General features: G+C 43.1%; 2 protein-coding genes and 1 long non-coding RNA gene across 5 annotated transcripts; 2 read left to right on the plus strand and 1 right to left on the minus strand.

The window, feature by feature from the left end:
- Positions 1-21,954: 21,954 nt before the first annotated feature.
- Positions 21,955-84,322, plus strand: nmd3 (NMD3 ribosome export adaptor). 2 transcript variants are annotated; one of them, XM_060905859.1, is made up of 16 exons: positions 21,955-22,040; positions 48,517-48,562; positions 53,871-54,005; positions 54,116-54,212; positions 55,814-55,894; positions 55,979-56,107; positions 66,997-67,087; positions 67,521-67,599; positions 67,821-67,917; positions 74,772-74,889; positions 75,561-75,706; positions 76,149-76,261; positions 79,992-80,064; positions 80,352-80,458; positions 83,117-83,187; positions 83,776-84,322. In XM_060905859.1, the coding sequence occupies exons 1-16, from the start codon at positions 22,022-22,024 to the stop codon at positions 83,907-83,909; spliced, it is 1,536 nt and encodes a 511-aa protein (XP_060761842.1). In that variant the 5' UTR covers positions 21,955-22,021; the 3' UTR covers positions 83,910-84,322. The 2 variants fall into 2 exon arrangements, with proteins under 2 accessions (XP_060761842.1, XP_060761843.1); XM_060905860.1 differs by having other exon boundaries at positions 21,962-22,051.
- A 43,902-nt stretch (positions 84,323-128,224) lies between these two features.
- sptssb (serine palmitoyltransferase, small subunit B) lies at positions 128,225-130,654 on the minus strand. Of its 2 annotated transcripts, none has more exons than XM_060905277.1 (2): positions 130,577-130,654; positions 128,225-129,212 (listed from the first exon to the last, which is right to left on the minus strand). In XM_060905277.1, the coding sequence occupies exon 2, from the start codon at positions 129,177-129,179 to the stop codon at positions 128,937-128,939; it is 243 nt and encodes an 80-aa protein (XP_060761260.1). In that variant the 5' UTR covers positions 129,180-129,212; positions 130,577-130,654; the 3' UTR covers positions 128,225-128,936. The 2 variants fall into 2 exon arrangements, with proteins under 2 accessions (XP_060761260.1, XP_060761259.1); XM_060905276.1 differs by having other exon boundaries at positions 128,225-129,252; positions 130,577-130,626.
- Positions 130,655-142,322: 11,668 nt separating this feature from the next.
- LOC132871169 (uncharacterized) lies at positions 142,323-142,622 on the plus strand. The gene is made up of 2 exons (XR_009651270.1): positions 142,323-142,420; positions 142,536-142,622. It is a non-coding gene; the product is annotated as an uncharacterized LOC132871169 (long non-coding RNA).
- Positions 142,623-144,179: the final 1,557 nt, after the last annotated feature.

Below are 144,179 nucleotides of genomic sequence, written 5' to 3' on the forward strand. Positions count from 1 at the left end.
TCTGCACCTGGATACTTATCAAGTGCAGAAATCATTTAAACTGATGAAAACGTGATTAGTTATGGATCACGGCAAAGAAAATGGTTTCGTGTCTTTTTATGAAACCTAGCAGCATATACAGTAGGAGTATAATATAACAAGATGTCGCCTATTTATTTTGCATGAAAGGATAGTGAGATGAAGATAAGAAAATGTCAATTGGATGGGATTCGGATGCATGTTGTATGCTTTGTAGCCACCTAGCATAAGCATAACCCCATAGCATAATGGATGCACACTTGGCTACAGATTAAAGGCTACAAAACTATTCAAACAGTTTATATCTGGTATACAGTCCTGTGCAAAGGTATTCGGCACATGTAAGCCAAAAATGGCTTAAAACATAATGAAATGAAATGTTTCAACATTAAAAAAAAATTATAAACAGTAATCAGTAAGCCATAATAAATTAAACGAAATTAATACTTGGTGTGAGATGACCCTTTGCTTTAAAAAAAAAAAGGAGTCGGAGGTACAATGAGTGCAGTTTTATAAGACAATGAGCTGTAGGTTTTACTGAGCATCTTGTGGAACCAGCCACAGTTCTTCTGGACACATTGACTGTCACACTCGCTTCTTAATTTTGCACCAAAAATTTTCCAGTAGCCTTCATTATGTTTTCTGTTTTAATCTGAAAAGTGCTCTCTTATGCAATATGCTGCTCAGATACAAACATTTGTTTTCTGTAACATTTTATTTTGTGCTGGAAAAAAAATGAACGAACATTTGGAACACTAAAATGTTTTTGTACTGACTTGATAATGTAGAAGTCATAAAATAGAACTCTACAACAAAGTTTATATGATAAAAAAACAACAACAATTGGTACTTCAGTTTCAGGCAACAAAAAGAAAGGCCTAGAAGACATTTCACCCTTGAAAATTTGGACCTAAGCCAGAAAAAAGGGCCCGGCCATTTACAGAAAGCATTCCAGAGTAATGGGGTGAAGAGTATGAGAGCTGCCTACCCTGCAGGACACAACACATAAATGAATGGTACGTAGTGTCGTTCATACTTCTCACAGCATCTCGAAAGTTATGGGCCATAAAAATGTGCCTTCAGGAAAAACAGGTCAACGTACAAAATTTGCATCTAGCTTAAATAAGCGCAAAGGAACAACACCTCAGAGCTGTGCAGTCTTGTCGAGGTCTGTTAACTACGTGTAAATGAGACAATGAGAGTCAGAAACATGTGAGAATAAAATTGTCTGAAATCAAAACACTCCCTACCCCATTATACAGACACAAATAAACCTATATTTTTACTCCAAAGTAACTTTAAAGGTAGACTGCCTTTCAGATTTTCAAGTGTAGGTCATAAAAATAATTTTCCTGACAATCAATTATTTTTGTTTAGTGGACCGAAAACTACTGAATTCGAATCACAGACTTCCAATTTTATTATTATTTTAAATAGAACAATTAATGAATTTAGGGCCATGTGGCCCTAAATTCTCTGCTATTTTTTCCTGCTTCACCATGACCCAATTCAAGATACTACGTCATGCATCACATGGTGGGCTTTCCCTGTTCGCGTAAGGCATTGTGGGATACAAATTTGAAACAGGAGAGAAAAATGGAGGACGTGAGTGTGCGAATGAAACGTGAAAGATCGACTACACTAATGGAAAGCGAGAAGGAAAGACATTATGTTATATACGAAGGAAAGGAAATGCAGGACATTTGGTTACTAATAAATAAACTAATAAATATCAGCGCTCAGCGAGCACCTCGATGTGATCAGCTGTTCATTTAGCGACAGAATGATGGAACTGTCAGTGCACCATCAAGGTAAACCTGCGCACACACACACAGACTTCCTCTGTCTGCCTGACTGCATGAAGCGAGTGATTTCATGCACATTATTTGCTCGGGAATCCCCTCAAATGAAATAATTTCCAAACCACAGAATGGCCTGGGTTTATTTATTTTAAAACAATTTTTTAAAGATATTGCAGAAATAAACATACATCACAATGACTACATTTCAGAGGGAACTAAATTTCACTGATTTTATGAAATCGAAAGGCCATCTAGCTTTAAAGGTGTAATCAGTGATTTTGATGGAAATGAGCCAAAACCATCGTCGTCGTCATCACCACTGAACTGGCCAGAATTGCGGTAGTAGTGTGGCCAGTTCCTTTCTGTGCACACACACACACACACACACACACACACACACACACACACACACACACACACACACAGATTCACACCGATGAGCAATTAATACTTCATTTACACATAGCCGGGTATTTATGAAAACGGGTATCTTCTCCTTCCCCTACTAGAAAATAATTCCATTAACACAATGCTCAAAAACAGCCAGGGAAGGCTGTCAAAAACATGTCAAACAAATAGAAAGCCAACCAGAGATCTGAAAGCCAAGGAGGAGGGACCATCAGATCACAATGCTAAAACTCCGTTTTCCCCATAACATGGAGAAAACTCCGTTTTCCACTATTTACACACAGGCATGAAAACGGAGTTTTCACAAATCTCCACTTTGGCCTGAGTTTCCAAAAGCAGCCGTTTTCAGTGACTGAAACCTCCGTTTACGTGTAAATGATGGGTGCAACCGTATAAATAAATATCCGTTTTTATAGATACCCGGCTACGTGTAAACGCAGTCTTAGAGTAGTCAGTTAACTGCATGTCAGACTAAGCCGCTAAGCGGGTAGCCAAAGAGGGCAAACCTTGTGTAAGTGTTTCTAAATCACACATTTATTCAACATTTTCTCATTTTACTTGTGCCAGACTTCTTCAGTGTGGACCTGATGGCAGGTCCGCTCTGACGGCTTCGGCCATCAAAGTTTCGAGAGAAGAATTAGAGCAGTGGTTTCCCGTTGCCTTCTAATGGATTATTATAGTGGTTTAGTCAGTTAACCTAACCACACGTCTTTGGAGAAACTGGAGCACTCAGAGGAAACTGGGTTCGAACCCAGAACCTTCTTGCTGTGGGGGCGACAGTGCTAACCACTAAACTACCGTGACGACTGAGGCAAAATCAACTCTTTTAAAAATCCAAACAAATCCAGTCGACCCGAAGTGACTCCCAAAACACATGCATTCATTGACCAAGCTGTAGCGTATCAGTGCAGGTAAAACAAAGCCAACTTTCAGCCTTTCAGTGGAAATTAGTTCATACTTGCTCAGAAAGCTCAGAAGTCGGTGGAATAATTTGCCACAGACTAATTTGCATGTTCGTTGAATCGTCATGGTCGTTTGCATATCAAAATGTTGAAACGAAGAAGGAAGATTTTCTGAAGATGTGTAAATTAGAATAAAGTTTTATCAGAACAGAAAATAATAAATTGTAACTTATTACATTGTTATTATGTATTACTTCTTAGATGTCTTCTTTGGTCATGGCACTATGTTAGTGATTTAGTGTTGATTCAATGCATTTTATCAGAAACTATTACACACACACAAAGAAAAGCAGCTGCATTCATGATTTCCAATTTTTATTAAAAGTATTAAGTCTGTAATGTGGGCGGTACGGTGGTGTAGTGGTTAGCACTGTCGCCCCACAGCAAAAAGGTCCTGGGTTCAAGCCCAGCGGCCGGCGAGAGCCTTTCTGTGTGGAGTTTGCATGTTCTCCCCGTGTCTGTGTGGGTTTCCTCTGGGTGCTCCGGTTTCCCCCAAAGACATGCAGGTTAGGCTAATTGGTGGCTCTACATTGACCGTAAGTGTGAATGGTTGTTTGCCTCTGTGTCAGCCCTGCCTCTCACCCATAGTCAGCTGGGATATGCTCCAGCTTGCCTGTGATCCTGTAGAACAGGATAAGCGGCTACGGATAATGGATGGATGGATGTCTGTAACGCTCTTCTGGGTTCATGCTGTGCTGCCTCCTAAAAAAAACAAAAAAAAAACCCCACCCTGTGTCCAAAATCACTCACTACTCACTATATAGTGAGCTCACCATTTTGTTGTGCTGTCCGAATGTATAGTGAAAATTATTACACCCTATAAGGGACTCATAGTATCCCACAATGCATCATGAAAAGTAGTGGTCACTAACCAAGCAATACCAATATATACACCGTTTAATTCTAGTAGGTTGATTACTGCAATGGCCTTTTCACAGACCTGCCAAAAAAGACCATCAAACGACTTCAGGTGATTCAAAATGTAGCGGCTAAGGTTCTCACACGAACAAAAAGAACAGAGCACATTACTCCAATTCTAAGGTCCCTTCACTGGCTTCCAGTAAGCTACAGAATTGACATTAAAGCATTGCTGCTGGTGTACAAATCTCTAAATGGTACAGGGCCCAATTACCTCTCTGATATGTTGCAGCGGCCTAACCCAATCAGATCTACCAGATCGCAGCAGCAAAATTTACTGGTAAAACCTGTTGTTAAAACAAAGTGTGGTGAAGCAGCTTTTAGCTACTATGCTGTACAGCTATGGAACCAACTCCCAGAGGACATTAAAAATGCTCCTGCTGTTGGCAGCTTCAAATCTAGACTAAAGACCAAGCTGTTCTCAGATGCTTTCTGCTAACTGATAAATATCATCATCTTTACATGTTTTAAACTTTACTTAACTTTTACAGTCTCTGCATGTTTTAAACTTTACTTAACTTTTATTCTATTTTTATTCTGCTGTTTTTTTTACTGAACTTTTACTTCATTTTATTATTTTATTTCTACTATTGTTTAATTCTTCTTATTTTTTTCTCTCTTCTTCCCCCTTTATTTTATGTAATTTTATTTTCTATTGTTTACTGTTTTGCTTTTACCTCTGTAAAGCACATTGAACTGCCACTGTGTATGAAATGCGCTATATAAATAAACTTGCCTTGCCATCATGCATTGCAGGGCTCGAAATTCGCGGTGGTTCGGTTGCCTGAGGCGACTTAATTTTTCATTTGGCGGGTAATTCCTGTCACCCGGCTGGCTAGTTGAAAATAAAATATATATATGAAGCGGGCGGCACGGTGGTGTTGTGGTTAGCGCTGTCGCCTCACAGCAAGAAGGTCCTGGGTTCGAGCCCCAGGGCCGGCAAGGGCCTTTCTGTGTGGAGTTTGCATGTTCTCCCCGTGTCCGCGTGGGTTTCCTCCGGGTGCTCCGGTTTCCCCCACAGTCCAAAGACATGCAGGTTAGGTTAACTGGTGACTCTAAATTGACCGTAGGTGTGAATGTGAGTGTGAATGGTTGTCTGTGTCTATGTGTCAGCCCTGTGATGACCTGGCAACTTGTCCAGGGTGTACCCCGCCTTTCGCCCGTAGTCAGCTGGGATAGGCTCCAGCTTGCCTGCGACCCTGTAGAAGGATAAAGCGGCTAGAGATAATGAGATGAGATATATGAAGCGAAGATTCAGACACACCGTCAACTAAAGCCGCCACATATTAAGCGTATGCCATGTCTGTGTTCATTGATGTGTTTATCGGCAGGACGGAAAATACCGAAGAATTCTGAATCATATCGTGTACGAGTCAGGCTGTTGGTTTTTTCACTACTGCGCATCCATATAACGCATCTCGTTGAATATTGCAGTAATCACGTGTAATATTGGACCAGGTGGGTGGAGCACAGAAGCACGGCAGGCCAGAACTGAGTTCTCAATGAACTATTTATTGCTAGCTTTTCAGCCTTTTATCACTACACACACACACACGTGTTCTGGTTCGGGAGAGCTCCCTTTCTCTGCTCTCCTCTCCTTTTAAAGGGCGCGGTCACTGGGGAAGACACACAAACACAGGTTAATCTCCATCAGGTGCAATGATTCCACCACTTACCTTTCCTGACTCCGCCCTCCATTCACAGACCGACGCTTGGCCACGCCCCCGCTGCCACATCACGTTATCAAATTCAATAGATGTGGCCACATTATGGGCCATTTAAACACGTGTTTTTTTGTTGTTTACATCTACATCTGCCAAAGCTATGTTGCAATGTGGAATTTTCTGAAAGGTGTACAGAAACCTCCAGAGACGGGGACAAAGCGACCTCGGTCTGAAGAGGAGAAAAAGGCCGCCGGTAAAGCGTACGAGAAGGAGAAACGACAAAGGACTTATAAGCAAACATGGGAGCAGGGTAGGCCTTGGCTGCGATATGATTTTTATGGAATAATTAATTTTTTTCAAGTTGATTCCTAGTCAATATGAAGCTCCTAATGCTTTCTCTCTCATAAATGGTTAAATACAGAAAGCATGTTGGACATATTTTGGGTGCTATAGTCATGATAGTGAGTATATTTGTTTTCAATACTCATACACCAAGTTGCCAAGTTTTCCAATATATTATTATTTGTTGATATTATATTATGGTGCTCTGTGTTGTTCTCATTTATGTATTTAACAACAGTATCAAAATACTCAGGTCTTGAAATAAATGCATATTAGTCATGAACAATGGTAACTACTCTCTTTTGCGTTATTTTTGACAGAAGTAAAATTCATACATGAACAAATTTTGGCTAGTTGATTTTCTGTTTGGCTAGTTACTTTGGAAGGTAACTAGTCCGGCTAGCTGGTGAAAAAATATATGAATTTCTAGACGTGGATTGAAAGAAAAGCTGTAAGGAGCGTTAAGTATTTTAAATTGAGTATAGCAGTAGTTTGTTTTTCCTTATGACAACGGGCATGAGACAAATTTATGAGTTGTGGTGCAAAAATGGCAAAGATATTGTCGTCTGTTGGGGGTGAATGGACGGAGGAAGAAACGCGTTATAAACAGACATTCAAGTAAGAGTATAGAAAATAGTAAGAGAATAGAAAAAAGCTAAAAGAAAAAAGCTAAAATCGAACAAGACAGATAAAATACAAGAATAAAAGTTACAGAGCAGAGCGAGGAATTAATCAAAAACCTCAAATTTGATTTAATAAAAGGTAGTAGCAAAGAAGAAAGTATTCGGCCTTGATTTAAAAGAACTGAAAGATGCAGCAGACACAAAGTACTTTGTATTTATTAATGTGGGAAATACGCTCAGTATAATCCATCCATCCATTATCTGTAGCCGCTTATCCTGTTCTACAGGGTTGCAGGCAAGCTGGAGCCTATCCCAGCTGATTACGGGTGAGAGGCGGGGTACACCATGGACAAGTCGCCAGGTCATTGCAGAGCCAAACTCAGTATAATATGTATTTTACTTTGAAAACCCACCAGCCAACTGATCCGGCAAGTTTTAACTGTGCGGAGTAGTGTCCAAAAGTTTTTTTTTTTCATTTTATCAATGAGCTCACTGTATAGTCCTCTATATAGTAATTCCCTATATAGTGAGTAGGGAGTAGTGAATGATTTCAGACACAGCTATGGAGAAAAGTTGCAACCCTTTCACTTTTCCCAAAACCCCCCACTAAACTTACAGTTCTGTCAGCTGTCTGTCCTTTTGTGTAACTTGTACTCTGATTGGACAGCGGTTGATTACCTACTTTATTTTCTCATCTAAAAGCATTTGGGGAAAAAAGGATGATAGAGTAAATGGTCCAGCTCATTAACGTCCATTTTTTCCTGACTATATTTCACATGCGCCTTCTCAATCATGGCTGATGATGTATCATGGATGTGTTGGCAAAATGGGATGAAAACATCAGCTCTAAGGGATGTTTTGCTCTGTGTAATAATCACCTGACATGACTGTCCTTGACTGGCTGCATGACAAAATCAGAAACAAAGAAAGAAATCAGCCCCGGACTGTTAACAGTGCTTAGTTCGATAAGAATTCAAAGTCATCCACTTTATAAGTAATCCACGTCCAGACTACATTACACCATGTCAGATTAGGTGCCAGATCATGGTGCTGTAAATTATTGCCGTGAAACATTACAAGTTTGACCCTGAACAATCAGGAGAGGAGGGTCAGGACATTGTCAATCATGGCGACAGAAGGAATGTCAAAGAATGTGTGGTGAGAAAATATATAGAGGATATTACACAGTTGTGTAAAGATATGAAATTTATCTCTGAGTCATGAATGTATATTTCACAAGTGAAAATATTTTCAACACAAGAAGATAAACTAATCTTTGCACCACCATGTAATGGTGACATCATCGGAGTGGAATATTGGGATTTATTATACATACAGGACACTTTTTCCATGGAATAAAAACATGTGCTCTATTCCCTTCTAGCGGGTTTCATTCACTTGGTTTGATAGCATACAATAATGTTAGCATATCGCTTATCCTATGTGTATATGTCACTCTACCCAATGGAGAATGAGTGTTGTATATGGTTTATGATATTGCATGGTTGTCAAGACATTATGACGTCACACATCGGAGACATAAAACTTCTGCGCTAGCAAGAGATTGTGACAATTTGTAAACAAACATGGCCGCCAGGTTTGCTTTGTTAAATACGGAAGATTTTGAGAGAATTTTGAAAGAGAAAGATGTGTTGAAAGGAATGTATAATAATAACAATAATAATATTATTGGAGTTGTTCGCGCCGAGTCCTTTTTCCCGCGAGTGCCGGCGTTAATTACTAATCCTTTTTAAACTTTTTTTCTATAAATAAATTTCCAGTATCCTCTTCATTTTTATTATACTGTCGCTTTCATTTTTGTACTTTTCACTTTCGCTTTCCTTTTTCCGGTTTTTTTCCCGGTTTTTTCTCTTTCTTTTTTCGGAAGAACGCCGAGACCGGAAGCTTTCTTTTTCCCTCCTCCTGTGTAAAGTCCACAAGCGGAGGCCATCTGATCTGCTTTAATATCAACAGATCTTCATTTAAGGTACGTGAATCTTTTCATCATGGCACACCTTCAGCCTGTTCAGTGTGCTGAGTGCAGGATGTTTAGTCATTCTTCCTCCGTCACTAGCGATAGCTCTATTAGCTTTACTTGTGATAAGTGCAGATTAGTTAGCTCTCTGACGGAGAAGATTTCAGTGCTAGAAGCGCGTGTCCAGGCTTTAGAGCAGGTTAGTGAGCGTGAGAACAGTGTAGTTTCTGTTAGGGAAAGTCTGGACGCCCTAGGTGGAGTTAGCAATCCCCCAACTCCGGCATTAGAGCCCTTACAGCGGGGCGAATGGGTGACGGCTCGGCGGCATAAGCGTAGAGCCAAAGCTACCGCTGAGGCTCGCCCACGGGAGCACCACTCTTCTCCGCGTCACGTGTCGAACAGGTTTGCTCTCCTTAGTGATGCACCCACTGAGAAACCTGAAAGAGCTCTGGTTATAGGGGACTCTATCATACGGCACGTGAAATTAGCTCAGCCTTTAGGGGCACCAGCAGCTTTAGTCAGGTGTATACCGGGAGCCAGGGCGCCGGACATAGCAGGTAATCTTAGGGTCCTAGGCAAGCACAGGTTCTCAAAGATAGTTATCCATGCAGGAGCTAATGATATACGCCTTCGTCAGTCTGAGGTTACTAAGAGTAACTTTGTAGAGGTGTTTAAATTAGCGAAGGCGATGTCCGATGCTGTAGTATGCTCTGGCCCCATCCCAATGCGGCGTGGCGATGTAGCTTACAGCAGGTTATGGTCGCTGAACTGCTGGCTGTCCAGGTGGTGCTCTGAAAACAGTGTGGGCTTTATAGATAATTGGGCTAATTTTGAGGGCACTGCTGGCCTGTTAGGGCGGGACGGTATCCATCCCACTCGGGAAGGTGCTGCTCTCATTTCCTGCAGCATAGGTCATAGTCTCAGAACAGGCCTAGTTAATTTCTGACAATCCAGAGCCAAGGCCAGGGAGCAGACGAACAGGCTAAACCGACTGTCTGCTAGCTGCACAGAGTCGTCACTCAGGGCCCACTACATCGAGACTGTGTCTGTTCCCCGAGCTCAACAAAAAGGTAGAAATTTTCAGAGAGTTTGTTCCAGTAACCTAATCAATATAAAATTACATCAGACTGACTGTACAGCTGCTGCCAGCACCTTTGATCTAAAGGTGGGGCTATTAAATATTAGATCTCTTACATCTAAAGCGCTAATGGTTAATGAACTCATTACTGATCAGGAGTTTAATGTACTGTGTTTAACAGAAACATGGATTAAGCCAAATGAATATATAGCATTAAATGAAGCGAGTCCTCCTGGATACAGTTATATACACCAGCCTCGTCTAACTGGCAGAGGAGGAGGCGTCGCGGTTATTTATAACGATTATCTAGGTGTAACACACAAACCTGGTTATAAATTTAATACATTTGAAGTTCTTCATACTCATATAATGTATGTAGCCTCGAAAAATAAGTCTACCCAGTTAATTCCATTGCTTATTATTTACAGGCCCCCGGGGCCATATTCTGAGTTTCTTTCTGAATTTGCAGATTTTATCTCAGATTTGGTTATTTCCTTAGACAAAGCTTTAGTTGTCGGAGATTTTAACATTCACTTCGATAACCCAGAAGACCCTTTAAAAACAGCGTTTGTGTCCATCTTAGATTCAGTCGGGATTAAGCAGAATGTCATAGGACCGACCCATAATGGTGGTCACACCCTTGATCTAATACTAACACTCAGATTAAACGTAGACAATATAGTCATACTTCCACAGTCTGAAGTTATCTCAGATCATTGTCTCATCTCATTCAAAATATGTCTGAGTAATAATATATGCACCTCACCACGCTACTGTATTAAACGTACTTTCACGTCAACTACTGCACAGAGCTTTATAAATGATCTCCCAGAGCTGTCAACTTTGATTGGGTCACTGTTAGCCCCTGCAGAACTTGATCAGGCAACTGAATGCTTAGAGTCAACATTCCGCCATACTTTAGATAATGTAGCTCCTCTAAAAAGGAAAATGGTCAGAGACAAAAAATTAGCACCCTGGTATAATGATGACACTCGCACATTAAAACAGACCACTCGAAAATTGGAACGTAAATGGCGTCAAACAAAATTGGTAGTGTTCAAATTAGCTTGGAAGGAGAGCTTCCTGAAGTATAGAAAAGCTCTTAGTGCTGCGAGATCAACATATTTCTCCTCCCTAATAGAAGATAACAAAAATAATCCTAGATTCCTATTTAATACTGTAGCAAAATTAACCAGGAATAAGTCCACTATCAACACATGCACACCTGCAGTATGTAGTAGCAACGACTTCATGAATTTTTTCAATGAGAAAATTGAGAATATCCGACAAAAAATTCAAACTACTAATTTAAGGTTAGACAATGAAAGTGACCTTGTAGTTAACAATATAACTGTATCAGATCATCAGTTAGAATGTTTTACTCCCCTAAAAGAAACTGAATTACTTTCATTAATCTCTACATCAAAAGCCTCAACTTGCGTACTAGATCCCTTACCGACACATCTATTCAAACAGATAATGCCTGGAGTAATTGAACCGCTTCTAAGAATAATAAATTCTTCTCTTATGATTGGCTATGTACCCAAATCCTTTAAACTAGCAGTTATCAAACCCCTGATTAAAAAACCTGACCTTGATCCCTGTCAGCTGTCCAATTATCGGCCAATATCAAACCTCCCCTTTATCTCCAAGATCCTTGAAAAAGCTGTGGCACAGCAGTTATGCTCATATTTACATAGGAATAACATCCACGAAATGTATCAGTCAGGATTTCGACCTCATCATAGCACAGAGACAGCACTGGTTAAAGTAGTAAACGACCTACTGTTGGCGTCTGATCAGGGCTGTGTCTCGCTACTTGTGTTGCTTGACCTTAGTGCAGCATTTGATACCATTGATCATTCCATTCTTCTGGATAGACTAGAAAATGTTGTGGGAGTTAAGGGAATGGCCCTCTCCTGGCTCAGGTCTTATCTAACTGATCGTTATCAGTATGTTGATATAAATGGTGATATTTCTAGACGTACCGAGGTAAAGTTTGGTGTTCCACAAGGTTCTGTCTTGGGTCCACTGCTTTTTTCTCTATATATGTTACCTCTGGGCGATATTATTCGTAAACATTGTATTAGTTTCCACTGTTATGCTGATGACACACAGTTGTATGTCTCTGCAAAACCTGATGAGAGACACCAGCTTAATAAAATTGAGGAATGTGTTAAGGACATTAGACACTGGATGCTTATAAATTTCCTTCTGCTTAACTCTGACAAGACTGAAGTACTTGTGCTAGGACCACATACAGCTAGAAGTAAGTTTTCTGATTACACAGTAACTCTGGATGGCCTTTCTGTTTCTTCACGTGCAGCAGTAAAAGACCTCGGAGTGATTATTGACCCCAGTCTTTCATTCGAAACTCACACTGATAACATCACCCGAATAGCTTTCTTTCATCTCAGAAATATTGCAAAGATAAGAAATTTAATGTCATTGCATGATGCAGAAAAACTAGTCCATGCTTTCGTTACCTCCAGGTTGGATTATTGTAATGCCTTACTGTCTGGATGTTCCAATAAGTGCATAAACAAGCTCCAGTTAGTTCAAAATGCCGCAGCAAGAGTCCTTACTAGAACTAGAAAATATGACCACATCGCGCCTGTCTTATCCACACTGCATTGGCTCCCAATCAAATTTCGTATTGATTATAAAATACTACTATTGACCTTTAAAGCACTAAATGGTCTCGCACCACAGTACCTGAGTGAACTTCTGCTCCTCTATGACCCGCCACGCCTACTTAGATCAAAAGGTGCAGGCTATCTGCTGGTACCTCGTATAGTGAAGGCTACATCAGGGGGCAGAGCCTTTTCTTACAAAGCCCCACTGTTATGGAACAGCCTTCCAAGTAATGTTCGGGAATCAGACACAGTCTCAGCATTTAAGTCTAGGCTGAAAACATATCTGTTTAGTCAAGCCTTTTGTTAATGGTGTTTATGAGGTAAAGGAGTAGATCTGGAGGGTCCTCAGACATAGAGTGTTTTGGTAAACTGGGATGTATGGATGCTGTCTGTCCCCACTCGCTTGCTCACTCGAGTTTGTTGACGGTGTAGTGGCTGGCTGCTTTATGTCCCGGGGCTCCCTCATGCCTGTGTTACCTTCTGGCTCTCTCCTTTTAGTTATGCTGTCATAGTTAGTTGCCGGAGTCCCTGCTTGTACTCGGTGCAATATGTATACTGCTCCTACTTATTCAGGTGACATTGGGCATACCTAACCACCTGTGTTTTCTTTCTCTCCCCCCCACCCCAAATCTGTCCCTCTGAGTTACATGGAGTCAACAGGAAATCTTTTGGTGGAGACGGTGGAGACCTCGACTGGCTATCGTAGCCTGCAGGGAATCGGCCGTCAGACATTCTGTCGCATGTCCCAGACCCGGTGAAATGTAACTGAATTGTCTTGGCCAGGCCTAAGGGTCCCATCTGCATCTCATCATTGCTGAGGAGTGTGCTCCCATCACCCAATCAAGCATCCAGCCAGAGCAGGTCATGATATATTTTTTACCATATTAACATGCCATTGTGTGTTATGCCTGATGTAAAGACTCTCGTCTCTGCGAGCCTACCACACAGATTTAATACTTGTCATTTTTAGGGCATACCTAACAACGTGTTTTCTTTCTCCCCCCCCCCCCAATCTGTCCCTCTGAGTTACATGTTGATCCTGGGATTGAGATGCTGGCCTCTTCTGCCCCTCGGACCTGCTTGATCCATCCTGGTGCCCTGTGTCTGGTCGGAGTTTTATCGCCCCACTCCTGTGAAGGACGGCCCCATGAGGACAGTTGAGGGTTATACCTGTTCAAACTGTTAATATTATAGTCAGGCTGTCTGTTGTTGCCCAAATGAGGATGGGTTCCCTTTTGAGTCTGGTTCCTCTCGAGGTTTCTTCCTCATGTCGTCTGAGGGAGTTTTTCCTTGCCACCGTCGCCACAGGCTTGCTCATTGGGGATAGATTAGGGATAAAATTAGCTCATGTTTTAAGTCGTTCAAATTCTGTAAAGCTGCTTTGCGACAATGTTTATTGTTAAAAGCGCTGTACAAATAAACTTGATTTGATTTGATTTAATATTGGCTGGCTTTTTTTCATGGTCTATCAGATATATTCCATTCAGCTAGCATGATACTGTACTTGTCTTCAACTCGAATATACTTGAAATACCACTCAACACCAGCTAATATTATTTAAATATGTAACTCAGATCAGCAGTGTATTTCGTATGAAAAATGTGGGTTTTTCAACGCAAAAAGATAAACTTCATATCTTCAAGCCAACATATGATTTTATTTTGTATTATATTGACACATTCACAAACAAAGAGTACCCAAATTTATCAAAACTATTCATCGATTTCCTCACGAGTGACATAGAGATTTATGTCATGGTTTTGGTTCTCCATGTCCCGGATGGAGCTTGTATGAAAAATATGATTGGCGTATTTCTCAGTAAAACACTAATTTCCATATAATCTAAAAATTATGACATGCTAGACTTTTCATTAAGGGTATTTATGGGCTGTTCCAGATGCCACATAGCCAGGGCTCTCAAGTTTTGAAGTCAGTTCAGAGTGAGATTTTGTCGGGAAGGGCAGGGGTGGAGTTGGTGAGGGGTGTTGGCGGTGGCACACAGGGGGGTGGAGAAGGACGGGGGGGGGTTATGATTGGTGTTGTGTTGTAAGTGTTAGTGGCAGATTTTGAGGCCTTCAGTATGGGGGTAGGGGGCTCCCACTTGAAACCCAGTGGTTCCAGGCCTGCCATTTTAACAGCCATGATTGAGGAGAGAGTTCCGTCAAGGGCAATGTGTAAACAGAAGCGCGTAACGATCTACTACTATATCTGTGTATTTTGCAGTTTAGCAAGTACCCAGTAAAGGAAGAGAAAAAAAAAATCACACTGAGTTTTCATTCAAGTGTGCAACACTAGGACTAAAAACAGGTGTCAAAAATAGCTGTTGAAATTAGCAAGGATTCAAGTGGATTGAAGTGGACAAGCTCACAGACTCTGGGCAAACTGATAGTTAACATTATTAGCTGGAGACAATATTCCCCAACATCAGCTTTCATTATTTTTGTGATGCAAGTACTAATTTCGTTCAGGAAATACAAAATCATATGATAAGATGATGTTAGGGTTTTGTTGGGATTCGAACCTGGTTCGCTGGTGTGATAATCCAGCAAACCCCCACTAGGCCACCAGGGTGATGACTCAAATGCAGAGGCGTGAGGCAGAAGTAGAAAAGTATCAAAGTTTATTTACAATATATACAGTCCAAAAAGAAATAATCCAAAACGCTCAGAAGATGAAGGGAAAAATAAAAAATATCCAAAAGTTCAAAGTCAAAACAAAAGCCAAAAAAACAGAAAAGAAAAGGCAAAAATACCAACGCTCAGAAGATCCAAAAAACAGTAAATACTAAGTCCAAAAAGTCCAAAAAGAAAAGCAAAGTGCAAAACCAAAAAGACAAAGGCAAGGAACAAGGTGCAGAGGTAACTGGAGCTAAACATAACAGCATAAAGACTCTGTGACAAGAGGACTGAACTCAGGGGTATAAATACACAAACTAATTAAGGACAGGGCGGGGCAGGAAACAGGCAATAAGACAAACACAGAACACAGTGGCGACCTCTAGAGGCCAAAACAAACATGACCAAACAAAGGAAATAACAGCAGCCTCTAGAGGCCAAAACAGTCCCAGTCCTAACAGGACCCCCCCCCCCCCCCCCCGGAGCGTCTCCTGATGTTCCCAGGGCGAGCAGGATGGGCCGAATGGAAGTCCCGACAAAGTTCTTTATCAAGTATGTCCCGAGCTGGGACCCAGCAGCGCTCCTCAGGGCCATAGCCCTCCCAGTCCACAAGATATTGGAGACCCCCGCGAACCCGGCGGGAGTCCAGCAGGTGGCGCACGGTGAAGACGGTCTGACCCTGGAAGATGCGGGGGGTTCCTAGGGGCAGGGGCATACGTGGATGTCAGTACGGGCCGCAACAGGGAAACATGGAATGTGGGGTTGATCCTTAGCGTACGTGGTAACTGGAGCCGGTAGGAGACAGGGTTAACTCTGCGTACAACCTTGAAGGGGCCAATGTAGCGAGGAGCAAGCTTGCGGTTTTCCACCCGCAGCGGAAGGTCCTTGGTGGACAGCCAAACCCGCTGCCCAGGGCGGAAAGTGTGGGCAGGTCTCCTATGGCGGTTGGCCTGAGTCTGGTTGGTACTGGAGGTCTGGATGAGTGTCCTCCTGACCTTGCTCCAGGTCTTGCGACACCGTCTCACGTATTGGTTGACTGAGGGCACCTCAGCGTCCTCCTCCTGGTCCGGGAACAGAGGTGGCTGGAACCCAAATTGGCACTGGAATGGCAACAGCTTGGTGGCCGATGACTGCAGGGTGTTGTGTGCGTACTCTGCCCATGGCAGCCAGGTGCTCCACGATGTCGGGTTATCCATAGCCAGGCCTCTCAGGGTGGTTTCCAGGTCTTGGTTGAGCCTCTCCGTCTGGCCATTGGACTAAGGGTGGAACCCAGAGGAGAGGCTGGCAGTGGCCCCGATGAGCTTGCAGAAGCCGTGCCACACTCGGGAGGAGAACTGGGGCCCCTGGTCAGAGACGATGTCCTGTGGAAGACCAAAGACTCGGAAGACATGATTAAATAACAATTTAGCAGTGTCAAGGGCAGAAGGGAGTTTGCACAGTGGTATAAAGCGGCAGGCCTTGGAGAATCTGTCCACTATGACCAAAATGACAGTGTTACCTTGAGACTCAGGGAGACCTGTAATGAAGTCGACCGCCACGTGGGACCAGGGATGCCGGGGAATAGGCAGAGGATGCAGGAGACCCTGGGGACGCTGTCGTGGGTTCTTGGTTCTGGTGCAGACGTCACAGGACAGGACGAATGACCTCACTTCCTTCTCCATGTTAGGCCACCAGAAGCGTCTTTTCAGGAAGTCCAGGGTCCTCCGAGCTCCCGGGTGGGCGGTGAGAGGGGAAGAGTGACCCCACTGGAGAACCTTGGCCCGGGCTTGACGAGGGACGTACAGGAGGCCCGGTGGCCCCGTCCCAGGATCAGGGTCCCGGCGTTGAGCTTGTCGAACGGTCTCCTCAATACCCCAGTGGACAGGAGCCACAATCCGGGATGCAGGGATAATAGGCCCAAATTCACTCTCCCTGTTGTTGGGCAAGAACAGCCTAGAGAGTGCATCCGGTTTGGTGTTCTTAGAGCCCGGGCGGTATGATAGGGTGAAGTTGAAATGGCTGAAAAACAAAGCCCACCTAGCCTGTCGTGGGTTCAGCCTCTTGGCTTGCTGGAGGTACTCCAGGTTCTTATGGTCCGTCCACACCAGGAATGGATGTTGCGCTCCCTCCAGCCAGTGCCTCCACTCCTCAAGGGCTCGTTTGACCGCTAGCAGTTCCCGATCCCCCACATCATAGCGGGACTCCGCAGGGCTCAGGTGGTGGGAGAAGTAAGCGCAGGGGTGCAGCTTCCCTTCCGAGCGTTGAGAGAGCACCGCGCCGATACCACTGTCCGAGGCGTCCACCACCACGATGAATGGTTGGGAGGTGTCCGGGAGAACCAGAATGGGTGCCATGCAAAAGCGGTGTTTGAGGTCATTAAAGGTCCGCCTGAGGGGACCAGACATAGGATCCACCAGTCCTTTTGGTGAGATCCGACATAGGTGCTGCTACGGAACTGAAGTTCCTGATGAACTTGCGGTAGAAGTTAGTGAATCCTAAGAACTGCTGAACCTCCTTAATGGACTTGGGAGTAGGCCAGTCCCGGATGGCCAGGGTCTTGGCTGGGTCCATTTGGAGTTGCCCCGTTCGTACGACAAATCCCAGGAAGGAGACCTCGGGGACATGAAACTCGCATTTCTGGGCTTTAGCAAACAGATTATTCTGTAAAAGTCTGGAGGACTTGGCGGACATGGTGGCAGTGCTCCTGTAAGGTCTTGGAGAATATCAGGATGTTGTCGAGGTAGACTAAAATGTATAGATTAATCATATCCCTCAAGACGTCGTTGATAAGGGCCTGAAAAACAGCTGGTGCATTGGTGAGTCCGAAGGGCATCACCTGGTACTCGTAGTGCCCTGACAGGGTATTAAAGGTGGTCTTCCACTCGTCTCCCTGTCGGATACAGATGAGGTGGTATGCGTTCCGTAAGTCCAACTTGGTGAAGATGGTGGCGCCTTGGAGCAGGTCGAATGCTGTGGATATCAGCGGAAGGGGATAGCGGTTGCGCACGGTGATCTTGTTCAGGCCCCGATAATCAATACATGGCTGGAGCCCCCCATCCTTCTTGCCGACAAAGAAGCAGCCGGCACCAGCGGGTGAGGTGGAGGGTCGAATGAACCCAGAGGCCAAGGCTTCCTTGATGTACTCCTCCATGGCCTTGCGTTCTGGCTGAGAGAGGGAGAACAGTCGGCCCCGAGGAGGAGTAGTCCCAGGGAGCAAGTCGATGGCACAGTCGTAGGCGCGGTGCGGAGGAAGAACGGCGGCCCTGCTCTTGCTAAAGACCTCTTTGAGATCCCAGTACTCTGTGGGAACTTGAGATAACTCGGTGGGATCAGGAAGCTCGGCAGGAGACACAGGAGAGCTAGAGAGCAGACAAGAGGCATGGCATGCAGGGCCCCATTCCACAACCTGGCTTGTTACCTAGTCTATGCGAGGGTTGTGGTGAGTAAGCCAAGGAAGGCCTAGAATGACTGGGAACTCTGGTGAATGAATAAGGTGCAGGGATATTTCTTCTTTGTGACCTTGAGACTGGAGAAAGACTGGAGAAGTAACTTGGGTGACTCTTCCATCACCTAATGCTTGGCCATCGAGGGCAGACACAGACAGTGGGACTTCAAGAGGCGCAGTCGGGACATTGATGCTTTGGGCGAAGTGGATATCCATAAAGTTTCCAGCCGCCCCTGAGTCTAACAAGGCTTGACAAGAGTGGACGGACTCACCCCAGGAGATGGAGACCGGGATGTAGATTCCTTGGCCAGGGAGTCCGGGAGAGAGGGTAGGCCCCGTCACAACCCTCCCTCGGCTGGACGGGGCAGTCCTTTTCCCGAGAGCTCGGGACATGATGCTCGATGTGACCAGGCTTGCCACAGTAGATGCAGCACTTGTCCCTCCTTCTGCGCTCCCTCTCAGATGCGGAGAGGCGAGTACGGCCCACTTGCATGGGTTCTGGACAGTCACCGGAGGAGGTAGATGGGCTCCATGTTGAGGCAGGGAGGCCGGGGAGGCTCAGGACTTGGCGGCGTTCTCTCATCCTGTTGTCAAGACGAGTAGAATGTGAGATCAGAGTTTCGAGGTCACTTGGGCATCCAATAGAAGCCAGACCGTCTTTGATGGGGTCAGACAGACCATGGTGGAAGGCTGACACCAGGGCAGTCTCGTTCCATCCACTTACTGCTGCGAGCATCCGGAACGAGATGGCGTAGTCTGCGACGCTTCCCCCTTGCCGGATGGACATGAGCTTTCTGGCTGCGTCTTTACTGATGTCTGCTTGATCGAAGACACGAAGCATCTCCTCAGTAAACAGTTGGAAATCAGAGCACTCGGGTCCCTGTCTCTGCCAGATAGCAGTGGCCCAGGCCCACGCCTTACCAGCTAACAAGGTTATCACAAAGGCAATCTTGCGGTGATCCGTAGTGTAGGTGGTAGGCTGAAGCTCAAAGGTGAGTTGGCACTGGGTAAGGAACTCTCGACACTCATTGTGCTTGCCGTCATACCTCTGTGGTGCAGGAAGGCTGGGTTCGCGAGGTGAAGGAGGCAGCATGGCCGGAGGCACTGGAGCGGATGGCAGAGCAGGCGGAGGAGATGGGGGTAGAGAAGTCAGCTGTGCCAGGGTTTTTCCAATCTGCTGAAGCAGTACCTTGTGGCGAGTCAGGGTCTCACATTGGCTTGCAAGAGTACGTCCCTGAGTGTCCATGGTAGCTCCGAAGCGTGTTAAAGCGGCCATAATTCCCTGAAGGTTAGCCGGGTAGACAGTTGAAGAAGCCTCTGCTGTGTTGGTCATGACGGCGTCTTTCTGTTAGGGTTTTGCTGGGATTCGAACCTGGTTCGCTGGTGTGATAATCCAGCAAACCCCCACTAGGCCACCAGGGGGATGACTCAAATGCAGAGGCGTGAGGCAGAAGTAGAAAAGTATCAAAAAGTTTATTTACAATATATACAGTCCAAAAAGAAATAATCCAAAACGCTCAGAAGATGAAGGGAAAAATAAAAAATATCCAATAGTTCAAAGTCAAAACAAAAGCCAAAAAACCAGAAAAGAAAAGGCAAAAATACCAACGCTCAGAAGATCCAAAAAACAGTAAATACTAAGTCCAAAAAGCAAAGCAAAGTGCAAAACCAAAAAGACAAAGGCAAGGAACACGGTGCAGAGGTAACTGGAGCTAAACATAACAGCACAAAGACTCCGTGACAAGAGGACTGAACTCAGGGGTATAAATACACAAACTAATTAAGGACAGGGCGGGGCAGGAAACAGGCAATAAGACAAACACAAAACACAGAACACAGTGGCGACCTCTAGAGGCCAAAACAAACATGACCAAAAAAAGGAAATAACAGCGGCCTCTAGAGGCCAAAACAGTCCCAGTCCTAACACATGATTTACTGTACTGTAGGCTACTCATCGAATATATGTGCAGTATAGGAATCATTGTTTATAAAATCACTTCATTTTGCTTTTACTTAAGTTATTGAACTTATTTAAATTTATTTTATTTTTAGTTATTCTTTTTTAAGGACTATTTTATCTTCTATTTTTAGACATATTTACTTCTTCCTTGATTCAGGAGCTTGGTTGCAATTTTGAATTTCCCTCCGGGGATATAAAGTAATTCTGATTCTGAATATGGCGCTCCCGCGTTGTCCAATGTGTGTCGGTCTGCACTTCACCGCATCGTCTTCTTTGGAAAGTTATTGGCCGGATCACGTAAATTTTACCTGGATACAACAATGCTATTTTTTGATGGGCTATTGGGTAGCTACATTTCTCAATTTATTGACCGGTGTGTGGCAAGCTATTTCTGAACTCTGCGGGAAACCACTTGATGTCTGCTCTTCCTCCACAGTTAAAAAATAGCGGTGCACCTTGGTAGGCATTGTCTTAGTAATTTCTGTGCGTGAGAAATACAAGGTGTGGCGTGTGAACTGCTTGAAATGCGTGTGTCTCATGCCCAATGCGTGAGACTTGAGAGCCCATAGCTGTTCTTTGATTATGTCATACTACAAGGCCTGTTCGTACTTGCCCTTGTTCATATTTGGGTTCACCACTGAAAATTTGTCGCCGTACCGAATTAGTGTAGTCTGATCCTGACATAAGACATTTTTTAAGAGCATCTGATGCGAATGCCAAAACTGAACCTTTGACTGTTTTTTTTCTCCTTTGAAAAACAAGAGGATGAGTAAAGACTCATCCTTGTCTTGAATGGAACAGTTGTTGTTATGGAGGCGTTATTCATGAGGCTGGACTCCAGGATGATGGATTTGGCCCGTTTGACTGCTCTATCTTACATGATCTGCATGATTTGCATTTGAAAGAGGAGACAACAGTGTTTGAAGTTCACAGCGTGTCACTTTCATGTACTGAACTTTCCTTTTCAACCATGCCAAGGTAAATACAGAATATAGATTTCCATTTTAAGGCACCTTTAAACACACATTTTATTAAAACACACATACACGTCGCTCTGTCCTGCCTGACAGAAATACCATGGACACCATAAAATTCAGTGACCATATCCTGCAAATACACTTCAGGATTTCAAATAAATATTCTGAAACATTTTATGAACTCACCTCAACATTCTGGAATAAAATAGAACACTTATTTTATTTATTTATTTTTTTAAAACAAATTTTTCAGTAAATACAGTCAGGCGCGATTTGGTCCACCTTCGTGTCCTTTCATGCCATGACGTTCTGTAGGTGCGCCACTAACGCCTCGTTTAATTTCCTACCCGTATTTAGTTAACTCCCGCCTTATACACTGTGATTGACTAGCTGTTAATTTAGTCACACCAAGAAGCCTGATGATTGGACAATAAACTCTTAAAGGGAACTATTAGCCAATCGTAAAATAGAATGTCTGATACTCACGGCCAATCCTAGAGCAGAAGGAAGAGTTTGTTTTACAAAACGGTTAGGAAAAAAAAGGTAGTAAAGGAGTAGGACACGCTTTTGGGAGAAACGTGTGGAAACGTCGTGGACCTGAGCTGAAGTGTGTGTTTGGATGAAACCGCTATCGTTCGGTAGGAATAAAGTAAATAAAGCTTTATTTGTGTGCTCGTGTTTAAAATTGTGGCAAGAATGCTTAAGTAATATTGACCTAGTTTAGTTAGCCACAGCTAGTTCGTTAACAGCTAGCTTCGAGCTGCGACAGTTAATAAAATATTCTGTTTTAGTAGAAATGTCAGTGCGAACGGGATGAGCCAGATAATTCACTTAGTTAAAAAGTCTTTAGTTAATTGATTTGTTTTGTCACGAGAGCTGGAAGAAGTCCAAATGTGTATTTGTCACAGCTCTTTGTGTTTTAATAATAATATAATCGTTGTTAAATCCTGGAATCTGATTGGTCAGAAAGTGCTGATTAAATTTCTCCAACAGTAGTTCCGGCTGCAAGGCAAATCACCTGTTCATATTAATGCGCTCGTTTAATAGGTTACCGTTTCTATAGTAACTAATTACACAGGGACCTGTATGGCGGACGCTCAAATCAATGGACTTAAAAACTTGTAACTGATTAATAGGGTAAAGTTTTCTGTCAGGTGATGTTTATTTAAAGGAGATACTCAGAACCTTTATTTTAAAGTGTTTCTGAGTGGGGCGGCACGGTGGTGTAGTGGTTAGCGCTGCCACCTCACAGCAAAAAGGTCCGGGTTCGAGCCCAATGGTCAGCAAGGGCCTTTCTGTGTGGAGTTTGCATGTTCTCCCCGTGTCTGCATGGGTGTCCTCCGGGTGCTCTGGTTTCCCCCACAGAACAAAGATATGCAGGTTAGGCTAATTGGTGGCTCTAAATTGACCATACGTGTGAGTGTGAATGGTTGTCTGTGTCTATGTTTCAGCCCTGCGATGACCTGGCAACTTGTCCAGGGTGTACCCCGCCTCTCACCCATAGTCAGCTGGGATAGGCTCCAGCTTGCCTGCCCCGCGACCCTGTAGGACAGGATAAGCGGCTACAGATAATAGATGGATGGACGTTTCTGAGTGGATAGTATCTCCATCCTTGACTCTTCTATACTGCATAATTAGGAATAAAAATATATATATTTTTGAGAGTTCAAATCGACCGCAAAGTTGGCATTCGAGTTGAGCCAGCCAGCCCCGAGTGCTTGATGTCACAACAGGAACCGGTTTTAAGGCTGAGGCCTTTGACAGCTATAGACCAAAGCCAGACTCTGCAGGCGAGAGTGGTTGCAATGGCCTCTTCGTTCGGATTTATTGGCGATTCTTCGGATTCCTCAGATAGTAATACATCTGACTGTGATAGTCCTGAAATTGGTGTGTGTACTAGGGATCGACCGATATGTTTTTTTTCAGGGCCGATACCGATTATTATGGAATTGGGATGCCGATAACCGATATGTGCAACCGATAAATGTAAACATTATAATTCACATGAAATTAAACATAGCACACACTGACAAAGACCTTCATATCCATGAAATGTATGTTTAATTGTAAAATTGAACATGAAATTTTGTGCAGGGAGATGCCAGCAGCATTTGTACAATAAAGTCAAACATTAGTTAGAATAAAATGAGAAATAAAATAATAATAAAATATTCACCAATAAAAAAATAAAATCACTCCCTACTATATTACAGCTCACCATTTTCAGTGGAAAATAAATGAAAATACACTCTGGATTCTTTTACACTAAGAACTAAGTAAGACTTACCAACTTCAAGTAGTTTTTAAATAACAAATCAAGTGTAGGGAGCTGCCTGCAGCATTTTTTAAAAAGTAAAATCAAACATACAGTAAAATAGGCTATCACTCCCTATTAGGAGCGGCTGCTCCTTTAAGAGTATATCGCTTTCCGAATCAGAAGTGTTAGCGAGGAGAATTACTTGCGCAAGAATTATAAATACTAGTCACACCTGGCTTGTTTAAATGTTCAAACAGCGCTTTATAAAGTTGCCTTGACCACCTCTCTGTATGGCTGTCATTCTACTGTTCGAGTAGAACTACTGACACATTCACAACGTTTCCAGACGGGGATTTAATAATGACTGCAGCCTACGTTATGCTGTTTCAGCGAGACTAGTTGGTTGTCGGCTAATTCAAGTGCTTCCTTCCGTAAGCTAAGTTTGCCTGGCTACACAGATGCAAATGGACAATTTTAATGAGTAGTAGATGAAGAATGTAAACATAAAATGTTGTGCTTTTGCAACTTGTGTGTTTGTGACTTATTGCGGCAAAAGCAGCGTGTCCTTACCTTGATACGGGCGCCTTGAAACATTTCAGAGTGTTTAGCTGCGCGTGTCGATTGGCTATATCTCTTGTGCCAAACAAATCAGATGTTGTGGTGGGCGGGACCGTGTTCTTTAAGTCAGAGAGGCGAGTGCAGGAAAGGACGTGCAGTGACAGTCGCGTTCAGGGGTGATGGCGTTCCGGCGCGCCATGGCTGGGGGGAAAAAAAAAAATCTAGTTCGCCCATTGTCCTGTGTCATTCTGAGATGCGCAGATAGACAGTAAAGGGAATTCGGAATTCCCTTTACTGTCTATCTGCACATCTCAGAATGACATAGGACAATGGGCGAACTAGATTTTTTTTTTTTTTTTTCCCCCAGCCATGGCGCGCCGGAAATCCGGCGCAGCGCGCCGGAACGCTATCACCCCTGCGCGTTAGGAAAGAAATGGCTGCAAAAAGGCATGTTATCGGCATATCGGTGGAAATTATGACCGATACCGATTAACCCTAAAAATGCAGAATATCGGCCCGATATATCGGCCAGGCCGATTATCGGTCGACCCCTAGTGTGTACATGCTACTGCTATACACACAGAACCGTATCAGTTCGAACCATCGGACAGTGAATCCGATAGTAACCCGTCGGCCACGGAGGTCCCCACCTTACGAAATAAAGCCAGAGAACAAAGCCGTCTAGAGAATTGGATGGAATTGAACTGACAGTCTCATGTGACACTCATTAAAACAGGATAGGCGTTCTAACTTATGCAACGTGCATGCATTTTCACTGAAAACATAAAAGGGTAATGTGACAGTTTGTATGGGTGGGTGGAGCACAGAAGGACGGCAGGCCAGAACTGAGTTCACAAAACTTTTTATTTTCACTTTTCAGTGTAAAACTTTAACTCTCCCAGCCACGCGCACACACAGTCGTCTGGTTGGGGAGAGAGCTCCCTCTGCTCTCGCTCTCTCTCCTCAAATAGGGCGCAGTCACTGGGGAAGACACAAACGTTAATTAACATCAGGTGCAGTGATTCTGCCACTTACCTTCCCTGACTCCGCCCTCCAGTCACAGACCGACGCTTGACTACGCCCCCGCTGCCACATACCCCCACCGCCCGACTCAGGCCAGGTGGCCGTCCGGCCTGCAGCCGCTCCCCCCCCCCCCCCCCCCTTGACGGGAGAGGAAGTCCGCCACGACCATCTGCGCCCCTGGCCTGTGGATCACCTTGAAGTTAAAGGGTTGGAGTGCCAGATACCAATGGGTGATCCGCGCGTTGGCATCCTTCATGCGGTGGAGCCACTGGAGGGGCGCGTGGTCTGAACAGAGGGTGAAAGGGCGTCCCAGCAGGTAGTAACGGAGGGTGAGGACCGCCCACTTAATTGCTAAGCACTCTTTTTCAATGGTGCTGTAGCGCCCCTCATGCACCGACAGCTTTCTACTGATGTACAAGACTGGGCGGTCCTCCCCCTCCACCTCCTGGGACAAAACAGCCCCCAGCCCTCTGTCCGACGCATCCGTCTGTAACATAAAAGGGAGAGAAAAGTCAGGGGAGTGTAAAAGTGCCCCCCCCCCCCCCCACACACACACACAGTGCAGCCTTTACCTCAGAAAAAGCCCGCTGGCATTGCTCCGTCCACTGGACCGGATCTGGTGCCCCCTTTTTAGTCAGATCAGTCAGCGGGCTGGTGACGTCTGAATAATTAGGTATAAACCTACGATAATGGCCAGCCAGCCCCAGGAACTGTCTCACCCCCTTTTTGGTCTTGGGCCTCGGGCAGGCCGCAATTGCTGCTGTCTTGTTAATTTGGGGCCGCACCTGCCTGTTGCCCAAGTGGAAGCCCAGATACCGTACTTCCACCCGCCCAATCGCACACTTCTTCGGGTTGGCTGTGAGACCCGCTCACCTCAGCGACCTAAGGACGGCCCTCAGATGTTCGAGGTGCCTCGGCCAGTCATTACAATAGATAATGATGTCGTTGAGGTTGGCGGCCGCATAGGTGGCGTGGGGGCGGAGGACCCTATCCATCAGCCGCTGAAACGTAGCGGGCGCCCCAAACAGCCCAAAAGGAAGTGTGACAAATTGGTGTAAGCCGAACGGTGTGGAAAAGGCCGTTTTTTCTCGGGATAATGGAGTCAAGGGGATCTGCCAATAATCCTTTGTTAAATCCAGTGTCGAGTAAAAGCGAGCTGTGCCTAGTTGATCGAGCAACTCATCAATACGAGGCATTGGGTATGCGTCGAATTTAGACACTGCGTTGACTTTTCTATAGTCCACACAGAACCGGACCGACCCATCGGCCTTGGGTACCAAGACCACCGGGCTGCTCCAGTCACTGTGGGACTCCTCGACGATGCCCATTTCGAGCATGGCCTCGAGTTCTTCCCGAACCACTTTTTTTCTTGTGTTTGGGCAACCTGTAAGGGCGGCTACACACTACCACCCCCGGGGGCGTCTCAGTGTGGTGCTCTGTGAGGTTGGTGCGGCCGGGCAGGGGCGAGAACACGTCCAAAAACTCGGTCTGCAACTGGGCAATCTCCGCGAGTTGGGTCGGTGAAAGGTGGTCTCCACAGGGGACTGGAGAGATGCGTGATGCCAATGTTCCTTTTTGAACCTCCAGCCCCAGCTCCGTCTTCTCCGGAACCACCAACACCAACGCCACGGGGACCTCCTCGTTCCAGAGTTTGAGCAGATTGAGGTGGTAAATCTGTAGCGCCCCACCCCTGTCCGTTCGCCTCACCTCATAGTCGACGTCCCCGACTTGCCGTGTGACCTCAAAGGGTCCTTGCCACTTGGCGGCTAATTTGGAGCTCGATGTGGGCAACAGTACGAGTACTTTATCTCCCGGTGCGAACTCTCTAAGGCGCGTACCCTTGTCGTACAGGCGGGTTTGTCATTCTTGGGCCTGCCGCAAATTCTCCTGGGTTAGGTGGGAGAGTGTGTGGAGTTTTGCGTGCAGGTCAATAACGTATTGGATTTCATTTTTACTTGGTGAAGGTCCCTCCTCCCAATTTTCCCGCAGCACATCCAGGATGCTGCGCGGCTTACGCCCATATAACAATTCAAACGGGGAGAACCCCGTGGAGGCTTGGGGGACCTCTCGCACTGCAAATAAGGGTTCGAGCCATTTATCCCAGTTACGTGCGTCCGTGCTTACGAATTTCTTAATGATATTTTTGAGGGTGCGATTGAATCGTTCGACTAAACTGTCCGTTTGTGGGTGATAAACGCTGGTGCGGATCGGCTTAATACCCAATAACCCATAAAGTTCGTTCAGTGTTCGTGACCTAAACGAGGTGCCTTGATCAGTCAGAATCTCTTTCGGGATTCCAACTCGGGAGATAACGTGGAAGAGTGCCTCCGCAATACTGCGTGCTGAGATATTGCGCAGAGGCACTGCTTCCAGGTATCGCGTTGCATAGTCCACTAGAACTAATATAAAGCGGTACCCTCGTGTTGACTGATCTAATGGCCCGACGAGATCCATCCCAATTCTTTCGAACGGGGTCTCGATTAATGGTAGAGGGCGCAAAGGCACTTTTGGAATGGCCGCTGGATTTACTAACTGGCATTCGCAGCACGCCGTACACCACCTACGGACATCGCCGCGAATCCCTGGCCAATAGAACCGGGCCATTATTCGGGCTAGTGTTTTATCCTGCCCCAAGTGTCCAGCCATGGGATTAAAGTGAGCCGCCTGGAATACCAATTCCCGGCGGCTCTTTGGAATCAAAAGCTGCATGACTCACTCTTTAGTCTGAGTGTCCTGCGTCACTCGGTATAATCTATCCTTCATAATCGCGAAGTAGGGGAAGGACGGGGTGGCGTTTGGCTGGAGCGTTTGACCATCGATTACTCTCACTTGGTCAAACACATGCCGCAGAGTCTCGTCTCGTGACTGCTGTAACGGGAAATCCGCGAGAGATTCCCCGAGAGAGAGAGGAGGAGCCGGCGGCTCCTCGCTCTGACGCGGAGATGACGTAGACGGCTCTGTGACAGCTGCTCCCGCCAACGTGACACCGGGACCTCCCCCTGTTAAACTATGGCAGGACCCACTCTTCACTAGATGACTCATTAATTCCCCAAATCCTGGCCAATCCGTCCCCAAAATTATCGAGTGGGTGAGGTGAGGATTAACTGCCGCCTTTTTACTATAAATTTTTCCCCTTGAAAAAAAAATGTGGACCGACACTAAAGGGTAGTTGTGAACATCCCCGTGCACACACAACACCTTCACCACTTGTGCTCCCCCCAATGCCTCGTCTTGCAGCAGGTTTTGGTGGATCGAGGTCTGATTACCACCAGAATCCTCCAACGCCTGATATGTATCCCCTTGGATACTCACTGGTATGTGATACGCTCCGGCCCGATCGAGGGCGGCTCCTGGCGCGTCGGGGATCCGAACCACCGCGCCCACCTCCATTACCGAGCACTGCTGTTGGAGGTGGCCCGGCTCCCCGTAGCACCAGCAAACCGGCCCAGGCTTCCTCTCTGCACTAGTGCTCTGGGGCTCACTCACCTGAGGGGGGGGAGAGACAGACACAGAAGGGAGAAACGGGAGGGTACCGCGGGTGTGGCGGGCCGGCTGAGGTGGCACTGGCCCCCGCCTACACGGTGGAGGAATGGGGCGAGGAGGAGACACGGGGAGAGAGAAGAGGTTGTCTGCTGTCCTGCTGTCGGGACATGTTAGGGTATTGCTGGGATTCGAACCTGGTTCGTTGGTGTGATAATCCAGCAAACCCCCACTAGGCCACCAGGGGAATGACTCAAATGCAGAGGCGTGAGGCGGAAGTAGAAAAAGAATCAAAAGGTTTATTTAAACTATATACACTATATACAGGGCAAAACAAAAGACAAAAAAAAACCCAAAGAGTATAATCCAAAAGAAAAGCAAAGTGCAAAAATTCAAAAGCTAAGAAGATCAAAAAACACAGTACAAAGGAAACTGGAGATAAACATAACAGCACAAAGACTCCGTGACAAGAGGACTGAACTCAGGGGTATAAATAGACAAACTAATTAAGGACACAGGTGAAGATAATTAGGCAATTAACACAAACACAAAACACAGGAACAGTGGCGGCCTCTAGAGGCCAAAATAAACATGACATGAAAAGGAAATAACAGCGGCCTCTAGAGGCCAAAACAGTCCTAGTCCTAACAGGACCCCCCCCTCTAGGAGCGTCTCCTGACGTTCCCAGGGCGATCCGGATGGGCCGAATGGAAGTCCCGACATAGTTCTTTATCAAGGACATCCCGAGCAGGAACCCAGCAGCGCTCCTCAGGACCATAGCCCTCCCAGTCCACCAGATATTGCAACCCGCCGCGGACCCGGCGGGAGTCAAGCAGGCGATTCACAGTGAACACAGTCTGCCCCTGGAATATGCGGGGGGGTGGGGGGTTCCTAGGGGCAGGGGCATACGTAGACGTCAGTACGGGCCGTAACAGGGAAACATGGAAAGTGGGGTTGATCCTCAGAGTCCGGGGCAACTGGAGCCGGTAGGAGACAGGGTTCACCCTGCGCACCACCTTGAAGGGGCCAATGTAGCGAGGAGCAAGCTTGCGGTTCTCCACCCGCAGTGGAAGGTCCTTAGTGGACAGCCAAACACGCTGCCCAGGGCGGAAAGCGTGTGCAGGTCTTCTATGGCGGTTGGCCTGAGTCTGGTTGGTTCTGGAGGTCTGTATGAGGGTCTTCCTGACCTTGATCCAGGTCTTGCGACACCGTCTCACATATTGGTTGACCGAGGGCACCCCCGCGTCCTCCTCCTGGTCCGGGAACAGAGGTGGCTGGAACCCGAATTGGCACTGGAATGGCGACAGCTTGGTGGCCGATGACTGCAGGGTGTTGTGGGCGTACTCCGCCCATGGCAGCCAGGTGCTCCACGATGTCGGGTTATCCATAGCCAGGCCTCGCAGGGTGGTTTCCAGGTCCTGGTTGAGCCTCTCCGTCTGACCATTGGACTGTGGGTGAAACCCAGAGGAGAGGCTGGCAGTGGCTCCGATGACCTTGCAGAACCCGTGCCACACTCGGGAGGAGAACTGGGGCCCTCGGTCTGAGACGATGTCCTGTGGAAGACCAAAGACTCGGAAGACATGATTAAACAAAAGTTTCGCAGTTTCAAGAGCAGAGGGGAGTTTGCACAGTGGTATGAAGCGGCAGGCCTTGGAGAATCTGTCAACTAAGACCAAAATGACCGTGTTACCTTGTGACTCAGGGAGACCCGTGATAAAGTCGACTGCCACGTGGGACCAGGGACGCCGGGGAATGGTCAGAGGATGCAGGAGACCCTGGGGACGCTGTCGTGGGTTCTTGGTTCTGGTGCAAACCTCACAGGACAGGACAAATGACCTTACTTCCTTCTCCATGTTAGGCCACCAGAAGCGTCTTTTCAGGAAGTCCAGGGTCCTCCGAGCTCCCGGGTGGGCGGTGAGAGGGGAAGAGTGACCCCACTGGAGAACCTTGGCCCGGGCTTGATGTGGGACGTACAAGAGGCCTGGTGGCCCCGTCCCAGGACCGGGGTCCCGGCGTTGGGCTCGTCGGACAGCCTCCTCAATACCCCAGCGGACAGGGGCCACAATCCGGGACACAGGGATAATAGGCCCGACTTCATTCTCCCTGTTAGTGGCAGAGAACAGTCTGGACAGTGCGTCAGGTTTGGTGTTCTTGGAGCCGGGGCGGTATGAGAGGGTGAAGTCAAACCGACTGAAAAACAGGGCCCACCTAGCCTGTCGAGGGTTCAGTCTCTTGGCTTGCTGGAAGTACTCCAGGTTCTTGTGGTCAGTCCAAACCAGGAATGGATGTTGTGCTCCCTCCAGCCAGTGCCTCCACTCCTCAAGGGCCAGTTTGACCGCTAGCAGTTCTCGATCCCCCACATCGTACCGGGACTCAGCAGGACTCAGGCGGTGGGAGAAGTAAGCGCAGGGGTGCAGCTTTCCTTCCGAACGTTGAGAGAGCACCGCGCCGACACCACTGTCCGAGGCGTCCACCTCCACGATGAATGGTTGGGAGGTGTCCGGGAGAACCAGAATGGGTGCCGTGCAGAAGCGGTCCTTGAGGTCTTTGAACGCCTTTTCTGCCTGAGGAGACCAGCCATAAGATCCACCTGTCCCTTTGGTGAGGTCTGACATGGGTGCTGCCACAGAACTGAAGTTCCTGATGAACTTGCGGTAGAAGTTAGCGAATCCTAAGAACCGCTGAACCTCCTTAACGGACTTGGGAGTAGGCCAATCCCGGACGGCCAGGGTCTTGGCAGGGTCCATTTGGAGTTGGCCTGTCCGTACAATAAATCCCAGAAAGGAGACCTCGGGAACATGAAATTCGCATTTCTGGGCCTTGGCGAACAGATTGTTCTGTAGCAGCCTCTGGAGAACCTGGCGGACATGGTGGCGGTGCTCCTGCACGGTCTTGGAAAAGATAAGGATGTCGTCGAGGTAGACAAAAACGTATAGGTTAATCATGTCCCTTAAGACGTCGTTGATTAGGGCCTGAAAAACAGCTGGTGCGTTGGTGAGTCCGAAGGGCATCACCTGGTATTCGTAGTGCCCAGACGGGGTGTTAAAGGCAGTCTTCCACTCGTCTCCCTGTCGGATACGGATGAGGTGGTATGCGTTCCGTAGGTCCAACTTGGTGAAGACGGTGGCGCCTTGGAGCAGGTCGAAAGCTGTGGACATCAGCGGAAGGGGATATCGGTTGCGCACAGTGATCTTATTCAGGCCCCTGTAATCAATACATGGTCGGAGCCCCCCATCCTTCTTGCCGACAAAGAAGAAGCCGGCTCCAGCAGGTGAAGTGGAGGGTCGAATAAACCCAGAGACCAGGGCATCTTTGAGGTATTCCTCCATGGCCTTGCGTTCTGGCTGAGAGAGTGAAAACAGTCTGCCACGAGGAGGGGTAGTCCCAGGGAGCAAGTCGATGGCACAGTCGTAGGCCCGGTGCGGAGGAAGAACGGCGGCCCTGCTCTTGCTGAATACCTCCTTGAGATCCCAGTACTCTGTGGGAACTTGAGATAACTCGGTGAGATCAGGGGGCTCGGCAGGAGACACAGGAGAGCTAGAGAGCAGACAAGAGGCATGGCATGCAGGGCCCCATTCCACAACCTGGCTTGTTACCCAGTCTATGCGAGGGTTGTGGCGAGTAAGCCAAGGAAGGCCTAGAATAACTGGGAACTCAGGTGAAGGAATCAGGTGCAGGGATATTTCTTCCTTGTGACCTTGAGACTGGAGGAAAACTGGAGAAGTAACTTGGGTGACTCTTCCATCACCTAACGCTTGGCCATCGAGGGCAGACACAGACAGTGGGACTTCAAGAGGTGCAGTCGGAATATTGATGCTTTGGGCGAAGTGAATATCCATAAAGTTCCCAGCCGCCCCTGAGTCTATCAAAGCTTGACAAGAGTGGACAGACTCACCCCAGGAGATGGAGACCGGGATGTAGATTCCTTGGCCAGGGAGTCCGGGAGAGAGGGTAGGCCCCGTCACAACCCTCCCTCGGCTGGACGGGGCGGTCCTTTTCCCAAGAGTTCGGGACATGATGCTCGGAAGTGACCAGGCTTGCCACAGTAGATGCAGCACTTGTCCCTCCTTCTGCGCTCCCTCTCAGATGCGGAGAGGCGAGTACGACCCACTTGCATGGGTTCTGGACAGTCACTGATGGAGGTAGACGGTCTCCAGGTAGAGGTAGGGAGGCTGGGGGGGCTCAAGGCTTGGTGGCGTTCTCTCATCCTGTTGTCCAGACGAATAGCATGTGAGATGAGGGTTTCGAGGTCACTTGGGCATCCAATAGAGGCCAGACCGTCCTTGATGGGGTCAGACAGACCATGGTGGAAGGCTGACACCAGGGCAGTCTCGTTCCATCCACTTACTGCTGCGAGTGTTCGGAACGAGATGGCGTAATCTGCGACGCTTCCTCCTTGCCGGATGGACATGAGCTTTCGGGCTGCGTCGGTACTGATGTCTGCCTGATCGAAGACCCGAAGCATCTCTTCAGAAAACAGCTGGAAATCAAAGCACTCAGGTCCCTGTTTTTGCCAGATAGCAGTAGCCCAGGCTCGCGCCTTACCAGCTAATAAGGTGATCACAAAGGCAATCTTGCGGCGATCCGTGGTGTAGGTGGTAGGCTGAAGCTCAAAGGTGAGTTGACACTGGGTAAGGAACTCTCGGCACTCACTGTGCTTGCCGTCATACCTCTGTGGTGCAGGAAGGCTGGGTTCGCGAGGTGAAGAAGGCAGCATTGCAGGAGGCACTGGAGCAGGAGTGGGAGCTGGATCAGGAGCAGGAACTGGATCAGGAGCAGGAGATGCAGGCAGAGATGTCAGCTGTGCCAGGGTTTTCCCAATTTGCTGAAGCAGTTCCTCGTGGCGAGCGAGGGCCTCACGTTGGCTGGTGAGCGTACGTCCATGAGCGTCCATGGTCGCTCCGAAGCGTGTCAAAGCTGCCATAATTCCCTGAAGGTTGGCCAGGTAGACAGTTGAAGCAGCCTCTGCTGAGTCGGTCATGACGGAGTCTTTCTGTTAGGGTATTGCTGGGATTCGAACCTGGTTCGTTGGTGTGATAATCCAGCAAACCCCCACTAGGCCACCAGGGGAATGACTCAAATGCAGAGGCGTGAGGCGGAAGTAGAAAAAGAATCAAAAGGTTTATTTAAACTATATACACTATATACAGGGCAAAACAAAAGACAAAAAAAAAACCAAAGAGTATAATCCAAAAGAAAAGCAAAGTGCAAAAATTCAAAAGCTAAGAAGATCAAAAAACACAGTACAAAGGAAACTGGAGATAAACATAACAGCACAAAGACTCCGTGACAAGAGGACTGAACTCAGGGGTATAAATAGACAAACTAATTAAGGACACAGGTGAAGATAATTAGGCAATTAACACAAACACAAAACACAGGAACAGTGGCGGCCTCTAGAGGCCAAAATAAACATGACATGAAAAGGAAATAACAGCGGCCTCTAGAGGCCAAAACAGTCCTAGTCCTAACAGGACAGCCGCCAAATGGTCCTCCGCTAGCTCGATTGCCTGATCCAGTGACGCCGGGCGGTGGCACTGGACCCACTCTGCGGTTCCTGCTGGTAAACGCATGATGAACTGCTCCAGTACCACCTGGTCGATGATTGATTGATTGATTGATTCCCTCGGTGTCGCGGTTGTCGGCCCTCAACCACTGCCAGCAGGCGTCCCAGAGTTGCTGGCCAAACGCGAAAGGCCGGCCGACTTCTTCCAAGCACAAAGTGCGGAAGTGCTGAGGATGTTGCTCAGGGGTGCGCCCCACATGCTGGAGGACGGCCAGGCGGAGGTTGCCGGGGAGCTGTAGTGCGGCCAGCTGCGCCTCTTCCGTTAGCAGGAGGAGGAGGCGTGCTGTTCCACCGGCCACCCCGAGGTCTCTGCTACCTGCTCAAAGAGCGTGAGGAAGGCCTCGGGGTCGTCCTGCCGGCCCATGTTCGTTAGGGTGAGGGGGGGAAGGGCCCGCGGCGGTGGAGTTGGTGGACCCCGCTGACGCGAGGAGGTGCCGGAACGCCCGACGATCTTCCTGTTGCGCCAGTACCTGGGCCTCGAACTGTTGTTCTTGCTCCTTTCGGAGGGCAAGCAGCGCGTGGTGCTGGCTCTGTTGGGCCGTGGTGAGGGCGTGGATCAGGTCTGCGAAGGGGGAGGACTCCATGGGGCTGTTCTCTTCTGTGCTCGGTCCCGGGTTTCGGCACCACTGTGACAGTTTCTATGGGTGGGTGGAGCACAGAAGGACGGCAGGCCAGAACTGAGTTCACAAAACTCTTTTTATTTTCATTTTTCAGTGTAAGACTTTAACTCTCCCAGCCACGCGCGCACACAGTCGTCTGGTTGGGGAGAGAGCTCCCTCTGCTTTCACTCTCTCTCCTTAAATAGGGTGCGGTCACTGGGGAAGACACAAACGTTAATTAACATCAGGTGCAGTGATTCTGCCACTTACCTTCCCTGACTCCGCCCTCCGGTCACAGACCGATGCCCCCGCTGCCACAGGTAATTAATCAGGTGAACTGAGACAATCCCATTCTGAAGCAAATTAAATAATCTTATACCAGTAACTTAAATACACAATACAAGTTACATGTATTAAACTAAATGCAGGTAAACGATGAGTGGTGGCATGTAAGCAAATGAGAGTCGCATCTTACCCGTCTGTGTTCTCGCTTTTGAAGGCCGAGCTTGTGGCCGATTTGTTTTGAAACAGTCTGACTTTCAGTTCTTTGTTCATTCTCTTCTTCCACGTAAGGGCAAGATATTGCTGCTGAGGCAAGCATATCCAGCGGGGGGGGGAAGAAGCCAGCGGGGGGGAGAAGCATATCCAGCGGAGAAATCTAACAACTGTTTCACTAATGGCCCTTTTCCACTACCCTTTTTCAGCTCACTTCAGCCTGACACGGCTCGCGTTTCGACTACCAAAAACCAGCACGACTCAGCTCGCTTCAGCCCTGCTTAGCCCCCAAAACTCGCACCGTTCTGGAGTGGGGCTGAAGCGAGCCAAAGTGAGCCCAGTGAGGTTGGGGGCGTGAGCAGACACTCCCCTGTGCACTGATTGGTGAGGAGGAGTGTCCTCACATGCCCACACACGCCCCGCAAGCGCGCTGGGATCTGTAAACACCGTAAACCCGGAAGAAGAATAATTACGAGAATTATGAAGCCTTATGCGCCTCGCCTCATCTATACGCTCTTGCCAGTATCTGTCCGCGTTGTCGGTGACAACAAGCCACAGCACCAAGACCAGCAACACTAACGACTCCATGTTCTCCATGTTTATTGTTTACTATTCAGGTCGTGAGACTACCGCTTAAAAGGTCACTGTCACTGTTTGCGCTGCTTAACGACATCACCTGATGTCCACCCACTTTCGCTAACTCCACCCAATGTGTCCACCCACTTCCAGCCAGCACGGTTCAGCGCGGTTGTAGTCGAAATGCAACTCCAACAGCCCCGCTCAGCCCGACTCGGCCGCGTTTGTAGTGGAAAAGCGGCATTATTCTCCATACTGAGTACTCCGCCATTACTGCTTGGCTCATGCTCTGGGAGGACTAGTGCAACTGAGCTTACTTTCCTTTTCTTGTGGTTTTTTCTTTTCTTACCGCATCCTCTTTCAATACGGGCTTATAGCCAATGCTCCTCAACAGATCAGAGGTTTCGTACGAGTCCTCAGTAAAATGTGCAGAGCAGAGACCACTTCGTAGGCGTCCAATGTGCCCGTGAATTTCTCACAAAACGTGTCCAAATCTTTGCAGTTTGAACATTCTTGGGCCATGAATGCAACATAAATCCACCCTGGGCTCACGCTAGCCGCTCGCACGTCCGCAAATTGCGAAGTTTTATTCCAATTTGCGAAAAGAAAATCATCTGTATTCGCATTTTATGCGAAAGTCATTTAAAGTTTAAGCAAAATCCATCAAACAATTGCGATTTCTCAAGATAAACAGTACCTTTCAGGGCCTGAATTTGGGCGCGGGATTACGGGTATTGCGCATATTTCTTTTAAATTCCCGCACCTTTAATGATTCTAATGCGAGAGATTCCCGCACACATTACTGCATTGCCTGACAACGTCAATCTAATAATGGATCAGTGTGAATGCGCGACTACCTTCTGTTCTCAAGGTTACTTGAATTTAACCCTCCTTTTACTGACTGACACCCCCCCCCCCGTAGCCTACTCAGAAAAAAACAGCAGACACACAGTTCACACACACACAGATACAGCGCGCGCACTCTTCCTCTCTCGGACTTTCGCTGTAAAACACATGGACCGCTGGCTAAAACATACAAGTGCAGTGGCAGAAGTTTCCCCTGCTAAGAGGAAAACTCCTGAATCCGATGGTGGTAATAGCAGTGTGAGTGATACCGTTGAGAATACTGCTGAGAATACACAGGACGAGACAGCTGACATTAATGTCGACGTTGCAAAGGGGATTAGATCAGAGCATGGCTATAAGAAAAAAGTATTTACAAGGAAAAGCAAAGGACACTGATGCTGACAAAAGGGATGACCACTAGGAGAAAGAGTAGGAAAGACAACACATGTACAAGAATCCTGCACTCAGCAAAGATGAATTGTTCAGTGTTGAGAACAATTTGATTTTTTTTTTTTTTAAATTAAAGATGGCATATGACACAGGAGACAGGGCTATATGGTATAAGAGAATCCTGAAAAGTCAACAAAGACTGTTGTCATGTTAATGTTCTATATGTGGACTGAAACAAAGTTTGTAAATTCATTCAGTGTTAAGAACAGTTTGATAGTGTTTTCTTATTTTAATTGTAGACATTAAACAGAGGACAGGGATGATCAGATCAGACATGAGAATAGAAAAATGATATAAAAGTTGGTAAAGATGATATAAAAATGTTATAAAAGTAAAAAGCAAAGGTCACTGATTAAAGAGATGGCCACTAAAAGAAGAGACAAATAGCACAAACATAGTTAAGAGAATCCTGAAAAGTCAGCAGACTGGTTTAAGTTAGATTTTAAGTTAGACTTGTTGTGTCAATAAATTCATTGAGTGGTATTAAGAACAGACTGATTTTTTTTCTTTTTTATAATTAAATGAAGCAGTGACACTTAAAGAATAGTGCATGAAGATGAGGAAGAAGCAGCTGTGTAAAGCAACACTAAGGAGGTTGTAAAATTAGCTTAACTAAAAGGCACACAACCTTCCAAACTCTTCCTAGAGCCTTACTCGCACTGCTAGAAAAAGGCTATTGGTGTTTGATGGCATAACAGTCAGTCAGCAATGTCATGCTGTAAAGGATCTCTTTCATTTTGTGGTGGTTTTCTACCCTCCACCCGAAACTGAACAGTCCATATCTTAGACGGCTGGTGGGAATAATACTTGCATTTATCCACCCTTTGTCTGAGAATGCTATCCAAATTTGGAGATATCAAAATGAAAAGTCTACTAAAAAGGATACCTCAAATGGTGACAAGGTTACATACTGTAGAGATCTTCAATCTGAGTAGTGGCAGAAGGTAAGACCTAAGCTATTTAAGCCCACAAGTAGCATCCCCCACAAACTGTATAAATCCCCCCCAAACTGTGTAAATCCCCCCCATTTGAGTCACTGAGGGGGGGAATTCCCCCCCCCCATTCTGAAAAATGAAATTCAGTCCCTGCCTTTTGTGTCCATCTTTGATGTTTTGATTTATAACAAACGTCCCCGAGTTTCAAAGCTTCTTATTGGTTGACCACAAATTGCGTCTTCCAATAGCATTGGACCTTACATATAAAATTACCAATTTCCGAGTTGCGCTGATAATGTCGCCAATTCTCGCTCATTAGTGAACAAGATTATAGCAAGGTTTGTTTAAAATAAATTATCTGACTTTACGTATGACAAAAACTTATCTAAAAAGTGAGATAACATATTAGAATATTCTGTTAGCTTTCTCAGTTAGGGATAAAAACACGATATAACCATTCTAAAGACGTATTTTCTACATATCAACCCTGACAGAACTTTGGAAGAACTCACAGATGAACCAGGATATATCGACCAAGTGTAACTTGTTTTCAGAGCGTTTTGACGCACATGGTTCAAAGTTTTGACTGCAAGTTTCACTTGAGAAATTAATGGTGAATATCGTTATATTTGGGTTATGAGATTAATTTATAAGAAACAACCATTGATTTTAACTCCCTGAGCTCCACAATTATTGACATCCATATGATTACTTTTAAAAAAAAAAAATCGGTATGTGGTATTAAGTTAACAAAACAGTTTTTATTTAAAATTTGTTTTGCACAGACCTGTATTTAGTACAAAATATCTTTTATATAAATATATGGATGTCGGTGCTTATGTAAATGAGGGAGTAATTCTAATGTTTGTAAACAAATGAACTGATCATGTTTAACCTGTGCAGTGTTTCCCACAGACCAGGTAGCAATTTGTGGTGCTCCACTGTGCCGATGAGGGAATCGTGCGCGGTGGTGTCGTGGTGGTCGGTGGAGTCGGTCATTGGGGTGTATGCAAAGTGTTTACAGTGGGTGGTGTTCAAACACACAGTATTTTTCTTCAGAGTCACCTGCTGGGACTATTTTAAAGCTACAAGAAGCATTTGAGATGATTCAATTAAATCTAAATTCTTTTAAGTTCTTTAAGAAAAATTTTTTTTACCAGAACCCTGCCTGGTTTCATTTCTCGACCCAACTTTACATTACAGGGCAGGCCATTAGTTTGCTGGGCTTGATGTTGGTGGAAAACCTGTCTTTTAAATTTATGAAAATTACTCACCAAAATTGAAGTTAAAGTTTAGTTTTTACCTTAGTTTTTTGCCTTTTTGGTGGCAATCTTTCAATCATTCTTTAGTTGACATTCAAGGAATAAATTACAAAAAACAAGCTGGAGGTTCAATACTCATCTGGGCTAAAGCAGCAAACATTGAGAGTCAATGAAATTACAAAAGTCAAGTAAATACGAAGTTATTTTTAGCCTATGGGCATCCTACAGTAGCCTATCTCAACTACCGCATTTTATCTTTATCACATTGTTTGCTGCGTTTCCAACATTATAAGCTGACAGCTGGATGTTCAATATTGATAACGTTAAGGCTAGCAGTTCATAAAGCTGGCATAAGGCTACCTTTTCTGAGTTACATACTGGGCAGGTGTGTTTGAGCACAGTACATCATACTAACCTTTGGTAGACTCCAGATATCGTTGACCGTCTTCCCTGTGCTAAATATCACGCAGCATTGGGTTTTCCTCTTGATAGCCCTCAAGCAGTATGCGTGGAGAGGAGGAGTGGGCGAATCAGCTGCCAGTGTGTGTGCGTATCAGTGATGCAGTGATGGTTTATCTACTTCGCTAATAAAGATGTTTCTTAAAATATTCAGATTTTATGCTTCAGATAGCATCAACTAGGCATCCCCGTGAGTATAACATTTTATTTAGGCTAGTGGGAAATCCTTATTTATTGTGAATGTCAAGCCATTATTAATAACTTGCATGAATGCTGACGCAGGATAATGCAATAAGGCCGGTTCCTCGTGTCAAGCTGCTACTGTATGCATCAAAATTGGTTTATAGCCTGACTCAGGGATGTCTGTTTCATGTAAGCCAAGAAGGCTATGATAAAGCTCATCATGAGCATGACGTAGGCTACCTTTTAAAATAAGGGGTCTGAAGGCGAATCAGGAAGGCTGCGTTATTTTTAATTAGCCGAACAGGCCTACTTGCAGTCCGGGTATATGCGCACCGGCAGGCCTGTGGACACGCCTCTCCATCTCTCTTTGTGTGTGGGTGTGCGCGCGCATGAACAAGAAGAAAGAGCACTATGAATGAACGGAATGATACGCAACGTATTTTTATTTTTTTTTCAAAATCGCAAGTCTGATTGTGTGGCGATAGGAATCCATTGTGTGGCGCTGCGCCACACAATGGTCTATGTATGTGACCCTGCTGTGTCAGAAAATCTTTTTGTTCCACTTTCTAAGTATTTTCATAGACCACATTTTGTTAATCGTTCGTTGTTTGTATTAACTTCTGGTTTTGTAGTTTACCAATAAACATCAATAGGCAATTGACATTGGAACCACATGAAAATCCAAGTCAAAGGTCTCATGCCATTCCTCGAACCAAAATATAAAATGTCTACTGATATTGTAATATATGGTAGATATTTACAACAAACTGCAAAAAAAATATTTCTGAATGGAATAGAAAAATCTGAGTATTTCAAGCATGTAATTTATATGCTAGGAATTTAATTCTGGTCTAATTCTATTTATTGCAGTAGGATTCCAAATACTCTATAAACATTCCATTCTGTTATGAATCAGAAAAAAAATTATTATAAATCACAACACTTTTTTTTAAAAAAGTACTTCATCTACTTCAGCAACGTTACACAAAGATCGATCCATAACGTATGTCACTTAATTCCACAGGGTGTCGATAATGGTGGACACCGGTGAAAGTGATTACCATTATTGACACCTCACATGACTTCTCAAACGTGCGTTTAGATACAAAATGGCCACTGTCATATGAAAGACTAAGAAACAAAGTAGGTTTCGTCAAGGAGATCATGAAATATTGGTGAATTTGATAAGTAAAAACATCCATGATCTTTCTACTGTGCTGAGCTGCGATGATAACGTCCAGGTTTTTCTCAACTTGCTGCTTGTGCTAAAAAAAAAAAAAAAATTCCATCTCGGGTAATGAGCTATGTCGTCAGATGACAAGATCAAACGGTGAGGGGGTTCTTCCGGTTGATTAATTAACCAATAATAACTGTTGTAACTGAAACTCACCTTTGTAAAATTTGTTTTTTACTGGTAAATCTGAAAAGGTGGCGATAATTATGGACTGTCGATAATTACCTCTAGCTCATTTCACACATGTTCAACATGAAATGTAACTGTAGAGGAAGGAGTAAAAAAAAATGCGTTCTTGGTGCTTGACAAAATATGGATAGGTCATGGACTACGGATTATGGAAATATAATCTTAAAAAAAGGATACAAAATACAGAGTAGTCAGATTTTAATATGGATGCTAGTAATTTACAGATTGGTCACGGACGTTTCAGTAGATTACAGATTGGGTACGGATTTCATACGGATGATGCATCACGAATGGTTAATTTTACAGACGTTGCTATGAGCCTACACAACAATGACACGGACTCCATGCAGGGTTCTAACTAGGCCTCTTCAGTATTGCCAACGCGCCTGTAAAAGTTGCCGCTGCACTAACACAGACTTGTCAATCTTGGAAATGTGGTCTTTTGTTTAATTTTCTTGTTATGCCCACGCTGTGGCTATGGCGTACCACCATGCGAATGTTCCATGCTTGGACATGCTCCACTCCCCGTCCACATAAGCACCCAGTGCATAGCTGCCTGAGTAGTTCCGTGTGGAGAATATAACTGATCATGCTAGTCCGGTTTACCGCCTTCCTTATGCTGTGTTCGTGGTAAAGCGCCATCCGTGTTAAGAGGCACTTACACACCATGCATGTAATCTGTGCTGGTCCCCGAGTTAGATCTGGATAGTCATGTATAGTAATTGAATGACTGAAGCTGAAAATAAAGCTGATACTTGGTGAATATCAACTGGTTGTTTTATTCTTATTCCATCAATGTCACTAATCTAGTTGATTTATTAATTATAATAAATCTTCAATCAAAAACAATCACAGCAACTTTTTGGCAAAAAAAAAAAAATTAATATTACCAAAAAAAGAGTGACTGTCAGGGAGGCCTGCAAGTACCAGGAAATGCAGTATGTAGACCCTGTGAGCTTTCGGGGTCCTAAGGCGGCCCCCCGAACCCCCAGCTGTTATAACTGATGCCACTATGCTGATGTTTTGGTCGAGTTAGAACCCTGCCTACAGTGATGCTATCTACTGATGGTAGCTACGTGATGAAGGTAGAAGCACCAGGTAAAGTCGAGCGAATGTTAACTAATCGACAGATAGGTCTTTCGATAAGAGATGTGGAACATCTAATAATATACAGAGAACACAAATCTGAAATGCCTTTTTTACCAAAAGGGGATGAAGTTTACATATTTCACCCAAACACTGATGTTGGCAGTAGGGATTGTGTAGCAGATGGTCACAGGTAAATTATAATAAATAAGAATACAAATACGGAGTAGTTACGGATGCTAGTGATTTCCGGTGAAGGGATGGATTGCCATGCTGTAGCCACAGTAATCTTCCCCCTTTCACTGTACAGCGTTGAATGCACCAATCCCTGTACTCAATGCCATGTTCTATCTCCACCCATTCTTCTGACTCCCTGTCATGGTATTGGATACAGAGATGATACCGGATACCAAATACAGTGAAGTCATGACTGTGCTTTAAACCCAAGCCGGAATTGAAGTTCTTTCTCTTTGGCGGTGGATTCCATGCGTGAAAGAGAAGCCGATGCATTGGTGCTACAGAAGGACAGAGAACAAAGACTAAGCTATTGATACCGGACCTTTAGCCAAAGTTCAATGTATTTGACCTTCGCATAGTTGTAGTAATAACTAAACCGGTTAGTTACTGCAGCCCACGCAGTGTTTCAAAGAGAAAAGGCGACCAGATCCCTTTCTCAACGTCGACGAACTATAAACAAGATTCCTTCCAGATCATCGGATGACCGACGGGACACCGAAGATCTTCAGCTGACGAGCTGTAAAAGTGAAGGGAACAAAGCTGTTTTCTCCCTGGACCTGCGCTCCGCACTGTCTTTGGATAACAGACGATGCACTTCAGTTGCCAAGCAAGAGCGATCTCAATTAAGGCTGGCATCTGGGCAATTGTTAGTCTTAGTTGTGGCTAGTTAATGTGAAGTGTTGTTTATTTGAATACATTTATGGTTTAAATGTATGCGTTTTGATCCACACGAAAGTTGGTCTTAGACCGCGTGTGGTTTGATTTTACTTTGTTTACTATTTGTATTTAGTTAGATCGTGCATACATTTTCTCCCTCTCTCTTTTTAACTCCCTCTGTCGTACTACACTTCTCAACATTGGGATTTCAGGAGTAGCTAAAGTAGAAGTTGGTTTTAAAGCCTAGCTGGACTAGTTTAAACTGCAGATTCCTTTGTCTCTCTTTCGCGTGCTCTCCCTGTGTTGACCATCCCCCTCTGGGCACGGCCTGGCACAAGGCTCGCGGATTCCATTCACATTCCATATACACACACACACACTTACTCCTACCCCCCCATGTGATTTCCCTATCATATTTTAACATCCACTCACCCCTACACTGTAAACTTGTATAGCTTATTACTTCTGATCACCATTAGTGCTTTATCATATACACTACTGATTATTACCTGTATACATTGTATCACCATTTTATATTGAATTATTCCTTGGCTGCTATTGTTGCTATATCTGATCAGTATTAGTTTGCTAATTCATGTCGGCCATCTCAATAAATGGTATCTTTGGAATAAACTGTCCTGTCTATTGCTACAACATTCATTGAGTGCCAACCTCTGCCAAACAAGTATTCTAATTGCTTTCGCCCATTTGATTGTTATATGAATGTGTTAGATCTAGAGTAAACATATTACATTAGAGCTACAATACTCAATAAACTATAGCAACATTTACCAAGTTATTCCAGTGATTTTAATAGTTTAGCTCTAAACTATTAGACACTTGAATTAATGAATTTGAGACTGATCCGTTTTTACACTACCGTTCAAAAGTTTGGGGTCACTTTGAAATTTCCTTATTTTTGAAAGAAAAGCACTGTTCTTTTCAATGACGATCACTTTAAACTAATCAGAAATACACTCTATACATTGCTAATGTGGTAAATGACTATTCTAGCTGCAAATGTCTGGTTTTTGGTGCAATATCTACATTAGGGATCGACCGATATATATATATATATATATATATATATATATATATATATATATATATTTTTTTTTTCAGGGCTGATACCGATACCAGTTATTATGGAATTGGGATGCCGATAACCGATATGTGCAACCGATAAATGTAAACATTATAATTCACATGAAATTAAACATAGCGCACACTGACACAGACCTTCATATCCATGAAATGTATGTTTAATTGTAAAATTGAACATGAAATTTTGTGCAGGGAGATGCCAGCAGCATTTGTACAATAAAGTCAAACATTAGTTAGAATAAAATGAGAAATAAAATAATAAAATATTCACCAATAAAAAAATAAATCACTCCCTACTATATTACAGCTCACCATTTTCAGTGGAAAATAAATGAAAATACACTCTGGATTCATTTACACTAAGAACTAAGTAAGACTTACCAACTTCAAGTAGTTTTTAAATAAATCAAGTGTAGGGAGCTGCCTGCAGCATTTTTTAAAAAGTAAAATCAAACATAAAGTAGGCTATCACTCCCTAGTATGTAACAACAAGTAACCATCTACATTCTAATGCTTTTAATGCCCAAGCCTAATATTCCCAATTTAGGAGGATTATATTGTAGTGAAGGAAGCATTACATGTGGTTTCAGCGAGACTAGTTGGTTGTAGGCTAATTCAAGTGCTTCCTTCCATAAGCTAAGTTTGCCTGGCTACACAGATGCAAATGGACAATTTTAACGAGTAGTAGATCTCATCTCATCTCATTATCTCTAGCCGCTTTATCCTGTTCTACAGGGTCGCAGGCAAGCTGGAGCCTATCCCAGCTGACTATGGGCGAAAGGCGGGGTACACCCTGGACAAGTCGCCAGGTCATCACAGGGCTGACACATAGACACAGACAACCATTCACACTCACATTCACACCTACGGTCAATTTAGAGTCACCAGTTAACCTAACCTGCATGTCTTTGGACTGTGGGGGAAACCGGAGCACCCGGAGGAAACCCACGCGGACACGGGGAGAACATGCAAACTCCGCACAGAAAGGCCCTCGCCGGCCACGGGGCTCGAACCCGGACCTTCTTGCTGTGAGGCGACAGCGCTAACCACCACACCACCGTGCCGCCACGAGTAGTAGATGAAGAATGTAAACATATGATGTTGTGCTTTTGCAACTTGTGTGTTTGTGACTTATTGCGGCAAAAGCAGCGTGTCCTTACCTTGAAGTGGGATCTGCTTCTGCCCGAGTGCCCATACGGCCGCCTTGAAACAGTTCACAGCGTTTAGCTACGCGTGTTGATTGGCTGTATCCCTTGTGCCGCTTCTGCCCGAGTGCCCGTACGGCCGCCTTGAAACAGTTCACAGCGTTTAGCTACACGTGTCGATTGGCTATATCTCTTGTGCTAAACAAATCAGATGTTGTGGTGGGCGGGACCGTGTTCTTGAACTCAGAGAGGCGAGTGCATGAAAGGACGTGCAGTGACGGTCGCGTTAGGAACGAAATGGCTGCAAAAAAGCATGTTATCGGCATATCGGTGGAAATTATGGCCGATACCGATAACCCTAAAAATGCAGAATATCGGCCCGATATATCGGCCAGGCCGATTATTGGTCGACCCCTAATCTACATAGGTGTATAGAGGCCCATTTCCAGCAACTATCACTCCAGTGTTCTAATGGTACAATGTGTTTGCTCATTGCCTCAGAAGGCTAATGGATGATTAGAAAACCCTTGTACAATCATGTTAGCACAGCTGAAAACAGTTGAGCTCTTTAGAGAAGCTATAAAACTGACCTTCCTTTGAGCAGATTGAGTTTCTGGAGCATCACATTTGTGGGGTCGATTAAATGCTCAAAATGGCCAGAAAAACGTCTTGACTATATTTTTCTATTCATTTTACAACTTGTGGTGGTAAATAAAAGTGTGACTTTTCATGGAAAACACAAAATTGTCTGGGTGACCCCAAACTTTTGAACGGTAGTGTACATGAGACTGATTTTGATAAGCCTATTGCACCTACACCGGATTGGTCACAGATGTTTCATTGTATTACGGATTGGTTATGGATGATGTATCACGGATAAAGCAGATTAAGAAATCTAAAACAATTAAATGTTTGGACTGCTGAAGTTCATAATTAAAATATCTTACCTGCATTTATATGTTCACTTTATTAAAGGAGTCATTTTTAAACTTGCTTTATTTCTTAATGTGTTATTCAGTTACATTTTTGATTTTATTAGCCTTATATCATGACTCGTATTGGCATATTATATTACACTTATCGGCCTTTTCGGTTTTTAGCCATGCTGAATGTAGTTCATATGGTCCACGGCAGGCGTTGCTTATTCGTGCGATCTTCATGAGACTTGTGCAAGACTTCAAATGTGAAGTGTCAGCGCTGCCATTTTGAAAACTGTTTACACAGCGGCCAGATCGCCATATCATTCCAATTTAGATTAATTTCGAGATTTGCCAGCTTCATCAGTGATGGAGATTATTCCATACGATTTTGAACCAACGTGGAGTAGAGAAGAGTTGGAAAGACGACAGGATAAGGACTAGTCCATTGTGTTGGTATGTACATCATTACTGTTGCACAATTAAAATGTGCCGGATCAGGTGGCTGGTGGGTTTTCAAAATAATAAATACATGCATGTATTTTTGTGATAAATACGTTATACTGAGCACATTTCCTAAATAATCCTCACTAAGGTTTCGGACAGCACTACAAAATGGCATCCCCACTATATAGTGCCCTATATAATGAGTAGGGAGCGATTTCATACACGGAAAACTTCTGGCTTGATTACGTCAGCATTCGAAGGAGGGCGCGTGCGTCTTTTGATAACATTTGGAAGATGTTGGTCACTTTGATTTCCGCTGTACGCTTTACTTCCGTCCCACGAAGTCTCGCACAGGTCTCAGCGAATCTCGTTTATGGCCGTTGCTTTGACACATGGACTGATACATTACATAGCATATTTCAAACACTCATAACTTGCTATAGCAGTGACAAAATAGCTATCAAAAAATGCATTCCTACATTTTATAAAATGACAAATAGAATTTTGATAAAACATTTGCCTTCAGTTCCCCTTTAATTTACTATTAATATTTCAATGAAAATATCACACATCCATGAATAAAAGATCCATGCTTTGTATTATGTTTTTATTTTCCGTGAATCTGTATTCCATGACTTGTCCGTATTTTGTAAACGGTGGTTGTTCTTTAAATAAATAAATTAATAAATAAACACGGTAAGACGAACAAAGGCCTGCGTCCGCCAGATTTATTTATTTTTTTTGGTGCCAGCAGCATCCACAACCTCGTTTTCTGAGCAAGCGCTTCTTTCAAATCCTTATTGTCGCTAGGTTACAAAAAAAACATCTAGCACTTCTGCGTTCCTTTCTTGTCAACATCAAGTCTCTGTTTACTTTACAAAAGTTCGCTAAAACGATGGAAAGAAATTGCAGCCTGCCATTAGTAGGAGCTCTCGACATGGGAATTGAGACGCCTTTAAAAATAATAGTGTTTCGCCTCCTCCATAAGTCCCGCCCTTTCTTGATTTTGATTGGTTGGTGAGAGAGAAGTGACCAATGAGATTTGAAAAAGGGGAGCTATTTTCAACTGAAAGCACCTTGAGCGCAGAGAGAAAAAAAATCTTTATATTCAGGTTCTTTTTGCATTAAGGATGTTGAGCGATGTCATCGCTAGGATTTGTTTAGGTGCAGCCAGAATAAAAATGCATTTAGTGGACTCAGACCCTAAAACGCTTCAGGACGTGCTTTTATTGCATGGAAACGATATTTTTGCATCAGGCTACATCACACCACCCCATTGTTGATTATTTTTCCGATACCAGAACAACCCGTAGTGTGTGGTTTTTTTTTGTTTTTTTTTTTTTTTAAATTTTATTTTTACACTGTGGCAGTTGTTATACTGTAACTGATGACCTGTGGTCTCTCCACAGCTATGGAGTACATGCAAGCTCCAGCATCAAGCAGCCAAGGCAATATGTGAGTATATTACATCAGTTCTATAGACATTTAAACATTTTTATTTCTAGATCTATATTAGGTGTATTGTATATTGTAGATGGGGATTTTACAAGACCAAGAAAAAAAAATTCTCAGGAGGGTTTTTACTGTATCATAGGCTGGAAGAGGCAGTTTAATATAAAGCACAGGGGGAAATAACTTCATTCACATTACAGCATCGTTCATAAAATGACATGCATATACAGATCAGGGCTCGACATTAACCTTTTAATCCACTCGGACAAGCAGCAAGGTTTTTCACTCGTCCTGACCATAACCTTTTTATTCCTATGTATTTACTAGCTCAATGTAAGGAAAGTGATTAACAAAAAGTTTATCTAAAAGCGGGTATAGCTATGATAAGAAGACAGAGTGATATATATCCCCCGCCTGATATACCAACTATCAGTGAAAGGCAAGTGATTAACAAAGTTTATCTAAAAGCAGGTATAGTTATGATAATCATTATATTTTAATGATTTATAATATTTCAATAAAACTCAACTTTAAATGTAACAATAAACAAAAACTATCTAATGCCCCATTATGGTGCGTGTGGTGTTCTAATCCATTACCTGATCTGCAGTTTTAAGAGTCAGGATTGTCCTCTTTTTCACTTTCCTTCAACGAAATGAAACTGAAAGAAAACAAGTTGGACATGATACGGGTAATAGAATCACGTTGTGAACGAAAACAAACTGAATTTTCATTCACTGTTATAAAATTTGAACCGCTCTTTCAAAATGAAAGGTTCAAATGACCCTTATGAAAGGAAAAACAGGTATCTGAGTACCCTCGCCTGGATTAGGGATACCGGGGCCCCACCTTGGAGCCAGGCCTGGGGGAGGGGCTCGTCGATGAATGCCTGGTGGCCGGGCCTATGGCCGTGGGGCCCGGCCAGGCCCAGCTCAATTGAGCAACATGGAACCACTCTCCTGTGGACCCACTACCCACAGGAGGTGCCGTAAGGGTCCGGTGCACTGTGAATTGGGTGGCAGCCAAAGGTGGAGGCCCTGGCGTACTGATCCCCGGCTGAGAAAACTGGCTTTTGGGACATGGAATGTCACCTCTCTGGTGGGAAAGGAGCCTGAGCTTGTGCGTGAGGTTGAGCGGTACCGACTAGATATAGTTGCACTTACCTCAATGCATAGCTTGGGATCTGGAACCAATTTCCTGGAGAGGGGTTGGACTCTCTTCTATGCTAGAGTTGCCAAGGGTGAGCGGTGCCAGGCAGGGGTGGGGCTATTGGTAGTCCCCCAGTTCGGTGCGCTAATATCGGAGTCTCCACAGTGAATGAGAGGGTCGTTTCCCTGCACCTTCGGGTTGGGGAACGGTCTCCGACTGTCATTTGCGCTTATGTGCCAAATGGTAGTTGAGTACCCAGCCTTCTTGGAGTTCTTGAGTGGGGTGCTAGACAGTGCACCACGAGGGGACTCTATTGTTTTACTGGGGGACTTCAATGCTCACGTGGGCAATGACTGTGAGACCTGGAAGGGTGCAATGGGGGGGGGACGACCTGAGCGGTGTTCAGTTGGACTTCTGTGCCATGCATGGTTTGGCCATAACAAACACTATGTTCGAGCATAAGGGTGTCCATAAGTGCACGTGGCACGAAGACACTCTAGGCTGTAGATTGATGATTGATTGACTTTGTTGTTGTTTCATCTGATCTACGACTGTATGTCTTGGACACTCGAGTGAAGAGAGGAGCAGAGCTGTCACCTGATCGCTACCTGGTGGCAAGCTGGATCAGATGGTGGGGGAGGAGGCTGGACAGACCTGGCAGTCCCAAACGTGTAGTGAGGGTATGCTGGGAATGTCTGGCGGAGGCTCCCCTCCGTTGGATCTTCAACTGCCACATTCGGCAGAGCTTCAACTGCATACCGGGGTAGGATGGGGACATTGAGTCCGAGTGGACCATGTTCCGCACCTCCATTGCTGAGGCAGTCATACAGAGTTGCGGCTGCAAGGTTGTTGGTGCCTGTCATGGCAGTAAACCCCGAACCTGGTGGTGGACACCTGCAGTGAGGGGAGCCGTCAAGCTGAAGGAGTCCTGTCGGGCTTGGTTAGCCTGTGGGTCTCTAGAGGCAGCTGACGGATACCGACGGGCCAAGTAGAATGTGGCTCTGGCGGTCACTGAAGCAAAAACTCGGGTGTGGGAGGAGTTCACTGAGGCCATGGAAAGTGACTTTCGGTTGGCCTCGAAGAGATTCTGGCAAACCATCTGGCACCTCAGGAATGGGAAGCAGTGTTCTGTCCCTACTGTTTTACAGCAAGGATGGAGTGCTGTTGACCTCAACTGGGGACATTGTCTGATGGTGGAAGGAATACTTTGAGGATCTCCTCAATCCCACCTTCATGTTGTCCGAGGAGGACGCAGAGTCTGAGGGTGCTTGGGAGGACTCTCCCATCACAGGGGCTGAGGTTGCCAAGGTGCTTAAAAAGCTCCTTTGTGGCTGGGTTCCAAGGTGGTGGATGAGATTCATTCTGAGTTCCTGAAGGCACTGGATGTTGTTGGGCTGTCTTGGCTGACATGCCTCTTCAACATTTGTGTGGAGGTCGGGGACAGTGCCTCTGGATTGGCAGACTGGGGTGGTGGTCCCACTTTTTAAAAAGGGGTCCGGAGAGTGTGCTTCAACTATAGGGGGATCACATTTCTCAGCCTCCCTGGGAAAGCCTATGCTGGGGTGCTGGAGAGGAGTGTCCTGTCGATAGTTGAAACTCAGATTCAGGAGGAACAATACAGTTTTTGTCCTGGTCGTAGAATGCTGGACCAGCTCTTTACTCGTGCAGGGGTACTGGAGGGTGCATGGGAGTTTGCCCAACCGGTCTACATTTTTTTTTTTTTTTTGTGGACCTGGAGAAGGCTTGCAACAGTGTCCCTTGTGGTGCCCTGTTGGGGGGTGCTTCGGGAGTATGGGGTTTAGGGCCCATTACTGCAGGCCATTCGGACCCTGTATGACCAGAGCAGGGGTTTGGTTCGCGTTGCCGGCAGTAAGTCAGACTCGTTCCCAGTGCATGTGGGACTCTGCCAGGGCTGCCCTTTGTCACCGGTTCTGTTTATAACTTGTATGGACAGAATTTCTAGGTGCAGCCAAGGGGCAGAGGGTGTCCGGTTTGGTGGCAGCAGGATCACGTTTCTGTTTTTTGCGGATGATATGGTCCTGTTGGCTTCATCAATCTGTGACTTACAGCATGCGCTGGGACGGTTTGCAGCAGAGTGTTAAGCGGCTGGGATGAGGATCAGCACCTCCAAGTCCGTGGCCATGGCGCTCAGCTGGAAACGGGTGGAGTGCCTACTCTGGGTCAGGGGGGAGTTGCTACCTAAAGTGGAGGAGTTTAAGTATCTCGGGGTTTTGTTCACGAGTGAGGGTAAGGGGAAGCAGGAGTTGGACAGATGGATCGGGGCAGCATCAGCAGTGATGCTGACGCTAAACAGGTCTGTTGTGGTAAAGTGAGAGCTGAGCCAAAAGGCAAAGCTCTGTTTACTGGTCCATCTACGTTCCCACTCTCACCTATGGTCATGAGCTATGGGTAGTGACTGAAAGAATGAGATTGCAGATACCAGCAGTAGAAATGAGTTTTCTCTGCAAGGTGGCTGGGCTCTCCCTTAGAGACAGGGTGAGAAGCTTGGTCATTCGGGAGAGATTCTGAGTAGAACCGCTGCTCCTCCACATCGAAAGGAGTCAGTTGAGGTGGTTTGGGCACCTTGTTAGGATGCCCCCTGGACACCTCCCAAAGGAGGTTTTCTGGGCATGCCCCACCAGGAGGAGAACCCGGGGTAGACCCAGGACACACTGGAGAGATTACATCTCTCGGCTGGCCTGGGAACACCTCGGTATTCCCCCGGAAGAGCTGGTGGAGGTGGCTGGGGAGAGGGAAGTCTGGGCTGCTCTGCTTAGGCTGCTACCCCCATGACCCGGATAAGCAGTAGAAGATGGATGGATGGACGGATGTTATAAAATTCCTGTAAAATATTTTACCATATTTTGTGATGGTTAAAAGTAGACGGACTTTCGATTTCATAAAATCGGTGAAATTTAGTTTCCTTTGAAATTTGGTTATTGTGACATATATGTTTATTTCTGCAATATCTTAAGAAAAAAAAAAGAAATCCAGGCCATTCTGTGGCTGGGAAGTTATTTAATTTAAGGGGATTCCCTACCAAATAATGTGCATGAAATTGCTCACTTTGTGCAGTCAAGCAGACAGAGGAAATCTGGTGTGCGCATGCGCAGGTTTACCTTTGACCGTGCACTGAGAGTTACATCATTCTGTCGCTAAATGAACAGCTGATCACACTGAGGTGCTTGCTGAGCGCCGATATTTATTAGTTTGGTCCTGCGTTTCCTTTCCTTTGTATATAACAGTGTCTTTTCTCGCTTTCCGTTACTGTAGTCAGTCTTTCATGTTTCATTCGCGCACTCGCGTCCTCCATTTTTCTCTCCTGTTTCAAATTTGTATCCCACAATGCCTTGCGCGAATGAGGAAAGCCCACCACATGATGCATGATGTAGTATCTTGAATTGGGTCATGGTGAAGCATATAGTGGAAAAAATAGTGGAGAGTTTAGGGCCACGTGGCCCTAAATTAATTAATTGTTCTATTAAAAAAAAAAACTAATAAAATTTGGAAGTCTGTGATTTGAATTCAGTAGCTTTCTGTCCACTAAACAAAAATAATTGGGTCTCAGGAAAATTCTTTTTATGACCTAAACTTGAAAATTTTGAAAGGTAGTCTGCCTTTTAATGTCAACCATACAAAAGAAAAATACAATGAATGTCTGAATGAAATGAATCTTCACCACAGATTTTTATTTTTATTGAGGTATTTCAGTCATTTCTCCAATTTTGAGGAGTCTCTAATAATTTGTAATTAGATATTACGACGTGGTTATTTTTATACACACACACACACACACACACACACACACACCTGCTGTACTCGGCTTCCCTGGAACAATAACACAGCCGGATCACTGAGGGGACTGAACTAGTTTCATTGGACCTTTATTAATGTAACGCTTGAAAAATTACTGTAAAAATGTTTTTTTTTTCAACAGATCTTTAACTCGTCCCATCAAACAGGTGGGAGATTTGACTTGTCCAGACCAAATGTTTTGGTTGTCCTGGACAGTCCCGCTAATGTCGAGCCCTGCAGATGATGATTATTGTTCTTCCATACGAGTGAATTCACTACTATAGTGAAAGGCATAAATGAATGGATTCCATTACATCTAGTTCTTGTTAGATAGCAATCAGATTTTTAAAGTACTCTCTTTTCACAGCCTTTGCTGCACATGTGGCATCCCCATTCCCCCGAACCCAGCCAACATGTGTGTGTCCTGCCTGAGGACCCAGGTGGACATCTCTGATGGAATCCCAAAGCAGGTCTCCGTCCATTTTTGCAAACAGTGTGAACGGTAGGCTCCTGAAGTTCCTCCTTGCATTTCAGTAGCTGCTTCCATCTCAGACATTTTCATACTCAAATCGGCTTTTTTGGCTGACTTACAGTTTCATCCCGTTGCAACAGGTACCTGCAGCCTCCAGGCACGTGGGTTCAGTGTGCTTTAGAGTCCCGCGAGCTGCTTGCTCTCTGCCTAAAGAAAATAAAGGGCTCAATGTCAAAGGTAAGCAGTTAACAGGATGTGTCTTGAGGAAGGTCGTTTATGTGGAGGAATTGGTTAAGAATGTAACTTGATAATACATAGATATTACACGGTTGCACGAAAATATTAAGTTTATCTTCAAATGGTGAAATATATACAGTATATCAAGAGTGATATATATTTTTCAACATAAGATAAACTTCATATCTTTACACCGCCATGTAATGTTCTTTATATTAAATGGACACATCCACACAAATTTAATTTTGAACCGGTTCGCCATTTTGCCAATGCACGTCCAGTTAGCGAGAAAACACTGAGAGTGACGTCATCGAAGTGAAACAAAGGGATTTGTTATGCATACAGGACACTTATTTGATGGAATAAAAACGTGTTCTATTCCCTTCTAGCCGGTTTCATTCATTTGGTTTGATAGCATGCAATATTGTTAGCATATCGCTTTTCCTATGTGGATTACGTCACTCTACCCAATGGAGAATGAACATTGAATATGTTTTACAATATTGCATGGTTGTTAAGACAGCATGACGTCACGCATCAAAGATGTAAAACCTCCGTGCTAGCGGGCGACTTTAACAATTTGTAAATAGACATGGCTGCTAGGTTTGCTTCAATAAATCCGGAAGATTTTGAGAGAATTTTGAAAGAGAAAGACGCGTTGAACACCCGAAAGGAGTGTGTATGTATTATTATTATTATTATAATAATGTTGGCGGGCGGCACGGTGGTGTAGTGGTTAGCGCTGTCGCCTCACAGCAAGAAGGTCTGGGTTCGAGCCCCGTGGCTGGCGAGGGCCTTTCTGTGTGGAGTTTGCATGTTCTCCCTGTGTCCGCGTGGGTTTCCTCCGGGTGCTCCGGTTTCCCCCACAGTCCAAAGACATGCAGGTTAGGTTAACTGGTGACTCTAAATTGACCGTAGGTGTGAATGTGAGTGTGAATGGTTGTCTGTGTCTATGTGTCAGCCCTGTGATGACCTGGCGACTTGTCCAGGGTGTACCCCGCTTTTCGCCCGTAGTCAGCTGGGATAGGCTCCAGATTGCCTGCGACCCTGTAGAAGGATAAAGCGGCTAGAGAGATGAGATGAGACGAATAATGTTGGCTGGCTTTTTTTGTCATATATCAGATATATATTTCATTCTCGTTTTCGACTTGTTCAGTATCATGCTAGCTGAATGGAATATATCTGATATACCACAAAAAAAAAGCCAGCCGATATTATTTAAATGTCACTCATCTACAGTTTATTTAGTATGAAAAATGAGTTTTTCAACACGAGAAGATGAACTTCATATCTTCAAGCCAATGTGTGATTTTCTTTTAATTATATAGACACATTCACAAAAAGTACCAAAATTTATCATAATTCATCGATTTTTCTCACGAATGACCTATAGAGATTTATGTCACGGTTTTGGTTCTCCATGTCCCAGATGGAGCTCGTATGAAAAATACGAGTGGTATATTTCCTAGTAAAACACTCGTATCCATATAATAAAATGGAATTTCTATTTGCATTGTAAAGCTGTTTCAAAATGTGTTCAAGGTTCCATCATTATATGCATGTCTTTATGGTAACCTTTTTCTGTTCTTTCCCTTGCCCAGGTGCGCCTTGTCGATGCGGGCTTCGTGTGGACAGAGCCACATTCTAAAAGGATTAAGTTGAAGCTCACCATTCAGAAAGAGGTAATGTGGCTGTTTGCTCACTGCCTAGAAAGGCTTTCACTGTGAACCTGGCAAGTCCGGTTAATATCTGATCTCTATCTGTAGGTACTGAATGGTGCCATACTGCAGCAAGTGTTCATAGTGGATTTCATCATTCAGTCGCACATGTGTGACGACTGCCATCGGGTCGAAGCCAAGGATTACTGGAAGGCCGTTGTGCAAGTTAGACAGAAGGTAAACTCTGGTTAGAGGAGTATATTGTAAACATCAGTTTACTTTATTTATTCGGGATGCGTTTTTGACCATTTTTGAATGAAAAAGAAAAATGGACAAATTTTGACTGAGTAAACATCAAAGTAGGCTTAGAGTGATGTGTTGAGTGTCTCATTTTACTGGTGGAAGTGAATAGAAAGGGGGGAGATATAGGCTGACCAGCATAGGGCAACAATCACTGTAGAAACTGGATTGTGTGTTTTATAGTAACCACTAGACGCTTTGGGGGAATAAGCTGACCCCCATCTGTTTTAATCACTTTGTAGCATGTTGCCTGGCTAGTTAGCTTGCTCACAATGATTTGTATATTTCCTGATAAAGGTGCACCTGGTAAAATTGATGTCCCTTTTTCCTTTTCATCTTTATCTGATGAGCCAGGGCACAACATTTAATGGTAGTCTGACTGTCCAGGGCAACCAAATGTTTGGTCCGGACAAGTCAAATCTGCATCTGCCTGTCCAACGGAGCAACTTAAATATTTGTTGAAAATCACCATTTTTACAGTAATTATTCAAGAGTTACATCAATAAAGTTCCAACAAAACTAGTTCAGTCCCCTCAGTGATTCGTCCGTGTTATTGTTTACGAAATTCCAGGGAAGCCGAGTACAGCAGGTGCGTGTGTAAAAATAACCACATCGTAATATTTAATTATAGATTATTAGACTTTGAATTAATTGAAATCGGAGAAAAGATGATCAAATACGTCAATAAAATAAATCGTCATTTAATTCAGACATTCATTGGATGAATGTTGTGGGATTTTTGTTTGTTTGTTTTTTCTTCTTTCTTTTGTATGGTTCACATTCACCATCACAAATGTGGTAAAATATTTCATGGGAATTTTACGACAGTGCCGAACTCACGGTTTGTTTTCATTCACAACGTGATTCTGTGCCCCTGATCACATCCAACTTTTCTTTGTTTCATTTCTTTAAATTAATTTATACTTCACATTTTACTGGATTAATCAAGCTTTAACTTTATTTCTTGCAGAAAGCTTTGAATTTGGGTGAGTTTAGCTCTTAAAACTGCAGATCAGGTAATAGGTTAGAAAAACACGCACCATAATGGGGTTTGGGTAGTTTCTGTTTATTATTACAGTTAAAGTTTGAGTTTTATTGAAAAATTATACATCATTAAAGCATAATGATTATCCCCTGCCCAAACAAAGTCTGGCGGAGGACATAGAAACGGGTTCCGTCCAGCTGTCTGTCCAGTCACATTTTTGTTTCCAGGCCATATCTTTAAAACTACTGAAGATATCTCCATGAAACTTTGTATAGACCCCTTTCACTGACGTCACCCGAAACCGGAAGTAAGCAGACCCTGCGCCATTTTGGAAGACCAACAAACTCGTGATAACGGCAGCGCTATGTGAACCCACGAGAATAAAGTGGAGTGGCAAACGACTTAAACAAACAAATCTGAGCTGTTTTATTTATGATTTATTGGCCCAACAGTAGACTTGAAAGAAACCTGTGTGAGACTTGGCAAAAAACTGTGGATATAACGGATAAGTCTGTGCATGATCTGCGGACACTTTGAGGTAAGCAAACGCAAGAAATTCAGATTTAAAACATGCTAAATTGGCCTCAAGTTGATAACTGTATGATGAGCAAGCCTCCCAGACTTCTACAATTTAATAATAATAATAATAATAATAATAATTTAGGATGGTTTGGGGCTTGCTCTCCCTCCTATTATATAAATAAAACATATTTGTTGTGTAGGCATATATCATAAATACATATGTATAATTTGGATAAATTAACCTAAATTATGGATACCTTAATAGTAACAAAAAGTATTAATTTTTCAACTGAAAAGATGTATTATTAAAAGATAAATATCAACAAGATTACCTTGGCCATAACTATGTGTAGGTTATTCTTAACAATAGCTGTAATATCACGAACCAAGCCACTAACAACATAATTGTAAGCCTGTAGCCCTTTGTAGGCTTTCAAGTCATCAGCAGTGTAGGCACTGGGTGTAAACAACAAATAGTTTACAATGTCTGGGTAGCAAACAGATGGCAGAATTGGTGTCCGGTCCTCCTTATGTATCTGACACGGAGAAATAATATAAATCGTGCTGCCTACCAGATTACAGTCATCTGTTTTATTGCATCAGTACTAGTATCACTTACTATACTCATCATAGATTAATCCAGTACAACATGACCAGCTTGCTTTTTTTCCATTTGACTGTCGCAAGTTTTTTCAGGCTGGTACAGTCAAAAATTGAAAAAAGTTTTGGCCTACTAAACTAGTCATCGATTCTACTAGTGTATTAATTGGAGTCGACATGAAAACGTTAGGCAAAAACTTTAAACCAGTACAATCTCTTCTTCAAAGTTTCACCAAATGGTTTTATTTATGCAATTTAAAGCTCATAATACTGTATAACTTTGGTCGAGTAAAAACGCAGAGCAAAAACATGGCTGAATCCTGAATGACTCCTATTTGTTTAAGTAGGGAACTACATAGGCGGCAGAATGTAGTTTCTTTTTCCCTGCCATGGAAGCGCACTTGTATACGGAGGAGGAAAGCAATTTGCATTACAGCCGTGAGGCGGCTCGGCTCGGTTTTCCCTTTCGGGTGCTCTCGTTTTCTGTTAGAATTTGGTAAAGAAAAAAAAAAATTATTTACCAGCTTACCGGGACCATAAACATAAATCTGACAGCTGACAAGGTCGGGATATAAACGAACTTTTGCGTTAAAATGTGTGCTTGGATTCACAATTTTTTCTGAGTCTTATCATATGGGTCAAACCCATCAATCACAGCCAGTTTCTCCACATATCGTGCCCTTTCTGCAACTGGTAATGTACTCACATAACCCGAATTATCATCCATCGTGTCACTTTACTCTCGCTCGTACTTTGTTTTATATTGTGAGTGCATGTACTTGGTCTTCCAATATGGCGCCTAATAAAATCTCGCGGCGTGGTGATGTCATGTGAAAGGGGTCTATACATACCAAGAAACATGTGAACTGGTGCCTTTTGCTATTTTGGATTTTTGAAAAAAAGTACAGTATTTTTCAGATTTTTACCTAAATAGATTTTGACTTAGTTTTCTAAGAGTGATGTTCATTTCCGGAGCATATATCCAAAACTATTCATGATACGGATTTGAAACTTGGTATACATGTTAACAAGGTGATTTATAGATGTCAAGTTTATTTGTATAGTGCTTTTAACAATAAACATTGTCGCAAAGCAGCTTTACAGAATTTGAATGACTTAAAACATGAGCTAATTTTGTCCCTAATCTATCCCCAATGAGCAAGCCTGTGGCGACGGTGGCAAGGAAAAACTCCCTCAGACGACATGAGGAAGAAACCTCGAGAGGAACCAGACTCAAAAGGGAACCCATCCTCATTTGGGCAACAACAGACAGCATGACTATAACATTAACAGTTTTAACATGAAGACAGTTTCGTTGATGTTATAACGCTTCATTGATGGAAACTTGAGTGCAAAACTGTTCATGACAACTGCAGTCCTAAAGTTTGCAAGTCAACTGTAGTCCTCAGCCATAAAAGCATTACTGTAAGAATCCAGAGCATCCTCCAGGTATAACCCTCAACTGTCCTCATGGGGCCATCCTCCACAGGAGCGATGCGATAAAACTCCGACCAGACACAGGGCACCAGGATGGATCAAGCAAGTCCGAGGGGCAGAAGAGGCCAGCATCTCAATCCCAGGACCAACATGTAACTCAGAGGGACAGATGGGGGGGGAGAGAAAGAGAAAGAAAACACAGGTTGTTAGGTATGCCCTAAAAATGACACAAGTATTAAATCTGTGTGGTAGGCTCGCAGAGACGAGTCTCTTGACATCAGGCATAACACACAACAATGGCATGTTAATATGGTTAAAAAATATCATGACCTGCTCTGGCTGGATGCTTGATTGGGTGATGGGAGCACACTCCTCAGCAATGATGAGATTCAGATGGGACCCTTAGGGCTGGCCAAGACAATTCAGTTACATTTCACCGGGTCTGGGACATGCGACAGAATGTCTGACGGCCAATTCCCTGCAGGCTACGAGAGCCAGTCGTCGAGGTCTCCACCCTCTCCACCAAAGATTTTCTGTTGACTCCATGTAACTCAGAGGGACAGATTTTGGGGGGGGGAGAGAGGGAGAGAAAGAAAAAGCAGGTGGTTAGGTATGCCCAATATCACCTGAATAAGTAGGAACAGTATACATATTGCACTGAGTACAAGCAGGGACTCCGGCAACTAACTATGACCGCATAACTAAAAGGGGAGAGCCAGAAGGTAGCACAGGCATGAGGGAGCCCCGGGACATAAAGCAGCCAGCCACTACACCGTCAACAAACTCGAGTGAGCAAGTGAGTGGGGACTGACAGCATCCATACATCCCAGTTTACCAAAACACTCTGTCTGAGGACCCTCCAGATCTACACGTTTACCTCATAAACACCATTAACAAAAGGCTTGACTAAACAAATATGTTTTCAGCCTAGACTTAAATGCTGAGACTGTGTCTGATTCCCGGACATTACTTGGAAGGCTGTTCCATAACTATGGGGCTTTGTAAGAAAAGGCTCTGCCCCCTGATGTAGCCTTCACTATACGAGGTACCAGCAGATAGCCTGCACCTTTTGATCTAAGTAGGCGTGGCGGGTCATAGAGGAGCAGAAGTTCACTCAGGTACTGTGGTGTGAGATCATTTAGTGCTTTAAAGGTCAATAGTAGTATTTTATAATCAATACGAAATTTGATTGGGAGCCAATGCAGTGTAGATAAGACAGGCGTGATGTGGTCATATTTTCTAGTTCTAGTAAGGACTCTTGCTGCTGCATTTTGAACTAACTGGAGCTTGTTTATGCACTTATTGGAACATCCAGACAGTAAGGCATTACAATAATCCAACCTGGAGGTAACGAAAGCATGGACTAGTTTTTCTGCGTCATGCAATGACATTAAATTTCTTATCTTTGCAACATTTCTGAGATGAAAGAAAGCTATCCGGGTGATGTTATCAATGTGAGTTTCGAATGAAAGACTGGGGTCAATAATCACTCCGAGGTCTTTTACTGCTGCATGTGAAGAAACAGAAAGGCCATCCAGAGTCACTGTGTAATCAGAAAACTTACTTCTAGCTGTATGTGGTCCTAGCACAAGTACTTCAGTCTTGTCAGAGTTAAGCAGAAGGAAATTAATAAGCATCCAGTGTCTAATGTCCTTAACACATTCCTCAATTCTATTAAGCTGGTGTCTCTCATCAGGTTTTGCAGAGACATACAACTGTGTGTCATCAGCATAACAGTGGAAACTAATACAATGTTTACGAATAATATCACCCAGAGGTAACATATATAGAGAAAAAAGCAGTGGACCCAAGACAGAACCTTGTGGAACACCAAACTTTACTTCAGTACGTCTAGAAATATAAATGGTGATATCAACATACTGATAACGATCAGTTAGATAAGACCTGAGCCAGGAGAGGGCCATTCCCTTAACTCCCACAACATTTTCTAGTCTATCCAGAAGAATGGAATGATCAATGGTATCAAATGCTGCACTAAGGTCAAGCAACACAAGTAGCGAGACACAGCCCTGATCAGACGCCAACAGTAGGTCGTTTACTACTTTAACCAGTGCTGTCTCTGTGCTATGATGAGGTCTAAATCCTGACTGATACATTTCATGGATGTTATTCCTATGTAAATATGAGCATAACTGTTGTGCCATAGCTTTTTCAAGGATCTTGGAGATAAAGGGGAGGTTTGATATTGGCCGATAATTGGACAGCTGACAGGGATCAAGGTTAGGTTTTTTAATCAGGGGTTTGATAACTGCTAGTTTAAAGGATTTGGGTACATAGCCAATCATAAGAGAAGAATTTATTATTTTCAGAAGTGGTTCAATTACTTCAGGTATTATCTGTTTGAATAGACGTGTAGGTAAGGGATCTAGTACGCAAGCTGAGGCTTTTGATGCACAGATTAATGAAAGTAATTCACTTTCTTTTAGGGGAGTAAAACATTCTAACTGATGATCTGATACAGTTATATAATTAACTACAAGGTCACTTTCATTGTCTGACCTTAAATTAGTAGTTTGAATTTTTTGTCGGATATTCTCAATTTTGTCATTAAAAAAATTCATGAAGTCGTTGCTACTACATACTGCAGGTGTGCATGTGTCTATAGTGGACTTATTCCTCATTAATTTTGCTACAGTATTAAATAGGAATCTAGGATTGTTTTTGTTATCTTCAGGGAGGAGAAATATGTTGATCTCGCAGCACTAAGAGCTTTTCTATACTTCAGGAAGCTCTCCTTCCATGCTAATTTGAACACTACCAATTTTGTTTGACGCCATTTACGTTCCAATTTTCGAGTGGTCTGTTTTAAAGTGCGAGTGTCATCATTATACCAGGGTGCTAATTTTTTGTCTCTGACCATTTTCCTTTTTAGAGGAGCTACATTATCTAAGGTATGGCGGAATGTTAACTCTAAGCATTCAGTTGCCTGATCAAGTTCTGCAGGGGCTGACAGTGACCCAATCAAAGTTGATAACTCTGGGAGATCATTTATAAAGCTCTGTGCAGTAGTTGACGTGAAAGTACGTTTAATACAGTAGCGTGGTGAGGTGCATATATTATTACTCGGACATAGTTTGAATGAGATGAGATAATGATCTGAGAACTTCAGACTGTGGAAGTATGACTATATTGTCCATGTTTAATCTGAATGTTAGTATTAGATCAAGGGTGTGACCACCATTGTGGGTCGGTCCTATGACATTCTGATTAATCCCTACTGAATCTAAAATGTACACAAACGCTGTTTTTAAAGGGTCTTCTGGGTTATCGAAGTGAATATTAAAATCTCCGACAACTAATGCTTTGTCTAAGGAAATAACCAGATCTGAGATAAAACCTGCAAATTCAGAAAGAAACTCAGAATATGGCCCCGGGGGCCTGTAAATAATAAGCAATGGAATTAACTGGGTAGACTTATTTTTCGAGGCTACATACATTATATGAGTATGAAGAACTTCAAATGTATTAAATTTATAACCAGGTTTTTGTGTTACACCTAGATAATCGTTATAAATAACCGCAACGCCTCCTCCTCTGCCAGTTAGACGAGGCTGGTGATATAACTGTATCCAGGAGGACTCGCTTCATTTAATGTTATATATTCATTTGGCTTAATCCATGTTTCAGTTAAGCAAAGTACATTAAACTCCTGATCAGTAATGAGTTCATTAACCATTAGCGCTTTAGATGTAAGAGATCTAATATTTAATAGCCCCACCTTTAGATCAAAGGTGCTGGCAGCAGCTGTATAGTCAGTATGATCTAATTTTATATTGATTAGGTTACTGGAACAAACTCTCTGAAAATTTCTACTTTTTTGTTTAGCTCGGGGAACAGACACAGTCTCAATGTAGTGGACCCAGAGTGACGACTCTGTGCAGCTAGCAGACAGTCGGTTTAGCCTGTTCGTCTGCTCCCTGGCCTTGGCTCTGGATTGTCAGAAATTAACTAGGCCTGTTCTGAGACTATGACCTATGCTGCAGGAAATGAGAGCAGCACCTTCCCAAGTGGGATGGATACCGTCCCGCCCTAACAGGCCAGCAGTGCCCTCAAAATTAGCCCAATTATCTATAAAGCCCACACTGTTTTCAGAGCACCACCTGGACAGCCAGCAGTTCAGCGACCATAACCTGCTGTAAGCTACATCGCCACGCCGCATTGGGATGGGGCCAGAGCATACTACAGCATCGGACATCGCCTTCGCTAATTTAAACACCTCTACAAAGTTACTCTTAGTAACCTCAGACTGACGAAGGCGTACATCATTAGCTCCTGCATGGATAACTATCTTTGAGAACCTGTGCTTGCCTAGGACCCCAAGATTACCTGCTATGTCCGGCACCCTGGCTCCTGACTACACCTGACTAAAGCTGCTGGTGCCCCTAAAGGCTGAGCTAATTTCACGTGCCGTATGATAGAGTCCCCTATAACCAGAGCTCTTTCAAGTTTCTCAGTGGGTACATCACTAAGGAGAGCAAACCTGTTCAGCACGTGACGTGGAGAGGAGTGGTGCTCCTGTGGGCGAGCCTCAGCGGTAGCTTTGGCTCTACGCTTATGCCGCCGAGCCGTCACCCATTCGCCCCGCTGTAAGGACTCTAATGCTGGAGTTGGGGGATTGCTAACTCCACCTAGGGCATCCAGACGTTCCCCTACAGAAACTACACTGTTTTCACGCTCACTGACCTTCTCTAAAGCCTGGACACGCGCTTCTAGCATTGTAATCATCTCCGTCAGAGAGCTAACTAATCTGCACTTATCACAAATGTGATGTGCCTTTTTATACTAAGAAATTTGAGAAATTAAAATTTTTCATGTTTCCGTGGAAACAATTTCAGATTTAGTCTCTCAGGTTAGTCTTAGGGGTAGGTTTTGTTTCCGGAGCAGAACTTGAAAACTATTGCCGCTTTTCCACTACAAACGCGGCTGAGTTGGGCTGAGCCGTGCAGTGCTGAGTTGGGCTGAGTTGAGCTGAGTGGGGCTGTTGGAGTTGCATTTCGACTACAACCGTGCTGAACCGTGCTGGCTGGAAGTGGGTGGACACATTGGGTGGAGTTAGCGAAAGTGGGTGGACGTCACGCGATGTCGTTAAGCAGCGCAAACAGTGACATCAGTGACCTTTTAAGCGGTAGTCTCACGACCCGGATAGTAAACAACAAACATGGAGGACATGGAGTCGTTAGTGTTGCTGGTCTTGGTGCTGTGGCTTGTTGTCACCGACAACGCCAACAGATACTGGCAAGAGCGTGTAGATGAGGCGAGGCGCATAAAGCTTCAGAAATTCTCGTAATTCTTCTTCTTCCGGGTTTACGGTGTTTACAGATCCCAGCGTGCTCGCGGGGCGTGTGGGCGTGTGAGGACACTCCTCCTCACCAATCAGTGCACAGGGGAGTGTCTCCTCACGCCCCTAGCCCCGCTCGGCTCGGTTTGGCTTGCTTCAGCCCTACTCCAAAACCGTGCGAGTTTTGGGTGCTAAGCAGGGCTGAAGCGAGCTGAGTCGTGCTGTTCTGAGATAGTCGAAACGCGAGCCGTGTCAGGCTGAAGTGAGCTGAAAAAGGGTAGTGGAAAAGGGCCATATGAGCGGTATGGTCTTGAAAGTTGGTGTATGTGTTGTATATGTGCCTTTTGATATTAAGAAATGTGAGAAACTTTTAGCTCACCTGGACCAAAGGTCCGGTGGGTTTATGCCATGGGCTGCTGAGGTCAGTGTAAAGAGGTAGGGTTGGTTTCCTGCAGCAGAACTTGAAAAATGTGACAAATAATATCTTGAAACTTGGTATATAGTTGGTATATCAGGCGGGGGATATATATGACTCGGTCTTCTTATCATAGCTATATCCGCTTTTAGATAAACTTTTTGTTAATCACTTTCCTTACATTGAGCTAGTAAATACATAGGAATAAAAAGGTTATGGTGAGGACAAGTGAAAACCTTGCTGCTTGTCTGACTGGACGAGTGGATTAAAAAGTTAATGTAGAGCCCTGTGAACTTTCATATTTTAAACCAAAAGTTATATTCCTGAAAAGTTGTCCAATGATGATAACACTACTGTAGTAACCATATCGAACTAGGAAGTGGAATTTTATGTGGCGAAAACATGAGTGGCTTGATGCGCACACAGTGAAACATCCAAGTGCAGTTAGAGGAAATATCTCAAACCATTGCTTGAGCAATCAGATTCATGGACTGGAACGGTTTTATAAAATCCGTATATGTACACACGCACGCACTCTAGCTTGTGTCAAAAATTCTACTGCAAACTGAAAATGGGGGCCATTTGCCTAAGCCTTAACTTACTGTCAGGTGTCTCATTAGTATAGCAAGCTTTCCTAAATCCCTGGCCGAATGAACACATTTAAAAGCTGTGTGCGGTCAACAGGCTTCTCCGAGTCCACTTGTTTGGATATCTTCCATTATTTGTCTTTTTGAGACTGAATGACTGTGGAACAGTGGGAAGTGGAGGAAGGGCTTTTTTATTCGGCAATCTGTCAGTGAACTTTAGTAGCTTGAGGCCAGAGTTAACACACGACACATTCATTCCTGACCTGTGTTATTTGTCAAGGGCTCGAGAGTGGTGTTCTGTTCATGTTCTGCTGAGGGTAAATATTATGACATCAGGTTTTGCTATGCATTATTTCGCAGTTAGACCCACTGGAATTTTCTGTGAAGCCAAAAAAAAAAAAATCTTCTGACATCTTGGCTTGTCCATCCTCTCACTTTCTGTAACCTGTTTGATTTGTCAGAGTTTTTATTACCAGTATATCCCCACTTGGATGGGGGGGGTATACTGGTTTACCTGTCTGTCTGTCCGTCCATCTGTATTTCTGTCCGTCCAAAACGCCCTTTTTCTCAGCAGCCACAAATCATAGCCACTTGGTACCAAACTTCAGCTTGGGGTTCTGTACCATATATACTATTTTCAGGTTTGTTGCACATTGACTTCCTGTTTACCAACTGAATATATTTACAAACACACAGGGTGGATTTTGATGCTATTTCAAGAAGCAGAATGCTATTTTAAAATGACAGTTTACCAGGATACTATTTGAAATCCCTGGGGAGAACACTGCTCTTTACTTACTTGTTTCAGGGTTAATTATTTGTTGATGTCAACATTCAATAATTCCTTCGATTGCTTGCATTCTGATAAGCGAGAGCAGGGGGATACGTATGATTTGACTGACTGTTTATCAGGCTTCAGACTAAAATCATTCACGTTCAAGAAATTTTTAAGCTTTTTATTCTCATGTTTTATGATCATAGACAGTCCACAAAAAGACCTTTTACTACTTGGAGCAGTTGATCCTGAAGCACAGGGTGCACCAGAACACACTTCGCATCAAGGAAATCCATGGTACGTCACTCTTCATTCTCCTCTTCCTCCTCCTCCTTCTTCTTCTTCCAGCATGTTTTTTCATAGCTTCCTGATACAGAAGATACTTCTGCCAGGAGCGCTATCATGGCAGGCAGCGATTAAAAGTCAGGCTCTTGGTCATGATGGCATTTTTAGCACATTGGAACAAGCTCCGAAATTTCATCTGTGTGATTTGGTGTTTAATGATCGAGAGCTTTATGCATTAGCTCTGCCTGAGGTCATGCCAGTGAAAATGGATTCAGAGCGTTGACTGCTTGACATGTGCTGGCCATATTGGACACCCCTCCATCTGGCTTGTTTTACTGGAGAATGCTGTTTGCTTTTCTTGTTGGACATGCTGTAGTGATTGATAGCTTGATTTAATTTTTTTAATTCTTAAAAAGATCTTTTCTCTGTTTCATTTATACTATAGAGGGCATTGATTTCTACTACGCCTCCAAGCAACATGCCCAAAAGATGGTGGATTTCTTGCAGTGTACAGTTCCATGCAGGTATGAAACTTGGAAGTATGGTTCATCAGGCTCAGTAGAACTTCTCTCCACAGTTCAATGTGCATTTTTATTTTTTCATTTTAATTTTTATTCTTTTTAACATGTTGAACTATAAAATAAAACCCACTTTTAAACTTCTCATTTTGGAAATGAAATTTTGTTGTTTGCTGTTAAGGTTATGCATTTTGTTAACTTGGCAAATTTTCATCTCCATCCCAAAGATCAAAGTCCTCGCAGCGTCTCATCTCTCATGATGTTCACTCGAACTCCTACAACTACAAAAGCACCTTCTCTGTGGAGATCGTGCCCATCTGTAAGGTAATACGCCATCCTAAAACCTTTATCTGTGGAATGGAAAAAAAAAACAGCAAGTGAACACGAGTCACAGTCTCTTCTCTCTTGGGGGGGGAAAAAATGGAGGAAATTTTAGTAATTAATTTGCACTGACGCCACACTTTTGCCTCTTGTTGCCTTAATGTCACTTGGACGCTCATGCTTGCGATTGTTAGCTGTTCAATGAACGTTATTACATAATTATCTAATCGCTCTTATTTTTTTTAATTTTTTACCGAGTAGACTCCACAATCATAATTTTTCCATATACATTTGCTGCCAAACTTTAACACATGCCTAGGCTAAAGATATTTAAATGCAATTTTTCATAATTCCACACATTTCATGTCGGCTAGCACATGTGCTTTAACATCAGAGTTTCTTGATGGAATAATCAGCTGCATCGTCATGCTTAATAACTTATTTTACAACCCCAATTCTAAAAAAGTTGGGACGCTAAGTAAACTGTAAATAAAAACAGAATGCGATAATTTGCAAATCTTGGAAACCCTATATTTCATCGAGAATAGTACAAAGACAACATATCAAATGTTGAAATTGAGAGATTTTTTTTTTAATTTGATGTCAGCAACACGTTTCAAAAAAGTTGGGACAGGGACATGTTTACTCTTGTGTTGCATCACTTCTACTTCTAACAGCACTCTGTAAACATTTGGGAACTGAGGAGACCAATTGCTGTAGTTTTGAAAGAGAAATGTTGTCCCATTCTTGCCTGATGTACAGTTTCAGTTGCTCAACAGTTCAGGATCTCCTTTCTCATATTTTGCGCTTCATAATGTGCCAAATGTTTTAAATGGGAGACAGGTCTGGACTGCAGGCAGGCCAGTTTAGCACCCCGACTCTTTTACTACGGAGCCGTGCAGTTTTAATATGTGCAGAAAGCAGTTTGGCATTGTCTTGCTGAAAGAAGGAAAACCTTCCCTGAAAAAGATTTTGTCTCAGTGGCAGCATATTGTTTTGAAATGTGTATATATCATTCAGGAGGCCTGTCACGAGAACAAATTTTGTTGGATGATATATTGTCTCAGAAATTATTGCGATAAGCGATATTATTGTTGACGTCTTTTCAAGATAATTTTATGCCATGAATAAAATAATGATCATGCAAATACACCCTTTCAAAGAACAATAAACTTTAAGTCAACTTATTCAACAGTGGAACGTAAAAAATATATAAATAACCTAAAGAAATAAAACAATCAAACAAAACCACTCAACAAAAACAATAAATAAAATACAATCTATGGCTCTTGAAAATTGCATTTAAATAAATATTAACTTGGCACAGGGTAATAAAAAGACATTCTTTTGTTCACAGGCAACATTCTGCCAATCCAGTTTCTTAAAGGTCTCATTGCATCGTTTTTTCATTAATTGTGCGGTGGTCTCTAGTATGAATGAATGCCCATGAGCCGGTTTTGGTGAAAGAAATGCTGTGGTTCTCCTGTTTCAGGCTATTCTAGTTTGGTGGAGGAGTGGGTGGCGGGAGAACGACAGGATTTCAGTTCTTACTCATTAATATTCATGACATGTAAACGTGTTACCTCTGATTGGCTAACAGCACTGTGACGCTACCTCCAGTGGGTCAGAACAAGTGGATGTGGGTGTCTTTTGTAAAAACTGTTTTGATTGGCTATTATGGTCTCGAAATCGATGTTTTGACCAATAGCAATGTAGATAACACGAATTTTACATCACATTCAACGAGATTTAAACAAGACTAAAGATGGCGACTTACAAATAATGTGTAAACATCATTGGAGTTAATAAAGTTTGAACAGCATGAAGGAACATACCCCAACCCCCCCAAAATTAATTAAAAAAAAATTCTCAACGGATTTGGCATAATATAAAAAGGTCGTTTTTTACTCTGAAAAAGTGGAAATCTGCCGAGAAGTGGAAAACTCTCATCCCTGCCTAGCTTGTGACCATGTCATGCATGCTAACGTGGAGAATATGAACATGCTATTTTGTAACAAAAAGTTCATGTTTTACTTACAGCTTGTGAGCTGGTGGTCGATCGTCTTGACGGTACAGATCCAGGTATTAAAAACAACCTCGAAGCAAAACCACTACTGAAGGCACCGAAGTTAGAAAAGTCACTGTGGTTGAAATGATCAGAACACAGTACTAACGTTGCATTATACTTAGCTGGTGATGTTCCAAAGATAAATTCCAACCATTTCTTCTTCACCTCTTCTATCTTGGGCAAGAAATGCAACGTTGATGTGTTACTGCCACAAATAACACAGGCACGAACTTATTCAGACATGTTTTCAACTTGCTGTTAGGTCCTCTTTGTTAGCTACTGACGAGATGGGCTCTGCTATCTCTCCTTGCGCTTAAATCCGAACTTTCTTCCCGTGGGCGGTCGCAAGCCAAGGTGGGCGAGGCCATGAATACTAATTTTCAAAGTGACGCAAGTTCATAGGGCTTTTTCAGATTCGCTCGTTTTTCCGATTATTTTCTTTCATAAGCTAATACAGTGGGGGTAGAATTACATTTTCACATGCAGCATGCATATGCAACTCGGAGTGAACTATGGTATTTCAAAAAGAGCCAGTATTAAACATTTTTGGTGGAAGGGCACCTTTAAAGATTAATACCCAGATAAACAAAAAGTGCAAAGTAACAACCTATTGCCAGCTGTCATTTGGATAAAAGTAACAATTAGAACGAGATAACATGTAGGTAAGAGTGTAGGTTTGGTATTAACATTGGTGGGGGCATAAACCCAATGCCAACCCCAGTGGCGCCAACTTCAGGTCAGCATTAGAGGGTCACAATATTTTGCTCCGTTGTGTTCCACCAAAAGAGTATCCATCATCTCTCCGAAGTCTAGACTTTTAAAATTTCAAGTTCAGAACTGTAGTAATTCATGAATAATAATAATAATAATATGCAATTCATTTGATTAATTGCAAATTTTGCATGTGATTAACTCATTCTACCAATTTGCAAACTTGTTTTACAAGCGAATAACGCATTGACTGTCGGGAGGGAGCATGTTCCTTTCCCTCATAAACGGAAGTAAAATACATATGGAGCCTTAAACACTGCGTTACATTAGGCTGGCAGGGGGAGTGGGCTATCTTCTATGTGATCTTTAACTAATTTTAGAATGCTAGTTTAAGCTGATATGTGATTTGATCTAACGGTAAAACAGGATGGGGTCTCTAGAACTTTTTTTGACGCGTTGAAAGGTTACAATTTTACTTGGCAACAGAATGTATGTGAATTCTGATTGGTTGTTGTATTATTGCCCTTTTGTTGTCTTCTTGAGCCTGAAGAGGAAGTAACAGGGCTCTACAGAGAACTTTTTAGCCTACCGCTTTCAAAGGAACCCCCTCGAAAACCAATCAGTTCAGCGTATGTATGTACTCGGTATGTGGCATTTTCAAGAGAGGTGGGAGTAACCAAAAATTTCTGATCAAGAAGGCGGAGGCTGTTATGCTTATTACGTGAAAATGTTTTATTTAATTGTTCGTGGCCCAGACACCTTTTAATGTCCACATCACTACTGGGTTGTTGTTTACATGTGCAGGGATTGAAATGGGCGGTCGCCCACTTGCCAGTGCGAGTTGGAAAGGGTACAGGCGACTAGTGACAACATGTACTCGACCGAGTGGGCGACTGGCTTGCCACGCTATATATATCAAACTACTCACTGCCTCGATGGTTTCTATCAATGATTCTCGCCCATTTTAAGCAGAACTTGGTCTATTTTACCGTTTTTTACAATAATTTCAATAGATTTTGTGAGACATTTGTCAAGTTGGCATAGACATAGATATTGTTTACGTGCGCAGTATACACTGCTACATGCAGCATGGCTGCGCAAAGTTTCGTTTCTTTCCGTTCATTTTCGTTGCTGCCCGTGAAGACAAATGTAACTTGAACCGCTATTGGTCAGATAGATTAGACCCCCGCGAAGTTTAAAAGTCCTTGGCTTGACATTTCTGACAGCTATCAAAACAAACGGATATTGCTCAACAATTATGTGGCCCTTATTCAAGTGCCTGCAGGTGATGAGAGGGAGTATGTGGCAGGAGATGTAGAGCCCCAGGAGAGACAGAATGAGGAGGTGGAAGATGAAGATGACGAGGAGGCGCAGCATGATGTGGTGTATGACCTGATTGATGATGATCTGGATGAGGGTTTCGAATATTGTGATGATAATGAGATGACCGAGGAATAAGTTTATAGACAGTTGAAATTGATCACTCATGTATTATATGGTTGTATTATATGAATAAATATATAAAACCGGCTTGAAATTTGTAATTATAAATACAGACCAGTGCTACTCCATTCGGACCAGTACCTCTGAGAGGCACTGGTCCAAATGGACCAGTGCTCCTAAATTCCCGTTTCGATCCCTGATGTGTCATCTTACACAAACTTGGTCAGGGCTCTGCAGGTCTTAAGTGAAGCACTTCAGATTAAGGGTTAGTGGGCTGCTAAAGTTTGCAGGCACTTCACAAGCAAGGCTAGGTGCAATATTAACCAACATTTAGCACAATTTGATATGATTTAATAATGTCTTTGTGACCTTAATGAACACCAGTTGTCGTAATCAAGTCGGATTGTTATTTACATGCCACACAAACTTAGAAAACGGTCATATTCGTATGTTGTGGTTTTTACACACTGAATCCGAACTGTTGTTAACTGATTCATTTTACAAGCTAATCTAACGTTAAACAGTCCTCGAGGACCGTTTGCTAGCTACCGTAGCAGCAGGTCACTGCACTGCAACCGCACTTGCTAAATGACACGGTAGCCTAACTTGCTTACTGTTTTCGCGACCACGCCCCCAGAGCGGATATTCATGAGTGAATTTTGTGTGGTGTTTCGCCCAGTGGAAACTTACAGTAACCATTTGTGTACCACGCACGGAGCGTGATTGGTTGATTTTCCCCTTCAATCAGAAATATTGGTAGGGACATATCAGCCGTCGTTTGATATTGGTAGGGGCACGTCCATACCCAATTCTACGCCTATGGTCTGTACAACGGAGCAACGTGTTGTCTTTTCCTCATTCAGTGGATACCCTGGCTGGATAACTGTTGCATGCTGGGAGGCCCTGCCTCTGACAGAGAGCATGTCTTATTCATTCGATGGGTCAAGCTAATACTCTGTCGGCTTCCCTACGTAGATGTACAGCGCGTAAATGTCAAAATCGCAGTAAAAAAAAATTACCGAGTTCATTTTCATTTGCCGTACGATAAGTCGGTATATCGAATATTGCGACAGGCCTATCATTCAGCATTAATGATGCCTCCCCAGATGTACGGGCTACCCATGTCATGTGTACTAATGCACCCTCATACCATCACAGATGCTGGCTTTTGAACTGTGCACTGATAACAAGCCAGATGGTCCCTCTCCTCTTTAGCCGGGAGGGCATAGTGTCCATGATTTCTAAAAAGAATTTCTACTGTTGATTCATCAGACTTCAGGACAATTTTCACTTCACCGCCATCCATCGTAAAAGAGCTTGGGCCTAGAGAAGGTGGTGGTGGTTCTGGATATTGTTTATATCTGGTTTTAACTTGCATTTGTGGCTGCAGTAAAGAACTGTTTTCACAGACGATGGTTTTCTGAAGTGTTCCTGAGCCCATACAGTGATTTCCACTACAGACACGTGTCTGTTTTTAATGCAGTGTCTCCTGAGGGCCTGAAGATCACAGGCATCCAATGTCACTTTTCAGCCTTGTCTCTTGCATACAGAGATTTCTCCAGATTCTCTGAATTTTTTAATGATCTGTACCATGGATGATGTGATCCCCAAATTCTTTGCAGTTTTATATTGAGGAATGTTGTTCTTAAATTGTTGCACTGTTTGCCCATGCAGTTTTTCATAGAGTGGTGAACCCCTCCCATCTTTACTTCTGAGAGACTCCGCCTCTCTGGAATGCTCTTTTTTATATCCAATCAAGTTACTGACCTGTTGCCCATTAACCAAATCTTTGTTTGTTTTTTAGCATTACACAACATTTTCAGTCTTTTGTTGCCCTGTCCCAACTCTTCTGAAACATGTTGATAACCTCAAATTCAATATTAGTGCATATTTTTCAAAAAAAACAATAAAATGTCTCAGTTTCAACATTTGATATGTTGTCTTTGTACTATTTTTTTTTTAATGAAATATTGGGTTTCCATGATTTGCAAAACTTTATCCTGTTTTAATTTGTTTTACACTGTCCCAGGTTTTTTTTTAATTTTATTTATTTTTTTAAAGTAGGGTTGTATTTTGTTTTATTTTTTCGGGAAAACAGCAATAGTTAGTGGTGTTAGAATTTAAGAATGTCGTTTACTACATTAATACACAATTGTAAGTTTTATTTATGTAGTTTTTGTGGTTGGTTATTGTCCAGTGACATTATTAGTCCCATCTTCCCTTTGAATTTATTTAGTCTCTATTGCATTTCAGTTGATGTATGTGTATATTAATACACTACTGTAAAGCTTGTTAAATAAATAGCATAAAATAAACAAAAATGTCTCGAAGGAACACCATATGTATTCCACACGAAATCGCCAAAGAAAAGTTTTGTCGTGATTGCTGCTTTAAGCATTATTATTTATATCATGCTTAAAATTGGATTGAATGAATAGAAAACACTGGCTTGTGTGCTGGAATATCAGCTTTGTTTGTGTGTCTGTGTGTGTATATACAGGCTGATTTTGTTATTGGATGCACATGGTGGTTTCTTCCTGAGGTTTTGTCATTCATTCAGGGAGTTGATTGCAATAAACCAGTGTGTGAATCTGTGTTCTCTCTCTCTCTCTCTCTCTCTCTCGCGCTCTCTCAGGACAACGTGGTGTGTTTGTCTCCACGTCTGGCCCAGAGCATGGGAAACCTGGGCCAAGTGTGTGTGTGCATCCAGGTGACTAGCACCGTGCACCTCATTGACCCAAACACACTGCAGCGTGAGTATAACACTTAAACACCTCCCCTTTCCTGATCTGCACAGCATGTACTGTAACTGTTCCATAGATTATCTTCAGGCATGAAAGTATTTATGCCTTTCCACCTTTATATCTGCGGTTTATATTAAAGCGGCGGTTTGTCCTTTTTTAGAGCCTTCTGCTACCTGCAAACTGACTTGGAATTGCAATAAAAATATTAATGTCCTTCTCCTTTATTGCACCTGAGCCCACTCCTTATGTTAAACTACACACAACTTGCTAATTTCTGAGCTCATTTCAGGGCCGGAAAAATGTGAAATCGAAGATGCAAGGTTAAGTAGAGTAGAGAAACTTTTTTTTTTTAAATTATGATTTCTGGAAGAATCTGGAAATCTCTCTTCGTAGTCAATTATTATAAGTGTAATTGATATTTGTTAAATACTACAGATGAACAATATAGAGAACGATGTACAGTAAGAGTGGCTCTTTGTCATTATGGGATTTAAACTCAAAACCTTCTGAGTACCGAATAGTAACTGCACAGTTGTTGCTTTATTGTTTGAAGAGCTGTGTGAGTAGATCAGTATGATTACTAGTGTGCAGGTTGTCTGGGATATGTGGTCCCATGGCTATTTTTTGACATTTTGATAACACACTTCTGGTGTTTATCACTTTGTGCTATTGTGTTATAGTTGCTGAGATAGATGCAAACACATACTGGCGTTACCCGTTTAACAGCCTTCTTAATCCGCGCCAGCTGGAGGAGTTTATTATCATGGATATCGACATCATCAGGGACCAGCGATTAGGAGCAGGAGCTGGCCTGAGATCCAACCGGGTAAGAGACAAAGCCCCTATTATTATTATATTATTTAAAAAAAATTTACATATAAAATATTTATTTTTACAGTTACTGGTAAAGAAATGTCTGGAAATTAGGCATAAAGAGAAAAGGAAAAATCAAAAGCGTCATTTGTGCTGACAATGGTGTGAAATACACGCAAATCAATAATGGCTGTTGGATAAATCGGGCATGGCCGACATTGCACTTTTCTCAGAAGAAAAATCAATACAAATTGTAATATTCATTCAAACCACTCAGCCTGCTTCGCTCCACCTCTGCACTTTACAGTTTTCTTTTCTCAGCAGGTTTCTGGAGGTTTTAAAGGGCACAAAACCAACTCTTAATGTCCCATTTCCGTTGCAGTTTATGAAGCATTCAGTATTGCATTAAAGCAGCGTGCGGGTGTTAAATGGCGCATGTTTGTGTTTTTTAACAGCACACCTTGGCTGAAGTGTGGGTTCAGAAGACCAGTGAGATGAACACCAGTCAGCAGTATCACTGCCGCACCCACCTGGGCCACCTGCTCAGCATCGGAGACCTGGTGCTCGGGTATGAGCTGATTACAGTAAACGATAAGAACTGTAACATTTCTAACACAATGTGTAAGGAATAATCCACAGGCATGCTGTTGTCGGGAAAATAATCAACTATGACTTGAGGTGATGTGGCCTGATACGAAGAGGTATCAACGTTGCTGCGTCAGAGTTGATTATTTTCCAATAATGGCGCATCCCAAAGTGTGTTGTTCCTTTTATACTACAACAGTCTGGCAAGTTTTATTTGTTAAAGAACACCACCTTTTTTTTTTTTTTTATCCATTTATTCCACAACCTTTAACGTTGTGGAAAGCATACCTTTTGTGTGTACAATACTGTACAGATACGAATACCTTTGTGATACAAGTTAGTCCATGTTAGTTACCTTCTCCGATCATATTTTGTCAACAACTTGGAACATGTTGGAACTGTGTGTGTATAAGCTCTGCACTGCCCTTATTCTGCTCCAGCACACCACGCTGTATCTCGTGTCATTTTTATTACCAAGCATTCATAAAATAAAATGGTGTGTGCTTCAAGGGAAGGAGAATGCTGAGCTGGACGAAACTGAATGCTGTTCAGCTTCTAATTATATCATGTCTACAGTTGAGATTAAACTTTATTTATTTATTTATTTATTTATTTATTTATTTTTGCGTGCACAAGTTCCCTATCCAATGCTCGGTATCCTAATGTGCATTATACCGAGGGTGGGTGGATTTCTGAAAAACACTGATAGGTTTTGTACTCGTGTCAGCTGTTCTATTTTTGCATTTACTTTAATTCATTTGGCAAATACTTTTATCCAAAGATATTTATAAGTCAGGGAAGATACAGTCTGTATCACTGATTTGAGGGTAGTTTTAAAATTTGAACTTGCAATCATGTTACCACTAGCGCAGTGCGAGCAGTGCCACTGCTTTTAATGTGTGGTGGTCTGGGAAAACCATCACATGATGCAATGACTGAATTTTGGCACACAGCCAAGAAAGACACAGAATTGGGTGGGTTTTGGTTAATTTTTTTTCTTCTAATTTTATTTAGATATCTCAACTTTAAGAAAAAAATCATTAAAAATAGAAATTAGGCATATAACAATATCATGTGACAATAAATCATGATACAAATTTATGACAATTTGAATCAATGCAATAAAAAAGGAATTGTGATTCGGCCCACGCGAGCGGAGCCCCATAGGCATAGAGTGTGGATACATAAAGAAACCCATTGAGTTGTTTTCTGATGGTTTCGGTCCTGTGTGCCTGCCACCATACCAGTGTTAGTAATTACCAGTCATACACACCGACTAGTGGCCAGTGTTAGCGGCGCTTCGGCCCGCGCAAGCGGAGCCCCGTAGGCATAGAATGTGAATACATAAAGAAACCCATCGAGTTGTTTTCTGATGGTTTCGGTCCTGTGTACGTACCTGCCACCACAGGAAACCCAACAACTAGTGAACTGAGTAGTGAAGTAGAGTAGTAGTTGGGACAGTATAGTAGTGAGTAACTTGTCGCTGTTGTCACCTGATGTTGCCGTGTGTCGCTTGCCTGCCATCACACGCAACCCAATCATGGCAGGACGATCTCTATGCACGACGCGCACGCGTCATGCCTGAATTTTTATTTTTAATTTTTTTGGCAATTCTCGATATAAAACAAAAGAGGCTGGCTATGATATAAGAAAATTCTACAACTCAGAAACAGATGGGAGCTCTGCTTTTAGGCAGTGCTTAAATCTATATATTATCAAGCTGTGTAATGTTTTTCCTGGCTGTAATTGTCTGGTTTAGACAGCAGAGGGTGCAAGAACATACAGGAATAGCAGGACTTCACCCTAGGTAGAAGTAACAGCTCTAATGCTACGAAAAAAACCCCACACACAACCCCAGATCTAAAATGAGAAAGTGGTGTTGTGTGATTGACTATACAAATGGATTTAACAAGGAAACAAAACTCTCTTTTTACAAACTGTGGAAAACTAAAGAAAAAAAGAAGCAAGATGGAGTACAAATGTTTAAGGAAAGGCCTATTATTAAAATTAAATTTCTTTCATTTCTGTTTCCGGTTGAGAGTATGCTGTGCGCATTCTGGTTGCCGCTTCTCACCGGAGCTTTTTATTTTCTCTTTTGTGTTTGTGTAGTTTGTTTTTGTTTTAGTGTTTTGTCTGCCGGTTGTGGTGTAGCTCCGGACCCAGTTTTGGGCATCGGTTCCCTCCAGGCCTTGGTTCGCCGTGGGTGATGCCTGTGCTCCTTGCTGTGGACTGCAGTGAGCTCATTACTCATTTTAACATCGTAGTTGTCCAGCGCTCTGTGCAGCAGTGCTTTAGTGCTTGGTGTGATGTTCCGAGCGATGTTGCTCGGTGGCATCGCGGTGACTGCGCAGGCGGTTTGAGACATATCAGTGCTCTGAGTGGTGGTGCGTCTGTGCTCGCTTTGTAGATCCATGGTGCGGTGTTCTGAGTGATGTTGCCTGGTGGCTGTGCAAGCGGTGCGTGACTTGTTTTTGTGCGCCTTTTGGTGGATCTGTGGCTGCTACACCATTGGAACGACATCCTGACCTTTATTTGGTGGACTCCCCCCCCCCCCCCCCCCCCCAAATAATTGTAAAGCGACCTTGGGTTTTGAGAAAAGCGCTATATAAATTGAACTTTATTATTAATGTTTTTCATTTTTAATAAAAGGAATGTTTTAGTTGATTATATTTTACTCCAAACTTTACAAATGTGGGTAAATAATTTATTGTTGGTTATTAAGAATCTTTTTTTTTTTTTTTTTTCCCCCAAATTTAACTTTAAATAATATTAAAATTGATCTAGGAGGAAAATAAATGTTGCTTTTTTGTGGTAACTTTTTTTTTTTTAAATATTGTGGGAAAATTGTATCATGAATCGAATCAAATCATGAATTGGGTGAATGATTACATGCTGAATGGAAATGTTTGCCAGTGTGCTAAACATGTCTAAACGTGGATGTCCAGCTACTTGTGGAAAGCTATAAGTTGTAGTAAAATGAACATGTGCCTAAACCAGGGGTTTTCAAAGTGTGGGAGAGTCAGCCCCCCCCCCCCCCCCCCCCCCCCCCCCCCAGAGAGCAAATAAACAACAGCGCCCCCCTCTTACAATTTTTGTTGCTATACTTAATGTTCCATTTGTATTTAAAAAAAAATGGTTGTTGTACACTTTTTTTTTTCTTCTGTGCTTTTTAAAAATATCTTGTTTTACACATTTTAAACATTTCATAGCATCGTTAGCTAGCACCTCTTGGCAGACAACACACTGTGGCAGTGGAGCATCTTCAGATCCAGTCCATGAAAATCCAAACTTTAAATAATCGTGGTCATACTTCCTTCTTTTTTTTGCTTGGCCCAGACTGTCTTCTCACTCACTGTAGCTTTAGGTACTAAAAATCCATCCATTTTGTCTCTGGCAAAGGCTAGCTGAAGTTCGCTAAATGTCCGCAATAGTAACTTATTCTGGTTTATTTTTCCTCACGTTGCACCCCCCCGAAGAACTCTGGCGCCCCCTAGGGGAGGCGCACCCCACACTTTGAAAAGCCCTGGCCTAAACAATTTATATTGTAGTCATATACCAGATGTCAAAATGTCCGCAATCCTCCTGTGCTTCAGTCAGAATAAAATCTTCAAATGCGATGTTCTCCTTTTATTGGTTTTCAGAACTATATAATGGTGTAGAGTTTTTTTCCAAGGTTGTTGCACTCATCTTATGCCCGCCCCCGTTATTTCCAGGTTTGACTTCGCCAACTCGAACCTCAACGATGAGTTTCTGAACAAGATGAATCCTCACCACGTGCCTGATGTGGTAAGCATGGGCTCAATCCCTCTTAATGGTTGCAGGAGGAAAGAATTTGGCAATGACTGACTCATTTGTAAATTTAAACTCTACTGCCCCCTACTGATGAGCTCCACTATTCATGAATTTTGCCGAATAATGAGAAGCTTCTCTTCTCGTGCTTAATTAAGTTGACTAAGAATAACAACGATGAGAATTGAGGCAGCTTCTGTTACACAAATGTAATTTGATCAAAAGGTTTCAGAAAATGCTGGCGGTTGTGTTGAGCGAGTAATGTCTGTGCTTGTTTGATTCAGGTCCTGATTAAGAAGAGCTACGACAGGACAAAGAGAATAAGGCGCAGGAACTGGAAGCTGAAGGAGCTGCATAGGGACAGAGAAGGGATGGACACGGATGATGAAAGGTATGAGAAAATGTCTGGTAAATGTGTAGGTGAATTAACAAAACGTGCCGAGTTTCCCTTTCAGACTAAAGTGACTTCCAGACTATCTCACCTAAATCTACATTTACCCGTGATAGGTACACCTTAAGTTTTATCAGCTTGAACACACTCCTGTTGAGTCAGGAAACTGTTTTTTTTTTTTTGTTTTTTTTTTTAAAGCTGATAAATAGATTTAAGGAAAAAGGAAATCCAGAGGGGGTTGACATTGAGACCATCAATGACGGCGTAGCTCACTCTAGCCCCGTCTAGTCCAGAAGGAACAATCTAAAGTGGGCCACCTTGCACAATAAATGTTGCAAGCTATATAGAAGCTATATACAGCCTAGGAATACCTACCTATTTACCAGCATGAATCCAAAACAGTGAGGACTTGACTGAGAAGAAGTGATTTTTGTTGAATTGCTCATTAATGTTTGTTTAGTCCATAATGTCATTATTAATTGCAATTATGCAAATTTGGGTAGACGCCATATGCACCCCAGGCAGACCCACCTTCCTGCCAAAAAGAATAAAAATTGGTAAAGAATTGAGAGGGAAGAAGTAATTTTTATCCCGCGCTGGCTGAAAGACCCAAAGGGGGCTTGTTGTGGCGTTGTCCGTCCGTCCGTCCCGGGAAGGGTGCTCACCTTCTGAAATCAACTCCTCTCACAATTTTTGGAGGAATTTCACGAAACTTGACAGGATTCTTTGTTATATGTCGGTAATACACATATTATTTCGTTCAATTCGGTCACATTTTACCAGAGTTATGGCCAGTGGTGGCTGCTGAAAAAAATTCTTGGTGGGGCTGGTGTGCCAATAGATTGCCCTGCCTAGTCCAGTATAAGCATTCAAATGAACAGTCAGAAAATGACAATTCCACAATAATGATTTAATTTCTTTCTCAAAATCAGTAGTTTCACAGATAAATTAACAATTTACAGCTATATTAGGCTCCATTTATGCTTTGGAAAGGAACGGTATCAAATACAATACTCGAGTTCTGGAGAGAAGTTTACAGCAAGGGTATGATTTCCGCTGAATCTATACAAATCAACAGCGTGTGTGTGAGAATGAGAGAGAGAGGGGAAGGTTTTTAAGGTGAGTGTGGGACTGAGTGATTGTATGAAGAGGTGGTGTGTGTGTCTCTGATTCTCAGGTGAGTGTAAGATATCTGTGTGAGAGAGTGACTATGAAATGAGGTGTATGTGTGTTCTGAGCTAGGTGTATGTCTGTTCTGAGCTATCTGTGAAATGAGAGAGAGGGGGAGTGAAACAGTGTTGACACTCTTGTTGTGAATACAAACTATGACAAGAAAGATGTGATTTATTGTCCAGTATGAACCAAAAGTCTAGTTTTGAACATCACCTCTAACTAAAGACGGAGAGCGAGCGGTGGTGTGTGTGTGTGTGTGTGTGTTTTTCTGAGATGAGGGTAAGATTTCTGTGTGAGAGAGTGAAGGATTTGAAGTTACTATCCAGTTCAGAACTGAGAGACAACACTAACCAAAACTAACAATAATAACAAAGACGAGTTCTGATTCTGACCTGAGACCTCAAGCTTATCACCATAGCAATCCAAAACTTTCCCACATGTAGCAGGGGTGAAATTTCCAGCGCTCCAAAACCATCAAATTTGGCGATGCTGATTGGCCAAATATTTATTATTTTTCCCTAGCAACCATACATGATTGGCTGTTTCGCTGCACTTCTGGGGCGCTTTGACGAGCGCCCAAGAAGAGCAATGATACGAGTCTGTCGGTGGAAATTCATTGCTGAATGAGAGTCAGTTGGTGGAAATGTTGTTTAAATAATTCAGATTGGATGTAGGCACACACTATTAAGTAAAACTGACATTGATAATAAAATATAGTTTTTCCCCTCCACAGCTGGGAGGGCGGCGCCTGAGTGCCCCCTATGGGCCAGCCGCCACTGGTTATGGCATAGCTGCCAGCGGGGGATCTTGTGCTCCCAGAGCACTCTTTTTGTGAAATGTGGACGACAATGGACAACACATGATGGCATAAGCTCATCACCTGTCGCCCGGATGAGCTAATAACAGTCATCTCTGATGCTTCAGGACAGAGTTCCGAGAGCATCTGAGCAAAAAGTGGTCTCATTCTGTGTCCATGTGAACTCTAGAGCGGTTCGATTGCAGTCAGAAAGTGATTAGACTCTGAATTGACCCGACCGCAGGAGGTGAACCAGACGTGCTGTGTGTTTGTTTGCTGTTTTTGTGAGCTGAAAAACAGCCATGAGATGCAGACTACAAACTGCACCAGAAAACAGATGTAACACTGCGGAATTGCTGTGTATTCTGGAGAAAACAGTTATTGAAATAATTATCTCAATGTTTATTTAGCAGAGATGGTGTTCTTCATGGTTGGGTGATTTTTATGATTTCTTCCAGCATATCACTGAAGAGCTGGCTGAGATTTGAGGGAATTTATGGACTCCAAACCAGGAAATGTTTTTGGACGAGAGAGAGACTTGTTAGCTACTTTATCCTCCAGTGTAAAACAAAAAAAATACCTGATTCCAAATATGCCCTTGTTGATCGACTACAGAGAAAAATTAAGCTTGCTAACTATTGTTTCTTGGGTGGTAAATAAACCTCACTGAACATGAACCATTTTTCCAGGCAATACCAAGACTTCTTGGAGGATCTTGAGGAGGATGAATTGCTGCGTAAGAACATCAACATTTTCAGAGGTGAGGATGCAAGACTACTTTCAGTACACGGAACACAACATCCACATGCTTAATTTTCGTATTTATTCTATCCACGTTCACTAGATATAAGCAGTCGGGTGCTCTGATTAGCTACTCTGCTACTAGGATATCAGCTCAGATACTGTCAGGAGAGAAAAAACAAAATGGCGGCGCATGTTGCTGAACCAACTGAGGGTGAAATAAAAACTTGAAAACAACCCCCCCCCCCCCCCCCACAAAGCAACAAAATATTAATTTTATGAATATTTTTGATTATTTTTTCAATAAATTATCGCATTTTTCACAAATCGCTCCTGTCCTTTCGCCAGTTTGTTTACATTCTAAGCAGAGTTATTTTGTCGGACATTTTGTATAAAGTTTTTATTGATCGAATTTGCAAAAAATGCTCTGTTTCTCAAAATCCAGTGAGTGTGGATAGAATAAAACGGTTATTCCACTCAATCTCGTCGTACATGGCTTATAGCCAACTCAGTGCTATGTGTCTCGTTGACTATCAGATCATGTACAACTCTATTTCGTCGAACAACTGTTAAACGTATGCTCATTTGCATCCTTGTGCATTGCCAGACGCCTCCAAGATTCCTGTGGAGAGCGACACGGATGATGAAGGCATTCCGGGGATCTCTCTGGCGGAGATGATGGAGGACCTGAGTCTTAATGATGCCACTGGAGGAGAAGGGGCAAACATGATGACTGATTAGATTAGCATAATAAACGCTCAGAGAAGAAACGCCAGCACTGAGGCAAATGGGCTGTGGCAGTCCAGGGGGAATCCTGGACAGGTTTGTTTGTATTTGTGCTTCAGTGCACCTCCTGAAAGGATTGATTATTAGCATAAGTTGTACCAAAGAACATACAAATGAGGTAGTACAGAATTCCCTCCAGATTGCTACAGTATGTTGGAAGCTGCTGGCGTGTTTGTGGCATTCACAGGTTTGTTCTTATCCAGTAAAAGGAGAATGCTTCATTTTTTCACAATGCAATAATCTTATAATGCTATTGAAATATTATCTTGAGGACCTGTGTGTTTTGGCAAAGGACTGATGCTGTGCGTGGTGTGGTGGTGATAAATGCTTCACCATAAGAAAAAATAAATTTAAAAAAAAAGAGCCTGGCTAATGAATCCCTCATTTGTGTTTTTTTTTTTTTTTTTTTTTTTTAAATCCCCCAGTGGTCAAAAGGCCTGAAGGGGGATTGTCGTAGCGATGTCCGTCTCGGGAAGGGTGCTCACCTTCTGAAATCAACTTTTCTCACAATTTTTGGAGGAATTTCACAAAACTTGGCAGGATTCTTTGTTATACGCATATTGTAATTTTGTTAAATTGGGTCACATTTTACCAGAGTTACAGCCCTTGATTAACAAAATTATACTTTGACAATTTCATGAGTGTGTTCTCTTCTGAAATCAATTCCTCTCTCAATTTTTGGAGGAATTTCATGTAACTTGGCAAAAGGCATGGTTATATATCATTAGTACACATTTTGTTCAATTTGGTTGCATTTTACCAAAGTTGTGGCCCTTGATTAACAACCTTGTACTTTCACAATTTCATGAAGGTGTGCTTGCCTTCTGACATGAATTTCTCGAAGCTTGGCAAAAGGCCTTGTTATATGACGGTAATATGCATATTGCAGTTTAATTTCGTTTGTGAAAATTTTACCAGAGTTTTGACCCTTGATTAAATAACTTTGACAATTTCATGAGGGTGTACATTCTTCTGAAATCAACTTCTCTCACAATTTGTTGAGGAATTTCACCAAACTTGGCAAAAGGCTTTGTTATATGACAGTTATACGCCAGTGGCGGCTGCTGGTTTTTAAAACGGGAAGCCCATTTTACGCATTCATCGTAAAACCTGTAGGCCGGATATCAAAGCATAGAAAGGTGTGCCCCGTTAGCATAGTGAACTAGACAACCCTACCTAGTGGCAGAAAGTATTTTTGCTTGTACATTTCATGTTATAGTCTGGCTTGCCAGGCTAGTGCCTCATATCCTTAATCAAAAATATCAAACATCCAAAAATCACTGGCTATTCAACAAAGAGCCTTGAACATCATACCCTGATATGCAACACAGAGTCTTTAACACAACACCCAGCTGTGCAACACATCCTTGAACATCTTCTGCAACACAGTCTGGAAATTCATAACCAGGTAGGCTATGCAACACACAGAACCTTGAATATTATACCCAGGTATAACCTATAACACAGAGCCCACCATTCTCTTAACATTACTGAACAATATACACACTTCAGATTCATGAACATGAACACTATACACAAATTCTGCCCTCTGCTCCTTTTCCAGAAAATGGTCTGTGACCCTGTCATACCAGCTGGTTGTGCTGTCCAGAGACTTTACCAATTTCTGTTAGCAGCTAGCACTGCAGATCCCAATAAGGCTCAAGCTAGCCTACAACCAGATTGAACTACAAATGAAATAAACGAGTGAATTCACGAATGATCAAACTGATAGAATGGATGAAAGTTAATGGAGCACAACGAGTAATATTTACATTTATTTACAGAGTAATGTACAGAGACATCAATGAGAAGAACCGTTTATATGAAAAGAAATTCGGACAGCACTTTGGCACATGACTACACTTTCTCGACATCCGCTAGGGACTGACTGATCATACTTCCGTGTTCCTCGCCGAAGTACCGCCCTCCTCATGTCTTTCAAACACTACCTCCAATAATCCTTTATCAGCCCGGCTTCTTGTCCCTCCCACTGTCTCGTTTAGTCCCAGAGAAGCCCGGCTTCCCTGGAAGTGACTATTTTGTTGATTTTAACCAATAACAACTAGCCGGAATTGGCTGTTCAGAGCAGTCTCGTAGACTGCAACGGATACCCGGCTGCCAGTCAGTGTTGCCAGATACTGCTGACGTTTTCCATCCCAAAATATGTTCAAAACCCGCCAAAATGCACTTAAAACCGCCCAATCTGGCAACACTGCTGCCAGTCCATAGAGCCCATTGAAATAAGAAAGGTTACAGCCTGGCAGCAAAGGTGATTCTCATAGCGAACTGCATGTTCGTCAGACATCACTCAAATAAGTTACAGGACAGTTATGAACATAAATACAATCTTGGGCATATATTGTGTTATGCAAGTTATTGTTTTAATGAGAATTCAACGTCGTAGACGCCGCAGTTTGGGGAGAGAATTTTAGGGGAAGCTCGGCTTCCCTTGTTGTCTCTGAGAAATCGCCCCTGTTATACGCATATTGAAATTTCATTTAATTTGGGCAAATTTTACCAGAGTTATGCCCTTGATTATTAACAAACTTGTACTTTGGCAATTTCATCAAGGTGTGCTTGCTTTCTGAAATCAACTTCACTCACAATTTTACTCCCCCACTGGTCGAAAGGCCCAAAGGGGGATTATGTCGTGGTGATGTCCGTCCTGGGAAGGGTACTCGCCTTCTGAAATCAACTCCTCTCATAATTTTTGGAGGAATTTCATGAAACTTGACAGGATTCTTTGTTATATTTTGGTAATATGCATATTGCAATTTCGTTCAGTTGCATTTTACCAGAGTTATGGCATAGTTGCCAGCAGGGGATATAGTGTTCTTTCTTTTTTAAAGTAACATGATCTTAACATGGCGATAACTATTCCTCGAGATGTGACTGTGTTTGAAGAACCGGTGCTGCTTAAGTGTTACAATAGTCCACTCTTGCATCACCTTTTAACATCAGGGATTTTTAAAAAATTATTACCATGCATGTCAATTCCTAAACTGGAACATGACAGCAAGCAAGATTATTACATTACAGGCATTGAGCAGACACGCTTATCCAGAGCGATGTATACCGTACCCAGAGTAGCCTGGGGCGCAGTTGGTGGTTAGGTGCCTTGCTCAAGGGCACTTCAGACATTCGTGTTGGTCTAGAGAATCGAACCGGTGACCTTTTGGTCCCAAAGCTGCTTCTCTAACCATTAGATCGCGGCTTTCCCGTAAGGCATAAAAACTTCTGCATGGGCCTCTGGATGTCAGCTTGCAGTGTGTATTAACATCATTTACTTCTATACCTAGAGCACTGTTATGTAGTTGTTGTGCATCACCATTTTATTCTGCTTTAAAGATATTTCTAGACCTACACACAAAATGGGGGGGAAAACAAAAACGATTTGCGTTATTGTCCCACTATAGTATTCTATACTATACAATGGATATCTTTTTAATTTCTTTAAGGCCCTGAAATTGGTTCCGTTCAGCTCTGCATCTTTGGCTGGGTTTGTACTTGAGGAGTGATGAGCATACCTAGCAAGCTACACTTTTATACAACCTTAATACATCTGCAAATTAAAAGCTATATTGGATGGCATGGTGTTGCAGTGGTTAGCGCGGTCAGCTCATAGCAAGAAGGTTCTGGGTTTGAACCTCATGGCCGATGGAGGCCTTTCTGTGCAGAGTTTGCATGTTCTCCCTGTATCTGCATGGGTTTCTGCTGGGTGCTCCAGTTTCCCCCACAGTTCAAAGACATGCAGGTTAGGTAAAAAAAACCCCAGCTGTTGAGTTTATACAAGACCGTGCATACTTGGTGCTGGTCCCAAGCCTGGATGGATGGAAGGCTCAGTGTGAGGTTAGCATTGAGCTAAACTGGTTATTAACCTTCTGAAAATAATAATAATGGGGCGGCACGGTGGTGTAGTGGTTAGCGCTGTCGCCTCACAGCGAGAGGGTCCTGGGTTCGAGCCCCATGGCCGGCGAGGGCCTTTCTGTGCGGAGTTTGCATGTTCTCCCCGTGTCCGCGTGGGTTTCCTCCGGGTGCTCCGGTTTCCCCCACAGTCCAAAGACATGCAGGTTAGGTTAACTGGTGACTCTAAAATTGACCGTAGGTGTGAATGTGAGTGTGAATGGTTGTCTGTGTCTGTGTCAGCCCTGTGATGACCTGGCGAATTGTCCAGGGTGTACCCCGCCTTTCACCCGTAGTCAGCTGGGATAGGCTCCAGCTTGCCTGCGACCCTGTAGAAGGATAAAGCGGCTAGAGATAATGAGATGAGATAATAATAATTATATATACTGGGGGGCAGGTCAGAGCTGAAACACCTCATCAGCACCAGAATACCCTGAAGTGACCACATCCTCTGATTTTGCACAACTAAAACATTGAAGATGGCAGTGGTTGAGAAACTGGCAGCACCAGTGGAGGTGGTAAATCAATTTTATTGCAACAATGGAGTGTGTTTTGCATTGGCTGCCATGCGTGTGTTGTTTGGTGCCTTGCTTTACATACTGCCCCAACTGTTTACACTTGTACTGCACCATGAGTACACACTACATTACATTTTGTTTTTTCAGTCAACATACTAGATCTTGTCATGTAATGGAGAACCTGGAAAACACAAAGTCCTCTTGTCTGAAGATTTTCCATGTGGCAGTAAACTTATGGCTTTACCTCCAACTGTTGCAAAGACCTGACACTGGAGACTCCTTCCATAAATGTCAAACTTCTTACAGAAAACTTCATATCAATGATTTTTTTTTTTTTAACCTCACCCAGGATGGAGTCCACCAGGGGGCGAGGTATTGTTTTCGGTCAGGTTTGTTTGTTTTTTTGTAAATGAAACAGCTGGACCAATCTTCATTAAACTTTCAGGGTAGATGGGCATTGGTCTCAAATAGAACCTCCAACATTTTGGGGGTCATCTGGTCAAGGTTTTTGTGGCTACTGCTTCATCTAGAGGCAGTAGCCACTATGTCACCGTGCTGTAAGAGTGTAACAATCATGCAGTACGGTGTGTTCTGATTGGCTGAGAGCAGTAAGCAGTACAGTGTGTTCTGATTGGCTGAGAGCAGCAGAGAATCAGAACCATGTTTATTGGCCAAGTATGTTCACACACAAGGTCAAAGTCACCAAAAAGGTCAAAATTGTTTTTTCGTGATATCTTCCTTCATATTCATCATAAGCGCTACCGGGTGAGGTTTGTTTTGCCTGGCAACAATTGTTTTTGTTTTGCCTACAGAAACAATATATTACAACAAGTGCTATAATAAAAACCTTGCAACCAGAACTACTATCTGAGGTTTGTTGTCTAAATTACAAACTGCCCTTTCTGTGTTGGCCATGCTACAACCATTTTGACCCACACACCAATAGTACAAGTGAGATCATGGTATCATTAGCTCAACTGAAAGCTATGGGTACATCCCAGATCACATTGCCACTACTTTGAATGGTTCATGATGTGCTGTATACTGACTTGCAGTTATCGATGTGTCACATTATATAGATGAAGTCTGCATGGAAAAATCCAATAAAATACAGAAAGGAGAGCACAGAACTGCTTGCTGTATGCAGTGTCCTCCATGATTATTGGCACCCCTTGGAAAGATTCATAAAAAGTGCTAGAAAAAAATCCACCTTTTGGTGAAGTCGCTTCATCTCCCACTGAAAAAATCAGAAAAAACTTCATAATTTAATGGAAATACATTTATTCAGAGAAAAACAAATCCCTCATCAAAAAAATTTCAACAAAACCTTGTACCACTATTACTGGCAACCCTAGATTTAATACTTTGTACAACCTCCTTTGTTAGTAAAACAGCACTGAGTCTCCTCCTATAACATAAGGTTGGAGATACAGAGCAGGGCATTTGAGGCCATTCCTCTTTACACAATCTCTCCAGATCATCCAGGGTCCGAGGCCCTCTCTTGTGCTCTCTCCTCTTTAGCTGACCCACAGGTTTTCAACGGGGTTCAGGTCAGGGAACTGAGATGGCTATGGCAGAAGCTTGATTCTGTGCTCAGCGAATCATTTTTGTGTTGATTTGAACATATGCTTCGGACCATTTGTTCTGCTGTAAGAGCCAATGATGACCCAGTTTTAGTTTCCTGGCAGAGGAGCCAGATTTTGATTTAAAATGTACTGGTATTTCATGGAGTCCATGATGCCATGTACCCGAACAAGGTTTCCAGGGTCTTTGGAGGAAAAACAGCCACCATGTTTTACAGCTGGGATCAGGTTCTTTTCATTATAGCCATCCTTCTTTTTACACCAAACCCACCTTGAGTGTTTATTGCCGAATAGCTCTATTTTTGTGACATCAGACCATAGAACACGGTTCCAGCCAAAGTTGTAGAAGCATTTTGCAAACTTGAGATGCTTACATTTCTGGTTAACGGACAGGTTTTTTTCTGGCAGATCTTCCAAATTATCTGTTGGCATGGAGGTGGCGTCTGATGGTGGTTTTGGAGACTTGGAAACCCCAAGAAACCCCAACAGTGATCCTTGGAGATTTTTTATTTTTTGCCTCTTACCCTCCTTCTCACTGTACATGGGGGCAAAATAAACTCGAGTCCTCTTCCAGGCAAGTTTGTAACAGTTCCAGTTGGTTTCCACTTTTTTTTTTTTATTCTTGCCCCAACAGTAGAAATGGACATTTTCAGGTCAGTAGCTATTTTTTGTGACCATTCTCTGATTTATGAAGGTCAACACACCTTTCTCCCTCATTTGGTTTGTGTGTTCTCTTATCTTTCCCATGTTGATAGATGACTAAGGGAATTCGGCCTCTGTGTCACCCCATATTTGTTCCCCAGTTAATCAGGAAGTCATGGATTACAGCTTGAAAGTTCCTACACACTCCAATCAACTCAAAAATACTGTACAATTTAAATGGGAAACATGCTTCAGTTACATTGTGTTCATTATAATATCTAAGGGTGGCAATAATAGCGGGACATGTATTTTTGTTGAAAAAAATTATTTCTCAATGAGGGATTTTTTTTCCTCCAAATTAATATATTTCAATTAAAGGCTGGATTTCTCTTTTTTTTTTTCAGTGTGAGATGAAGCAACTTTTTTTTTTTAAACTTATCTTTACAAGGGGTGGGGAAGCTGTGGCCTAATGGTTTGAGAAACAGATTTGGGACTAAAAAGTTGCTGGTTCGGGCGGCACGGTGGTGTAGTGGTTAGCGCTGTCGCCTCACAGCAAGAAGGTCCTGGGTTTGAGCCCCGGGGCCGGCAAGGGCCTTTCTGTGTGGAGTTTGCATGTTCTCCCCGTGTCCGCGTGGGTTTCCTCCGGGTGCTCCGGTTTCCCCCACAGTCCAAAGACATGCAGGTTAGGTTAACTGGTGACTCTAAAATTGACCGTGAATGTGAATGGTTTTCTGTGTCTATGTGTCAGCCCTGTGATGACCTGGCAACTTGTCCAGGGTGTACCCCGCCTTTTGCCCGTAGTCAGCTGGGATAGGCTCCAGCTTGCCTGCGACCCTGTAGAAGGATAAAGCGGCTAGAGATAATGAGATGAGAAGTTGCTGATTCAATTCCCTGGACCAACAGAACTGGCGAAAATGCCCTTGAGCAAGGCACCTAACCCTGAACTGCTCTGGCAAGAGTGGTGGTGTATCTTGTGTCTGATTAGCCAAAGAAAAAATGATGTGATTATCAGTTTGGATGGGAGCCTGGCTAAAACTGCTAAACTTAACAAGGGGGGGGCAATGATCCTCAAGTGCCCACTTGTGACCCACAGGTGGCAGCAGAAAGCTGTTTACATTGCAGATTCTAGTATTTTTCCTGTAGTGATTAAATATACATATCTTCATGCATCAGCCTGTGTGACAGATACATTACTACTGATAGCGGAGGATGACATATAATATTCACACGTTTCCCTCAGGCTAGCTATTAATCATAAAGTGAAATGGGTTACGTTTAAATCAGGCTGTCGTGATCATAATGAATCAGCTTTCTGTGTATTATTTATTAGATTGTCTCTTTACACCAGATGCTGGTTTATGGACCAAATCAGGACTGATGAGATCAAATTCCTGTTAGTAGGAAACAAGTGCTGAAGTGAAATATGGGGGACGAGATACAAGATCTTATATAATTGTGGAAACCGAAGTCTGAGACTGTGCTCTGGTGCCAAGCAGTTTGACTCAATACAATCGAGTGTAAATGATAGTGTATTAATTAAGACACACACTATTTTTACCATTTTGTTGAAATATATATTACGCTTAAGTCTTCTGTATTTTATGCTAAGGGTAAGAAAACTTGCATGTAGCCGTATATTCGATTTAAACCATAAAGTCATGTATTGGTTGTCTATTTTCATGTAATTCAAAAGCCAAAGTTGTGTTGCTCTGATAGGTAAATGTGCAGTGTCAACTCATGAAAATGAACCAGTTCCTGATTTCCTGGTGTATTGGTGTTTGCACAAGTTCAGTCCAAGGCAAACGAGCATCAGGAATGACTGAAAGCCATAGTTCTAGTACTCAAGGATTGTACAGTTGTGGTCAGAAGTTTACATACAGTGACATGAATGTCATGGCAATATTTGGGTTTTCAGTAATTTCTTTGAACTGTTCTTTTTCTGTGGCAGAATGATTGTACAGCATACATCTTTAATAATAAAAAACACTAGAAATTGGTGCACAAGTTTTAATTTTCTTTGGGTTTTCTGAAATCAACACAGGGTCAAAATTATACATACAGGGTAAAAAATTTACATACGCTCACTTAGATTATTAATTCAGAGGTGCTGAAACTTCCAAAATATATCTTATCTTGCCAAGGCTGAGGTCTCTTAACTTCCTGTTAGTGATTTATGATTGACTGACTACAGCTGGTAGCTTCTCTGTGCCTTAATAAAAAGGGTTTGTTTTACAGCACTCATTGGATTGACCAACACAGTAAAATGAGAAAGTCCAAGGAGCTCAGTGCAGATCTAAGAAAGAGGATCGCAGATATGCACAACTTCGGAATGTCTCTTGGAGCCATTTCTAAACAACTGCAAATTCCAAGAACAGTTCAAACAATTGTATCCAAGTTATTGTGAGGTGTAGTCACTTTGCCAAGCTGCTGTGCTTCAAGAAAACCCAAACTGTCACCCTCAGCTGAAAGAAAATTGGTTTGGATGGTTAGGAACAACCCAGGAACCACCATGTATGTGGATAGCGCTTTCCTCGGAGTGTGTTACGCTGGAGGAATCTTTGTTTTTTGTAACAAGAAGTTAGTTTCCACCCTGGGAAAGTCTTCAGGAATAAGACTTTCCAGGAACAACCCAGGAACCACCATGGCACAGCCCTGCCATGAACTGGAAGCTGATGGATCATTGTCTACAGTTCAGTGAGTTTTATATCATCATGGACTAAGAGGCTGCTATCCAATAAATAACCCCCTACTCCAAAATTGACACCTTCAAGCTTAACTAAAATTTGAAGCTGACCACACAAACAAAGAAAAAGCCTTCTGGAGGATAGCTGTCTGGTCAGATGAGACAAAGCTTGAGTTGTTTAGCCATAATGATCACCATGTACAGAGGGACACTACCAGCTAGTGGTGGTGGTAGGGTCATCATGCTCTGGGACTGTTTTGCTGGAACTGGTTCATTGCACAAAGTGGATGGAATAATGAAGGAGGAGGACTACCTCAGAATTCTTCAGCATAAACCATCAGAAACTTGAACACAACTTGGGAGTTACAACAGGACAATGAACCCAAACACGCATCAGAGCTGGTTGTGGAGGATAAAGCAGGCTAACATTAAGCTTAAAACAAGTCCTGACTTGTTTTAAGCTTAATGTTGACTCATTGTCCTGACTCATTGTTTTATGACATAAGCACATGAATTATGCTTATAAGTCGAGTCCATGCCAAGAAAAAAAAATTTAATTGAACTCTACCAATTCTACCATGAAGAGTTGTGAAATATCCAACCACACTGTAAAATATAATAAGTTGACTTTACTTAAAAAAAATATGCAAAGTCGTTGCCTCAAAAAAAGTCATTTATGTTGATTTAGATAAATTAGATTGGGTTAACTTATTTTTTGTGAGTTTGCAGTACTCAAATTAACTTAGATTAGTTTGATTACATTAACTTATTTATTTTGAGTTTGCAGTACTCACATAAACTTATATTAATTTGATTACATTAACTTATTTATTGTGAGTTTGCAGTACTCATCTTATATAATTTTGATTACATTAACTTGTACTGTAAACTTAAAATAAATAAGTTAATGTAATCAAAATTATATAAGATGAGTACTGCAAACTCACAATAAATAAGTTAATGTAATCAAATTAATATAAGTTTATGTGAGTACTGCAAACTCAAAATAAATAAGTTAATGTAATCAAACTAATCTAAGTTAATTTGAGTACTGCAAACTCACAAAAAATAAGTTAACCCAATCTAATTTATCTAAATCAACATAAATGACTTTTTTTGAGGCAACGACTTTGCATATTTTTTTTAAGTAAAGTCAACTTATTATATTTTACAGTGCAGAATTCTGCCAGAAGCTTGTTCATAAACAAAAATGTTTGGCCAAGGTGAATCTTGCAAAGAGACATTTTACCCAAATATTAGGTGTGCTGTATGTATATTTTGACCCTTTGTTGATTTCAGAAAACCCAAAGAAAATTAAAACTTGTGCACCAAATTCTAGTTTTTTTTAATTAAAGATGTATGCTGTACAATAATTCTGCCACAGAAAAAGAACAGTTCAAAGAAATTACTGAAAGCCCAATATTGCCATGACGTTCATATCCAAGATGACATTCATGTCACTGTATGTAAACTTCTGACCACAGCTGTATAAGTAACAGTCATGGATTAGTCAGGCAAACAATAAATCCATTAATCTATCCATTATTTATACCACTTATCTGTTGCAAGGGAAGTTGGAGCCAATCCCAGCTGACTTCAGGTGAGAGGTGGGGTACACCATGGGCAGGTTGCCAACCTATCATGGGGCTAACACAGAGACAAACAACCATTCACACTCTCATTCACACCCATGTCTTTAGTATCAGAAAAGTCAACTGTAATTTATAGAAACTCATCGTGTACTCATGACACCTTGATCCCAAAATTTTGTTTGCTCTTTGTGTGGTGTTGAGTCTAAAACCTTACTAGTAGTTCTGTAATGGTGGAATGAATATCCCAGGAGATATTCTGAGTGATATTGAAGACATGTTCAATATCATGTAGCTGAATGGAATATAATCTGATATACCATGAAAAAAGCCAGCCAATATTATTATTATTATTATTATTATACATTCCTTTCAGGGCCCTGTACTACGAACGGAGGTTAACCTACCCAGAAGTAACCCAGGGTTCCCCCGCTAAACCGGGGTTGACAAAACCTGGTTATCTTGTTTGGGGTTAAACGGTACTACGACGCCAGTTATGAAGTTGATTTGTTGAACCTGGTTTAACCTAATCAGGGTTAATGCGCGTTCACGTTAAAGGGGAGGTTATCAGCGCAAATCCCCACTGTTCACAATGGCACGGTCGCCGCACTTCACGGAGGAAGAATGCGCTGTCATAATGCAAAGCTACGAGGAGTTCAAAACAACATTAAGAGCAAAATCTAACACAGCGGCTGCCAATAAGGAGCGGCAAGCATGTTGGCAACGAATTGCCGATCGGGTAAATGCATAAGTACATTCTCCCTTCTACATGTTCCAGAACAGAAGTATAGGATGAGAGAAAGCTTCATGATCAATCACAAGTCACAGAAAATGGTCCTTCGACGTGGCCCCAGTCATATATAGCTTGTTTAATGTCCGAAAAATCCTGAATAAAATTTGGTATGGTAAATTCATGGAGTAGCCTACTTAAGCTGATATGTGCACAGAGTCACATGAATTAGGATGACTGACTGTTCAGTCCCTTTGACTAAGTTGGTGTCGGTCCTGTGAACATTTCAGAGGCAACAGCAGTGCCAAACGCACCTGGCAACAGGTGAAAATGAAATATAAAAACATCATTCATAATGGTAAGTGTGTGTGTGTCGTTCTTTTTCTGTAGGGGAGAGCGGGGTAAGATGAGCCAGGGGGTAAGATGAGCCACCCCCTGTTTCTAAGAAACAGTAAACAAATGTGACCATGTGACCACATTCAAAGGGGGGCGGGACCATTTACTTACACTTGTGGAGAGGAGCACCACATGTCAAACTAGGTGAGGGAGATATTTATAAAAATGTGTTTTTGTGCTTTCTAAGTCAATTCCATGTTTGTCCACAGTGAAGATGATTTAGAGAAGACAAAAGTAGAATAATATTTAGACACATTAGGGTTAAGTTAGTGGCTTTCTAAGCTATGATATGAATGCTAATAAAAATAATTTTGATTAGCCTAATCCCCTTTATTAGCATTTTTCTACAAAATGGTGGCCACGGGGTAAGATGAGTCATTAGATGTGGGGCAAGTTGAGCCACTGGCTCAACTTACCCCATTGGTGGCTGAGCTTACCCAATATGGATGACACTTAAGTTTTCACATTTACTGGTCATATATGACAACAACAACAACAACAAAAAATAAACAAACAAATAAATAACATGTTAATATAAATAATATGTTTAAAGGGTTTTTAATAAATAAAATAATGCCCTCTGTTATTACAGGTGTGCATGATGCGCATGATGTGCATGATCTACGCATATCTCTCTCTATCCATCTATCTATCCCTCCCTATCCCATCTCATTCTATCACCTCTCTCTTCATCTCCCCTTCTCTATGCAACGGCCCTATCCCCCACTTGATTGACTTGACTTGATTCATTGATTGCATTTCTAATAATAAAAGTTGTTTACTTTGTTAACCTAACATGTTTTGTGTTGGCTCAATTTACCCCACACAGTGGCTCATCTTACCCCATGCATGGGGTAAGTTGAGCCACTTGACATTTTTTTTTCAAGAGGTAATATCACTCTAACCATAAGAGCTTATCAATTATTTTTTGCTCATATAGTAACAGTACACTTTGAAATTTGGTATGGTGTGTAGACTGGAAGCAAAAATGGCTTTAACATGTAGTTATGATGAAAAATGTAAAAAGTGGCTCATTTTACCCCGCTCTCCCCTACTGTGTTTCGGATGAAAAAGCTTTTGTCCAAGGACAAGAAGTAGGCTAAACAGCATTTGCCTTTTATTTATTCAAGTTTTATCTGTTTGCCTAATAGTTCAAATTGTTTTGTATATAGTTTATAATGTAGTTGTGTGATATTAATGATAATATTGTGGGAAAACTACTTTGCACGGACGTTCATTTAATTTATTCTATCGTCATTTTGTTTGTTCTATTTTTGTGTATTTTATTTATTTATCTGTTTGTCTAGTTGTATCTATTTTTCTAATAATATATTTTTTGCATTAATTGTTTTTTCCTATTAAAATAATCGTGTGTTCTTGTTATAGCTTTATCTATTTATCTGACTGTTTAGTTGTATCTATTTTTGTTACAATTTCAATATTTTTAATATGTTTTTTTCTATTAAAATGTTCTTGTTATATTTATTGTAGTTGTATCTATTTTATATCTCAGACTTAAATATTTTTGTAAAACAAGTGTTTTTCTATAAAATATTCTTGCGTTCTTGATAACTATGTTCTTGAGTGGTTTTTTTTTTTTTTTTTACAGAAAAGCCGTTCTGCATGGACATTCATTGAAGCCCTCATTGTTTTTTAATGGTTATTTATGAGCGTTTAGGGGTTACAATAATGTAAGTCTAGGTTGCTTTATATAAAAGGTATGTCCAGAAATATTGATGTCACTGTCTAAGCAGAGGGATCTGGCTTCTTTAGACGCTGTCTTCTTAAAACTGAATAAATATTTAAAAAGAGCCAAATGAGCCAGTCTTTTGAACGGCTCTTTTCAAAGAACGGATCACAAAGATGCGGATCCCATCAAAGAGCCATAAATCCCATCTCTAATCTGCGCTCTGATATCGCACGGGTCATCCAGGTACGCTGGCATTGTCTCTAGAGGAAATGTCGGTGGAGAGGTGGTGTTTAAAAAGGGTGTGGTTAATCGGAAACCTCGGGTTAACCAAGAACATAACCTGAGACGAGCAGGTTTGAGATGCAGCGTAAGTTGCCATGGCAGCATACCTCGGTTTGAACATAGCCAACTTTCGTAGTATGGGTTAATCGGGAAGTTACGCTGCACGTGATCAAGTTACTCTCGAAGTTACCCTGGTAAGCCAGAAAACCCGCTTCGTAGTACAGGGCCCAGGGCCCTGTACTACGAACGGAGGTTAACCTACCCAGAAGTAACCCAGGGTTCCCCCGCTAAACCGGGGTTGACAAAACCTGGTTATCTTGTTTGGGGTTAAACGGTACTACGACGCCAGTTATGAAGCTGATTTGTTGAACCTGGTTTAACCTAATCAGGGTTAATGCGCGTTCACGTTAAAGGGGAGGTTATCAGCGCAAATCACCACTGTTCACAATGGCACGGTCGCCGTACTTCACGGAGGAAGAATGCGCTGTCATAATGCAAAGCTACGAGGAGTTCAAAACAACATTAAGAGCAAAATCTAACACAGCGGCTGCCAATAAGGAGCGGCAAGCATGTTGGCAACGAATTGCCGATCGGGTAAATGAGCAAGTACATTCTCCCTTCTACATGTTCCAGAACAGAAGTATAGGATGAGAGAAAGCTTCATGATCAATCACAAGTCACAGAAAATGGTCCTTCGACGTGGCCCCAGTCATATATAGCTTGTTTAATGTCCGAAAAATCCTGAATAAAATTTGGCATGGTAAATTCATGGAGTAGCCTACTTAAGCTGATATGTGCACAGAGTCACATGAATTAGGATGACTGACTGTTCAGTCCCTTTGACTAAGTTGGTGAATGTCCTGTGAACATTTCAGAGGCAACAGCAGTGCCAAACGCACCTGGCAACAGGTGAAAATGAAATATAAAAACATCATTCATAATGGTAAGTGTGTGTGCGCGCGCGTGCAGGCAAGCATTCATTTGCCTTTTATTTATTCAAGTTTTATCTGTTTGCCTAATAGTTCAAATTGTTTTGTATATAGTTTATAACGTTGTTGTGTGATATTAATGATAATATTGTGGGAAAACTACTTTGCACGGACGTTCATTTAATTTATTCTATCGTCATTTTGTTTGTTCCATTTTTGTGTATTTTATTTATTTATCTGTTTGTCTAGTTGTATCTATTTTTCTAATAATATATTTTTTGCATTAATAGTTTGTTTTTCCTATTAAAATAATCTTGTGTTCTTGTTATAACTTTATCTATTTATCTGACTGTTTATAGTTGTATCTATTTTTGTTACAATTTCAATATTTTTAATATAGAAAGTTTGTTTTTTTCTATTAAAATGTTCTTGTGTGATAACTAGTTCTTGTGTTATATTTATTGTAGTTGTATCTATTTTGTATTTTTGTAAAACAAGTGTTTTTCTATAAAATATTCTTGCATTCTTGATAACTATGTTCTTGAGTGGGTTCTTTTTTTTTTTTTTTTACAGAAAAGCCGTTCTGCATGGACATTCATTGAAGCCCTCATTGTTTTTTAATGGTTATTTATGATCGTTTAGGGGTTACAATAATGTAAGTCTAGGTTGCTTTATATAAAAGGTATGTCCAGAAATATTGATGTCACTGTCTAAGCAGAGGGATCTGGCTTCTTTAGACGCTGTCTTCTTTAAACTGAATAAATATTTAAAAAGAGCCAAATAAGCCAGTCTTTTGAACGGCTCTTTTCAAAGAACGGATCACAAAGATGCGGATCCCATCAAAGAGCCATAAATCCCATCTCTAATCTGCGCTCCGATATCGCACGGGTCATCCAGGTATGCTGGCATTGTCTCTAGAGGAAATGTCGGTGGAGAGGTGGTGTTTAAAAAGGGTGTGGTTAATCGGAAACCTCGGGTTAACCAAGAACATAACCTGAGACGAGCAGGTTTGAGATGCAGCGCAAGTTGCCATGGCAGCATACCTCGGTTTGAACATAGCCAACTTTCGTAGTATGGGTTAATCGGGAAGTTACGCTGCACGTGATCAAGTTACTCTCGAAGTTACCCTGGTAAGCCAGAAAACCCGCTTCGTAGTACAGGGCCCAGGTGGTCAATGCACCCTTCTCTTTCAAAGTTCTCTCAAAATCTTCTGTATTTAACTAAGCAAACCTGGTGACCATGTTTGTTTACAAATTGTCACAGTCGCTTGCTAGTGCAGAAGCTTTACGTCTCTGACATGTGACAACATGTCTTGACAACCATGCAATATTGTAAACCTCAACGCTTATTCTCCATTGGGTAGAGTGACGTAATCCACGTAGGATAAGCGATATGCTAACAATATTGCATGCTATCAAACCAAATGAATGAAACTGGCTAGAAGGGAATAGAACACGTTTTTATTTCATCGAAAAAGTGTCCTGTAGGTATTATAATAGAGCATAATTCCTCTCAGTGTGTATTCCCTGTTACTTTGCAGAGGTGATTGATGACCAGCATTCTTTAGTGTTACATGGCAGTCTAATACAAATTAGATATTAGCTATACTGTTTATAGCTTGGGGTGGCTTGGTGATGCAGTGGTTTGCACTGTTGCCTTATGATAAGAAGGTTCTGGGTTTGAATTTCTCAGCTGCCTGGAACCTTTCTGTGTGGAGTTTGCATATTCTCCGCGTGCCTGCATGAGTTTCCTCCAGGTACTCCGATTTCCACCCACATGCAGATTAGGTCAACGGACTACTCTAAACTGCTCATGGGTGTGAATGTGAGTGTGAAAGGTTGTTTGTCTCTGTGTTAGCTCCATGACAGATTGGCAACCTGCCTAAGGTGTACCCCACCTCTCGCCCAAAGTCAGCTGGGATTGGCTCCAGCTTTCCTTGTGATGGATAAGTGATATAGATAATGGATGGATGGATTGATTTATTCTTTCTCTTTCGATTACGTTCATTATGTCTTATATTAAATATAGTTAGTTTTTTTTTTTTTTTCTTTTTTATCAGACATCTAATTTATTGGGTTTGTTTACCTGACATGTTTCGACGTACAACTTCCGTCTTCCTCAGAGTGTCACCGGATGTTAATTGGTGACGCATCTTTTATCAGCTGCTGTTTCTGAAGGCGTGGCCTTCCTGTCTGGTTTGACAGGTCGGTCACGCCTTCTACTGTCTGTTTGTCCCCTGCAAGATGGCACTCCAGGTGTGGGAGAGCATGTATGCTCCCTCATCCCGGTTGATGGTCCTCGGGCTTCGCTTACGGATCTCCATGGCCTCCCTGATCCAGCGCTGATGTTTGTTATCTTCTGTGCGGATGACTCTGGCATTCCCCCAGTCCATAATGTGATTTTCCCTTTTACAGTGATCTGTTATAGCTGACTTATAATTTTCCTGTTGTGCCTTTTCTTTTATTGTTCGGGTTTGTCTTGTAGCTGTCTCCTTTTCGCACTCTTTCTTATGTTCATGTTTTCTTGTGCTGAAACTCCTTCCTGTCTCCCCAATATAAGTTTTATTGCATAATTTACATGGAATCTCATATATGGTGTTGCATCTGTTGTCCGGATGTATTCTGTCTTTGGGATGCACCAGGATCTGACGGAGTGTTGTGTGTGGTTTGACAGGTGTGTTAACATTGTGTTTCCTCATTACTCTTTGAATGCGTTCAGTTATTCCCCTGATGTATGGTAATGTAACTACTCCCCTGTGTTCTTGTTTGTTAGTTTGTTTTGTCTTTTAATAAAGACATCACAATCCTCCCAGCAGATAAAGGCAGAACAACAGTTATTATGGACACTGATGAATATGAACGAAAAATGAATGAATTACTCAGTGACAACGCATTTAAAATATTAAAAAAAGACCCAACAGAAGACAAGAAAAAGAAACTTAAAGCACTACTAAAACCACTACTCAATGAAAATAAAATAGATAAGCAGGATTACAATCATTTAGTACCCACAGCCAATGTCATCCCCAGGATTTACGGCACACCAAAAATACACAAACCAGGAACACCATTACGCCCCATAGTAGATAGCATTGGTTCGGTCACATACAACTTATCAAAAGCACTCACCGAAATAATTAAACCATTACTAGGACTCACAGACCAACACTGCAAAAACTCAAAACATCTGGCAGAAGAACTAAAAAACATAAAAATGCAGCAAGATGAAGTTTTCATTTCACATGATGTCATATCTCTTTTCACCAGAACACCCACGGAAGCCACCATACAGATAGTACAAGACAAATTAAAAACAGACAGGACGCTCAAGAAACGTACAAACCTCACCGTACAAGACATCACTCAGCTTCTTCAATTCATCGCCACATCCACATACTTTCAGTTCAGGAATACAATCTACAGACAGAAGGAAGGTTTTGCCATGGGAGACCCACTATCAGCCATCATGTGCGGTTTTTTCATGGAGGATCTGGAGCAAAAAGCACTCACCACAATACCAGCGGAATACAGACCAACACTCTGGAAACGGTATGTGGACGACATATTGGAAAAAGTAAAGAGGGGACACACTCAACAACTCACCGACCATCTTAACACCATAGACAATACCGGCAATATAAAATTCACACATGAAGAAGAAACGGAGCAGTCAATAGCATTTTTGGATTTAAAAATACAACACACAGAAGATGGGGATATCAAAATAAAAGTACACAGAAAACCCACACACACCGACCAATATTTAAACTGGACTTCCGAACACCCCATAATGCACAAAATATCCGTAGTTAGAACATTACATGAACGCACAGCAATAATTACAGATCCACAGGACAAAGAACAGGAGGAACAACATATACAACACGCACTGAAAGCATGTCAATATCCACAATGGGCAATATCCAAAGGGGCGAAACAGGTTAAAAACAACAAAACACAAAAGAAAGAGAAAAAACAAACTAACAAACAAGAACACAGGGGAGTAGTTACATTACCATACATCAGGGGAATAACTGAACGCATTCAAAGAGTAATGAGGAAACACAATGTTAACACACCTGTCAAACCACACACAACACTCCGTCAGATCCTGGTGCATCCCAAAGACAGAATACATCCGGACAACAGATGCAACACCATATATGAGATTCCATGTAAATTATGCAATAAAACTTATATTGGGGAGACAGGAAGGAGTTTCAGCACAAGAAAACATGAACATAAGAAAGAGTGCGAAAAGGAGACAGCTACAAGACAAACCCGAACAATAAAAGAAAAGGCACAACAGGAAAATTATAAGTCAGCTATAACAGATCACTGTAAAAGGGAAAATCACATTATGGACTGGGGGAATGCCAGAGTCATCCGCACAGAAGATAACAAACATCAGCGCTGGATCAGGGAGGCCATGGAGATCCGTAAGCGAAGCCCGAGGACCATCAACCGGGATGAGGGAGCATACATGCTCTCCCACACCTGGAGTGCCATCTTGCAGGGGACAAACAGACAGTAGAAGGCGTGACCGACCTGTCAAACCAGACAGGAAGGCCACGCCTTCAGAAACAGCAGCTGATAAAAGATGCGTCACCAATTAACATCCGGTGACACTCTGAGGAAGACGGAAGTTGTACGTCGAAACATGTCAGGTAAACAAACCCAATAAATTAGATGTCTGATAAAAAAGAAAAAAAAAAAAAAACTAACTGGATTGATTTATTGTTTACCTGACTAATCCATGACTGTTACTTTACAATCCCTGAGTACTAGCACTTGTTCCAACCCTTTGGCTTTCAGTTCTTCCTATAAATACCTCACACTTTTCTGGTTGGTTACTGGAAACATGATCTTGTGGCACTGGAATCATTGTCCCCTTCTTCAACAGTGGTTTAAATCTAATGTCAGTCCGATATATATATTTTTTTAAATACTAGATTCTGTCTTGCTGACAAGACAAATAGAAGCACACTGGTTCAACGAATGAATGCAAGCATGTAAAGCCACATGAGTTTAAAAGAAATAAGCTACTCATCTACTGAAGTCAAGGGCATGATGTTCATTTGGAGCTTATGGCACACTGAAGGCAAGCTAGATTGAGGTGTTGCACTACAACAAGTAATTTGTCGGCTAGGCATTAAAAAAGGGGGCCGACAGGGAGGTGTGGAGCGTTATTGTGACACTCTCAGATTTCTTCAAAAAGAAGTATTGTGTTTTGGGAACTTGATCCCCTCCCCCTTTATGGGAAACGAAACCCACTTGGGAAAGTGACCACAGGGTCCCTCTGAAACACACCGAAACAATGACCCCCTAATTCTTTTTCTCTACTGCTTTTTTTTCTTTCCCCACTTTTCTTTAGAGTACTTAATTTTGGGCATGAACCCTCTGACTTGCTTTTGGGGCAATGACAGATGAGCTCCAAAGCTCAAAAGAGCTGTTGTGTCCCGCTCATAGTCATGGCATACAAGTGTGCAAGGATCAGCCACTTTATTTACAACCAAAAGTCAAACTACTGAAACTTTGTAATTTCATTTTCACCATTTTACAGCTACTACATTATGTCAACCAGCAGAAACTGACTTTACAAACCAAAGTACAAAGTTCATATTTAGGCAGGTTGGTAATGCTTCTCTCTCTCTCTCTGTTTGAGTATTATGTATTGTATTATTTATTAAACATAAACCTGGCATGTTTTCATGACCACGCTGATGATGCTCAATCATCCCGGTCAGGATCATTTTGAATCCAAAGCCCAAGAATACTGGCCACGAGGCAAGAATAACACTTAGGCTGGGATGCCAATCTATCACTCAGCACCATGCACACCCACATACATTCACACCTAGTGGCAACTGATCTTATCTACCTCCCAGCATGATTTTATTGGAAGGATAGAGGAAATCCGAGAACCTTGAGGAAACCTGTACAGACATTAACCTGAGCTCAGCATACAGCATTTAGCAGATAACATTATCCAAGTGCTTTATGGTCTTCGTTAAAGACATATTCTCACATTAGTACCAAAAGACCAGGATCTATAAGTACCATTAAGCTAAAACTTTGTAAGAGGGTAAACAGTCTGAGAGTCTAATTAAAAAAAAAAATAACTTCATTGTAGTTTTAGTAACCAACTAGATGATTAGTGTTATAAGTTAATTAGTGGATGAGTTCCTTGCCTTCTTAATGCAATTGAGATCAAATAGTAAATAAAAATACAGCAAATAGCCCTATTCCACAACTGTAGTAATCCATTATTATGTCAAGAACTGCTCAACTAAGTAAAGAGAAACGACATCCTTTATTATCCCCCGCCAAAACTAAATTTTCTATAGAAACAGGTTCCGGCTGTCCGTCCGGTCACGTTTTCATTTACGGGCGATATATTTAAAACTACTGAAGACATCTTCATGAAACTTTGTATACAACCCCGATTCCAAAAAAGTTGGGACAAAGTACAAATTGTAAATAAAAACGGAATGCAATGATGTGGAAGTTCCAAAATTCCATATTTTATTCAGAATAGAACATAGATGACATATCAAATGTTTAAACTGAGAAAATGTATCATTTAAAGAGAAAAATTAGGTGATTTTAAATTTCATGACAACAACACATCTCAAAAAGTTGGGACAAGGCCATGTTTACCACTGTGAGACATCCCCTTTTCTCTTTACAACAGTCTGTAAACGTCTGGGGACTGAGGAGACAAGTTGCTTAAGTTTAGGGATAGGAATGTTAACCCATTCTTGTCTAATGTAGGATTCTAGTTGCTCAACTGTCTTAGGTCTTTTTTTGTCGTATCTTCCATTTTATGATGCGCCAAATGCTTTCTATGGGTGAAAGATCTGGACTGCAGGCTGGCCAGTTCAGTACCCGGACCCTTCTTCTACGCAGCCATGATGCTGTAATTGATGCAGTATGTGGTTTGGCATTGTCATGTTGGAAAATGCAAGGTCTTCCCTGAAAGAGACGTCGTCTGGATAGGAGCATATGTTGCTCTAGAACCTGGATATACCTTTCAGCATTGATGGTGTCTTTCCAGATGTGTAAGCTGCCCATGCCACACGCACTAATGCAACCCCATACCATCAGAGATGCAAGCTTCTGAACTGAGCGCTGATAACAACTTGGGTCGTCCTTCTCCTCTTCAGTCCGAATGACACGGCGTCCCTGATTTCCATAAAGAACTTCAAACTGTGATTCGTCTGACCACAGAGCAGTTTTCCACTTTGCCACAGTCCATTTTAAATGAGCCTTGGCCCAGAGAAGACGTCTGCGCTTCTGGATCATGTTTAGATATAACTTCTTTGAACTATAGAGTTTTAGCTGGCAACGGCGGATGGCACGGTGAATTGTGTTCACAGATAATATTCTCTGGAAATATTCCTGAGCCCATTTTCTGATTTCCAATACAGAAGCATGCCTGTATGTGATGCAGTGCCGTCTAAGGGTCCGAAGATCATGGGCACCCAGTATGGTTTTCCGGCCTTGACCCTTACGCGCAGAGATTCTTCCAGATTCTCTGAATCTTTTGATGATATTATGCACTGTAGATGATGATATGTTCAAACTCTTTGCAATTTTACACTGTCGAACTCCTTTCTGATATTGCTCCACTATTTGTTGGTGCAGAATTAGGGGGATTGGTGATCCTCTTCCCATCTTTACTTCTGAGAGCCGCTGCCACTCCAAGATGCTCTTTTTATACCCAGTCATGACCTATTGCCGATTGACCTAATGAGTTGCAATTTGGTCCTCCAGCTGTTCCTTTTTTGCACCTTTTAACTTTTCCAGCCTCTTATTGCCCCGTCCCAACTTTTTTGAGATGTGTTGCTGTCATGAAATTTCATATGAGCCAATATTTGGCATGAAATTTCAAAATGTCTCACTTTTGACATTTGATATGTTGTTGTAGGACTCCCTATGTGTGGGTGGAGCACAGAGGACAGCAGGACAGAGACCAGGTTCCAAAATAGCGTTTTATTGCTAGACTTTTCAGTTAAACAATAATTCATTCAAACAGACAGACAGACACGCACAACCGGCATCTGGTTCAGGGATGAGCTCCCTCCGCTCTCACTCTCTCTCCTCATATAGGGCGCGGTCACTGGGAAGACACACAAACACAGGTTAATTGCTCTCAGGTGAAGTGATTCTGCCACTTACCTTCCCTGACTCCACCCTCCTGTCACAGACCGGCGCTTGACCACGTCCCCGCTGCCACATACCCCCACCGCCCGACTCAGGCCGGGCGCCCGTCCGGCCTGCAGCCGACTCCCCCCCCCCCCTCCCTTGACGGGAGAGGAAGTCCGCCACGACCATCTGCGCCCCCGGCCTGTGGACCACCTTGAAGTTGAAGGGTTGGAGTGCCAGATACCAACGGGTGATCCGCACGTTGGCATCCTTCATGCGGTGGAGCCACTGGAGGGGCGCGTGGTCCGAACAGAGGGTGAAAGGGCGCCCCAGCAGGTAGTAACGGAGGGTGAGGACCGCCCACTTGATCGCCAGGCACTCCTTCTCAATCGTGCTGTAGCGCCCCTCACGCACTGACAGCTTCCGACTGATGTAAAGGACCGGGCAGTCCTCCCCCTCCACCTGCTGGGACAAAACGGCCCCCAGCCCTCTGTCCGACGCATCCGTCTGTAACATAAAAGGGAGAGAGAAGTCAGGGGAGTGTAAAAGTGGCCCCCCACACAGTGCAGCCTTTACCTCAGAGAAAGCCCGCTGACACTGCTCCGTCCACTGGACCGGATCTGGCGCTCCCTTTTTAGTGAGGTCAGTCAGCGGGCTGGTGACATCCGAATAATTAGGTATAAACCTACGATAGTAGCCAGCCAGCCCCAGGAACTGTCTCACCCCCTTTTTGGTCTTGGGCCTCGGGCAGGCCGCAATCGCTGCTGTCTTATTAATTTGGGGACGCACCTGCCCATTGCCCAAGTGGAAGCCCAGATACCGTACTTCCACCCGCCCAATCGCACACTTCTTTGGGTTGGCAGTGAGTCCCGCCCGCCTCAGCGACCTAAGGACGGCCCTCAAGTGTTGCAGGTGCCGCTGCCAGTCATTACTATAAATGATAATATCGTCCAAATACACGGCCGCATAGGTGGCGTGGGGCTGGAGGACCCTGTCCATCAGCCGCTGAAATGTAGCGGGCGCCCCAAACAGCCCAAACAGAAGTGTGACGAACTGGTGTAAGCCGAACGGTGTGGAAAAGGCCGTTTTCTCCCGGGATAATGGAGTCAAGGGGATCTGCCAATATCCCTTCGTCAAATCCAGTGTAGAGTAAAAGCGAGCCGTGCCTAGTCGATCGAGCAGCTCATCAATACGAGGCATTGGGTACGCGTCGAATTTAGACACCGCGTTGACTTTTCTATAGTCCACACAGAACCGGACCGAGCTGTCGGCCTTGGGAACCAAGACCACCGGGCTGCTCCAGTCACTGTGGGACTCCTCGACGATGCCCATTTCGAGCATGGCCTGAAGTTCTTCCCGAACCACTTTTTTTTGTGTTCGGGTAGCCTGTAAGGGTGGCTACGCACTACCACCCCCGGGGGCGTCTCTATGTGGTGTTCTATGAGGTTAGTGCGACCGGGCAGGGGCGAGAACACATCCCAAAACTCGGCCTGCAACTGGGCGACCTCCGTGAGTTGGGTCGGGGAGAGGTGGTCTCCACAGGGGACCGGAGAGGTACGTGATGCCAATGTCCCTTTTTGAACCTCCGGCCCCAGCTCCGCCTTCTCCGGAACTACCAACACCAACGCCACGGGGATCTCCTCGTTCCAGAGTTTCAGCAGATTGAGGTGGTAGATCTGTAGCGCCCCACCCCTGTCTGTTCGCCTCACCTCATAGTCGACGTCCCCGACTCGCCGTGTGACCTCAAAGGGCCCTTGCCACTTGGCGATCAATTTGGAGCTCGACGTGGGCAGCAGTACGAGTACTTTATCTCTCGGTGTGAACTCTCTAAGGCGCGTACCCTTGTTGTACAGGCGGGCTTGCCGTTCCTGGGCCTGCCGCAAATTCTCCTGAGTTAGGTGGGTGAGCGTGTGGAGTTTTGCGCGCAGGTCCATAATGTACTGAATTTCATTCTTACTTTGTGAAGGTCCCTCCTCCCTATTTTCCCGCAGGACGTCCAGGATGCCGCGCGGCTTACGCCCATATAATAATTCGAACAGGGAGAACCCCGTGGAGGCTTGGGGGACCTCTCGCACTGAGAACAGCAAGGGTTCGAGCCACTTATCCCAATTACGTGCGTCCTCACTTACGAATTTTTTAATAATATTTTTGAGGGTGCGGTTGAACCGTTCCACTAAACCGTCCATTTGTGGGTGATATACGCTGGTGCGGATCGGCTTAATCCCCAATAACCCATACAGTTCGCGCAGTGTTCGTGACATAAACGTAGTGCCTTGGTCAGTCAGAATCTCTTTCGGGATTCCAACTTGGGAGATGACGCGGAAGAGTGCCTCTGCAATACTGCGTGCTGAGATATTGCGCAGAGGCACTGCTTCCGGGTATCGCGTTGCATAGTCCACCAGAACTAATATAAAGCGGTACCCTCGTGCTGACTGATCTAATGGCCCGACGAGATCTATCCCAATTCTCTCAAACGGGGTCTTGATTAACGGTAGAGGGCGCAAAGGCGCTTTTGGAATGGCCGCTGGGTTTACTAACTGGCATTCGCGGCATGCCGTACACCACCTACGGACATCGCCGCGAATCCCTGGCCAATAGAATCGGGCCATTATTCGGGCTAGTGTTTTATCCTGCTCCAAGTGTCCAGCCATGGGATTAAAGTGAGCCGCCTGGAATACCAATTCCCGGCGGCTCTTTGGAATCAAAAGCTGCGTGACTCGCTCTTTAGTTTGAGTGTCCTGCGTCACTCGGTATAATCTATCCTTCAAAATCGCGAAGTAGGGGAAGGACGGGGTGGCGTTCGGCGGGAGCGTTTGACCATCGATTACTCTCACTTGGTCAAACGCATGCCGCAGAATCTTGTCTCGCGACTGCTCTAATGGGAAATCCGCGAGGGATTCCCCAATAGAGAGAGGAGGAGCCGGCGGCTCCTCACTCTGATGCGGAGATGACGTAGACAGCTCTGTGACAGCTGCTCCCGCCAAAGCGACACCGGGACCTCCCCCTGTCAATTGGCAGGACCCACTCTCTACTAGGCACATCATTAACCCCCGAAATCCCGGCCAATCCGTCCCCAAAATTAAAGAGTGGGTAAGGCGAGGATTAACCGCCGCCTTCACTATAAATTTTTCCCCTCTGAAAATAATGTGGACCGACACCAAAGGGTAGCGGTGAACATCCCCGTGCACACACAAAACCTTCACCCCTTGTGCTCCCCCCAATGCCTCGTTTTGAACCAGGCTTTGGCGAATTGAGGTCTGATTACAACCAGAATCCACCAACGCCTGATATGTAGCCCCTTGGATACTCACCGGTATGCGATACGCTCCGGCCCGATCGAGGGCGGCCTCTGGCGCGTCGGGGATCCGAACCACCGTGCCCACTTCCATTGCTGTGCACTGCTGTTGAAGGTGGCCCGGTTCCCCGCAGCGCCAGCAAACCGGCCCGGGCTTTCCCTCTGCACCGGTGATCTGGGGCTCACTCACCTGAGGTGGGGGAGAGACAGACACAGAAGGGAGAAACGGGAGGGCACCGCGGGTGCGGCGGGCCGGCTGGGGTGGTGCTGGCCCCCGCCTCCGCGGTGGGGGAATGGGGTGAGGACGGGACACAGGAGGAGGGGGAGAGAGAGAGAGAGAAGAGAGAAGAGATGATGTCATCTGCTGTCCTGCCGCCGGGACAGCCGCCAGATGATCCTCCGCCAGCTCGACTGCCTGATCCAGCGACGCCGGGCGGTGGCACTGGACCCACTCTGCGGTTCCTGCTGGTAAGCGGGCGACGAACTGTTCCAGTACCACCTGGTCGACGATTCCCTCGGCGTCGCGATCGTTGGCCCTCAGCCACCGCCAGCAGGCGTCCCAGAGCTGCTGGCCGAACGCGAACGGCCGGCCGACTTCCTCCAATTGCAGTGCACGGAAGTGCTGGCGCTGTTGTTCCTGTGTGCGCCCCACGCGCTGGAGGATGGCCCTGCGGAGGTCCGCGTAGGCCAGCCGGCGATCGGCGGGGAGCTGTAGCGCGGCCAGCTGTGCCTCTCCCGTGAGCAGGGGGAGGAGGCGCGCCGCGCGCTGCTCCATCGGCCACCCCGAGGCATCGGCGACCTGTTCGAACAACGTGAGGAACGCCTCGGGGTCGGCCTGCGGGCCCATCTTGGTGACAGTGAGGGGAGACGGGCCCGCGGCTGGAGCGCTGGTGGGCCCCGCCGACGCGAGGAGATGCCGGAACGCCTTGCGATCTTCCTGCTGGGCCAGCACCAGGGCTTCGAAGCGCCGTTCTTGTTCCTTTCGGAGTGTGACGAGCGCCTGGTGCTGGCTTTGCTGAGCCGTGGCGAGGGCGTGGACCAGGTCGGTGAACGGGGAGGATTCCATGGGGCTGCTGGGTTGGTGCTCCACTTTTCCCGGGTTTCAGCACCACTGTAGGACTCCCTATGTGTGGGTGGAGCACAGAGGACGGCAGGACAGAGACCAGGTTCCAAAATAGCATTTTATTGCTAGACTTTTCAGTTAAACAATAATTCATTCAAACAGACAGACAGACACGCACAACCGGCGTCTGGTTCAGGGATGAGCTCCCTCCGCTCTCACTCTCCCTCCTCATATAGGGCGCGGTCACTGGGAAGACACACAAACGCAGGTTAATTGCTCTCAGGTGAAGTGATTCTGCCACTTACCTTCCCTGACTCCACCCTCCTGTCACAGACCAGCGCTTGACCACGCCCCCGCTGCCACAGTTGTCTATGTTCTATTGTGAATACAATATCAGTTTTTGAGATTTGTAAATTATTGCATTCCGTTTTTATTTACAATTTGTACTTTGTCCCAACTTTTTTGAAATCAGGGTTGTACATATCAAGCAACATGTGAACTGGTGCCTTTTGCTATTTTGGATTTTTGAAAAAGGTATTTTTCAAATTTTTACATAAAAAATAGATTTTGACTTAGTTTCTAAGAGCAATGTTCGTTTCCGGAGCATATATCCAAAACTATTTATGATACGGATTTGAAACTTGGTGTACATGTTAACAAGGTGATGTAGATGTGCCTTTTCATACTAACAAATTTGAGAAATTTTAATTTTTCATGTTTCCATGGAAACAATTTCAGACTTAGTCAGTTAGTCTTAGGGGTAGGTTTTGTTTCCAGAGCAGAACTTGAAAACTATGAGTGGTATGGTCTTGAAAGTTGGTATATGTGTTGATTAAGTAATGTATATGTGCCTTTTGATACTAAGAAATGTGAGAAATTTTAATTTTTAGCTCACCTGGACCAAAGGTCCGGTAGGCTTATGCCATGGGCTGCTGAGGTCAGTGTAAAGAGGTAGGGTTGGTTTCCTGCAGCAGAACTTGAAAAATGTGACAAATAATATTTTGAAACTTGGTATATAGTTGGTATATAGGGCAGGGGATATAGATGAGACTGTCTTCTTGTTACTTTAAGACATGAAGTGTCTCTTAATTCATAAAAATAAAGAAAAAACATTGAATTAGAAGGTGGGTCCAGACTTTTGACTGGGACCGTATAATCTATATCTATACTTCTGTGAAGCTGCTATGTGACAAGAAGCATTAAAATTTCACTTAAAATGATAATTTTATTGAATTGAAATTGTACATCAGTATCATTTACCTACTGCAACTTGGTTGATACGAGTTTGTTATTTGTAACTTCAACCTGCTTTAACCTACTGTAACCTTTCCCCCTGTTTATGTACTGAAGGAACAGACTTTACCAACCAACCAGAGTTAATATCAGGGCAGGTCCTGTTTGCACCACCATGTCTTTGATTCTTGTGTTTAATGCTATTGTTGTAATGTGCTGGAGTTTACCCAGGGCGTGATGGATGCCAGGGAAATTACAGTGCTGCTGGAGATGTGTATCAGATGGCGATTCAGGGGGCCTTTAGCCCATTGTGTTTAAACATTATCTATTAACACATTAAGATTTAAACTTGATTTGCATCTCAGATACGTTTGTTCTCTCTCTGTCCAGCCATCATTTTTTTTCTAGAATGTGTTTACATTCCTGTAAATTTCAAACCATGCATGGTAAATCTAACCTATACTTCAATCTCACTTAATAAAATAACCCTTGGACATGCTTGGTCTCTGCCCTTTTCAATACTGTATTATAGATATTAAATGATAAATCTTGTGCAGTGAGAGTGAATAAAAGGAAAAAAACATTGAGATTTATGACAGTTAAAACTTAATCTTTTTCCTCTTTCTAATCTATAAAGTGTACAAAAACAAAGAGTAAAGGCTAATTCCAACTTAAGTCATTTAACACTTTTAATAAGCTTCTAACTTGCAAATGTTGATGGACAAAACTCAACCGAATTTAAATATTCTAAATGTTCAGTTTGCATAGCATATAGTATGTAAATTGTTGTTTTATTAACAGTAACATTATTCAAACTATGCTACTCTAGCCACCTGGAATTTATTAAAAGTAGTTTCCCTTGTTGATGAAATTCAGGGTTGGTGACATACACTGCGCCAAAACCCCAAGAATCCAGAGATATCTGTTGCAAGAATCTGGATCATACCTGGAGTGTATCTGGAGATTTTGCCGTGATCGGAGAGTACCTAACATGAATTTCATTGACAGTATATGGGTCATAGTTTGAAATATTCGTTAAAACCATCTCCAGATTCTGAGGCATTTTGTGCAATGATAACTATATCCATCCATCCATCCTGTACAGGGTCGCGGGCAAGCTGGAGCCTATCCCAGCTGACTATGAGTGAGAGGCGGGGTACACCCTGGACAAGTCGCCAGATCATCACAGGGCTGACACATAGAGACAAACAACCATTCACACTCACATTCACACCTACGGTCTATTTAGAGCCACCAATTAACCTAACCTGCATGTCTTTGGACTGTGAGGGAAACTGGAGCACCCAGAGGAAACCCACACAGACATGGGGAGAACATGCAAACTGCACACAGAAAGGCTCCTGTCGGCCACTGGGCTCGAACCCAGAACCTTCTTGCTGTGAGGCAACAGTGCTAACCACTACACCACTGTGCCACCTAGGATATAAAATAAATTTAACAAAGTTTTTAATTCCCAATCAATGATAAAGCATAACAAATGTCATTCCAGAGTTTCCCTTTTTCTTCCAGCAGGGATAGCTGTAATTATTTGGGTGTTTGTGTCACCTGCGAATACAGGGATCTATTTGACAACATTATAACAGCGTTTAAATTGGCCAAACAGGATATGGAGAGGTGGTCAGATCTCCCCTTGTCACTCGCTGGCAGGATCATTTCTATAAAGATGACTATCGTGCCCTGGTTTTTATTTCTCTTTTAACCAATTCCAGTCGTTATTCCTACATCCTTTTTTTTAAAGAATTGAAGTGCACATTTACATTTATTTGGAATAAAAACATACCCGATTAAGGAAAGAATACTTGGAAAGACAAAAGGGGGAGGATGGTTATCCTTATCCAATCATTTATCTTATTATTGTGCGGCTAGCATCCATAAATTGATATTTTGGGTCTCTGATTTATCATTTTGGGCTCTTATGGAGCAACATTGAAGTAATCCAGTGTCACTTTGCTCCTTAATCTGTGCCCAACTACCCCTAAGTAAATGCTATTGGACTAACAACCCAATTATTCATGGTTCTCTAAAGACATGGTCTCAGTTTAGAATTCTTTTTAAATGTAAACAAGCTCTTGTCTCTTCCCCTATTTTGGCAAACATCAAGTTTGCTCCATCTCTTGTAGATCCATCTTTTTAAGTACAGCATAGGAGTGGGATCACGGATGTGAAGGTGCTTTTTAAGGAAGGGCACTTTATTTCCTTTGAGGAGTTAAAGAAGGACTTTAATATTTCCTAGTCAGATGGTTTTTATGCCTCCACCACCGTAAGGTGCAGGAGGCATTATGTTTTCGGGTTGTCCGTCTGTGCGTCCGTGCATCCGTCCCGAAACCTTGTGAACGCGATATCTCAAAGGCTAATGAAAGGAATTTCACCAAACTTTCACCATTTGTGTGCTTTGGGACAAACATGAACTGATTAGATTTTGAGATCAAAAGGTCTAAGGTTAAGGTCACTGTGAGGTCAAATGTCTGTCCGCAAACGTTGTGAACACAATATCTCCAAGGCAGATGAAAGGAATTTCACCAAACTTTCACCATTTGTGCATTTGGGGACACAGATAAACTGATTAGATTTTGAGATCAAAAGGTCTAAGGTCAAGGTCACTGCGAGGTCAAATGTCTGTCCATGTGCGTCCGTCCCGAAACCTTGTGAATGCGATATCTCAAAGGCTAATGAAAAGAATTTCACCAAACTTTCATCATTTGTGTGCTTTGGGACAAACATGAACTGATTAGATTTTGAGATCAAAAGGTCTAAGGTCAAGGTCACTGTGAGGTCAAATGTTTGTCTGAAAACTTTGGCAACACAATATCTCCAAGGCAAATGAAAGGAATTTCACCAAACTTTCACCATTTGTGCATTTGGGGACAAAGATAAACTGATTAGATTTTGAGATCAAAAGGTCTAAGGTCAAGGTCACTGTGAGGTCAAATGTCTGTCCGAAAACCTTGTGAACACAATGCCTCCAAGGCTGATTTCACCAGGTCACGATTACTGTGAGGTCAAATGTCCATCCCCAAATCACAACTTAATAAGGCGTGTAGTCTACCAGGCGGAGGCATCCCCATTGACACCGTTGGTGTCAAGTTCTATCTAGGTTTTTTTTTTAGATATTTACAGGTATGTAGCTTTGTCAAAACACACTTCTCCCTAACAAACCCACAGTGTTCTTGGATAGATGACTGTCTGAGCATGGATCCAGTTGGCAGAAATCTGGTGTCTGTACTGTATGATAATATTCAGAGGGCTGCCTCTCTGTCACTAAATCACTTAACAAGGCAGTGGGAAGAAGAGTTGGGAATTACTGTATCAGATAAAGACTGACAGGCTGCAATCACTCTGGTACACCATCAATGTTAGACATATCAACCATTACACAAGGATTGATGCAATTTAAAGTTCTACATAGGTTGCACATATCAGCTAGTAAGCTGGCCAAATTCTATCCTGGTTTAGATGCAGCCTCAGTCATATGTTTTGGTCCCACACTGATACCATTCTGGACAGGTGTCATTGTCGTCGTCACTGCTGAACCCAATCCGGGCTTGAGGCTCTATCCCGGTTTAGACCCAGCCTCAGTTATTTGTTTTGGTCATGTCCCAAGCCGATACTATTCTGGACAGGTATCATCATCATCGTCACTACTGAACCCAATCCGGGCTTGAGGCTCTATCCCAGTTTAGACCCAGCCTCAGTCATATGTTTTGGTCATGTCCCAAACTGATACCATTCTGGACATGTATCATCGTTGTTGTCACTGCTGAACCCGATCCAGGCTTGAGGCGAACCATGTTTGGCTGACTTGGCCAGAATTGCAGCAGTAGGGTGGCCAGTTCCTTTCTGCGCATGCACGCACACATGCACGAACATGCACAATATAGAGTAGCCAGTTAAACTAACTGCATATCTTTGGACTGTGGAGGAAACCCATGCAGGCATGGAGAGAACACAAACTCCACACAGAAAGGCCCCTATCGGCCACTGGGCTCAAAACCAGAACCTTCTTGCTGTGAGGCAACAGTGCTAACCACTGCACCACCATGCCGCCCCCTGGAGAGGTACATTTAACACTTTTTCATCTATATGCAATGTGATTATTGATCCTAACCCATTGACTGCAGTGTTTGGTTTAGTCCCACAGGGAACACCATCCATCCATCTATCCTTCCATTATCTGTAGCCGCTTATCCTGTTCTCGCAGGCAAGCTGGAGCCTATCCCAGCTGACTATGGGTGAGAGGCGGGGTACACCCTGGACAAGTCGCTACGTTATCACAGGGTTGACACAGAGACAAACAACCATTCACACCTACGGTCTATTTAGAGTCACCAATTAGCCTAACCTGCATGTCTTTGGACTGTAGAGAAAACCAGAGCACCTGGAGGAAACCCACGTAGGCACGGGGAGAACATGCAAACTCCACACAGAAAGGCCCTTGCTGGCCGCTGGGCTCGAACTCAGGACCTTCTTGCTGTGAGGCGACAGTGCTAACCACTACACCACCGTGACACCCACAGGGAACACCAATTACAAATTATCAGGCTGTGGCTATAGCATTTTCCACCTTACTGGCTAGATGCTTGATACTTCGCAGTTGGAAGAAAGTTGGGCCACCACCATCTCACAGGCACTGAGTGGAGGAGGTAATGTCCCATCTTAAACTTGAATAACTAATGCTGTGTTCACATATATACCGGTATGATAGTGGTATAACTGTATCGATACAAAGTATACCGGTACAGTTTAGTGCATCTGTCCACACTAGCGAGAAATGTTTGCGGTTTTCTTTCACGGTAGTTGAAATGCGTGTGCGTGAAATGTTTCCGTGGTTACCGAGTAACTTCCTTCCGAGAATATGGCGGATGAAACAATGTGTGTGTGCTTTTTGTTGTCAATGTACAGTCTGTATTTCTGGTGGTCATTTATTCAGTCGACTCGTATAAAACGCACGAGGCAGTTGAGAAAGAAATAAAGAAAACGAATCTCCGTTCTTCACTATTTTATTCAGCGAAGACATCGATTGAGGTGTGTGACTTTGCGCATGCGCATTATATTTGTATCGATACAGAACCGCTTCATCTGTCCACACTACAGCGAAGCGCTACAGTACCGATACTGTACCGGTACGAAACCCATACATTTGTGGGTTTCGTACCGATACAGTTATACCGCTACAGTACCGGTATAGTTGCTAGTGTGGACAGGTGTTGAGGTACGAAAGTAGTATCGTATCGGTACAAAATCCCTAGTGTGGACAGGGTATTAGATACACCACCCAGGTATCCACCCAGAAGTATTATAAGATCTGGTAACTGTTTCTGAACGACTTTGAGACTGAGGTGGTGTTTACATTAGACCGTATCAGCGGATCATCAGATTAACGTTTTTAAAACAATTCGCGTGCACACAGCAACGCCAATACACGGATACGCTAATCACATGACTAATTAGACGGCACGTAAGTTGAAATGTGTCAGTGCGGCTCAGCGCTTCCTCCTCAGCGGCTGCGCTCCAAATCACTCCGCCCTGAACAGCGAGTGCCCTCTGGAGGGTGCGCACTCTGGCCCTGCGCAGCTCACAGAGCGTGCGAGTGAAGCGCACGAGCAGCGATTCGGGACTGAGCCGCTGTGTGTGTGATCCCAGTGCATATCGGGCATGCGCAAGTCACCACTTGCAAGTGGAAGGATGGCAAGCCTAAAGACAATCATAACTACACAATGGGCAGTATTTGCATCTTACCATGAACAACATTAAGAATGACAAAGCAAAGCATTATATTCATACTTTTATACTCTTTAATGAAAAACAAAAAGGTGATACAAGGCGGAAACAATAGCAGGAAGTGAAGTCCGCGCCATTTTTCAGCAGTCGCGTCACATGACCAACGTGGCATGAACAACGCCAGCGAATCAGGAAGGTGGATGTCACAGTGACGTTGTCCAATGACGATATCAGCTAGAGCTCAGCACTGCATTTCCTCGTATCTCAATGTTTACACAGCACTGGATCAGATACGAACTGGGTTGAATACGTGGGCCCTGGCGGATTCAAGTTGTTCCGCCTGTGGAGTCGTTTCCCGGCGTTTTAATGTGAATGGACAGTGCATCCGCGACGAAAACGAGACGGATACGGTCTAATGTAAACACCACCTGAGTTCCCTGCCAGCAATACAACATAACTAGTCCTCTTCACCACTCACCTTTTTTTCTTCTCTCTCTTAATTTATACATTATATGCTAATTCCTTGTACTAAAGAGGTATTTCACATTATAGTACCTAATTTATAATCTATTTTATGTTTATGTTTATATTTCTATTTCTATGTATGTCTTTTTTGGACTACTGAGTGCTTGAGTAGCAGGCATGCAAATCAATAAAATTATTTGAAGATATATATACCGAGGTTAGGTTAGAGAGCTTTTGGCTGCTCTGTTGTACCCAGGATCATGAATAAAGTTTTTTAGTTGTCTTAGTAGCTGGAATTGTGTGCATGAGCATCTATCATCTATCAGCTTCTATTGCCGTGCTTCACAACCCAGGAGTTGGTCTATATTTTGTGTTTGCATTTGGAAAGCCACATATGATAATGAAACCAGATACACGACTCTGATATAGTGTTATTCATATTTCTTTCAACTTTACAAAGTCACACAACACTGAGCTGATGGTATTTTGACACTGCAAAAAGTTGGAGTAGAGTCATGAGACTAAGTCTTCCCATTATCATGCATTACGCTTATATTATTATTATTATTATTATTATTATTATTATTAATAACAATAATTTTTTCAAATCATTTGTCAGGTATCTGCTTTAATGGAGCATGTGCAGGCGGTGTAAGCACATTATTTAGCTTCACTTCAACTGGTGGCTGTATGACTGTTTGGGTGTGTTTGTTTGGTCAGCATTTGAAGTGCAGTATTTTTCCACTTATATCCAGTCTTTTACAATAATGATAAAGATCCTGCCATGGTGCCTGAGGTCATAGTGAAATAAACAGCTAGCCAGGGTCATCAGGGTCAACCTGTGGCCTTTTTACAAGCACCTTTACTGTTTTTTTTTTCTTTCTCTCCAGTAATGCTTCAGTTGAGCTGAAGTAGGCTTGGTAGGAAACACGAGCCTGGCCACAACTGTTAGAGAACAGTTGTATTGTGTTCTTGAAAAATTTCCAGACCTGGGTGCTTAGTTACAGACAATACCATGGACGGCCCAATAACTTGAAAATCCATTGTAATGTAGCCAGGGGTTGCTCTAAATGCAAAAATGTAAAGCATGCGCTTTTCCCTCAAGCAGTGTTTTTTGAAATTCTTATACATGCTCTGTGCCAAAAAGAAGAAAAAAAACAAAACAAAACAACCAATGCTACCATACAAAAGGTTCAGAGAATGAGCCCAGTAAGACGGTTCTTCTACTTTTTGTTCCTCACTGCCAGGATGGTATTATACTAACACATTTTTTTTCCTGACACCACTATTTTTTCTGTTTTATTTTATTTTATCTCATCTCATCTCATTATCTCTAGCCACTTTATCCTTCTACAGGGTCGCAGGCAAGCTGGAGCCTATCCCAGCTGAACTACGGGCGAAAGGCGGGGTACACCCTGGACAAGTCGCCAGGTCATCACAGGGCTGACACATAGGCTACATCCACACGACAACGGCAACGGATTTTTTTTATTTTTTTTAAATATCACGTCCACATGGGCAACGGATCAGTAAAATTTCAGGTCCATATGGCAACGCAACGCTTGCTGAAAACGATGCAATACACATGCCACACCACTATGTGCGCTGTAAGACGGTCCCATCGGAGACACCAGAACAATAGAAGAAGTAGACGCATGCGCATAAACCCCTTCTTCTGTAGCATTAGCCACAAAAAGTTTTGATTATTAATCAGTAGTGTAAAACGAAAGATGTGGAAAGAGGAATGAATGGGGGTAGATGGAAGCCGGTACGCCAACATTCTGATATCCTCCAGAATTCTTTAATGGTCCGGAATAAATTGAATGCTACACGTTGATGAATTACTTTGTTCTTCTACGCCCTTTTTGAGGAATGTATTGTCGGACTTAAACCAACATCTGAAGAGGTGAGATCGCTTATTTTTTTTCTCTATGTTTGCTGGCGGGATTGTTTTTGTTTTTGGAAAGCGCACAGTCGGTGCGCGGTTTGGTACTGCTTTCGCAGTGTTTGGACTAAAGACTGCCCTAAGGGCTATTCTCTCACTCTCTCTCTCTCTCGCTCTCTCTCTCACTTTGCACCATTACACAATAAATATTCACAGTGAAAATATTTTGTAAGCGTGTTTCATGAACCAAGTTATAGGATTTGTTGACAACTCGCATCAAGCTCGTTACACTTCTACCCGGTGTGAAGCACTGACAATCATGTGGTTGTGACGTCATCGTAAACAAATCCATTCTACTCATCCAGACGACTTTGCAACGGCGCCGTTGCCAGATTTTTTCACTCTGGAACCCGTTCTCAAAAGATTTCATTTTGGGGCACCCAAAACGCCGGTGCCGTGTGGATGCCAGGCCGAAACGATAAACAATTCTATCAGATTCACCTGAATCCGTTGCCATGTGGACAGGGCCATAGACACAGACAACCATTCACACTCACGGTCAATTTAGAGTCACCAATTAACCTAACCTGCATGTCTTTGGACTGTGGGGGAAACCGCAGCACCCGGAGGAAACCCACGCGGACAACATGCAAACTCCGCACAGAAAGGCCCTTGCCAGGCCCGGGGCTCGAACCCGGACCTTCTTGCTGTGAGGCGACAGCGCTAACCACTACACCACCGTGCCACCTGTTTTATTTTATCTATATTTTAATTACGATTTCCAAATATCTGTTAAAAATCTCAAAGATCTTGACCCAGATCCTAGTGAGGACACATTTTTACATTAATTTGACAAGCTACTTCTACTTTTAATGACTATATTGACACGTTATTGATACTTTGATACTCAAGTATTTTTTTTACAATCCTGTTTACAACCTTTTTAATCACTACCAGAGATCTTTAACTGTTAAATTCCTACAGAAGTACAAAAACACACTGAGCTCTTTGGTTATGTCCAGTATGTAACATTGCTTATGTAATCATGGCTCTGTGACTGAGTAGATGATGGCTAGGGAGGGTTCGTCTTGAAACTACTGGAATCTTCTTGTACAAATAACAAAGTCGTCACCTTGTGATTGTCAGGCTCATCATCTTTCCCAGTCTCTTCTTTCCTGAAGGTGGTGAGCATCTGGTTGAGACTAGAGGTGTGGATGCTGGTGTTGATAAAGATGTCACGAGATGTTATGCTACATGATTTTTTTGAATGGTAAAGGATGCTAAGGTAAACATGTTAAGGAAAGGAGAAGTGATAATTTCTTTTATTCTATCCACATTTACTGGATATGAGCAATCGCGAGCTCTGACTACTACTAGGTTATCAGCTCATATACCATGAGTAGAGAAAAACAAAATGGTGGAGCATGTTGCTGAACCAACTGAGGACGAAATAAAAACTCTACTCAAAAACAAAACCCAAAAAATACAAAAAAGCAACAAAATATGGAATGAAAGTATTTGATGGTAAGAACGTACCTTTTTAAAAGAATGTTCAAGAATTATTATCTTATCTCATTATCTCTAGCCGCTTTATCCTGTTCTACAGGGTCGCAGGCAAGCTGGAGCCTATCCCAGCTGACTACGGGCGAAAGGCGGGGTATACCCTGGACAAGTCACCAGGTCATCACAGGGCTGACACATAGACACAGACAACCATTCACACTCCCATTCACACCTACAGTCAATTTAGAGTCACCAGTTAACCTAACCTGCATGTCTTTGGACTGTGGGGGAAACCGGAGCACCCGGAGGAAACCCACGTGAACACGGGGAGAACATGCAAACTCCACACAGAAAGGCCCTCGCCGGCCACGGGGCTCGAACCCGGACCTTCTTGCTGTGAGGCGACAGCGCTAACCACTACACCACCGTGCCACCCCGTGGAATAATCGTTAAATATATTTCTATGCCACACAGCAATGGTCCTCAAATGCCTCTTTTCCACCAAAGCAGTTCCAGGGCTGGTTCGGGGCCAGTGCTGGTGCTGGTTCACAACTGGTTCAACTTGCGAGCCAACTGAGAACCGGTTTGCTTTTCCATAGCTCGCGGTGCTAAGTGAAGACACATCATTACGTTGCTGTATACGTCATTACGTCGCTGTATACGTCAGTTACGTCGCTACGTTTGCATAAACCTTGGCACGAATATCGAAGCAAAAACAGCACGGAAGAAGCAGCAGCAGCAGCAACAACAATAATAATAATAATGGATGACTTCGCGTTTGTACAGCTGCTGTTTCTCGTCGCTTAAAAATGGCGATCTTTCGCGATCTTGTTATTGTTGTTGGTCTTAACAACTCCGCCCCCCCCGCTGACGTAAGTGGTTCTTTCCTCTGGCCCAGCAGAGAGTTAGTGCTAGCCTGGAACCGGTTTTTCTGGCCCCAGAGCCAGTTCTTTGTCAGTGGGAACAGAAAAACCGGTTCCAAACTAAGCACTGGCCCGGAACCAGCCCTGGAACTGCTTTGGTGGAAAAGGGGCAAAAATGGGGTTTGGGGACATCTAGGAATCCATGATGCATAACCAGCAGGTCGAAAATGTTTTTTTTTTAATTTTATTTTGTTACAGGAAATCACAATCCAAAGTTGTTATATTTATTATTGAGTTTTTATAGTTATTATTTACCTGTTTTGATTAGATTTGATTGAATTGAATGGGTTTAAGCTAAACCTTAATACAAGTAGTTCTATAGTCTATACAACGTCAGCTTCGACGTAATGTTTTCTGTTGTTGGAAAACGTTCAGGAATAAAAAAGGGCTTGTCCTCTTAACAGATTAATTTTTGTCCTCTAACCAAATACACTGCCCCTCCTACCATTAAATGTCATCCTCCTTTGAAAAAGTGAAGTTGTAAAGTTGTAATAATGATCAAAACTGTAATTATTGAGTATTATGATTATTGAAATTTTTTTTCATGTTGCATTTCACCAAACACCATAGTATTCCAATATGACATTAATATCCATCATATTTTTAGTATCCATCAGTGTTGATATTTTTTTTTCTTCTGCATCTGGCTGTGAATTTAGCATGAGGAATACCATGACATCATTTGTGGACCACAGTTGTCTCTTAACATACACTGTAAAGTAAATTATGTTGTGTTTGTTTTCAGGAAGCTGTGAAGAAAGCAGATTCATAAGGCAGGTCCTCAGGGCACCTTTAACAGTGAGCCAGTGAAACTGGTTTAGTCACTCTGGTTTATTTATTGTTTCTTTAAAAGCACGTTTATTCCTGTGTCCGGACTGTTTTACATGGAAGTTGTGAGACGAATATGAAACTTTATCAAGGACCCCACACTTAAATATCATTACATGTCATGTTTATGGTCCTTTTCTGGTGTTGAGACTGTTTTGAAGTGTTTCAGCTCATTTCCTCATTACAGAGTAAAATTTGGCAGGAAACCATACATACACAATAAACGATCCTTTCCTGCAAATGTATTTGATCAGTCACTGTTTGCACATCTTGCTAGAAAACTGAAGTTCATAGAAGCCTTTCTTATTCCATGAACTTCCATAAAGATATACCTATAAATAATTTACATATATATCTGCCTCAGATAGCATAAAGTTTTCAGTGATGTCCCACAAACCCATTGATGTAGCTGAGGACACAGTGCAACTTATCATAATCTATAAACACAAGCAAAATTCACAGTCTAGCTGAATGTTATAAGGTTGTGAGACAACCATTTTGGATAATACAGTCTATTTTGAACTTGAATGTCAATATGTCAGTATGGATTATTGTTACGATGTCAATCCGAGGCTGCATTCAAGAAAAAATTATCTTGGGTTCTAAGAGTTGGGATCAATGTCTAGTTTGCTTTTTTGATGATGGTGGTGGAGAGTGCTGTCTAGAATGTGCCTCAAAGATCTGGTGATTGTGAAAGCCACATCATATGATTTACATCATTTTCAAACTCGTTAAACTATTCTGTGGGCTGTGGTTGCGGATAGGGGTGTAGCCAACCTGGAAGAGACCATTGCCATTAAGATAGAAATGTTTCATCATGGGATACAAGATGTTCAGTCAGTATTGATTTGTAGTGACCATTCACTCTAAGAGGTCTTGTGGAACCAAACCATGGCAGCACATGAGTCTTGGAAAAAAATAATGGGTGAGGTCAACTTCCAGGATATTCTAGCTCCAGGACAAAACTAACAACTCCAACATACACTTGTTGATGGAGTATATTTAGGGCTAGGGGAATGTTGTGGAAATTTTATGTTGGGTTTAAACACAAATCCCTTGAGGGATATTGTCTTTTATCAACAATACTGAACAAATGAACAGACCTTTAAAAAAGAGAGAAATAAACATCACCAGGAGCTTCAAGAAGAAATCGTTGCATGGTCATGTGGCCGGGGCAAATCCAGAGGAGAGGGTAGCCACTTGGTTTTCTCATTTCAAGAATTTGCTTGGGAATGCACCACCTGTGGATGACCCCGATGAAGACATCCCCGTTGTTATAGACAACCTAGACATCGACGATGGCCCATTCACAATCGAAGAGTACATCAGTGTCAAGAATTCTCTTAAGGAAGGAAAGAGCCCTGGACCAGACAATATTCCTCCTGAAGTCATGAAGCACTGTGATCTTGATGACATTATACTGGACTTTTGTAACCAAGCGCTCGTGTCTGGAGGTAAACCGCAACAGTGGTCCCTTTCAAACATCTATCCAGTTCCAAAATGGGGAAACTTATCAAACACTGATAACTACCAAGGTATTAGTTTAACCTGTGTCATTGCGAAGATTTATAACCGTATGATTCTCAACCGTATCCGCGACCATATCGACCCTCACCTTCGGAAAACTCAAAATGGATTCCGGGAAAATAGGTCTACAACAAGTCACATCTTGGCTCTGCGGAGAATTCTTGAGGAGGCCAGAAAGAACAACTTATCCGTTGTTCTTACGTTTCTGGATTTCAGGAAAGCCTTTGATTCAATCCATCGGGGTAAAATGATAAAGATCCTCAAGGCTTATGGAATTCCCCCAAGGCTTCTAAGAGCAATTGACGCGATGTACACTGGTACCCGAGCAAAGGTGATGACCCCTGATGGTGAGACTAGAGATTTTGAAATCTCTGCTGGTGTTCTGCAGGGTGACACACTAGCCCCTTACCTCTTTGTGATAGCCCTTGATTATGCGCTTCGAAAAGCCATCGATGGACGGGAGCATGAATTCGGCTTTACAATAACTCCCAGGCATTCGCGCAGATACCCAGAAAAGAACATCGCTGACTTGGACTTTGCTGACGACATTGCACTGCTATCTAACGATGTCAATCGGGCACAAAGATTGCTGATGTACAGTGTCGAGAGGGAATGCAACCGTATCGGCCTAGCTCTCAATGACAAGAAGACCAAGGTGATGTTGCATGGTGTGTCATTTCCTGGGCCTCTGTTTACAAACAATGGTAGTACAATTGAGGAGGTTAATGATTTTAAGTATCTCGGCTCATGGGTTAATTCCACCGACCAGGATATTAAGGTGAGAAAGGCTCTTGCCTGGAAAGCATTAAATGACTTAAGTAGAGTTTGGAAATCTAGTGTCTCCCGTGAGCTTAAGATCAGGCTCTTTGCGGCAACTGTGGAGTCCGTGCTACTTTATGGGTGTGAGTGTTGGTCATTAACATCGACCCTTGAAAGATCACTTGATGGTGCCTATAGTCAGATGCTCCGTATAGCCCTTGACATCAGTTGGCAGAGCTTCGTGCCAAACAAGGAACTTTATGGTACTTTACCAAAAATCTCGGACAAAGTGGCCTGGCGGAGACTTGGACTCGCTGGCCATTGCTTTAGGCATAAAGATCTGCCCGCAGGGGAGCTTCTGCTTTGGGAACTCCTCCATGGCCACAGAAATCAGGGACGCCCTCCTACAACCCTCACTGACACCCTCAGAAGGGACGTCAACGCATCATCCACTGCTGAGCTAGCAGAATGCATGGCCAACCGGGAACAGTGGTCATCCAGGCGTGAAACTCGGCTGAGGCCGCCACAGTAGTAGGAGCTTCAGTTTGATATCGTAACTGCACCACCCAAGAATATTTAACAGTCATTCCATGAAATCAAGTTGTACATGAGCTGACAGCCAACGAGACACATAGCACCGAGTCGGCTATAAGCCATGTATGGTGAGATTGAGTGGAATAATTGCTTTATTCTATCCACATTAACTGGATTTTGAGAAACAGAGCATTTTTATTTTTTCGAATTCGATAAATAAAAACTTTATACAAAAAACATCGGACAAAATCATTTCCGCTTTGGCAGACTTCTTAAAAAACTAAAAAAAAATGGCTGCACGAATTGACTTTAGTATCTTTTTTTTGTAGAAAGTGCCATCTTGCTGTCATGCCAAGGTATAGAATAGCTTTAGACATTTATTTAATTCTTCCTCAGACATTTCATTTCTGTAATTTTCAAACTTCTTTGAGCTTTTGAACCAGTCTAAAAAAAATTCAACAGAGTTTAATGCTTAAAGATGAAGAATGTAAACAAACTGGTGAAATGACAGGAGCAATTTGTGAAAAATGCTGCTATAATAATTCTTGAAAAATAAAAAATATATGTTCTTATGATCAAATACTTTCCTTCCATATTTTGTTGGGTTTTTTTTTATTTTTTGGGGTTTTATTTTTGAGTAGAGTTTTTATTTCGTCCTTGGTTGGTTCAGCAACATGTGCTGCCATTGTCTTTTTCTCTACTCATGGTAGAGAAAAAGAAGCTGTGGCCTAGTAGTAGAGTAGCCAATCAGAGCGCCCGATCGCTCATATCCAGGGAATGTGGATAGAAGTAAAGATAAGAGATGATGATAGAGAATTTTCAATACTTAAATGAAAAGTTGTATGTTTTTATTGTGAAATTCTTGAATACTTCAGAATTTCACAATAAACATACAATGTTCCTCCAATCAGGGGTTCTTAGAGGAACACTTTCCAAGAACAACCCCTTTCCAAAACATTCCACTGGGAACCTTATTGATGCAACCAAGGTTCTACCAAAGACCTTAGTCAAAAATGGCTTGGCAAAAGTTTTTTGATTTGTCGTATGTTATATGTTTGTGTGTGTAGTTTGTAGCAGTTCGGAAGCATGTTGGTTGGTATCTTATGGCAAAACCAGTAAGTATATCTTGTAAAATTACTTTATTTGTGAAAAATCAACATAAAAAAGAAACATTCACTGACTAAATGTACCATGTGCATATCCATCTCAGAGTCTATGAAGTGTCATAAAATGTCGTGACTCTATATTCTATCATCTCCAAAAATAAAACACAACATGATTTCCCAGTTGAACGTTCATAAAATACGTGTATGGCATAAAGAGCACACAGAAGTGTACAAAATGGTTGGTTACTAACATTGTAACCAGCCAAGTATTCAGTATTCGAGTAATCTGTAGATAAATATATATAGACACATTGTATAAACATGGACAAAATAACGACAGAGTATAAATGAAGAGTGTGTTGGTTAGTCAAAGTGTTCATAATCCTTCAATATAAATATGAACACATGCACTGTTCAGTCCAGGATGGAAGACAGTTTGCTGATCCAAGAATCTTTCTTTTCATACCAGGTCATTTGAGTGTAAGTGTAATATCTAAAACTCATGTCATGCTTGAACAGTAAGCGATTAAAGCATGAGGAAGAAGTTTAACTATTGCTCAGATGGATTTCACTTACCAGGAGTCATACAAGGTGATTAATATTACATCAGCCAGCTAATGCTAGATTTGCATTCAGAGCAGCCTCGTTGCATAGGGAACATGACAATGAATACAAATTCAAACAAGACTGGCATGTTTGTAAAAGAACCTGACATCTACAAGAGCAAGTAATGCACACTTTTTGTCTCACTGCCATATTGGAGAAATTAGTAATTGGCGAAGCAGCCACATGCAAACGATCATAAGTGACGGATTGGTCCTGTCATGCAAAACACAAGCACTCATTCAGGATCCCATCCTGCACCATCATGTACAGTATCACTGTGAGGCTAGATGGGGAAGGAGGGAACAAATTGGCTATGGCTTTTCATGTTGCATTTTCTTATTTTATCACTCCTGAATCTTCCTGAGAAAAGAGACAATTTTAAAACAAAAAAACAGAAACCAATGCTCCATATCCCCTCAGTTTTTTAGTTCATAAGTGCTACGGTACTCTCTGGCTGCTCCCCGCACAATCCTGAGAAAAACTCCAGTGCCAGGCGCACGTGGATGGGCACGAAGACGTAGGAAGTGTAGACCACCATGGCCACCATGGTGAAGAGGACCGTATTGAAGATGGACTTCTCCCATGGTTCCAGGACGTAGATGCCCGTGATGAGGAGATACTGGTAGTATAGCCAGCCCATGTATTCTCGTATGTTCTTCACATCCATGCTGCTGGAGGTCTCCTTCCCAGATGGTTGGCACTGGACAGGATGATGATCAAAAGAGACAAAACATAGCAGGCTTCATGTTACAGGAGTGTTGCAAAGGTGTTTGTCTAGAACATCCCCCCTGTTTTTTTTTTTTTTTTCCCAGAAGGGCATTCTATTACATATCTCCTAGGCTGGAACTTGTAGCTACAGGCATAATTTCCCAAGGGGCATTGAAAAATAAAAAAGGTGGGAAAAAGAGCTGCCAGCTCTGAAAAATGCTCTGGAAAAAAAAGGGTCCATGAATGTTCACATTTCTGTAAATATGTTTAAATATGTTTCTGCTGTGGAATATGTGTGCTATATTAAAGAGAAAGAGAAACCGACACAGAGGGACAGTGAGATGGGATCCTCAAAGGCAAGTCGAGGTGTAACTCAACATCTCCCTATCTGTAGTAATCAACAATTGGAAGTGCAAATCCAAATCTGGTGAAATTCTAGTCGGGTAAATGCCCATCCTCTCCCTGCAGCTACTTCAAATAGTCACGTATACTATTAGCAGGCTGTTAATACGATCAGGTATTATCCTACCATACTGCAAGCCTGAAAGGCTTCTGACTCAAGGCTCTTATCAGATCTCCCTCCACTTGCTGACTGCCAACTAAAGACAATCGAGACATGAGGGGCATCTCACCAGAAATATATATATATATATATATATATATATATATATATATATATATATATATATATATATATATATATATATATAATTTTTTTTTTTTGCAGATAGATGCTTGACACTGCAGTCTCGCCCTTGTTTCCAGTCAACTATTAGAGATAGAACGGTCCATTTTTATAATCCGTGGCCAGATTATAGTCCGGATGGAGCTGCTGGTTGAAAATATCAACCGGCATGTTTTTTAACAAGTCAATCAGTCATTTGTGTTAATCATTTAGAGTCCTATTTAGAGTCAAGGGCCGGTGTCACGGTTCACCTGTGTCAACTGAGACAGCCAGAGCCAGCGTAAACAAAACGATCAACACTAGAACATTCCTCAACAAGCACAAGGCTAAATTCGACAATGATGATCAAAACAGATACGTTTTTGCTATTTAGCGCAAGAAATTTAACACATGCATATTAGTATCAGGATCATGGACGATACTTTATTCATCAGGTAAGCCATATACAGTATAAGGTAAACCTGTTCTGACATAACTCGTTACACTGTAATCAGAATCATCATTGTCAAGCATCTATAAAAACACTATCTTTTTCTATATCTGTAAATCATATCTCAACATATGTCTGACATTATTCTTATTCTTCTTATTATTATTGCATCCCGGTCCTCAGAAAATAACTTAGGACTGGGAAGAAACAGACAAACACATGTAGAGTGACGATCACTCACCTCTGCGAATCCTTCACACACACGCGCACACACACACGCAGCTTGGTGGATGAAGTTGAGAGTGGGATACTGCTCCGTCCACACACACACACACAAAGCTGCTCTACCGGTCTGGCAATGTCAGATGCACGCGCACGCGCTCTCTCACACACACACACACGCTGGTCCAAGACTTTAGATCGGACACCGCACCCACCCTGGCATATATATATATTTGTTTGTTTGTTTACTCTCACCTGTGTATAGTGAGTGAGTGGGTGTGTACGTGGGCGGCTGATTTACGGCCCGTGGTGCTGAAACGCAGAGACTCTCATTTGTTCCAGAAATGAATCCGCGACGACAATGCAGGGCTTGTGTTTTCTTTCTTTTACATCGCTCTCCGTTCTCCAGTTTGGCGCAGAGTCTCTGCCCTTCCTCCGGTCATGATGCTGCCGCCGCAGTACGGCGCGTGACGTCAGCGGGACCGTGCTACAGACGTGCACGCGATCCAAGCCGTTAAACATGACGCCTCTCGCGCTGCGCAATCTCTCTCTCTCTCTCTGCTCTATCAGTGCATTCATTTTTTTTTTATTTCTGCAGTTTTACTCCACTCACCACGTGACCTCACTGTACAGCGTGTGTCGCCTCTTCATTGACCATTCTGTCTATGCGATATGATACGCCACTGTGCATGAATAATGATTTCTTCATGTAACCAGGGACGTGCACAGGATTATAGAGGGGCAGGGGCTCAAAGTCAGAAAAAGGGCAGCAAGTGCATGATTTTTTTTCCCCGGTCCTTTCCAAAATATGGAAATGTAGAATTAAAATTAACGTACTAATAGGAAGGTAAGTACTTAGCTATGTGTCCTGTGTTGGTGAAAGTGATATGCAATTGCCATTTCTTTTGTGTCAGCAAAATTGTCACTCACATTGTCATAGGCTTGGAAGACATGCAAAGCAATAAAACACTGGTGCATTATTAGGCTTTTTTATTGTTAAAGATTTAACATTGAACAGTGAAACCTGAACTTTGAACAAATAAGTAAATAGCCTAATGGACAAAATGATAAAAATCAGTCCTTCCTCTCATAAGATAGAAGCCTAACATTCCAGGGGCCTTAAAGCAGTAACCTTCTGGGGGCCATGTCCCTGTAGATATTATTATTAATGACCTCATTGTGATTTATGGGTATGTCTTTTTCAATCGAGAGGAGAAGGAGATCAGAGAGCCCACATTTGATTTGAACACGTTGTGGAAGAGGTCGACGACAAGAGGACAAGAGGAGAATGTAAGCTTCCCGACGATATATGATACTTGCATGTACACCGAAGCATGGCCGAGGCAATCGATTGTGAACAGTAACAGGTCAGGTCACGTCAATTAACAAGCAGATTATTAAACTACAGAGACTTAAATTACTCGCACAAATGTCAGTAGCCCTACAAACGACCAAATGTCATGTACATACAGTTTGAAAGGGCTAACTGTTAGACCATAACTCACATGTTCAAGCTGCCTCACTGTCGCGTCTCCTCTGTTATCACTGTGGCAGCGCAGCGGCTTCTTCCCTCTCACTCACGTCCACGCGCCCCCTCTCTCTGGCCGCACTCGAGCGGAGCAGCAATGGACAGAGAAGCGGCAGCTCAACGCACACAACGACCCTGTATTACAAGAAAATTGGTAGATTGCCGTGGAATTTTTGTACCGCCGTTGTTTTAAACTTCTAACAGGACTGTATTATTTATTATTAGGATTATTATTATTATTATTATTTAAAAAGGGCAACATTTAATTCGAGGCAAAAAGGGCAGGGGCTCAAGCACCCCTAAAGCCCTATGTGTGCATGTGCCTGCATGTAACATTCATCATGTTAGAACTGGTGCAATGCACAGGTCCCCAAAGTTCCCAAATAATAAGTGCCCCCTGTCCTGCACAGTGTAGGCTAATAGGCACAAATAGGCGACACGACAGGCTGTTTTTGTCTTTCAAGATGGTCACCATGTCAGATAAGGCAATCATTCATCCATCTATTATCTGTAACCACTTATGCTGTGCAGGGTCGCAGGCAAGCTGGAGCCTATCCCAGCTGACTACGGGCGAAAGGTGGGGTACACCCTAGACAAGTCACCAGATCATCACAGGGCTGACACATAGAAACAAACAACCATTCATACTCACATTCACACCTACGGTCAATTTAGAGTCACCAAGTCACCTAACCTGTATGTCTTTGGACTGTGGGGGAAACCCACGCGGACACGGGGAGAACATGCAAACTCCACACAGAAAGGCCCTTGCTGGCCACTGGGCTCGAACCCAGAACCTTCTTGCTGTGAGGCAACAGTGCTAACCATTACACCACTGTGCCACCATAAGGCAATCATAGTGCCATTAATTCTTGCTGTGTCTTGGTCCATAGAGTGGCAACACTACAAGTTTGACTCAGTCTAATCATCATTTAGGTGGCACAGTGGTGTAGTGGCTAGCACTGTCACCTCACAGACAACGAGAAGGTTCTGGGTTCAAATCTCATGGCCAGTCAGGGGTCTTTCTGTGTGGAGTTTGCATGTTCTCAATGCAATTTCTGTTTCCGGTTGAGCAGGGGTGTCAGAAGCATTTTTAATGTTGGGGGGATACACTGGTGGGGGGTCCTCCCCCAGAAAATTTTTAATTAATTAGATGCCATTTCCTGCATTCTGGTGTATTTTTAACAGGTTGTTAAACACCTAATTTTACCTACAGAAGTCACTTAATTCAATGACTATTTTAGAGACTCAACAATAAGTTCTCATTCAACTAGTCCATATATTCATCAGCCTGTTTTTAAACCCACTGCTCTGCCTAAGATAATGAAATGAATGTGACACAATTTATCACCAACAATGACTTTATGGGTGCATTTTACTTTTTATTTTGTGTTTCTTTTTTATTTAGTTTTAGATGTAACACAACATGCCACTGTGCCAAGCAACAGTGACACTCAACTGTATGTTTAAAAATAAGAATATTCATAATTTCACAGGCGACACGGTGGTGTAGTGGTTAGCGCTGTCGCCTCACAGCAAGAAGGTCTGGGTTCGAGCCCCGTGGCTGGCGAGGGCCTTTCTGTGTGGAGTTTGCATATTCTCCCCGTGTCCGCGTGGGTTTCCTCCGGGTGCTCCGGTTTCCCCCACAGTCCAAAGACATGCAGGTTAGGTTAACTGGTGACTCTAAATTGACCGTAGGTGTGAATGTGAGTGTGAATGGTTGTCTGTGTCTATGTGTCAGCCCTGTGATGACCTGGCGACTTGTCCAGGGTGTACCCCGCCTTTCGCCCGTAGTCAGCTGGGATAGGCTCCAGCTTGCCTGCGACCCTGTAGAACAGGATAAAGCGGCTAGAGATAATGAGATGAGATGAGATGAGATAATTTCACACGATGAACCGGCATGACATGGCATCATGCAAACTTCATAACACAAAATCACACTGTGTCAAGCAACGGTGACACGTAAAAAATAACTTCACACAATGAACAGGTGCAATTTTGTTAACCACCAACAGTGACTTTAGTGGGTGTATTTTACTTTTTTCCGATTTAGTGATACTCATAACAAAAATGGCATGGCATCATGCAGTCTTCATAACACAAAATTACACTGTGTTATGAAGACTGTATGATGCCATGCCATTTTTGTTATGAGTATCACTAAATCGGAAATGCAATGACACATAAAAGAGAACTTCACACAATGAACAAGTGCAGTTTTGTCAACCTACATGCAATGGTGGTACTACAGTAACATTTACAGATTAGTATAACAAATAGATTTATAGATATAACTCCTTCTTACATTGGTGCCACCACAATTTCTACCACTTCATAACTTTTATCCCCCTTTCCTTCACAATCCACCTGGAATAACATCCATCTCTCTCCATTGCTTTCCTTTCTAATATTCCTTCTCCATACACTGATTTCCCATGTTACTTTCCAGAAAACTGGCAAAGACCAGACAAAATAAGTTCTTCAAATCACAACAGGGAATCAATAAATATCATCAAAGCAGACTTGACCTCATTCTTGGCATTACAGTAAGGTCGGCCTACTGGGTTTGAATTAAATGATAGCTAACAGTAAACTAGCTGATACATCTCCAAACATTGACTAGACAGCTAACTGCACTAACATTTCCATTGGGACAAAAAACCAACAACCCTGTCCTGTGGGGAAATTTTGACTTACTTTCCGCTTCTTTGTAAAGAATTTCCTTATGTCCACTGTGTCTGGGGAGGGAGCAAATATTGCAAACAATTCATCAACCAAGCCCCATTAGGCTAAGCTTATTTCATTGTTTAGTTGAACATTAATTTAATGTGGCCTAGGGTTAATTTTGAGGGCATATAACATAAGAATAAGGTTTTAGCAAAAGCTAGACATTGTGAGGTGGCAATCGGACTGACGTTACCTCCTCCACTTTCGAGCAGCCTGCACCTTGCACCAAAATTTCTCTGCTTGCACTGAGATTCACTTCACTTGCGTCCAGTGAGTTGTTGTAGGTAATGCCCGGAAAACCCGGAGTGGATTTTCAGTGGGATGTGTATTCTCTTATCGATCAAGTGGAATGGATTCTTTCACGAAGCAATAGAAACGGCGCTGGGTGAACTAATATTTTATGTTAAATGTGGGGGGGTCCAAACGAAGAATTATAAAATGTGAAGGGGACACGTCCCTTTCACATTCAATGGTGGCGACGCCCATGCGGTTGAGAGTATGTTGTGCGTGTTCTGGCTGCTGCTTCTCACTTGAGCTTTTTATTTTATTTTCTCTTTTCTTTTTTTTTGTGTTTGTGCAGTTTGATGTTTGTTTGAGTGTTTTTGTCTGCCAGTTGTGGTGCCGCTCTGGACCCAGTTTTGGGTGTCGGTTCCCTCCAGGCCTTAGTTCGCCGTGGGTGATGCCTGTGCTCCTAGCTATGGACTGCAGTGAGCTTGTTGCTCATTTTAACATCGTGGCTGTCCAGTGCTCTGTGCAGCAGTGCTTTAGTACTTGGTGTGATGTTCCGAGCAATGTTTCTCGGTGGCGTTGCGGCGGCTGTGCAGGCAGTTTGGGACATACCAGCGCTCTGCATGGCAGTGCGTCTGTGCTCGCTTTGTGGATCCATGGCATGGTGTTCCAAGTGATGTTGCCTGGCGGCATTGCAGCAGCTGTGCTGGCAGTGTGGGACTTGTTTTCGTGCGCCTTTTCGTGGGACTGTGGCTGATACACCATTGGAATGACATCCTGACCTCTATTTGGTGGACTTTTTCTTTTTTTCCTTTTTTTCCCCAATAATTGCAAAGCGACCTTGGGTTTTGAGAAAGGTGCTATATAAATTGAAATTATTATTATTATTATTATTATTATTATTATTATTATTATTATTGGGCTACTACCATAGATGTGAATAGTTGGGACAAGAAAACCTCTATAATAATCCAGTAGAAGGCAACAGGAAACCACTACTGTCTAGAAACTTGGACCTGCTGTCAGGCAGAATACTAAAGAAGAACTGTTGTTCAGGTTCTTGTGTGTTGTTGGGGAGGAGGGTCAAGGAATTGTTGATCATGGCTATCCAGGAACATGTCATAGGAGTTGTCAAACTAGGTGAGAAAATGCCTGTGAAGATTCTCAGTCATCCAGGTCATAGTAAACTGTGGGTGGTAAAAGAGAGCAACTAGACTTGCTTGAAGATTCTTGAAGATGTTTCACCTCTCATCCAAAAGGCTTCTTCAGTTCTGTCTGACTAATACCATAGGGAGTATCAGGTATTTATCCTCTCATGGAAGAAAAGTAATCCTAAGGTGTCATTAAGGCCAAGTTTACATTAGACCGTATCTGTCTCGTTTTCTTCACGGATGCACTGTCCGTTTACATTAAAACGCCTGGAAACGCCGGGAAACGGGAATCCGCCAGGGTCCACGTATTCAATCCAGATCGTGTCTGGTCTGGTGCTGTGTAAACATTGAGAATACGCGGATACGCTGTGCTGAGCTCTAGCTGGCGTCGTCATTGGACAATGCCACTGTGACATCCACCTTCCTGATTCGCTGGCGTTGGTCATGTGATGCGACTGCTGAAAAATGGCGCGGACTTCCGCCTTGTATCACCTTTCATTAAAGAGTATAAAAGTATGAAAATACTGCAAATACTGATGCAAATACTGCCCATTGTGTAGTTATGATTGTCTTTAGGCTTGCCATCCTTCCACTTGCAAGTGGTAAGTGACGCGCATGCCCGATATGCACTGGGATCACACACACAGCGGCTCAGTCCCGAATCACTGCTCGTGCGCTTCACTCGCGCGCTCTGTGAACTGCGCAGGGCCGGAGTGCGCACCCTCCAGAGGGCACTCGCTGTTCAGGGCGGAGTGATTTGGAGCGCACAATGCCTGCGGAGCCGAGTGTATCCGTGTATTGGCGTTGCTGTGTGCACGCGAATCGTGTATTGGCGTTGCTGTGTGCACGCGAATCGTTTTAAAAACGTTAATCTGATGATCCGCTGATACGGTCTAATGTAAACCCCACCTAAGTCATCCTGTTGGTGTGGGTCACTGGGGGCTGGGTGTGATCACCCCAACGACTCTCTAGGCCATTCACACCCAGCCCCCAGTGAGTGCGTTTACATGCACATAGAGAAACTCGAATTTCTGCCGTTGCTCGACTGAAATCGAAGTTCTAAATGCCATGGATACACCTTAGCTAGGCTGAAATTGAACCGAACTTGATTTCTCGTAATCGAGCTACACGACCTAGATTATGTGATTTTTGTCGAGCTACTTAGTGCATGTATACCCTATCGAGCTACGTAGTCGAGCTACTTACTTCAGCACTGCCCCTTCCGGAAGTAACGAGTGACGAGACCACAAGCGGGAAACACGACAGCCTCGGTCGGCATGACAACAGTAGTAGCGAGCAGCAGAAGAGATCAAGAGGAACAAATGAAGAAGAGAAAATGGCGAGCAGAAACATGCACTTCTGGAGCAATGAGGAGACAGAGTTCATGCTCATTCAGCTTAAGGAGTTGAATATATTAAAATTCATGGACGGGAGAAAAACGCGCAATGAAGAACATGGAACTGATAACTTTGTTTACACTCTTGAATAGCTCTTTTTCATGACGACAACCGGAAGTGTACCAACACGATGGGGCATGTAGCGCCACCTGTGGCTCGGGTGCACAGTGTACCTCACACAATAGCTCGATTTCCTTGTGTGCATGTAGGATTGGATTTCTCTGGCACCCCTGCTGGGACCCTTTGCTTGATTACCGACAGCAGCTCGATTTGGATGTGCATGTAAACGTACTGAGTGACCCACACCAACAGGATGACTTAATGACACCTTAGGACATAGAGGGAATGGTTAGGAAGGCCGGCAGACTTCAAAGGACCGGCTTTTTGTTTCGATTCTTATGTTGAACTGCACCATCACGTGACCACGACCGTGCACACCGGCCAAGCAAACATATAGGATGACAGTGAATTTAGAGATGGTTTTGAGTTAAAACTCGTTATTTTAGAAGTGAAAGAAAGCTTGAAAACAAAACATTTAAAACTATGGATAAGATGAGTAAAAATAATTTAAAATAAGTCTTAATTATTGTAAAAAACACCGTCAATTTACCTATTTTCTAACCATCATCGTTTTACGATACGGCAATCAAAACCAAATACTGAAGGCTTATCAAAAAAAATATTTGCCCCAGATTTCCTGGTTGTTATTTCTTTAAGAATAATAATAATAAAAGCCAGAATCTTTCAAATCAAGCGATCTGAGAAATAGGGACAATTTGGCATCTCATAGCGGTGAGCTTCAACAGTTCGAAACTGAGTATAAGTCAAAAAATCCTAAAATTGTAAAAAACATCTGAGATTTGATTTTTTTTACTTCGATTTCAAGAGATAAAATATTGATACTCGATGTTTTGGGACCTTTTATTATCCCAGTAGCTTTTAAAGTATGTACAGCGTTATTCAATTTGTGCTCATAATATTTTCAGTGAGCTTCGCGCTACTTTACTCTTGTTGCGAAATGTAAACAAACACAGAAGTGAAGCACGAGTAAGACAGTATGGGCTGCGCATTATCGTCTTTATCATTACCCGTAGTTAACTGAACATCAAGGAAATCTTGTTCAAATATTAGTAACTATAACTGAAAAAAAAGAGAGTTTGTAAAAGGAAATATCAGTATCTGAGTAAGCGGCCGATCGAGCAATGAACTGGCCACAGCATCACGCATGTATACAAACTTTAATAACTAAAATATTCCGATGCCTTTGGGATACAGTCTCCAACATGCTAATATACGATCATATCTGTTTGCTATAAGTTCTGAATTCATCTATTTTGGTTTATTTATCCAGTTTAGTCAGTTGACTGTCCTTCTGACCGAGTAGAATTCTCCATATCGTGATGGTTTTTCATGTTTTCGCGATCTTCAAGGCTACTTTCAAACAATCTTCACCCCTTATGAAGGAGAATAAGCATGTTGTGGTTTGAAAACGTTGATTTTAAACCAAAATTCTTAGAATATTCTCAATAAACTGTAAAAATACATTGCATGTATAGTCTTTTCTATAGCAAAACAGGGTTCGTGTGTACGGTAAATGTCACGTGACATGTCACAACGTTGAACAAAGAGTTCGTCCTTTGAAGTCTGCCAGCCCTCCTAACCATTTCCCTCTATTAACTACTGTATGCTTAGGATTACTTTTCATCCATGAGAGGATAAATACCTGATACTCCGACAGAACTATAGTCAGACAGAACTGAAGAAGCCTTTTGGATGAGAGGTGAAATGTCTTCAAGAATCTTCAAGCAAGTCCAGTTGCTCTCTTTTACCACCCACAGTTTAGGTGAGAAAATACAAAAGATGCTGACATGTTAGACTTTTCGTCAGGGGTCGTGCATGGGGCCACATCGCTGTTCTTCGATTATGCCGCATTACAATACCTGGTTGTCATTCTAGACATTCATACAGTATTTGGGCCTGGTGCTGGAAATTTATCAGCCACAACAAAATCGCATCAAAATCAGGCTGAATTTGTGTTGTCTGATCCCGACATAGCGCTACTCCTCACCTGACAAAGTACTGAGAACTTATACTTAACAATCCGTTCTCACTCCAAGCGCAGGAAATACTGACATATGAGCAGAAGCCTTTCGAAGAGTGTCTTTTGGCTTCCCTATGCTGACATGTTGAGTAATTCTGTGGCTATATTAATTATTGGGTATCATGATGGTGTAGTGGTTAGCACTGTTGCCTCACAGCAAGAAGGTTCTGGGTTTGAGCCCAGTGGCCACTGGGGGCCTTTCTGTGTGGAGTTTGCATGTTCTCCCCATGTCTGCGCGGGTTTCCTCCGGGTGCTCCGGTTTCCCCCACAGTCCAAAGACATGCAAGTTAGGCTAATTGGTGACTCTAAATTGACCGTAGGTGTGAATGTAAGTGTGAATGGTTGTTTGTCTCTATGTGTCAACCCTGCGATGACTTGGCGACTTGACCAGGGTGTACCCTGCCTCTCGCCCATAGTCAGCTGGGATAGGCTCCAGCTTGCCTGCAACCCTGCACAGGATAAGCAGCTACAGATAATGGATGATTGGACAGATGGGCAGCACAATGGTGTAGTGGTTTGCACTGTCGCCTCTCAGCAAGAAGGTTCTGGGTTTGAGCCCAGTGGCCACTGGGGGCCTTTCTGTGTGGAGTTTGCATGTTCTCCCCAAATCTGCGTGGGTTTCCTCCAGGTGCTCCGGTTTCCCCCACAGTCCAAAGACATGCGGGTTAGGTTAACTGGCTACTCTAAATCGCCTGTAGGTGTGAATATGTGTGTGAGTGCACAGAAAGGAACTGGCCACCCTACTGCTGCAATTCTGGCCAAGTCAACCAAACATGATTCGCCTCAAGCCCGGATCGGGTTTAGCAGTGACAGTGACGATATTAATTATTAACAGTTAATTATCAAAATTACACTTTTACATTACAGGCATCTGGGTACATTGTCAGAGTGAGGGACAACGTACCCAGAACCTGGGGAGCAGTTGGGGGTTAGGTGCCATGCTCAAGGGCACTTCAGGTATTCCTGCTGGTCCAGGGAATTGATCCAGCAACTTTTTGGTCCCAAAGATGCTTCTCTAACCATTAGGCCATGGCTTATTTAATTATGATAATGAAGTACAATTACCTGAATATTGTCTGGCCATGCTCACGACATGCCTGATTTAGCAAATTTACTAATTAACAGTGCATGTGTTAGAATGGGGGAAAAATTCAAATATGCAAGACAGAAGGTTCTCCATGACCAGGGACAGGAACCTGTCAGAAAGTAATGATTCTCAATGTGGTGTCCAGGATCTCCAGGGGTCCATGAAGCATAACCAGAGTTATTTATTTATGAAATATATCTGTGCCAAGGGGTCTGTGGAATTTATTTTCCAATTAAAGGGGTCAGTGGTACAAAAATCTTGAGAAAGGCTAGCTTGTCAGGATGAAAAGAAAAGGAGAGATGGATGAAGGAAAAAAGGAGGGATATAAACAAATATCTCATCTCATCTCATTATCTCTAGCTGCTTTATCTTGTTCTACAGGGTCAGAGGCAAGCTGGAGCCTATCCCAGCTGATTACCAGGGTACACCCTGGACAAGTTGCCAGGTCATCACAGGGTTGACACCTAGACACAGACAACCATTCACACCAGGGTTGCCAACCGTCCTGATTTGCCCTGGACGTCCCGAATTTTAGGTGAATTTAATTTGTCCCGCGAGGAACAGCTCCCGTCCCGTATTCCAATCGCAGTCGCAGTTTTTGATGAAATATGGATGAAATATTTTGTCCAATAGTAGCAGACTGGTGATTGATGACATATTCTGAACAGGGATCTTTGATAGGCTACTGTGATAAGGCGCCAAAACTCATGCAAACGTTGCTGTGGGAGACGGTTGTTGAGTTCAGTTCAGTCAGTGGTTCTCTGCTCGTGAACAAGTCAGTGTAAATGGATGAACCTGCTAAGAAAAAGAGGCTTTGCAGCTACAACAAGGAATAGGAAGCAAAAAGGTCATGGGTTAAAGCCACCACAGACGCTAGGAGAGCATTTTGTACATTATGCCGCCAAGAGATATCTATTGGCCATGGTGGCGAGCATGACTTATCCCGCCATGAAGACACAGACTCACACAAAAGGGCTGTGCTATCGAAAGGAGCTAGCAACATCAGTACATTCTTTGCCTCATCTACTTCTGAAATCGACAACATTTCTGCAAGCGAGGTAGCCTATGTGTATCACACCATCAAACACGGCCATAACTATAACAGCGCGGACTGTACAGTGAAATTAAATGGGACCTTATTTCAAGACTCGAGTGTTGTTAAGAAGATGCAATTGGGAAGAACCAAAGCGGAGATGATAGGAGAAGGATGAGGAGATGCTGAAAACTGGAATAGCCATGGAAGAAGTAACTGGTGAGCCTTCATTTGAATTTGTCTGTATATCTTATTTATGCAACCCACATGCTTCCACTATAACATGGAGTGGCAGTATTTCTCAATCTAAATATAATTTTAATTTGTCTATATTGTATCTTGTTTATGCAACCCACACACATATAACTTCATGGGGTGGCAGTATTTCTCAATCTAAATATCATTTTAATTTGTCTATGTATCTTGTTTATGCAACACACACAGACATAAGTTCATTGGGTGGCAGTATTCCTCAATCTAAATATCATTTGTTTTTTTCTTATTTACTGCAGGATAAGAGGATGTCCATGCCACTGTTCTGTAAATAGTTTGGGCTGTGCAGAAGGATGAGGAGATGCTGGAATCTGGAATAGCCATGGAAGAAGTAACTGGTGAGCCTTCATTTGAATGTCCATATAAACATCTTATTACACACACATAAGTTCATGGGATGGCAGTAGGCTATTTCTCAATCTAAATATCCTTTCTTTCTCTCATTTATTGCAGGATAAGAGGAGGCCCATGCCATACTGAAAAGATGCAGACCAACAACATATTCTCTTAAGTTTTAATAAATAGTTTAAAAAACTTGCATACATTTCTGTCTTTGCTTTTCCTTCAAGATATGCCCCTCAAATAGAATAACTATGACAATCAAATCAAATCAAATCAAATCAAATCAAGTTTATTTGTACAGCGCTTTTAACAATAAACATTGTCGCAAAGCAGCTTTACAGAATTTGAACGACTTAAAACATGAGCTAATTTTATCCCTAATCTATCCCCGATGAGCAAGCCTGTGGCGACGGTGGCAAGGAAAAACTCCCTCAGACGACATGAGGAAGAAACCTCGAGAGGAACCAGACTCAAAAGGGAACCCATCCTCATTTGGGCAACAACAGACAGCCTGACTATAATATTAACAGTTTTAACAGGTATAACCCTCAACTGTCCTCATGGGGCCGTCCTTCACAGGAGTGGGGCGATAAAACTCCGACCAGACACAGGGCACCAGGATGGATCAAGCAGGTCCGAGGGGCAGAAGAGGCCAGCATCTCAATCCCAGGATCAACATGTAACTCAGAGGGACAGATGGGGGGGGGGGGGGGGGGGGGGAGAGAAAGAAAACACATTGTTAGGTATGCCCTAAAAATGACAAGTATTAAATCTGTGTGGTAGGCTCGCAGAGACGAGAGTCTTTACATCAGGCATGACGCACAATGGCATGTTAATATGGTAAAAAATATATCATGACCTGCTCTGGCTGGATGCTTGATTGGGTGATGGGAGCACACTCCTCAGCAATGATGAGATGGGACCGTTAGGCCTGGCCAAGACAATTCAGTTACATTTCACCGGGTCTGGGACATGCGACAGAATGTCTGACGGCCGATTCCCTGCAGGCTACGATAGCCAGTCGAGGTCCCCACCGTCTCCACCAAAAGATTTCCTGTTGACTCCATGTAACTCAGAGGGACAGATTTGGGGTGGGGGGGGAGAGAAAGAAAACACAGGTGGTTAGGTATGCCCAGTGTCACCTGAATAAGTAGGAACAGTATACATATTGCACCGAGTACAAGCAGGGACTCCGGCAACTAACTATGACAGCATAACTAAAAGGAGAGAGCCAGAAGGTAACACAGGCATGAGGGAGCCCCGGGACATAAAGCAGCCAGCCACTGCACCGTCAACAAACTCGAGTGAGCAAGCGAGTGGGGACTGACAGCATCCATACATCCCAGTTTACCAAAACACTCTATGTCTGAGGACCCTCCAGATCTACTCCTTTACCTCATAAACACCATTAACAAAAGGCTTGACTAAACAGATATGTTTTCAGCCTAGACTTAAATGCTGAGACTGTGTCTGATTCCCGAACATTACTTGGAAGGCTGTTCCATAACAGTGGGGCTTTGTAAGAAAAGGCTCTGCCCCCTGATGTAGCCTTCACTATACGAGGTACCAGCAGATAGCCTGCACCTTTTGATCTAAGTAGGCGTGGCGGGTCATAGAGGAGCAGAAGTTCACTCAGGTACTGTGGTGCGAGACCATTTAGTGCTTTAAAGGTCAATAGTAGTATTTTATAATCAATACGAAATTTGATTGGGAGCCAATGCAGTGTGGATAAGACAGGCGTGATGTGGTCATATT

The sequence above is a fragment of the Neoarius graeffei genome, chromosome 23, assembly GCF_027579695.1.
Source record: "Neoarius graeffei isolate fNeoGra1 chromosome 23, fNeoGra1.pri, whole genome shotgun sequence".
NCBI classification, from domain to species: Eukaryota; Metazoa; Chordata; class Actinopteri; order Siluriformes; family Ariidae; genus Neoarius; species Neoarius graeffei.

What these genes read in the sequence shown, in the direction of transcription:
- nmd3 (XM_060905859.1), top strand. An exon ending in TTTTGCAAACAGTGTGAACG is followed by an intron (nt 54,006 to 54,115) that starts GTAGGCTCCTGA and finishes CCGTTGCAACAG; the next exon opens with GTACCTGCAGCCTCCAGGCA. An exon ending in TGACCCAAACACACTGCAGC is followed by an intron (nt 74,890 to 75,560) that starts GTGAGTATAACA and finishes ATTGTGTTATAG; the next exon opens with TTGCTGAGATAGATGCAAAC.
- sptssb (XM_060905277.1), bottom strand. Translation starts at nt 129,179, where the DNA reads ATGGATGTGAAGAACATACGAGAATACATGGGCTGGCTATACTACCAG.